This window comes from Eublepharis macularius, chromosome 2 (assembly GCF_028583425.1).
Source record: "Eublepharis macularius isolate TG4126 chromosome 2, MPM_Emac_v1.0, whole genome shotgun sequence".
NCBI lineage: Eukaryota > Metazoa > Chordata > Lepidosauria > Squamata > Eublepharidae > Eublepharis > Eublepharis macularius.
In genome coordinates, this window is record NC_072791.1 from 5370745 (window position 1) to 5514923 (window position 144179).

General features: G+C 46.5%; 2 protein-coding genes across 2 annotated transcripts; one reads left to right on the plus strand and one right to left on the minus strand.

The window, feature by feature from the left end:
* Nucleotides 1-1704: 1704 nt before the first annotated feature.
* On the plus strand, nucleotides 1705-66103 carry SOS2 (SOS Ras/Rho guanine nucleotide exchange factor 2). Its single transcript, XM_054971777.1, has 23 exons — nucleotides 1705-1881; nucleotides 10895-11020; nucleotides 12914-13045; nucleotides 14159-14323; nucleotides 14624-14827; nucleotides 20058-20201; nucleotides 24986-25096; nucleotides 26591-26689; nucleotides 30517-30644; nucleotides 31126-31781; nucleotides 32166-32247; nucleotides 35309-35431; nucleotides 37981-38084; nucleotides 39149-39365; nucleotides 41799-41918; nucleotides 49189-49351; nucleotides 50260-50377; nucleotides 51673-51845; nucleotides 52675-52791; nucleotides 58580-58841; nucleotides 60944-60988; nucleotides 61440-61549; nucleotides 64171-66103. The coding sequence occupies exons 1-23, from the start codon at nucleotides 1792-1794 to the stop codon at nucleotides 64669-64671; spliced, it is 3990 nt and encodes a 1329-aa protein (XP_054827752.1). The 5' UTR covers nucleotides 1705-1791; the 3' UTR covers nucleotides 64672-66103.
* Nucleotides 66104-118440: 52337 nt separating this feature from the next.
* Nucleotides 118441-122055, minus strand: ARF6 (ADP ribosylation factor 6). The gene has a single exon (XM_054971559.1). It carries the CDS (start codon nucleotides 122006-122008, stop codon nucleotides 121481-121483), a length of 528 nt encoding a protein of 175 aa, XP_054827534.1. The 5' UTR covers nucleotides 122009-122055; the 3' UTR covers nucleotides 118441-121480.
* Between the last annotated feature and the right edge of the window lie 22124 nt (nucleotides 122056-144179).

Consider the following 144179-nt stretch of genomic DNA (forward strand, 5'->3'; position numbering starts at 1 on the left):
CCAACCAAAATACAGGATGTCTTCAGTGGCTCCGTATGTTAATAATAACTGTGCTTACATACTGATTTTCTAGATAGAGTAGTGCCTATTCAGAGCAGTGAAAAAAGTCAGTTATTATCCCCACAATAGAACTGGGGAGCTGGCGCTGAGAGCTTACCCAAGGCCGCCTGCCGAGCTCATGGCAGTACTGGCATCAAACCAGCAGAGTGCTGATTCACAGCCCTACCACTATGCTACAGCAGCTCTCATAGCATATTATTATCCCCACTATACAGCTGGGGAGCAGGGCCTGAGAGGAGCGGCTTACCCCAGGCCACCTGCAAAGCTAACAGCAACTGTGGGAATCGAACCAGCAGAGTGCCGATTTGCAACCCAACCACTTAACCACTATGCTACAGCAATTAGAGGTGTCTGTCAATCACCTCAAGATTCTGGGGTAGACTGCAGAGGCTACACAGTGAAATGCCCATTATTGGCAGCCGAGAGTTGTTGCATTCAATGCAACAGTTGTGATTTGGTTAACTGGCTCAAAAGTGGGGAGCAAATCTGAAAAACAATATGCTCTGCGCTAGAGTCTAACACCTCTGTATGGAAGATCACAACCAGGAAACAATCCAGTATGAACTTCTTTGAGTCGGCTCCCTGGAATTCTGTGCGACATATTTCTGAATAAACATGTAAACACTACACTGCATTCGTATGCACACACAAAACCTTTGGTCCCGGAAGTCCACCAGGGCAATTTTAATTGCTTTCTTATGGCTCTACCAAATTTTTCATCCATGTTTGGTCAAAAGTTTGCCCACTCATAAAATAAAGTATTTTCTAGCTGTAAGAAACGGTAAGTCTACTGGCTGTGAAAGGTTTGGTTTGTGTAGCAATATACATTCCTCCCCTCCGCACCCCCAACAAAGAACAGAGTGGGTGTAATAGAGAAGCTGACATTTGTGAAGGTTATGAGATTACTGATCAAGTAGTGCTACAGATGCGCAGGAAAGGCACCACAGGCAAGATTTCAGGATCGCTTTGCACATTCCAAAAGCTGTATATGGAAACTCCATGGGCCACCTACTCCTTGTTTCTATATCTAGCAGTTTTATAGGTGCTACTGGACTCTTGTTCTTTTCTACTCCTGGAAAAAATGGAAGCGCAAGATCCCGGTCCAAGAGCACCTTAAAGACTCATTAGATTTCCAATGAGAGTGGTCTCTATGGCTTTATACCCCACTGAAGTCCCTCTCCAGGTTGCACCACCCAAATCTCCAGGAACTTCTCAACCGGGGTTGGGAACCCTATGCGTGGGGGAAAGGCGAGCAGCTTAGCAGCCCCGCATCTGCAGCTTCCAAGCCACCTCGGCCAGCTCCATTTCCAGGCTTGCTTTTTGCAAAGCAGCGGATTTCCCCTCCAGACAAGCCAGCGAGGCTAAGCGCAGCGACCAGGACCCGCTTGCCCCGCAGAGACCTCGCGGCCCCGCCCACTTTTGACGGACAGCTCCTGCGAAAGCGCGTTACGCAGCCGCGGCCGCCAGGGGGAGAGGCGAGCCGAGGCCGCGAGGGCGGGGGAGGCCGGAGGGCTCGGCCTCTGCGCCTGCGCACTGCGACGGCGGCAGCCGCGGCCCAGGCTTGGCGGAGCGGAGGCTGCTTGCGGCGGGGCCGGCGGCCCGCGAGACCCGGATGTGACCGCTGCCGGCCGGGCCGGCGAGCGGAGCCGGGGAGGGGGAGAGCGGCGGCGGCGGCGGCCCTCCTCCCGGGGGCCTGAGGGAGAAAGCCGAGGGGGGCCCGGAGGGGGGGCTATGCAGCCGCCTCAGCCGCCCCCCTACGAGTTCCTCAGCGACGAGAACGGGCAGAAATGGCGGGGGCTCCTCGTGCCGGCCCTGCGCAAGGTCAGTCCCCGAGTGACGCGCACGCGCGCCCCCCTCAGGGCCCCCCGACGGCGCTCCCCACCCCCCACCCCGCCTCACGGTTTACCTCACGTCAAGGCGGCCCCGCCCACGACGCGAACGCCCCGCCCCCTCCGCCTCTCCTCCAATGGGCGCCCTGCTGGCCAAGCGCCCCCCCCCGGGCTCACCTGGCCGCAGGGCGACCCTCCCCTCGTGGGGACCCTCCTCCATCTCCCCTATTCCTTCCCCCTTCGTCCCTTCCTTCATACCTCGCCTTTCTCCCCAGAGCGTTTTCCTCTCCTCCACTTTATCTTCACAACAGCCCTGTGAGGTAGGCTAGGCGGAGAGGGTGTGACTGGCCGAGTGAGGATTCGAACCTGGGTCTGCCAGATCTCTAACCACTACACTATACTGGATCTCTGCTTAAAGAGCGCCCCCCCAGCCCCTCCACTCATCATCATCATCATCATCATTTATTCTGCTCGCCCCACTTGTGCGGGCTCGGAGCAGATAACAACCATGGATAAAATCACATTTAAAACCATAAATAAGAATATACAGATTAATTACGGACATCTCTTGACGGCAGACCCTCATTATCCAGGCCCAAATCAAACACCCATGGGGATGGAGGTTGGAGAGTTTCTTGCCCCCCTCCCCAAGTCTCTTCAGCTGTGTGCTCCCAAGTCTCCCCCTCTCTCACGTCCAACCAAGATGTGAGTCCAGCTGCACCTTAGAGTGGTGGTGACGAGTGTCCTCAAGTTATAGGTGACTTATGGCAACCCCTCGTGGGGTTTCCAAGGCAAGAGACTCACAGAGGTGGTTTGCCATTGCCTGCCTCCGCAGCCCTGGTCTTCTTTGCAGGTCTCCCATCCAATTACTAACCAAGGGCAACCCTGCTTAGCTTCTGAGTTCTGACAAGATCGGGCTCACCTGGGCTTTCCAGGTCTGGGCACACCTTAGAGACCCACAAGATTTCCAGGGTATGAGTGTTCGAGAATCAAGCTCCCTTTGTCCCCTTCCTACTTGTATCTGACAAAGGGAGCTTTAATGCTCAAACGCAAATACCCTGGAAATCTTGCTGGTCTCTAAGACCTGTTGGACCCAGGTCTTGCTCTTTTGTTATCTTCTTGGAGATGCAATGTCACATTTATATACATCCCCTGCACACCGTTGCACATTTGCTGTATGCTTTCGTGTGTACAAGTTGCCTAGTACTAGCATTTCACAGGCATACCACAATCAAACACCCCACTTTACAGCTGCAGTATCCATTTCTGTATTATGTTCTCCATTTCTTTATTATGCCAAATCCACAACTGTTGTTATTCTCTCTGATACACACTTATGCATCTACACCATCCCCCTGCCCCCCCCAGCCGGTGTCTGTACATAAGTGTGCTGGTGTGTGTGTATCTCCGCCATTCCTCCTTGTCCCACCTCTCTTCACCCTTTTCCCTGTTACCGTCTTCCCTTTAGTTTTATGCCATACGCAGATCCCTTAACATACTCTTGTAAAACACGCTCATAATTGACATGTGGCTACACACCCTCATACTAGTTACACCATTCCCTTTTACTACTGCTGTTTTTTCATTGAACACTTTCACTGCCTTCCTTGTGGGACACACCTCCTACTGATACCTTTCTTCCGGTGTACACCAAATTGTCTTGCTTATACAAGGCACCTCAGGGTTTGCGTACATGCTGAAATCTGTTTATATGTGTCTTTGGCTTTGAATGTACTTTGTAGTTCCTCATTCTTTTGAAGTCTAGAACAGAAGGGGGTTGCAGTCTCAGTGCCTGGAGGGCTGCCAGACCTTTCTTGGAGAGTGTTTGTTAGGGGGAGTGTGTTGGGGATGAGGTGGGGTGCAGGGTCACACAAGCTGCGAACTTGGCCTCAGTTGCTTAGAGCTGACCACACAGTTGGAGGTGAGATTGACCTAGGAGGCTGGTAAAAGTATGATGTGTCTCTTTGGGCATGCACCCATTTGTGCAGTCATTGCCCATAAACTAGGATGCCTGATACCAGTCAGCTGCCAGTCACGAGATCTGTCCTTTCTCTGGGAAACTGGAACAGATTGGTTTTACCTGTGTTAGCAGTGGATTTTGTATAATTGCTGTTTTTGTAACAGAGGAATCACTTTTCAGGCACAAGCTCAAATTCTGGATTGTGGCACCTGATTTTTTTCCTGCATACAGAGGTGTTGTCTGCATACTAAAAACGCTGTGAAAGAGGCTGTTACATAATTCTGAATGACAATTGCCTGTAGATGTTATTTTCTTTCATATTTTAATCTCTCACATCTTGTCTTTTCTGAAAAGAGGGGAGGGAAACGGGTGCTTTTCGCAAGCACGTTAAAGGTTGAGTGAGGGCCAGGTAGCGCAGGTTGGAAACTCTTCAGATGTTGCTTCTTTGCTCCTTTTCCATGAGTGTGCTGAAAAGTAACAGAGAAAAATGAGGGGGCTTCTTCGTTTTTATCGTGTTCATTTTAAACCGTCTTCAGTCTCTAGAAGTAAATCATGTGTACAAGAAGCGGATTTCCCTTTCCCAAATACTGTGGAATTAATTTTCATGGAGGAGATGAATTGGGGAGGGGCTGCGGCTCAGTGGCAGAGCATAGCGTGCAGAAGGTCTCAGGTCGAATCCCTGCATCTCCAGTTACGGATCAGGTAGTAAGTGATGCCGAAGACTCTGGAGAGCGATTAGCAGTCTGAGTGGAGAGTTCTGACTTTGGTTCAGTATAAGGTAGCTTCATGTGTGATATCATGGAGCCAAAATGTGCTAATAATGAATAAAAGGTTAAAAGTTTTTACTGTGTTCTCCTCCCCTACATCAAGTATAATAGCACTGCACAATTTTTTGCAGTAATTTTTCTTCTGCACTAGTTTGCATTTAATTTAGGTTGCTGCTTTCATTCGTAGGGTGGGTTTCTCAGGCAGGGTTTGTGTGTCATGTACCACAAAGTTGCTTTGGACTTACGGCAACCCTTAAATATCCTCCACGATAGCCTATCATCGACACAGCCTTGCTCAGGTCTTGCAAACTGTAGGCCGTGGCTTCCCTTATTGAGTCAATCCATCTCATTTCGGGTCTTTCTCTTTTCCTACTGCCTTCAACTTTTCCTAGCATTATTGTCTTTTCCAGTGAATCTTGTCTTCTCATAACGTGACCAAAGTACAAGAATCTCAGTTATTAGCTTTAATGGAGAATTCAGGTTTGATTTGATGTAGAATCCACTTATTTGTCTTTTTGCCAGTCCATAGACACTGGTAGAATTGTAGAATTGTATATATGACAGAGACAACGAAATGCAGGAGCTGCTAGTTCAGGCTTAACTGAGTTACTGAAAATAAATCAGTAGGTACGTAGTTCATGTCCTTATTTTTAAAATTTTTAATCTGTGTAATTTGCAAAACTACTGATGCTCTCTGTAGCTGATGACATGTCTTATTGTGTCTGGTTACTTGGAAGTAAAGCTACCTGCAGTCAGGACTGAAGTATTTTGGGATTTCGTTCACATTTGTAAATTCATTTTTATTTCACTTACATCCTGCTCTTCCTTTTGGAACTTCAGGACTGCTCAAGCATTTTACATGGTTTTCAAACATGAGAATTCTTTTAAGATAAATATCTGAGCTTCTGAAGAGCCAAGGAAATACTGTGTCTATTATTTATTTATTTACTTAACATATTTCTATGCTGCCTTTTCAGAGGACTGCTTGAGGCGGCTTACAATTAAAAACCACTGGATAAAAACGAGTTGTTTAGAAAGCACGAGATGTTAAAAAGGCCATTCCCCTTTTAAGATAATTGTTTTGGTGATTATTTATTTATTTATTATTTCTATTTATAAACCGCCCATCCTCAGGGGCTCTGGGCAGTGAACAACAGTTAAAATCAATAAAACAAGAAAACAATAATTCTAAAATCAACATACAATAAGCAACAATAAAATAAATTAACCAAGTACATTAAAATGCAATGGTGGGGAGAACCCCCCACCCCAAAGGTGGGAGGCCCCTTCAGCCATCGAACACCTGGTGGAACAGCTCTGTCTTACAGGCCCGGTGGAACGATAATATGTCCCGCTGGGCTCAGGTCTCCATTGACAGAGAGTTCCACCAGGCTGGGGCCAGGACTGAAAAGACCCTGGCCCTGGTTGAAGCGAGGCTGGTTGAAGCGATTAAACATTACAGCTTTTTCCTACGTAGGTGTTGTATGGCCAGTTCATTTCTTTGTTCCCTTTTGGTTAACACTTTTGATCCATCCGAAGGTAAGATCTGATTGAGAGAATAAAATGGGTATCGGTTGTAATTTTTGCACATTATTACTTGCTTAGGTTCTGTTTAGGTTAGTGACATTTGCCCAAATATAACTAAAGGCCGAACTGCGCATTATTTCTTCCAGGTTTACAATATCTTAAAAAGCAGCTGCTTTATTAGTTTTCATGGATGGAAGCATGAAATTTCAGTGTAGCACAGTAATACTGCATATATATGCAAGCTTACCTGGTAGCAAGCCCGTTGCAAGTTTACTTCTGGGTAAGCGTGCATGGGATCACACTGTAAGACAATAGGCCAAGCGAAGTCAGCCCACTCATCCAAACATAAGGTGTAGGTGTAGAGACAGAAAACAGATCCTAACATGATTTGAGTGGGCACACTTTTTCTCAAGGGATAAAATTTTCAGTTCAGCTCTTCAGTTAAGTGGCTTCCTGTAGCTTATTTCCAAGGCAGTGTGGCAGTTGTGCCTAGCAAGGTTGGGTTTTTTTTTTATTGTCCGCTTTTGCTGAGACATGGAAGGGTTAGGAAATTCCTACAGGACTGGCATATTCACATATTTTTTAACTACTCAAACAGTTGCAAATACATTAAAATTTGCTCACATCCAGGGAAACTGATCCCCTACAGGGAATGTCACCTGCCTGAGACCCAAAACCTGGTAATTTAACAGGATTGGTAGAAGACTGAAAGTAGGGATGGAAGCTAATAGGTGAAGTAGTTCACGGAAGGAAAAATTAGTCACTAAGGGAGTCTTGGAAAGTTAGGACGTGTTTTCCTCATAATAGATGGCACAGCGGCAGCATATCTCTGGGGAAAACAAAGAGTTAAATTGCAGGCAGTTAAATTGGGGTGCTAGAAGTGGCTAGTCATGATTGACTGCACACACCAGCCACCCCCTGCCAAGAGTGGTCAGCGAAGGCTAAGCTTTGTGTCCATCATCTGAATTCAGACATGATTCTTCCTAATGATACGTCTGAAAGAAGGATCAGGCAGGCAGCTGTAAGAGTTTCTGACTAAAGAAATGGAAATAGTTAGAAGCAGGGCTTTTTTTCAGCTGGAATGCAGTGGAACGGAGTTACTGAACCTCTTGAAGATAGTCACATGGCTGGTGGCCCCGCCCCCTGATCTCCAGACAGAGGGGAGTTGAGATTGCCCTCCGCGCCGCTCCAGCCATGTGACCATTTTCTCCAAGAGCAATCCACTGAGTTCCACCACCTCTTTTCCCAGAAAAAAAGCCCTGGTTAGAAGGAATACCAGTGCATGTTAAGAATTGATTTGGATTGAACCAGCAGTTAAAAGGATTGACTTGTGAAGAAGCGATGCGAAACGGGTTGTTTTAAGGGCTGGTGCACCCGTTACCAATTTCCCTGGAGCACTTCTCCCTGTGAACTCTTCTTGATGGGCTTCTGCTTAAAGAAAGAATAAGAAATGGCAATATAATATGATTTTTTCCTATGAACTTTGATACTTATCTTTTGACAAGCATTGGTTTGGATTGGACTTGGATCAATTGTGGTATTGACCAATTTAGAGAAATTGATGGTTTGGAGTACGTTTGAATTTATAAGGAATAGATATATGAGATTCTTTGATGTATATGATGTGTATATGATGTGTTTAATGACCTTGTTTACCCTCTTTGCACTTGCACTTTAAAAACTTTTTAAAAATTAAAAATTTCATTAAAACTTATTTAGGTCTCTCAGGACCTTGTGTCCCCTTGGGTTTTCTATTTTAAGAGTTTCTGAGCCTGTCAGAAATTTGGTAAATAATTATTTAATTTGTTCAGATATAAAAGAAATCTGTACTTTGGCTATCTTAGGTTTTTAGCAAGACCAGCCGTCTTGATTATACTGTTGCCTAATTTCCATAGGTTTGGTAGTCTAAGGCTGCAATCCTAAGTACTCGTTCCTGGGAGCAAGCCCCATTTAATTAAATTGGGCTTACTTCTGAGTAGACCTGCTTAGGACTAAAATTCAACTTACTTCTGAGTAGACCTGCTTTAGAATTGCTCTCTAAAAGAAGAAAGCCGCTGTCTTAGTTTCCACACTGGTCTAGAATAACAGAAGAAACAAAATATTTCCTGCTGAGTATATTTTGCAGGCATCTAGCACAGTGTTCAATAAATCCGAGGTTGCTATGGCATCTAGAAATTTCATTGTAGCACCTAGGATTTTCAGCACTGATTTTATTGCAGTGACTCTTGATGATCTTCAGTAAAAGTATGAAGCTTATTTATTGTTTCACCTCGGACTGTTTTGCTGTATGATATAAAAATACCTGTGCTTGAAGTTCTTGTAATTTTTTGTTAATTTGTTAATTTGATTCAGAGGTGGTGGATGAATGCTTTCTATACTGGCTCCGTTATTCTGTGAAATGGATCTCTTTAAAGCAGTAATGAAATTATGAGCAATTGGGGAGAAGTTAGATTAGGGGTAGAGCTCACTGTTTTGCTGGGATGATAATAAGGGTTACCTCATATTTATTTATATACTAGGGCAGTTTTGACATAGATTTAATACAATTATGAGACAATGTGAATAGTTTAGGATTGGATTTTGGGGTATCAGTAACTAGAAAATATGGTCATTAAAATCTAAAACCCTGAAGGCTGAAAAATGAGTCTGGCTCCTAAATGTTTGGGCTGGTTCCTAAAACCAAAGAAAATTTGTCAGGGCATGTACAAGCAGCATTTGCTTGTTATTTCCACACATGCAAGCAACCCCTTGATGGATTTACAGAGGCAGTTGGTATTAGGCTTTCAGTTTATGAAGTAAAACTGTGTCCATTACTTTACATGAGTGTTGTTTTTCTGGTGTTTAATTTGGGGTAGGCAGGAGAAGCAAGCCCTGACCTGGATAGCACAGGTGAGCCTGATCTTGTCAGACCTCAGAAGCTAAGTAGGGTTGGCCTTGGTTAGTAATTGGATGGGAGACCTCCAACAAAGACCAGGTTGCAGAGGCCGGCAATGTCAAACCACCTCTGATAGTCTTGCCATGAAAACCCCACCAGGAATACAAATTCCAACCAAATTGTTAAAACGATGGCAAACAATGCTTAACCAATTTCTATGGCAACGAAAGCACCCAAGAATAGCCTTTAAAACATTAAGAAAGAAAAAAATACAAGGAGGATTTAATTACCCAGACTTGGAATTGTATTATGCTACAACTCGTTTAATTAATTTAATGCAAATAATTCAAGATAAAGGTCAAGCTTATTGGATAAAAACCATAAGTATCCCACAACTCATTATTACGTTACAAGATATAATTTGGGAAAAATCTAATCATAGACCCAAAGAAATTAATCATAATCCATTTTTAATAGCTATTTTAAAAATATGGGATAGATATAAAAACAAATTAATCCCCAAGGTATCTCGCTTTGCTACCATTGCTTCGCAACAAGATCCAAAATATAATTATAAGATAATCAATTTAAAAACCAAAGATCAATACAGTAACCCTCGTTTAATTGATATTGCTACGAAAACTGGCTTGTTAGAAAAGCATAAATTAGAAGAAAAAATTGGACAAAATTCCTTGGTTCTCCTACTTCCAATTGGTCTATTTTTCAAAAAGATATCAAGCTGAAAGAAATAATGAATAAACCAAAAACTGAGTTTGAACATTTTATTGCCACTCAAGAATTCATAAGAAAAGGTTTAACTTCCAAAATTTACAATTTACTAATACACTTATCAAGCACACCCAATACTAATCTATATTCCAGATGGCAAAAAGATTGGGAAATCACTATTTCAAATACTGATTGGGAATGAATTTGGGTCTCTAATTCATTTAATACACATGTGATCAATCTTTATTTACAATCATACAAAATTATTAATTACTGGTACCTCACACTCTATAAGTTGTCAAAAATCTATTCAAAAAGTTCCCCCCTATTTTGGAAACAATGTGGGGAACTAGGTAATTATGTACATTGTTGGTGGAACTGCAAGTATGTAAAAGAATTTTGGAAAAAGATTTTATATCAAGTAGAACTTATAACTTCATATAAGATTCCTCTAAAACCAGAAATTCTTTTTTTGGATAATTGGAACGATCTAAATATCCCTTCTGTTAGAAGGGATTTAATAACTATACTATTTCATGCAGCTAAATCCTCACTTGCTTCATTTTGGAATTCACAATCAGTTCCTACAACTAACACCTGGTTCAACAAGATATGGGATTTTCTAATAATGGAAAAAATAACAGAAAAGCTATACCTACAGAAAAACCCCACTGGTACTTCGAATTTTTACGTTAAGTGGGAGCCTTTCCTCGAATTTCTTTCTAAAAATGATCTACTTTTGACAAAGCTACCTTACCAAGAAGTTATTGATATGGAAATGTGGGGTTTGTGGTGACCTTTTGTGCAGATTGTTATATTACTATTAATATCTCCACTGTTAAGCTTGTTCTGTTTGTTACATATTTAAAATAAGTATTAATGGTTTCTTGTATAGACACTGACAAACTTGTATCCATCTTTGGTTTTAGTTTGAGTATGTTGTTTTTAGTTTGACGATAGCTGTTAATGTTATTAAAATTATTTTAAAAATTTTTAAAAAACCCACCAGGGGTTGCCATAAGCCAGCTATGGCTTGAGGGCACCACACACTGAGACAGGAGAAGCCAAGCTCTTGAACTCATGGCCAGCCCTTCCTCAGCCTCCTTCGATCCGATTTCTGACTGTATAAAACAAACTCTCTGTGCAGGTTCAACAGCAAGTCCACCCCAACCTTTCCGCCAAGGAAGATTCCCTCTATTACATCGAGGAGTTAATCCTACAGCTGCTAAACAAACTGTGCATTGCGCAGCCACGAACTTTTCAAGATGTGGAGGTATGAGTGGCAAAGAGTGCCAGGGAGCAAGACAGGTGTTTCCTTACAAAACAAGGCTGGTGGGAGAAAGAGGAACTGAAACAACTTCTGTAATCCAAGCTGAATCATGGCAGGAGCATATGTTGCTAGAGAGGGGCTTGTTTCCCTGAATGGACAAAATAGATACCCAAATAGTAAAGAGTCCGAAGACTAACCAACTTTATTGTAGCATAAACTTTCGAGAACCACAGCTTTCTTTGTCAGATGCATCGTCAGAAGAGAGCTGTGGTTCTTGAAAGCTTATGCTACAATAAAGTTGGTTAGTCTTAAAGGTGCTACTGGACTCGCTACTTACTATTTTGCAACTAACGCGGCTAACTCCTGTGGATCTAGATACCCAAATGTGTGCTTTCACAGTGCAGTTTCAGCTGCGTGGGATGTACGAAGCCCAAGTTTTAAAAATGCATAGTATTTGTTTGTTTATATTTATTTTACAGCCTTTATGTTCCATGTTTATAGTATGAGCATAGCTAGTAAGCGTGTATTGTCTAGGATAAGCCTGTGAAGTGTAGTAGGGGAATCCTGTGCTTGGAGAACTGTTTTGCTTTGAGGGGAAAACCGCCTGTAAATCTTTCCGTTCAGTGCACTGCATAACTAGCTGTGCTTACTGGGACAAAAGAGAGAGAAGACGCTTTGCTGAGAGAGAAGAAGCTTTGCTGCTGCTTGAAAGGAACCTGGGGAAAGATGATAATACAGAACATACATTTTCTTGATTTTAAATATTGTGCCCAGTCCGCTGTTTGCCCCATGCCCGCTCCATGCCCAGAAGATGACAAAACACTGTCAGGATCCCTAGCCAAACTGGCCTGGGGAAAATTGCTACCTGACCCCAAGGTGGCAGTCGGCATTACCCTGGGAATTTAAGAAGGGGCCACGAGAACTAAGCACTTATTAAACCCCTTCTGCCCTCCCCCTCATGATCTGCCCAGTTCACAGAATCGGCATTGCTGTCCGATGGCCATCTAGCCTCTGCTTAGAAACCTCCAAAAAAGGAGAGCCCACCACCTCCCGAGGAAGCCTGTTCCACTGAGGGACCGCTCTGTCAGGAAGTTCTTCCTAATGTTTAGCCGAAAACTCTTTTGATTTAATTTCAAGCCTTGGTTCTGGTCCAGCCTTCTGGGGCAGCAGAAAACAACTCTGTAACATCCTCTATATGACAGCCCTTCAAGTACTTGAAGATAGTCAGGGCTTTTTTTCTGGGAAAAGAGGTGGTGGAACTCAGTGGGTTGCCCTCAGAGAAAATGGTCACATGGCTGGTGGCCCCGCCCCCTGATCTCCAGACAGAGGGGAGTTTAGATTGCCCTCCACGCCGCTGAGTGGCGCGGAGGGCAGTCTAAACTCCCCTCTGTCTGGAGATCAGGGGGCGGGGCCACCAGCCATGTGACCATTTTCAAGAGGTTCCGGAACTCCGTTCCCCCGCGTGAAAAAAAGCCCTGAAGATAGTTATCCTATCACCTCTTGAGTCGTCTCCTCTCCAGGCTAAACGTTCCAAGCTCTTTCAACCTTTCCTCATAGGACTTGGTCTCCAGACCTGTCACCATCTTCATTGCCCTCCTCTGGACATGTTCCAGCTTGTCTATATCCTTCTGAGGTGAGGTCTAACCAGAGCAGAGTATGGTGCTTCCCACTGGAGAAGGGAAAGCTCAGGAAGAGAGTTTTGAGAAGCAGTTTGAGAGAAGGGCGGGACAGAATGCGGTGCCTGGCATGGTAGGAACAGGTTGCTTGGGCCTTTGAGTTTGAGGGGAGCTGGAAAAAGTTCATCTAGTACTATCTCGGCCACTGAAAGAAACCACGTCTGTCTTTTCCCTGAGAGCCTGCTAAATATTTTCACATCTCTTTCTTACGCTTGAGCAGGAACGAGTTCAAAAGACCTTTCCTCATCCAATTGACAAGTGGGCAATTGCAGATGCGCAGTCTGCTATCGAGAAGCGGAAACGAAGAAACCCTCTCCTGTTGCCTGTGGACAAAATACATCCTTTATTAAAGGTGTGTTGTGCTGAGGGCTGTCAGCTGGTTTTTAGCAGTCTTGATTGACTAATGTGTTTTTTTTTAATTGCTTGACTATGCCTGTTTCCACAATTAAAGTTTTCTCAAGCTGTCAGACTCAGCTATAAACATGTTTCACATATCTGGGTCCAGTCCTGGAATGTGAAGCAACAGTAACAAAGTGGATGTCCTTAGGCGTGTCAAGAGGAAGCAGTGAAAAACGCGATCAGCTCCCTCTACGGCATTCGTACGCCTACTTGCTCAATGGCTTTACAAGAAGCTGCATACGGCTTCCTATTCAAATGGAGAAAGTTAAGCATGAAAAGAGGAAGTCAGAAAGGAATCCCTGTCTCTGTCCTAAGTAGGATCCTGCACAAATTGGAAGTCATTTGCAGTTATTTGTAGGAGCTATGAATAAAGTTAATCTCTAGCAGATAGGCTGTAGTTCATTCTAAAGCCTTGAGTCCCACGACACCATTGTTAAAATGGCATTTGCCAGTGTGGTCGCTGCATCCCAGACAATTGGAGAAAATGGCCTATTGGTACTTCAACAGTGCAATCCTAAGAAGAGTTACTCCAGTATAAGCCCATTAACTTAGACTGAAGTAACTCTGCTTAGGATGGCACTGAAAATGTGCTGGAGCCCAGAGGTTGATCGGTGCCTGAACTGGATTTATTTTATTTGTATTGATTTGATTTAAACATTCATAAGCTTGTGTTCTCTCCTGAAGAAAGGCATTTAAAGCTGTGTGCTTTAAAATAGTCTTAAACAATGCCTATAAGTCATAAAAACACCCATCAATAAAACATCAGTCAGCCAAAGGCAGAGTAACAAGAAAGAAATCCACAATTTGCACAGGTTTGTGAAGTTGCTGCAGTCTGCTGGGTAGGCAGGTGTAGGATAATGGGAGATGGCCGTTCTGGGAGGGAGAAGTGTTTTAATTTGGGATTGCATTTTTCTATTCCCAGGTAACTATAGGAGCAGGCTGGTATATGTTTTATGGTGGCAGGAGCTGCTATTGCAGCATGCTAGAATTCATTCCTGTCTGCTGCTTTTTCCACGTAAGTGAATAAACCTGACCTTAAACTTGTTCTTTTTGTGTTAACTTTCAGGAGGTTCTCGGTTATAAAATAGATTATCATGTGTCCCTTTACATTGTGGCTGTTTTGGAATATATCTCAGCTGACATCTTAAAATTGGCTGGCAACTATGTTTTCAATATACGGCACTTTGAGATCTCCCAACAGGACATTAAAGTATCCATGTGTGCCGACAAGGTAAGACATCTCAGAGACCGTTTGCACTTTATATGCATTGAAAACCCACATGCACTTTATATGCATTGAATCCATTTGTTAATGCTGAATAACTAGTTCATACTGTCTCAAATTTTTAAAAATACCCTAGTTTCATTTCTGTGTAAGGCTTCCTTCTGCTCCACTAGGATGCACCCAAAGATTTTTGTAAACGTTTCTACAAAATACTGTCTTCCTGCCTAAAATGATGGTGTTTGTTCTCAGATAGGTAGTAACTTCGTAATTCCCATGTACACAATGTGACTTCTGTTTTGTTCTTAGGTGTTAATGGATATGTTCGATCAGGATGACATCGGTTTGGTTTCTCTCTGCGAAGACGAGCCCTCTTCTTCTGGCGAGCTCAACTACTATGAGATTGTCCGGACCGAAATTGCAGATGAAAGACAGTATCTACGGGAGCTGAATCTGATCATAAAAGTATTTCGAGCAGCTTTCCTATCTAACAGGAAGTTGTTCTCGTCTTGTGTAAGTCAACCTGTTGCCACACTAACTCTGTTTTGTGTTTCGACACTTTGCGCACTTTAAGCCTTGTTTAGTATAACTGACAACATCTGACCGTGAATGAAAACATTTCTCCCAAGAGCTGAATGTTCTTAGGAACGGCCTTGGAGATGAGGTTGTTTTTAAAAAAGAGAAAATCAAGTGAATGAGAGATTGAGGGTGGGTGGTGAGGAAGGTGGCATTTCCAAAGGTTCAAGGAGAGGGAAAGTATCCCACTTCAGATGGATATGGGGTAGGGGCCAGATCCAGGACGTTCTGGCGTAGCATCAGCGCCCCTCTATTACAAGCCTGAATCTTTTCAGGAACCAGACAGGGCCAGATGTCCTGTTAACTGTTAAGAAGTTTTCTTGCTGGTGTGGCGGATCCCCCTGCAATGCCTGCCTTTGGCTAGCTCTTGGTGGTGGTTCCCTGGATGAATCCCTGCTGAGGGCCTTATTAACCCATGGCTGGGCCCTGAGGCTTTCAGGTATTTCAAGCCCCCTCCAGCACTTCAGTCTTTCACCCCACTACAGCTGACAGCCTGACCCTGGATGCAGTACGTAGCCCTAGATCCATTTTGAGGGTCTCTATTCACAATTTTAAAAATATTTTTATTGCGCGCGAGTAGGGAAAGCACTAGATATAGATATAGATATAGATATATAGATATAGATATAGATATAGATATAGATATAGAGGAGTTAGCCGTGTTAGTCTGTAGTAGCAAAATAGAAAAGAGTCCAGTAGCACCTTTAAGACTAACCAACTTTACTGTAGCATAAGCTTTTCGAGAACCACAGCACTCTTCATCAGATACATCTGTAGCATAAGCTTTCAAGAATCACAGTTCTCTTCGTCAGATGCATGGAGGGCAAGAAGAAACTGGTCAGATATATAGGTGGAGAGGGGAGGGCGGAGTAGATGCAAACAGTAGCTTCTGATATGGAGATCAGTTTGCTTCTGTTAAGGAAGTCAGTTACTTCTGATAGTGAGATAACCATTCATAGTCTCTATTCAATCCCAGCTTGACTGAGTCAAATTTACTACAGTGAACTACAGTTCAACAGAAACCTTTCAAAAACAAAATCCAACGGGAAGCTGCTGAATTGGAATTCATATGTAAATTTGACTCAGTCAAGCTGGGATTGAATAGAGACTATGAATGGTTATCTCATTATCAGAAGGAACTGACTTCCTTAACAGAAGCAAACTGACCTCCACAGCAGAAGCTACTGTTTGCATCTACTCCGCCCTCCCCTCTCCACCTATATATCTGACCAGTTTCTTCTTGCCCTCCATGCATCTGACAAAGAGAACTGTGATTCTCGAAAGCTTATGCTACAATAAAGTTGGTTAGTCTTATAAATATGTATCTACACGTATTGCTATGGCGCAGAGTGCAAAGTGCCTTTAACCACTGGAGCCCCAGGGAGCAGATAACAGTGCCTCAGCAAAAAAAATTGACGGGCCCCTAGTCCCTGCGGGGCCCCTAGGCTTCATCCTAGTTAGCCTTATGAATAATACAGCCCTGTCCCTATCTGACTTTTCTCAGGATCTAGTTTCATAACCTAGTACACGGTCAAATCCTGACAGGAAATGGAAGTGCACAAATATTGGCACTTTTCCCTCTCCCCAAAGTTTCATTATGGGTGTTTTGTATGAAAGGCAGTGAGAACTTCTAAGCTGCCTCAAGGAGATTGCAGTTTCTTTCTGCTGATGTCCATGTGCTATTCTGGGTTGGAATAGACATAGAGGGAAGAAGTTTCAGTTGCCGTTTCAGTTATTGGAACTGTTGAGAACTAAAACAAAGTCCAAGCCCGGTTATCTTCAGAAGCAAAGTAAGGACCTTTTTTTGGAAAGGATAATTTTAATGTTTCTTTTAATGACAGGGTTTCAAAGGTTTGGAGGCAGAACATTTTCTAGTGCTTTATTTTTACATGTTTTTTATTTTTCTAAGGAGGCATTGTTTCATAAAATTAATAAAATAGATACATGCTATTAGCAATACAGTTCTAGACAAGCTTGAAGTTTCATTCTTGTTCTACGGCAGACCAACATGGCTACCCACCCTGAAACTTGTTTCAAAATTGTAATGAATGCTTTTCAGGTGATTAGCCCTAGGAATTATGTGAGAGAAAACATGTATGTTATATTGATTTGCAAGATGGAGGGAGAGAGGGTAATAAAACTGCAAATACATATATGTTAATCCCAGTTTAAAAATCAAGTTATGAATTCACCTGATTGGCTGTACATGTCAAATGAAAACTAAAGTTTTTGTTCTTATTTATATGTTTCTTCTTGCATGCTGGGAGGGATATTGTACTCATCAGTCTGACATGGAATTAGCAAGCCATGCACGTGATGCCATGAAGAGTGACAACGAAATGGTGTCCCAGTGACCACTATAGAAGATAATTAAATTTTGTTTAAATAGACCGGGCTCATTTTGAGGGGGAACGCGCAGGAACGCAGTTCTGGCAGTTCCCCAAAGAAGTCACATGTCAGGTGACCCCGCCCACCTGACTCTCGGCCATCTGGGCCCGTTTTGGCCTGGATTGGGGCCGAAATGGCCCAGATTGGGCCTCTGACGGGTGGTGAATCACTCTCCCACTCAGCAGCGGCCTGATCCTGACCTTTTTGGGCCCCTTTTCGACCATTTTCAGCCCCTTTTTGCCATTTTGGGCCCAGTTTCTGCCCTGAATGGCCAGGATTGGGTCCAAAACAGCCAGGATAGGTGATGTCAGGGTGTGTGGCATATGCAAATCAGTTATGCCAATGACACACTTCTGGTGATGTCTAGGGGCGTGCCATATGCTAATGAGCTATGCTAATGAGTTCCGCCCGCTCTTTTTCTACGAAATGACCCCTGTAAATAGATGAGTGGAAACCACATCCGTGGAATATCATGCACAATACTTTTCAGTGCTCTAAAATCAATGTATTTTTCATTGCTTTCCTTTCCCCCTTAAATTTAAACAATGTAAGGAAAGTACATGCCATATTGTCTTTAAATTTTTACAACTATTCCCGCCCCGCCTCCCCCAAATTAATTTCACATGAAGTTTTGGATTAGTTTGAAAATTTTTAAACCATATTTGATTGATTTTCTTTCTAATTAAAGAATTTACTTCCAAGTATTTGTTGCTATTTGGATGTGAAAATTAGCATTTTTTAACTTTTTTACTCTATACAACTCAAAATATACCAATATAACATGTTAAATCACACTGTATTCAGGACATGGAAATTTTTCCCTTTCCTTTAAAAAAAAACACTGTGAGGTTTAAAACAAACGGATGATGGTGCTTTTATTAAATCACCAAGCTGTGTCGGTGGGGGTTGTAGGAGAAGAATGAGATCCAGTCTTTCCAGGTTTCTCTTGCACTCCAGGCAAACGGGTCGTGCTTTGTACCTTTGCTCATTATCACGAGGACAAAGAGAAGTCCTTTCCCTTTGAAATATGAGAGAAAGGGACCAGGGCAGTATCCATTTCTGTAAATGCACAACCACAAGTGGTGTGGTTTTACATCAGCAAATGCGAGTCTGTGTAGTCTGGTTTTCACAAATAGTAGGTTAAGTGGTAACCCTGTTTTTTGGCTGTTCAACTTCAGAATGCAGGAAAGGGTTTACAGGTTCAGATGTTCCTTCATTTTTAAAAAATGTACCCTACATATAGAAAGTTAGATGTTTAGATGAGCGGCTGAAGCCTGGTCCACTTCCTGATTGCGTCAGTCTCCCGTATGAAGACATTTCTTTCATTCCGTCCTGCAAGCCCTTCACCTCTCAGCTGTCTGTAATGGTAGAACCCAGGCCAAGCTGACTGTCTAAAGTGCTGCTTGTGAGAACTAGACCTAAAAATGCATACATTGACTGTAAGTTGGTAGGAGCCTTCACATATTGAAATCAGTGAATTTAAAATGGTGTAACTCTGGTTAGGATTATGCTCTGAGCCTCACGGTCTCTTGGGTTGTGAAGGGGCCAGTCCGTTGCTCTCGTGTTAAAACTGGCGGTAAACCAAAATGTAATTCCATATTTCTCCCAAGGAGCAAAGGCAGCTACCAACACTGATTTATAACAGTAAAGCCAGTGATGAAAAATTAATATTTAAAACAACAATCAAAACTTGAATATTAGCAACATTACAATTACAGTCATAATGACTAGTAAAGAGTCCAGTGGCACCTTTAAGACTAATCAACTTATTTGTGGCATAAGCTTTCGAGAACCACAGCTCTCTTCGTCAGAGGCATGGAGGGTATGAAGAAACTGGCCAGAGATACATGTGGAGAGGTTAGGGGGGAGAGGGTGCAAGGAGTGAGTGTCATGTAAATGTAAATCAGTTGCAAAAAGTCATGAAAGAGGTGAAAGAGACTATGAATGGTTATCTCATTACCCAAAATAACTGCCTTCAGGCATTCCATTCAGATTCTGCTATGAAGGGAAGGGGTCACACCCAGCCGGGATTGTGCACTCCACCTCTTTCATGACTTTTTTGTAACTGATTTACATTTACATGACCCTCACTCCCTGCACCCTCTCTCCCGTCCCCTCACCATCTATATATCTCTGGCCAGTTTCTTCATACCCTCTATGCATCTGACGAAGAGAGCTGTGGTTCTCGAAAGCTTATGCCACAAATAAGTTGGTTAGTCTTAAAGGTGCTACTGGACTCTTTACTATTTTGCAACTACAGACTGACATGACTAACTCCTCTGAGTCTGACTGTAATTGGGGTTGGACTAGATGACCCTAGAGATCCCTTCCAACCCTGTGATTCTATGAAATGAAAAAATCCATCGGAGAGCTTGTCATCATTAGAGTGGAGGCACAATCCATTGTGAAGCTCTTTTGTGCACGAATGCTGCCCTAATGGGCACAGGAGAACATCCCTGTGAGTTGTGTCCAGCGGCTGTCAAGAGCCTCTGTAGAGGAAGAACTCTAAAATGTTGATGTTGCTGTGAAGTAAGTTCTCCTTTCCTCTTTAAAAGTTGGCTGTGTTTGATGAAGCATACAGTCCTGAGCTCATGACGGTCTGGCAGCCTCCTATAAAGAAAACATTCCCTGAGACGTGTCGGCAATTACCATTTAAATCATGACAGTATCAGGAAGCTGAAAGGGCCTCACAGGCTGGTGTATCTCTCCTCCTTCCCCCTTGTTACCTGGCAGTTGAATGTTTGAATGAAGCTCATTCGGGATGGTTCTTTTTTCATAGGATGTTGACATGATATTTAGCAACATCACAGATATTCATGAATTGACGGTGAAGCTCTTGGGGTTGATAGAAGACACTGTGGAAATGACAGACGAAAGCAGTCCTCACCCCCTAGCCGGCAGCTGTTTTGAGGATCTGGCAGAGGTGAGTTGGCGAAGCCGTAGGGCTGCAGTCTTAAAATTAGGAATAAATGGATGCGTGTGCTGTGTTTGCCTGTAGGAAAGCGCAGGCTCATCCCTAGCACACTAGACGTGAATTGGTGTTTCATATACATAATTCTAAATACCTTTCTGGCTGGGAAAAGTTTTAACGGTTAACTTTCGGCTTCTTCAGCTTGAAGTTAAAAGTAGAAGCAATGTATCTTCTGACAGATCTGTTGGTTACTCTGCACAGTGGATTTGTATCTATAAGAGGAGTTAGCTGTGTTAGTCTGTAGTTGCAAAATAGTAAAGAGTCCAGTAGCACCTTTAAAACTAGCCAGCTTTATTGTAGCATAAGCTTTCGAGAACCACAGCTCTCTTGCATCTGACGAAGAGAGCTGTAGGTCTTGAAAGCTTATGTTACAATAAAGTTGGCTAGTTTTAAAGGTGCTACTGGACTCTTTACTATCCATAAGAGGCGTCACTGTTGCTTGCAGCTCTCGAGCCAAATCCAAACACTGTGGAAATGCACTACATTTCAAGTGGAGAATTCTGTAATTCTCTCTTTCATTGTAGGTACCTATTTGCAAAAACACGTCTGCACAAAAACAGGCCAAATTCTTTAATCTTTTGTATTTATTGAGCTAACTCAATACCCATTAGTGTGCATGACATGCTAGAGAACACAAGAAGATGAATCCCTGCCCCAGGGAGCTTACAATCTTAAATTTAAGATAAGATAATAAAGGGAGGCAACAGAGGTGGAGACAGGGATAAGCAGAAGAAGAATCTGCATTAATTTCCGTTATGAGTGCTTGGGCTTAGTTTTGGTAATAATAATAATAATAACAACAACATTCAATTTATATACCGCCCTTCAGGACAACTTAACGCCCACTCAGAGCAGTTTACAAAGTATGTTATTATTATCCCCACGACAATCACCCTGTGAGGTGGGTGGGGCTGAGAGAGCTCTGAGAGAGCTGTGACTGGCCCAAGGTCACCCAGCTGGCTTCAAGCAGAGGAGTGGGGAATCAAACCTGGTTCTCCCGATTAGAGTCCTGCCGCTCTTAAGCACTACACCAAACTGGCTCTCTGGTAGGGGAGGGAAGCTGAGGGTTTGTTCTGAAACCTCATGAAGAAGGTGTTTTTTGAGGAGGGATTGGAGGGAAATGAGAGCGCTTGTAACATGGGGGTGTTTTGAGAGACAGTTCCAGGCAAAACAGACAGCAAGGGAGAAAGGGCGGAGTCTTTTGAGGGAGCAGGTGGCTAAAAGGTGGTGGAGTTGCAGGAATGAATGATTAGGAAGAAATTTATGGAGACATGAAAATAGAGGACAGAGAGGGCTCAAGATCGTGAAGGGCTGTGAAGGTAAGGGTTCATAAATGGATTGGATGAAGGAATAGAGGGGATGCTCATTAAATTTGCAGATGATACTATATTGGGAGGTTTAGCAAATACAGTAGAAGACAGAATCAAGATTCAGGATGGTCTTGACAGGCTGGAAAACTAGGCTAAGAATAACAAAATGAATTTCAGCACAGATAAATATAAAATTCTGCATTTAGGTAGGAATAATCAAAGGCATAGTTATAGGATGGGGGAGACTTGTCTTGGCAGTAGTACATGTGAAAAGGATCTAGGGGTCTTAGTAGATCATACTCTGAACATGAGTCAGCAGTGTGATGCGGTAGCTAAAAAGGCAAATGCAATTTTAGGCTGTATCAACAGAAGTACAGTGTCCAGATCACACAAAGTGACAGTATCACTTTGCTCTGCTCTGGTTGGACCTCACTTGGAGTACTGTGTTCAGTTTGGGACACAAGTTTAAGAGGGATGTTGACAAGCCAGAATGTGTCCAAAGGAGGACAACAGAGATTTTGAGGGATCTGGAGATCAAGTTCTTTGAGGAGAGGCTGAAAGAGCTGAGTACGTTTAGCCTGAAGAGGATGTGATTGAGAGATGATATGGTAGCCCTCTTAAAGTATTTGAAGAGCTGTCACATAAAGGATGAAGTGTGGCTGATTTATGTCGCCCCAGAGAGTTGGACCAGAACCAGTGGGTCAAAATTCAAGCAAAAGAGTTTTTAGCTAAACATTAGGAAGAACTTGCTGGCAGAGCAGTTCCTCAGTAGAACAGGCTTCCTCGGGAGGTGGCTCTTGTTCTTTGGAGGTATTTAAGAAGAGGCAAGATGGCTACCTGTGAGCAATGATGATTCTGTGACTCAATATGAATCTACGCAGATCGGGAGAGGGAGGGCATGAAGGGGTTAGCTGGTGATAAGCTCTCGTGGCCCCTTCTTATATGCCCATGTTGGGTCAGGAAGGAATTTTCCGCCAGGCCAGACTGGCTGAGATCGCAGTGGATTTCTGTCTTCCTCTGGGCATTGAGCAGGGATCACTGGGTTAGTGGGAGAGAGCTGTGAATTTCCAGCATTGTGCAGGGGGTTAGACTAGATGGCCCTTGGGATCCCTTCCAACTCTATATTCCTAAGAGTTTGTGCTAGATCTATGAGCAGACAGGAAGCCAATATAGGGATTTTGGGAGTATTTTGGTTAGAATAAGATGAGTGATTTTGGCAGCAGACCCTGTGAGGGGTCTGAGGTGCAACAGGAGATGATCAGAGAGTTGAGAGAGATGCAGTTGAAAGAGATGACCAGAACATGAAACTGAGTTTTGCCAGTTTGGCAGCGAGAAAGGAGCACATTTTTGCACAGTTGTAAAAGGAGAAGCAACAGAACATTACTATCGAGTGCAGCTTTGTAGCACAGGAGAGGGAAGGGTCAAAGATAAAGACCAGGGCTTTGTGTCTGCCCTGCAAGATAATAGGGTGATAGCACCATCAGATATAGAGTGCATGAAAGGAGAAGGCGGCTTGGGAAGAAACATGAGAAGCTCCGTCTTGGACGCATTGAGTTTGAGACAGCAAGGAGAGATGAAAGCGAAAATGTGAAATGGGCAGTTGGAGTTGTAGAATTACATGGAGGGGAAAATAAAGGGGAATGTCCTCAAAATGTAGGTGGTTATCACAACCTTGAGATTTGTTAGGCTGGGAATAGTCTGTAGAGAGTGTGGTGTGGGGATTGTCAGATCAGGGAGACGGGGTTTGAATATCGGATCGTCCATAAAATTCATTGGGTGACGCTTAAACGGTAAAATGGAGGGTGTGTGAACCGTGTATGCCGCTCTGAGTTCATTGGAAGATGGGTGGGATAAAAATGTGACAGGTAAGGATAGATTCCTAGAGGATCCCAATGGAGAGAGGGAACATTCCGTTGCGGGACATTGGATTAGTCATCAGACAGATAGGGAAAAGAGAAGCTTAGGACAAAGGCATATTATCTGGATGACTGAGTTTCTGAAACACTGGTTGGTTGCAGAAATCATTGGTTATAATTCTTTTTCTTGTCCCCAGTTTATGATATATCTGAAATCTTCCATCCTGCTTCTGAAATACTCTGTCATTTTCTTAAAACGTGATACGGAGTAGCTCTCTTGAAAGATGAGTTGAATAATCTGTGAAAGAGAAAGCATTGCCTTAATTAAATCTTCTAAAAATGTGGAACATCTCTTAAAATAACAAATCTTGAAAATATAAATGATGGTGCCATTTGGAAGTAATGGCAAATCATGGTTTGGTGACTGAGAGCAACCCTGTCGCTGATGCTAGACCTGTGGCAACCAAAGAAAGGTGCCAAAATTTTGGAACTTGAATGAAAACGTGCGTGTCTTCCTCTGTTTATCTTCCACCAACAGATGAAGGCTTTTTTATTTTGTTTGGCGTACTCCCCATAGCGGTTACTGGCCCTCCTCCCTAGATGTGCTACGTATTTATGAGTTAAATGTTTTTATTGAATTGTTTAACTGTCATATATATACTCTGTTTTAAATGCTGTTTTAAATGTTTTAATGTGGAAATGTTTTACTGTTTTGATATTTACCTCCTTGGTGGGCTATTTGGGTAGAAAGAAGGCAAAGAAACATTTTAAATCAATCAATAAATATTGTAGGCTTGTGCAGCCCTGTAGGTTTACACGTTCCCTCCATTCTCATGGATGGATTCTACTTCCTGTTTTTTTTCTGACTGTAGTTCGTCCTGTTAGTGCACTGTTAGTGCTTGGCCTCCAAACTAGTATAAAGCAGATTTGCAAACTGGTTTAGAGATCAGAACTAACCATAGTTTGTCGTTTTGGATATCATAAACAGAGGTTAGTGAAAACTAGGAAAATGGATGAGAGAATGAGATGTGTGCAAGGCGTGTTGAGGGAATGTGTGAGCTCACAGGGGCTTCCTTGATCTCCACATATGGCTTGGCGTTAGAGCCATATTAAGCCTATGTAAGTATCATGTGAATAATTCAAAAATCACACAGGAACCATCATGATTTTGCAGTTCATTTGTTTCATGTATAATATTATTATGTGCATTTTTTGGCCAAAATTTTTACAATAACGAAATGGGTTTAGATTAGATGTCCATTACCTTCTGTATCTTGCGTGTTAACCTTATTTATTTGTTTGTTTGTTTATTCCGCCCTCCCCGCAAGTGGGCTCAGGGTGGATCCCATCATTCAAAACCACAATAAATATCACATTTCTATTTTTTTTTGCAGTCACGTCATGTTAATATTATGCAACGTTGTCCCAGGCTTGTTTTGATGACATCCTGCAGACAAATAGCAGAATTACAACCACAGAAGTTCCCAGACCACTCTGTGTGTGATTTGCAGTTTTTTTGTGCTTCTGCCCTTATTATACTGTGAATGCTTACTGTGTTTTTTTTTTTTAGGAACAAGCCTTCGACCCTTATGAGACCTTGTCCCAAGACATCCTTTCACCGCAGTATCATGAACACTTTAATAATTTGATGGCTAAACCCGCAGTTGCTTTACACTTTCAGGTAGGCGTGAATTTGCGGACATCTCCTTGCTTGTTGATGTGTGGGTTTTGCTGACTCCCTGTACCGAGACTTTCCTTTATAGCCAAATGGGTTGTACTTCTTTCCCTATACATGTGGTACTCTTGAGAAGTGGATTATTTAACACTGTGAGAGATGATGGGGGGGATCCAACCATCGTCCAACGAGTTAACTTCTAGTACAGCAGCACATAAAATTAAACTGTTTCCAGATCTGATTCTGACAATTGGCTTTTAGGTGGGAAAAAGAGGCATTATCATAGACTTGGATTTTGATATGCCATGGGGAGAGAGTGCCATAGCTGGGGAGCAGGTGCCAAGAACACTTCTGCTCAGAATAACTGGGCTGGCTCTGGATTCTCCTAGAAAGGACCAGAATTCACACTTCTCTCTCCAGAAGATGCTGGCTGTCGCACAGGTTCCGTATTTCTGGTGTGCTTCGGTTCACTGCTCACATAGGGCTGGCTGCATGCTTGCAGATGCATAGCATCTCAAGGGAGCGCCGTGCCAGGGATGGAGGCATGGGTTACCTTTCGGAGAAGCAAGCCTGCTGATCCAATAGCAGCTCTGTGGCAGTGTGTCAGAGAGCGGACCTGACCTGCTTGGCTATTAAGAGTGATCCTAAAATAAGGCTTGGTGTTCTGTTATCTTCACATTGTGCAGCAGGTCGAGTTTGAAACAAACTAAGCTATTTTATTATTATTTATTATTATTTATTCAATTTATATACCGCCCATCCCCAGGGGCTCTGGGCGGTGAACAATTAAAATCAATAAAAACAAAAACTAAAATCAATGTACAAATAATAAAACAAATTAACAAGGTGCAGTGGTGGAGAGAACCTTCCCCACCCCAAAGGTGGGAGGCTGACATGGCACCGCCCCCTTCAATCACAGCTCTGTCTTACAGGCTCGGCGGAACGATAATATGTCCCGCTGGGCCCGGGTTTCCATTGACAGAGCGTTCCACCAGGCTGGGGCCAGGACTGAAAAGGCCCTGGCCCTGGTTGAAGCGAGGCGGGCTTTTGTGTGTGCATTTAAAAAATAATCTCAAAAAGACTAGCACATACAGAGATACGGTGGATCCAAGCAGTTATAATTTTGATGTGTTTATAACAGTTGATGTGTGTTAATTAAAGTTTTAGATGTTACTGTTCGTGTTTGTGTGTGTGTGTGTGTGTGTGTGTGTGTGAGAGAGAGAGAGAGAGAATACATGAGCATATCACTCTGGCTTTGCGTAAATTGATTTCTTGAAAAGTCAGGTAAATTTTAATAAATAGCCTTAACAAACTAAGCCTTGCTTCACTACCTTCATAGAAAGTCCTCCTGAAGTAGCAGTGCTTTCGTGTTGGTGCTCAGGAAGGCCCTTAATTATAAAATCAACACAGCTTTGAAAAGCTCCCGTGTTCTTCCCTCCTTCGTCCTCCATTTGACAGGCATTGAAATAATGCTTGCTTTTTTTCTTTTTCTTCCTTTAGTCAATTGCTGATGGTTTTAAAGAAGCAGTCCAGTACGTCCTTCCGCGGCTCATGTTGGTTCCTGTTTATCATTGTTTCCACTACTTTGAGTTATTACAGGTATGCCGTTGTTCTTCAGAAGAAAGCTAACATACAGCAAGAGTGCAGACTTGGAGCTTTTAACATGGATTTGTTTTGCCTTAACCGCCCCGTGATTCTGAATGTTGGTGGGCCTGAAGTACCCTCAGCAGAGCTCTGCTAACAGAAAGGAAGTTTCCTGCTTCCATTTTCTCCCTGCAGCCCACTGACCTTCTTGAAATACTGCTCCTGAGAGACAGAAGACCCTCGGGGACAGCATTTGGGATGAAACGGGGCCTCCAGTGGAGGGAGAGTAAATGGAAACGGTCCTCTCTTGCTGGCAGAAGTGTCTTGCACCATAAGAACCTTAGGCTTGAATCTAATGCTGTTTATTCTCGCTTTGTAAATTTAAAGACCATCAGCGGGACGCCAAAGTGCTAACCATAACAAAATGTATCAAAGTATCGTGATGTTCTAACGAAATAAAGTACTACTACAACAATTACAAAATAATTAACGTGTTCTTATTTCATCTGTGCACAATTTACCATCAACATAACATGCCAGTACACGCCATCTTCCCACCTTCAGACCTATACATAAAGTGCATTCAATACAATTGATGAACAGTCAATGAACAGCATTCAATGTTGCTTTTTGTAAACATTTCTTGATATAAGGTGCATAAAGTCCATCAATACCAGTTGTAGGTCAAGGTGCGCAGGATGGAAAGGAAACCATCTAACGGGCTGACCGGCTCGCTATAGGTCCCGTTCCAGTTCTTTATCAAAGATGGTCAGAAAGCCGATGTCAATTTCACTATTCCTGAAACCATTCTATTCAATCACTAGTAAGACAGACGTAATTCTCCTAAGGAAGACATGCGGCTTTATGCACTTTATATAAAGAATTGTTTACAAAAAGCAATACTGAATGTTGTTAAATGACTGTTCATCAATTGTATTGAATGCACTAGCACTTTATGTATAGGTCTGAAGGTGGGAAGATTGGTGTGTACTGGTATGCTGATGGTAAATTGTGCACAGATGAAATAAGCACAAGTTAATTATTTTGTAATTGTTGTAGTAGTACTTTATTTCGTTAGAACATCACGATACTTTGATACGTTATTGCTTCTCGTGATTCTCTCTCTACTGTAACCATAACAAAATAGCAAGAGTCCAGTAGCACCTATAAGACTTAATAAAATTTGTGGTAGGGTGTGAGCTTTCGTGAGCCACAGCTCACTTCTTTAGATACCTGCTACAGAGAGACTCACACGGCTACCCGTCTTGATCCACAACAAAACAGATCATGCAGAACTGAAGCCATCCCACCCTTCCTCTAAACTATAGTGGCCTTTGACAATTTAAATTGGAATTTTATGTTTTTGTTAATGGATAAGATGGGACTGGGGCAAGAATTTACAGAAGCTATATAAGCTATCTATAAGGACCAACAAGCGACAATATGCATAAATAATACAACAGAAAAATTTGAAGTTAGAAAAGGAACGAGACAAGGATGTCCACTTTCACCTTTGTTGTTTGTTATGGTTTTGGAAATATTGTTAAGACAGATAAAGGATGACCACAGTATTAAAGGTATAAGGCTCAAAGGTTTTTCTTACAAATTCAGAGCTTTTGCAGATGATGTGATGTTTTTTACTGAAGACCCGGTCCAGACATTACCATTATTATTAAATAAACTATAGTGGCTCTCACTGTGACAATGAGAGATCTCTGTCTTTTGGTGCTACACCTCTGAAGATGCCAGCCACAGCTGCTGGCGAAACGTCAGGAACTACAATGCCAAGACCACGGCAATACAGCCCGGAAAACCCACAACAACTATAGTGGCTGTTTGCTTGTGTGTATTTTGTGTCCTCGGGTTTTGAAAAACTGGGGTTCAGGGCAAAAAAATGTCCTCACACACAGCCAAAATACCACTGGCATTCTTTGTAGGAATGTACAGCAAGGACAGTTGGCCGGTATAACGGAACGAACAGCCTCTAGGCCTGGTCTTGGAAAGGACAGTCTGTCTGCGCATTCAGTTTCTTCATCGCACTGACCTTCACAATTTTGGTCCTTCTCATTAAATACCGTGGTTGGGAATGGCCAGCAGCCATAAGCCAAGAGGGAAACGTGGGGTATAAATATTTTAATTAATAAATATGTTAAAATATTGTGTCATCCAGGAGGAAGCCGATAATTGAATAGGATGCTCAACGTTCAGTTATTCAATGTAATTTATTTACTTCGTGTATGCCCCCACCTTTCCCCCAGCCAAAGTGGCCTACATCATTCTACTCTCATCCATTTTTTCCTCACAACAACCCTGCGAGGCGGGCTGGGCTGACTGTGTGTGAGTCAGACTGATCCAAGGTCACCAGCAAGCTCCTGTGGCCGATTGGGGATATAACGTTTGATGGCAGGGCAAATTCAGGTTTTCTCAGAGTCAGAAAGGACAGACAGGATGAGCGTGTCCAGCCTCCTGCCGCAAGAAATGTTTTCTATCTTGAAAGCAGCCTGGGGGGAGGAATGGTGCGGCTCTCCAGGCTTTTCTTTAGAAACCTTAGCAGGTGTAGGCACTGCCCCCCCTCCCCTATTTGGTAACGTGCCTTGTTGCTGAGCATCTCCTTCAGTTGAGAGGCCTTTTCCTGGCCTTTGCTTCTTTGTCCCGTCTTTGAAGGAAGAGGCTGAAACAGCCCTCCTGTTTGAGATCCTTACAAGTGCTTAAAGAACCTTTGGTGACTGCGTTCTCCCCCACAGGCCAGACATGGCTGGTTCCTTCATTCTTTCCTTGTCTGATTGTCCTTTAGTTTGGTGCCCCCCCCACCCCCCGATGAAGCTTTACATGCAGTGGAGCGGTGGTGCCATGTGTCTCTCCCACTGTTGGCGGCATAATGATTATTCCCAATTTCCACGTCTTTCTTGCTTAGAAAAGGGATTGGAGGTTTCAGGAAATTGAGCATCACAGAGGCATAATCACTGGATTGTGACGGTAAAAGAGGGGAGGAGAGAACCATGTAATAAATGCGAGCTTGTTGGAAGAGGGGCAGGATTAAAAACCGTAATAGATACGGAGCCAAATATGCTCTGCGGTAAAAAGGAGAAATTGAAGATGGTGGTGCTATTTCAGCAGTTTCCTGATTTGTGCCAAGTGGCCTGACGTGAAACCCAGTACATTGGATGCCTACAACAGGACAAGAGTGCGTGGATCATTATGACGCTCTATCTTCATCTGTTGTTAACAGCAAACTTGCCATTTTTAAATTCTGCATGAGAAAAAAAACAGGCTCTGTAATCAAAACATATTAATCAGAATAGACAGATTTGTCAGTATTTATTTGATAGAATGTAATCTGCTTCCATCACCTAAGTATTCAAAGAACTGTAATTTTTGGATGAATAGTGTGATAAAAGAAAAGACCAGGGAAGAGAAGCTGGGGGAAAGGGGCTGAAGTTTTGCTGGAGAGACATTCTGCAGATATCTCAAGTACAAGTGCTCTAACTTCATCTTACGGCTGGCTGTGTTGTGCCTTCTTTGATACCTAGACTAGAACAGGAGTGGACAGGCATGTTTAAAAGTGAATTTATTCAACATGTACTCATCTTCAGAAATAGCAAAGAGTCCAGTAGCACCTTTAAGACTCACCAACTTTATTGTAGCATAAGCTTTCGAGAGCCACAGCTCTCTTTGTCAGATGCAATGCTACAATAAAGTTGGTGAGTCTTAAAGGTGCTACTGGACTCTGCTATTTTGCTGCTGCAGACTAACACGGCTAACTGCTCTGGAAATATTCTAAAAGAAATCCCCTTGGTAGTATTTAAGCCAAATGAAATAAATGTCTTCTTTTATCCTTCCAGCAATTGCAGGAATGCAGTGAAGAGGAAGAAGACTGTGAATGCTTGAAACAGGCCATCACAGCTCTGCTCAATCTCCGGTGTAGCATGGAGCGTATTTACAGCAAACACTTGCCCAGACGCCGGCCTGGGTAAGAAAAGTAGCCTTCCTGTGAAAGCACCTGTAGTTTATGGGCCTCTAGAACGGTCGTTCATACAGTGCATTTAGGAGAGGTGTGGCCACAATTGAGACAGCTGAACAGAAGTTCTGTTCATTCCGAAAGGCTGCTTCATGCTGCTTTTTAAAATGTGCACCTAAAAAAATGTTTTCCAACACATGCGTTGCACAGGTATGTCCAGGAAGGAATCTGAATTGGCTGGAGCCGCCTGTTGCAACATGCTCAAACCAAACACGGTTTACCGCTGGTTTCTAATGTATGAAATGACCTCTTTAATTTTGGTGGGAAACGGCAGTTTGTTACCTTTGCCATTTTTAAAAATTAAGCACCGGGCTTGAAAGAGAGAGATTCAAATCAAAGCAAAACATGATTGTTTTGGATTGGTTGGTATTTTTCCCCAGCTTATAATCGCCACCATTGAAATAATTCTGACCTGACAAAATGTGTGTTTTAGGGAACCAGTATCTTGGTTTTACAACCGCCAAGTAAGAAGTAAGCACCTTGCCATTAAAAAAATGAATGAGATCCAGAAAAACATTGATGGCTGGGAAGGCAAAGATATCGGTCAGTGCTGCAATGAATTCATAATGGAAGGGGCCCTGGTTAAAGTAGGAGCCAAACACGAGCGGCACATATTTCTCTTCGACGGCTTGCTGATCAGCTGCAAAGCTAACCACGGGCAGTCCCGGCTCCCGGGCTACAGCAACGCGGAGTACCGGCTCAAGGAAAAGATTGTCATGCGGAAAGTCCATCTAGTTGATAAGGACGATACGTGCGAATATAGGCACGCCTTTGAGCTGGTTTCCAAAGATGAGAATTGCAACATGTTTGCAGCCAAGTCTGCTGAAGAGAAGAACAGCTGGATGGCGGCGCTGATCTCCCTCCAGTACCGCAGCACCCTGGACCGAATGCTGGACGCCGTGCTGTTGCAGGAAGAGAACGAGCAGCCCCTGCGGCTACCCAGCCCGAGCGTCTATCGCTTTGCAGTAGAAGACTCGGAGGAGAATATTGTCTTCGAGGACAACCTTCAGACCAGGAACGGGATCCCCATCATCAAAGGCGGGACGGTGGTGAAGCTCATCGAGAGGCTGACGTACCACATGTATGCAGGTATCTCAGGCTTACGCTGAATTTGCACGGCCGCGTTGGACATGAGCAGGGCTTTTCTTCTGGGGAAAGCGGTGGTGGAACTCAGTGGGTTGCCCTCGGAGAAAATGGTCACATGGCTGGTGGCCCCGCCCCCTGATCTCCAGGCAGAGGGGAGTTGAGATTGCCCTCGCAGAGGGCAATCTCAACTCCCCTCTGTCTGGAGATCAGGGGGCGGGGCCACCAGCCATGTGGCCATTTTCAAGAGGTTCCGGAACTCCGTTCCCCTGCGTTCCCCCTGAAAAAAAGCCCTGGACATGGGGAAAGGAATAACGATTACTCGTAAACACGTTCAGGGTTTTTAATGGGGTACTCTGTTAAATCTCACCCTTCTACCTGCTTTTCCAGATCCTAATTTTGTTCGCACTTTTCTTACAACGTACCGCTCCTTTTGTAAGCCGCAAGAACTCCTAGACCTGTTGATAGAACGGTAAGTAGGGCTCCTTTCCTTTTCATTACGGAGTTCCATTTGCAGTAAGGGAGGCCAGCCAATTTCGAAGTTCTCTGCCGTAAATTTAAATATCGGCACATTCATTTTGATGCAGTCTATTCTAATGGCTTTTTCTAACTCGCTTGCGTTCGTTCTCTGGAGTCCATTAGGCACTTAATTAAGCTTTTAGGCCTTTTGTGGTCAGGCAGTGGGAAGACGAAAGGGTTTGGACTAAGCTGAAAGCAGAATGTGTAGTGAGGAAATAAGGCTACTGAAAATAGTTCTCTGTGGGTTATGCTTCCCTCTCGCTCCATAGCAAGGAATTGAGAGGCAGTATTGTTTAATGGTTAGAGTTGGACCTGGGAGAGAGTGGTTCAAATCTCTGCTCAGCAATGGAGCTTACTGGGTGACCATCATTTAGCTGCTGTTTCTCTGCCTAACCTACCTCACAGTATTGTTGTGAGGATAAAACTAAGCAGCTCTGCGTTTCTGGAGGAAGGGTTGGGTGGGTGGATGGATGGATCAGTCTTGACAGCCAAGATCAGAGGCTTTCCCCCTTCCGATAGGAGGATCCCCCTCCCTTTTCCATTTCTCTTTGAACATAAGGAGAGCCCTGCTGGATCAGAGCAGAGGTTTATTTAGTTCAGCATTCGGCTTCACACAGTAGAGAACTAGTTGCCCTAGAGGGCCAACAAACCGGGCCCTGGGGCTGACGCCTTCCTTTGATGCTGCCTCCCAGCACTGGTATTCAGAGGCTCACTACATCTGAATGGGGAGGGTCATAGAATCCTAGAGTTGGAAGGGGCCTCACAGACCATCTAGTCCAACCCCCTGCCCAATGCAGGAACAGCCTAAAGCATCCCTGGCCAGGATTCGTCCAGCTGCTCCTTGAAGACTGCCAATGAAGGGGAACCCATCACATCCCTAGGCAGCCTATGTGACTGCTGGATTACTCTTAATATGAAGAATTTTTTCCCTAAAATCTAGACAGAACCTTCTCTCCTGTAGCTTCAACCCTTTGTTTTGAGTCCTATCCTCTGCCGCCAACAGGAACAGCTCCCTTCCCTCCTCTAAGAGACAGCCTTTTCAATACTTCAAGAGAGCAATCATGTCTCCCCTCCACCTCCTCTTCTCCAAACTGAACATTCCCAGATCCTTCAGTCTTTCCTCGTAGGGAAAGACTGTCCCCCCGCCCCGATCATCCTGGTTGCTCCCCTCTGCACCCGTTCCAATTTCTCCACATCCTTTTTGAAGCGAGGCTTCCAGAACTGCACACAATACTCCAGGTGGGGCCCAACCCACGCAGTGTAGTGATGGATAGGTTCCCTTTAGTCATCATGGCTGGTAGCCATTGATGGAGCTGTCCATGAATTTAACCCCCCCTTGTACAGCCATCTGTGCTCACAGCCATCATCCTGTCCTGTGGCAGTGAATTCCACAACCGAATTATTCATTGAACGAACAAATATTTCCTTTTGTCCATCCTGAATCTATTGCCATCTACTTCCCTGAGCTCTGGTATTATGGGTCAGGGAGTTCTCTCTATCTACTTTTTTTTTTTCACTCCATGCATAATTTTATAAGCCTCTTTCATGTCCCCCCTCATTCATCTTTTTCTACCCAGATTCTCCAGCCTTTTCTCATAGGAAAAGTGTTCCAACCCCCAATTCATCTTGGTTGCCGCCTTCTGCACTCTGTCAAACTCTGCCATACCTTGGTTGAGATACAGCGATCAGAACTCTGCACAGTATTCCAAACAAGGCCGCGCCATCGATCTATGCAAGGGCATCACAAAGTTGCTTGTTTTACTTTCTAATAAACCCCAACATAGAGTTGGCTTTTGTCGTTGCCTCTGCACACCGAGTCAGCTTTGTCGCTTAGCTGTTTACAGCAGCAGCAAGGTTTATTTTCTCCGTTAGTCTCTGCCAGTCCAAGCCTCATCAACATGTATTTAAACCTTGGAGTTACTGTTCTGGTACGGATCGCCTCACACTTGTCTATGCTGAGCTTTATTTGCTAGGTTGTGGCCCCCTCTTATTTTGAAAGACGGTCGTTTACCTTTTCACCGTCCACTTTGGTTTTCACCGTCCTGGTTAATTTGGTATCCACAGATCTGGCCACTGCACTGCTTACCCCCCAGTTTCAGATCATTTAGGAATGAATTAAATCACAGTAGCCCCAATACTGATCCTTGTGGGATTCCACTGGTCGCTTTCCTCCATTGAGAGAACTGTCAGTTTATTCCTACACTTCTCTTAGCCAGTTTTTCATCCATAAGGGAATCTACCCCCTTATCTCATGACTGCTAAGTTTAGTCAGGAGGAGTCTGGTGAGGCAGCTTGTCAAAGGCCTTTGGGAAGTCCAGGTATATGATGTCTGGAGGATCAGCCTTGTCCGTAGCCTTGTTAACCCTCTAGGAGCTCCAAGAGGTGGGTGAGGCAGGACTTCCCCTTGTAGAAACCATGCTGATTTTCCTTCAGCTGTTCCTCAATGTGCTTAATAATTCTAATAACATTTTTACTTATTTACCTGGAACAGATACTTAGCTTGCCATTTCCTGGATCAGCTCAGACCTCAGGAACTGTGGGTGGGTGGGTATAGAAATGGGGGGCTGCAGTGGGGGGAGTGGCAAAATCCCCTCCTCCTTTACCGACAGAATTGTAATTCCATTAGCGTAAGTGTTGTTAAGCTCCCGGAGCAGCACCCTTGGATCCAACCCGGTTTATCTAGTTTCGCTCTCAATGATACAGATGTTAATTTCTAGAAATTTTGAAGCCATGGAAAACTTAGGAAAAAATAAAATATATGCAATATCTTCTTATCGAACGTAAACTTATTTCACATATTACAATTAGAATAGAATTAATAGATGTCATCCTCTAAATAGTTTAAGAAATGCAGTGCCCTGAAAGCAGCAGTATAAAATATGGCTCCAGGCACTACATGATTCTGGCATGTTAACATTTTTATTTCACCTATGCTTCGAAATGTGCCTCAAGATAGTTCTCCCAACTTTATTTTCGGTATCTGTTATTCACATTCCAACTTCTTTTGTTGTTAGGTTTGAAATCCCAGAGCCTGAGCCAACAGAAGCAGATAAGCTGGCCATTGAGAAAGGAGAACAGCCGATCAGTGGAGATCTTAAAAGATTTCGCAAGGAATACGTCCAGCCAGTGCAACTCAGGTCTGTCTCACAGGCTTCTGGCTACACCATCGGGGTAGAAATCACTGTATTGCGCAAAGTTCATCTTACTTAGGAAGAAGCTCGCTTGAGCTTGGCAAGCATCAGCCTCTTTCTTACGTGTAAGACACCAACAGTGAAATCCTAAGCTGAGTTGAAATGGGCTTAGACTGGAGTAACTGTGCTTAGGATTTCCCTGCAAAAGTTTATCTCACTTTTTTAAAAAAAGAGCTGGTTTAGTACGGTGCCTAAGACAATGAGGTGTGAAGTCATCCGTTGATATTTTTATTTTTTATTTTGCCAAATTTATGCCCTGCCTTTTGGCCTTCCTAAGGGCCACCAAGGCAGCTATCTGTATCTGTATCTAGGTATAGGTATAGCTATACACACATACACACACATTAACTCACGTTGGCTATTCAGTATTCTCTCAGCTCTCCGCCCTGTATGTATTATGAGGATTGGCCTACCTTAGAAGGCTGTTGTGAGGATTACTGAGATAATATAGATGAGCTACTTTGACGACGATTATGCTGTGCTAATACTAAATGTTATTAAGGCTCCAAAAGTAGTAGTGCAGGAGCCAGTGGATGGCTCTGGGGGGAATGGCATGGGCGCACTCTTTGGTTCGTATTTGTTTTCTGTATTTATATATCAAGGGTTCTTAAAGCTGGTTCTGAAAAAAAAATTGCACAGTTTAAAACACTGTTGTCTAAAGGGTCTTAATGAAAGGGACGTGGCCCAGGCCAAGTGGACAGCAGCACGGCTTCTGCTTCCCCTTCCCTCGATGGCCTCAGCAGTGGCATTTGGAAGATGGGAGGAAGGAGTTCTCTGCAGGAGCTGTGTGCAAGGACGATGAGCAGGTGCCTGGGCTGCTGCTTTCTCTCTGATGGATCCGTCCTAGTCAGGCTTACTAGGGACAGGATTTCCTGGAATTTCCAGCAGAGTTGCAGGAGGGAGAGAGGTAGGGGGTGTATGCGTGAGACAGAGAGACCTAAGGGAGACGGGAGCCCTCTGCGGGTTACTTTCCACTTCCCTTCCTGCTAGAAATGCCAAAGATCCCCTTCTCTTTCCCCAGCTGCAGCAAAAGTCATGCGCAGTAGTGATGTGCATTTAAAAAAAAAAATCAGTATTTTCAGATTTGGGTATTGAGACGGTCATAGACATTGATATTCCTGATACTCGGATCTTCCAAGACCGGTTTTGTATTCGGATCCAGTTGTTGTTTTTTCGGGATTCCAAAATTATTCAGCTCCGTTATTGCCTATGTGGGAATCTTTTCAGGGGTCTGGAGAGGCTGTTTTTTGTGTGCAAATGACACCAAAATTGCAGTAATTTTGCAAATGACACCAAAATTGCCTATCTTTTAAAGACCTGCCAAGTTTCCACTTGATTGAGTCAAGGGGTCTAATTCTGTGGGCCCTTGAACAAGGGGCCTCCAGCTGATCTCCTTGGTTTCGTATAGGGGGGAAATCCAATACCTTCTCCAGGGCACAGAAGCAACTGCAGACCAAAAGCCCCCCCCCCAATGCAAAAAGAACCAATAAAACCCAACAGAGAACCAATGTAAATCCAAAGAATCACAGCAGAACCAACCTAGCAGCAGGACAGAAGTAAGGCACAGACAGAGCCGAGCAGCCAAAAACGAACTTTGCAAAACATGTTGCTCTGAAGCTACAGCCAGGAAGCCAGCTTGCAGGCTATAATTGCTTTGATTGGGCAAACAGCTGGGCTCCCCTAATGTGCAATGCCATTTGCCTGAGATCTTCCCCAGGTCCTTTTGCTCAGAAAACCTTCAAAAGGAGAAAAACAAGCTGCTGCCCCAGCTATTCCTGAATAGCTCTGTGATTATTTGGGACAATGACTACCAGTGTATCCAAGAACCTTGGATATGATTGGGATTCCCAGATATACCCAAAAAATAGTGATAAGGTATTATTCAGGTATATTTTCAGACTGGATGTACTGAATGACACACCCCTGATTGGCAGTCCTTTTTTCTTCCCTCTCGTGATGTATCAAATTAATTGTGCCTTGAAGGATTCATATGTTCTTTGGTGGTTTAACCATTTGAAAACAAAACAGGGAACTGGATGTTTCAGTACTGGAGGGCAGCTCCAGTTGTTTTCTCAGCTACAATCTATAACTCATCCTGAGCTCAAAAACAATAACGTTTCTATCAAGTAATGCATCTCTGGAAAAAGAAATATTTGGATTGCACCCAATGAATGAGTAAAAATGGAGTATTTTTGGTCTGTGGAGAGCTTCGTTTGTTAAAACAGAGGAGGCACTTCTCTGTTGTTTCGAGGAAGTCACACCATTCAGCCAGGAAACATGGTTAGCCTTAGCCCCCCCTCTCAGCCTAACTTACATCACAAGGTAAAGTGGGGCAGGAGAACTATGTATGCCCCCCAGAGCTACTTGGAGGATGGACAGAATAATTAACATTGAAGTTTCTGGGATCATACGCTGTATCCCTTTTTGCAGTATCCCTCTGTTTTAGTCTGTGGGTTAATAAAACTAAACTTCATCCTCTTCTCTCTCACTTGCAGGGTATTAAATGTGTTCCGGCACTGGGTAGAGCACCATTTTTATGATTTTGAGAGAGATCCAGAACTGCTTGATAGATTGGAGACATTCATTTCAGGTGTAAGAGGTACGCGATTTGAGTTAGTTTAAATTCAGATGCTCTGTCCAAGCTGGTTTGTAAATCACCGCCTGATTTCTCACATCTAGCTTTTCTGTTATTGTTAATTCTGAGAGTTTGCGCAGGCTGCATTGACTCCTGCTGTGGCCAAAGACAATGGTATTTACATGTGCTGCAATCCAGTGGCATGATGTCAGTTTCCTTTCCTACTTTCTGCTTTACAACATCATTGAATTGCAGGAATGCGATCTGTTTGCTTACATGTTTTGCCTCTTGGAAAGATGTACCGTAAGCAAATAGTTATGGTGCTTTGGTTAAAGGACAGGGGTTGCGAACTATACTTTTGTACCTACTGGGTAGCTTTTGCATCATTTGATATTCCATGTCTAATTCTTTAGGTTTTGTGTCAGCTCTGTATTCAGGTTTGTGTTTGTATTCAGATTTCTGCAGTCCGTTGAACGTCTAAGCTATCGATTGCATTGACTCACACTGTGTCATCTGCCTTGAGTCTCAGTGAGAAAGACTGAGACTATAAATAATGTAGATAAATAAATAAATACGTATAGTACTACGTTAAGAGCAACTTCACACACAGCTATTTCATCTCTGGATGTTAGGTCTTTGTAGAAGAACCACATGTACAGTGTAATATGTAATTTTGTCTTTCCAGTCAAACATGTGTGCGTTTGTTATGCATAAAGATGCAGATAAAGACTTCTGACACTGAATGTATAACTATGACTGGTTGGTGATCATGTGTCTGATAGTGTAACTGTTTGTAAATGCTTGGTTTGCATTTGTGTATTTAAAATCCCACCCCCGCCCCCCCGGCAGCATATCCTGCAAGCTTACGTTATGTTAACTTTGGGGATCAGTGTAACATAGCACATCCAGTATGTGCCACATTCCTGCTTTTGTAATCTTTTGCTATATTTACTGCATATATCCTCTTGATGCTTGTTCTAGTTCATGCTTTTTACATTCGTTAGTAAATGAATATCTACCTTAGCACCTGTGCTTAAAATAAATATAAAGCGTCTGCCTGGTCTGCCTAATCTGTCTCTGTCTTCCAGGCAAATCCATGAAAAAGTGGGTGGAATCCATTGCAAAGATTATCAGGAGGAAAAAACAAGCTCATGCAAACGGTGTTAGCCACAACATAACGTTTGAGAGCCCCCCACCCCCAATTGAGTGGCATATCAGTCGCCAGTTTGAGACATTTGATCTCATGACACTGCACCCTATAGAGATTGCTCGGCAGCTGACTCTCCTGGAGTCTGATCTCTACAGGTAAAGTGCTGCTTGGTTGGGCTGCTGGGACTTTGTACCACACCGTTTGGACTGCAGAGCACACCTTGCCTACCGCATTCATGGATGCAAACTCTTTTTGGTTGATGTGGAGCAATGGGCCATTGGCCTGACCCAACATGGCTTCTCTTACGTTCTTATGTTCTTAATGCCATTATAGGGAGCTGCTGTAGCATAGTGGTTAAGTGGTTGGGTTGTGAATCAGCACTCTGCTCATTTGAATCGCACTTGGGTCAGCCACTCCTCTCAGCCCCAGTTCCCCAACTGTGTTGTGGGGATGATAATAACACTGACTTTGTTCACTGCTCTATCCAGAATGGTGATATATAAACACACCAGGGCTAGATCGGGGCAGGGGGGGGTATGACGCAAAGCTTTCTAGCAGCTTACTGGCTAGCAGGTTAGATGCAGCAGAGACCACACCAAGTAAGGTGAACTATATACAGGTTTACTTACAGATATATATATACAGTCCAATAGCCTTTACAACTCAGAGCGGCAAAGTGCTTCGCCAGACTCTGATACCTATGCAGGCACGCAATACACTGTACACAGAGTACATTTATATAACTTACATCCAATCAGCATTTACCTTTGCACTCAGCACATCTGGCTGATGCAACCTTGCAACCTTGGACGATCATATGACTTAGCTGTCATTCAGATTAGAATGATCTGACAATGTCTGAATCTTGCCAGAGTTATCTTCACACTTTGACAGGGTAGTCTGCCCCCGGCGCTGCCAAAGAGGGGGCACCGGGTGCAGCTGCCAGCCGCTGTGAGTGTGCTGGCGGCAGCACGGGTGGCTGAGCGGCCGCCCGCACCATTCGCCTGTCCCACAGGACAGGGAACGTGCGGCAAGCAGACCGCCCCCTCAGCCGGGCAGGTGAATGGCACGGAGAGCAGGGAGGCCACCTGCAGGACAGAGAGCATGCAGCAAGCTGGCTGCCCCCTCAGCTGGGCAGGCGAGTGGCGCAGGCGGCCTCCCAACCGCCGGCACTGCCGCTGCTCAGCTGGCGGCACGCCCACCCTGGTGCAGCGCTGGGAGCGTTCACGCGCTGTGCGTGCACACAAGGGCAGCCACACTTGGATTGTCCTGGGCGCTGGGAACCCTAGATCCTGCCCTGAAACACGCTGTTGTTGTTGTTATTGGGAGGAGCTGTAGCTCCGAGGTAAAACATCTGTCTCACGCGAAAGGCCCTAGATATAAGGATCTCCAGTACCCAGGCTGAGAAAGACTGGCTTGCCTGAGATTAGCCACCTGATGTGTAGAAGATTGGACCTGACTTGGTATAAACGAAACACTTTCCTGTATAAATCAGGAAGTCACTGAATTACTTCTCGGCTCTATTTAATAACACTGTCCTACATTAAGGATTAATGAGAAGATAAATGTGCAATTCCTTGAACACTCTGAAGTGCTATCTGAATGTTAAATCTTATTGTCACGAGGGGCTCAAAACAACAGTGGGCTATTTCTGAAAGGAAAAGATATGTGTAAGAGTATCTAACGTCCTAGTTTCTTTTTCTATACTCATAGTTTTTGGTTGATCCCTCCTACGTTATTTATTTTCTTGTATAAATTACACAAAAAGGTAGTGTAATTTTATAAATCACCATTTTAAAAAATAAGGGGTAGCGTAATGGAATGTACTTCAGTACTCAAATTTAGAAGATCCAAGTTGGCAATAAGGGGTCACAGTCAGTGACCACGTCATCATGGTTTCACGCAGGGCTTTTTTTTCTGGGAAAAGAGGTGGTGGAACTCAGTGGGTTGCCCTCGGAGAAAATGGTCACATGGCTGGTGGCCCCACCCCCTGATCTCCAGACAGAGGGGAGTTTAGATTGCCCTCCACACCGCTGGAGCGGTGCGGAGGGCAATCTCAACTCCCCTCTGTCTGGAGATCAGGGGGCGGGGCCACCAACCATGTGACCATTTTCAAGAGGTTCCGGAACTCCGTTCCACCGTGTTCCAGATGAAAAAAAGCCCTGGTTTCACGTTAGAAGAAGGAAGCTCTGACTCTCGTAAGTTCATACCCTGGAAATCTCATTGGTTTCTAAGGTGCCACTGGACCCTGCTATTCTACTGCAGACCTGGCTACTCATCTAAAATTCACATCTAAATGTTATTTGTTTATGTTTTTAGAAAATGTCAAGGTCATTTCTCTAGAGTACCTGCTTTTGGCAGCTTACAAAATAAAGCGTTATAGAAACACAACTCAATGAAAGTGGTTAATTAAAAACCCAGCCAGGGCATAAGAACAGAATGCAGCTTCAGAAAAGTCTCATGAAACAGTTCTTGGGGCTAAAAGGAGATGACAGAAATGATGTTAAAAGATCAGTCCCCTAGTTAGAAGCCTTGGTAATAAGATTTTTTCCCCCTCAGCATCTTATATTTATGTTTTTATGTTTCAGGGCTGTTCAGCCATCAGAACTGGTTGGGAGTGTGTGGACAAAAGAAGATAAAGAAATTAACTCTCCTAATCTACTGAAAATGATCCGGCACACAACAAACCTTACTCATTGGTTTGAAAAGTAAGAGGAGGGGTGGTTCTGGTATCTAGATGGAACCGGACTGAAGGCCTTGCTAGTCCTTCTTGCTGCTGACATTTCACTTTCAAAAAGAATGCTGATTTCTTATTAGTTGTTAAGCCCCAAGCCCTTCTCAGTAGGGTCACAGCCATCGTCACCCAAATACAGTTGTGGAATGCCACATCATTTCCAGATTCATTGATTATTCCCCCCCCCCCCCACACACACACAAAAGAAAGCGAAAGAAAAACTTTAATAGTCTTTCTGCCCATTTCAGTAGTTCATCTTCGTTCTTCTGTGCCTCCACACATGGGGGACTGCGCAGGCGCAGGCCAGCCGCCGGAGAATTTTCTAGAGCTTTCATGGCTCCGAAGGGGCCGTTTGTCGCGCGCCTCAGCGACCGTTTTCCCGCCCAAACGGTCACGTGATCCTCCAGCGACCAACGGCCCCTTCCCTCAGTTCTCTTCTTGCCGCCGCTTGGAGAGAACGTGAGCTTCGTTGCTCTGTGCTTTTGTGCTTCGTGCTTTATTCTGACTGATTGCTTGGCTTTTGACTTCGGACTTCGTGACCTCGACTATTCTTCGGATCTCGTTTTGGACTTTGTTGTGGACTTGGTAATTTGACTCGGACTGTTTTTGACCTTCCTTTCGCGTGCCCCTGAAGATGGCCTCTAAGGCTCTCTTCAAGCATTGCCTGCAATGCCACACAAAAATGGCCAAGACCGATGGCCATGAACTGTGCCTGTTCTGTTTGGGGGAGACCCATAATGTGACGGCCTGTAAAATTTGCCAGGGCTTCACCAGCAAGGCCCGGCATGAGCGCAAGGCCCGGCTTAATTCCTCACTGTGGCAGAAGGTCATGTCCGGAGGCGCTCCGTTGCCCTCTTCCAAGGCCGGCCCGAGCCCCTCTGCCGAACGGCATTCGAGAGCTGGCTCAGTGGCCTCCGCGAGGTCGGGGTCGAAACCGCGTCCCCCGAGTGCCTCGGCGTCGAGAGCGGCTTCTCCAGCGCAGGGACCAGTGCGGCCGCCCCGTAGCGCGTCATCTACCAGGTCGGATCCGAGACCAGCTTCGGAACCGAGGATCCTGGTACCGAGTCCCCGGTCGGAACCGACGACGGGATCGGTTCCGATGAAGCCTAAGAGGTCGAAGCCGAGGTCCCCTTCGAAGGCGAGGAGCGCGTCGGTTCCGAGGTCTTCTTCGGAACCATCGAAGAAGAAGAAGAAGACCAAGCATCACCGGTCGCCGCGTCCCGCTCCTCAGGAGGAGGTCATCGTGCTTCCTCACACGCCTTCCCCTCATCTGGGCTCCCCGGAGCCAGAGGACACCTCCGTGCCGGTGCCGGATCCGATGGCCTTCGAGACGGTGCCCGCGGAATTCTCGTCGGGGCCGGAGCCGAGCCCGCGCCGTCGGAGCCGACCATCGCTTCCCCTTCGGTCGCCGAGGCTGGAACCGAGCCCGTCTCCTCATCGGAGCCGTCCGTCGCCTGTCTGTCCGTCTCCACCTCCGGTCGGTCGTGAACGGCATGGTTCCGGGGACAGTGTCCAATCAGTCCGGTCCACTGCGTCCCGGCATCGACAGGCTTCCTACCTCCCCTCGCCATACCGTTGCCAGTGGGAAGGGGCACCTGCAGGCTTCTCCGCATCGGAACCGAGGCCTTCGACGTCGAGGTCGACGTGGGCTCCCCCTCCGCTCCAGGTTCCGGAATCCCAGCTCGGTTCCGATGAGGAGGATGTGGAGAGCTTTGGCGGCTGCCAGTCGGAGTCCTGGTCCGAACCATCGCCACCTGAGGAGCTAGTGCCATCTGCGGACTCCCCATTCGAGGACCTTCGCATCTACGCCGACCAGATGGCAAGAATGGCCAAGGCTCTCGAGATGGACATCTCTTCAGCAGCCCCAAAGACCAAGGACAAGCTCCTCAAACGTATTTACGGGGATAATCCGGCGTACGTTGGCTTCCCCATGCTTGAGGGTATTGAGGAGATTGTGGAGAAGGTGTGGCAGGTGCCCTGTGATCAACCGCCAACATCCAAGCGCATCGAGCAGCTTTACAAGATCAAGCAGGGCACCTGGCCGGCGTTGGTGAAACACCCTCCACCTTCCTCCTTGGTCACAGAGGAGTTCAACCCCCGACGGTCGGGCCACTCCTCGGTGCCTGCGGATAAAGAGGGCAAGAAGCTGGATGCCATGGGCAGGCGCCAGTACATCGTCGCTTCGCTGGGTCTGAGGATTGCCAACTACCAGACCATCATGGCAGGGTACCAGCTGTACCTCTGGGAGAAGTTGGCATCCTATACCCGGGACCTCCCTCCTGAGCAGAAGGCTGTGGTGTCCCTGCTGCAGACAGAGGCTGTCCGGCTGTCTAAGCAGCAGATGAATGCCGGGAGCCACGCTGCTGACACTGCTGCTCGGGGGATGGCTTCGGCGGTGGTCCTCAGGCGCCACTCCTGGTTGCGGTCTACGGCCCTGTCCCAGGAGGTGCGTTCCAGGGTGGAGAGCATGCCCTTTGAAGGGGACTCGCTGTTCTCCAAGTCCACCGACGAGACCCTGAAAAAGAAAAAAGAGGACAGGCAGACGGCGCGGTCCTTGGGTCTGGCTCCAGCGGACAAGCCCTCCTCCAGGCCACGGTACGCTCCCCGGTCCGGCCCTTACCACTACCAGGGCAGGTACCAACATCAGCGGCCGGGCTACCAACCGTATCCTGCCTACCAGCAGCGGCCATACCCTCCCGCACAACAGCAGAGGAGGCGTCGGCCCTTCAAGCCTCGCCCGTCACAACAACAACAACCGGCCCAGCAGAGAGATCAGCAGGGCGCCGGGAGGCAATACTGATGGGTCACGCCAGCCGTATCCCCGAACTTTTCGGACAGACTTAGTCCACTCCTCTCTGAGTGGGAGTCAATAACATCTGACTCATGGGTCTTAACTATTGTTGAACTGGGATACGGGCTGGAGTTTGTTGAGCTGCCCAGATGCAGTTCACCCCTGACAGCTGTCAATAACACTATGGCCGAGCTGGATGCGGAGATCGTGTCGCTCTTGGCCAAGGGGGCTGTGGAAGAATTGCCCTATGAGAACTCTGTAAAGGGGTTCTTCTCTAGGTTCTTCCTAGTCCCGAAGAAGGATGGGGGCTTACGTCCCATTTTAGATCTGAGGGGCCTTGATGCCTTCCTCAAGGTGACCAAATTCAAAATGGTTACGTTGGCGGCTGTGATCGCCTTGCTGAAACAGGGAGATTGGTTTGCGGTTCTTGACTTAAAAGACGCATACTTTCACGTGGGCATACGGAAGGAGCACAGGAAATACCTGAGCTTTGTTTACCGGCAAAGGGTTTTCCGGTATAAGGTGCTCCCCTTTGGCCTGTCCACTGCCCCACGAGTGTTCACTAAATGTGTGGCCCCTGTGGTTTCCTTCCTACGGGAAGAAGGCTGTACCATCTTTCCGTACCTCGATGACTGGCTCATCGTGGCTGAATCGGAGTCTAGGCTGGTGCAGGACATTGGCTTGGTACTTAGCACTTGCCAACGCCTGGGGCTCCTGGTGAACTTGGAGAAATCCAAACTGGTGCCCAACTGCAAGGTGTCCTACATTGGTGCACTGTTAGACTCTGTGGAGGGTAAGGCCCTGCTCCCCTTGGAGAGGGCTCGGTCCCTAAGGGGTCTAGTGTCCATGTTTAAAAGGAACCGATTCCAGTCTGTGCGCACTATCCAGTGCTTACTAGGGCATATGGCAGCGGCCACCTCTGTGGTGCCTTTCGCTAGGCTGCGTATGCGCCCTCTCCAGAACTGGTTTGTGCGGAGGTACGATGCTCTGCTGCACCCTCCGTCCCTCAAATTCTCTATCCCGAGGGTCATCCTCTCCTCCTTGGACTGGTGGCTGTCTGATGACAACTTGTTTAGAGGGACCCCTTTTGGGTATCAACACCATGACATCACGGTTACCACTGATGCCTCTCTGTTGGGATGGGGGGCTTTCTGTGGTGATGTGTCTGTGCAAGATGTCTGGTCTGACAGGGAAAAGACCCTCCATATCAATGTGCTTGAACTAAGGGCCATTCGTTTCGCACTTGTGTCTCTTACAGCACTGCTGAGAAATCGTCAGGTGTTGGTGCAGACGGACAACACGACTGCCATGTACTACGTGAATCAGCAGGGGGGCACAGTGTCCATGGCCCTGTGCCGGGAAGCCACACTCACTTGGCAGTGGGCTATCAAGAACGGCGTGTCGCTCCGTGCTATACACGTGGCTGGGTCAGACAATGCCCGGGCAGATGCCCTCAGCAGGGTCCCTTTACTGGACCACGAGTGGGAACTGAACGTAGAGTGCGTTGGGCCGATCTTCCAGATGTGGGGTCATCCAGTGATAGACGTGTTCGCCACTGCGGCGACCACCAAGGCCCACACGTTCTGTTCCAGGGCAGGGAGCGACCCCCTCTCTATTGGGGATGCCTTCCAGTTTACGTGGACGCAGGGCTTGCACTACATGTTTCCTCCGTTCCCCTTGATTCCCAGGGTCCTGTGCAAAATAGAGGAGGACGGGACGGACTGCATCCTAGTGGCCCCCTTCTGGCCGCGGCAGGTTTGGTTCCCGAAGCTCCTGCGGATGTCCCAACGGACATATGTGAGTCTGCCCCCTCGGCAAGACCTTCTCCTAAACGGGAGCCTGGTCCACCACGATCCCAGGAAGCTGCACCTAACAGCTTGGCGGATCGTTCCTCCCCTGTAGGCTTTACTGACGAGGTACAGAGGGTCCTCCTGAATGCCCGTCGGCCATCCACTAGGCGCGCTTATGCGGCCAAGTGGCGCAGGTTTGAGCTCTGGGCACTTGCCAGAGGAGTGGTGCCTGACAGCAGTCCCTTGGGGGTTGTATTCGAGTATTTGTGCCACTTGCGTGGCCTGGGCTTGAAGGTGTCCTCCCTCAAGGTACACTTGGCAGCGATATCAGCTGCTCACGCCCGAGTTGAGGGTGCTACGGTGTTTTCTCAACCACAATCCCGCCAGTTCCTTAAGGGCATGTACAATCTTTACCCACCTGTGTCGGCGCCAGTGCCTCAGTGGTCGCTGTCCTTGGTGCTCTCACGTCTCATGTTGCCTCCATTTGAACCTATGGCTACATGCCCCTTGGATATGCTATCCTACAAGGTAGCATTCTTGGTGGCCGTCACATCGGCCAGAAGGGTCAGTGAGCTGTCTGCACTGCGGTCTGACCCTCCCTTTCTTGTGTTTCATCCCAACAAGGTGGTCCTGCGTCCCTGCCTCGGGTTCCTGCCCAAGGTGGTGTCCGCCTTCCACCTCTCGCAGGATATCTCACTGCCTGCATTCTTTCCTCAACCTTCCTCTAAGGGGGAAAAGGCCCTCCATTCCCTAGACTTGAAGAGGGCCCTAGCCTATTACCTGGATAGGACAAAGGAATTCCGCACCTGTCCTCACCTGTTTGTATGTTTTGGGGCCAAGGACAAGGGTAACAGGGCTTCCTCACAGACCCTGTCTAGGTGGATTGTGACGGCCATTAGCAAGGCCTATTCCCTGGCAGGGGTGGCTTGCCCGCTTCATGTCAGAGCCCACTCCACGCGGTCCCAAGCATCCTCTTCGGCACTCCTCAGGGGGGTGCCCCTGGTTAACATTTGTAAAGCAGCCACTTGGTCCTCTGCAGACACCTTTGTCAGGCATTACGCCGTTGATGTCAATGCGGAGCAGGATGTATCTGTGGCCAGGGCTGTCTTACACTCCCTTTTTTCCTAAGGGAGTTTAGGAATGACTTTCTTGGCGTACCTGCTGGGTACCCTTGAGTGAAAGTGTGTATATATGTACCTGGGGGTGTGTATATATGTATATATTGAGTATTTATGTGTCCTTACACAGTATTTTTACATAGATGTATATATGCATATCTATTTATTGTTGTTCTTGTTTGTTCAATAAAATTGTGTTGGACTTCACCCCCGCCTTCCTTATTGTGTGAAGCTTGGTACACTCCCATGTGTGGAGGCACAGAAGAACGAAGATGAAAACAGGGTTAACATACCTGTAACTTATGTTCATCGAGTTCTTCTGTGCTGACACACAACCCTCCCTCCTACCCCGCTGTGAACTCCAATGCACAATAATGTGTTGGCTGTAACGGAAATTGGTGTTTTTAAGGTGTTATGGCTGAAGTGTGTTGGTCAAGCGGCGGCAAGGGAGAACTGAGGGAAGGGGCCGTTGGTCGCTGGAGGATCACGTGACCGTTTGGGCGGGAAAACGGTCGCTGAGGCGCGCGACAAACGGCCCCTTCGGAGCCATGGAAGCTCTAGAAAATTCTCCGGCGGCTGGCCTGCGCCTGCGCAGTCCCCCATGTGTGTCAGCACAGAAGAACTCGATGAACATAAGTTACAGGTATGTTAACCCTGTTTTATTTTTCTTGTCCCTGTCAGCAGAAATATTTGTATGCTAAATGTTTTATGCGCAAAAGTAGGAAGACCCATGATCTGTAGGGCTAGCCATCCATATTTGTAAAAAAATCCTAAGACATAAAAGGCAAACCATGTTGCCGATGACGCACTTCTTATCTGCGTAGGTGCAGTTTACGAGGATAAGAAGTGAGTCGGGGCAAAACGGTTTGCCTCTTCGCTGCCTCCATGGCCTGCAGGAAAGCCTGATGCCGCTCAGGGGAAGGCCAGTGAAGGGAAGGCCAGGCAAGGCAGCCTGTCCCTCTGCAGGCCGGCACCGTGGTTGGAAGCCTAGGCAAGGCGGGCCCGTCCCTCTGGGTCCAAATGGGTCCAATTCGGTCTCAGTCAGGCTGAGCAGCATGACGAGCCCTGGAGTACTCCTGTGTTCTGCAGTGGGCCAATTTCAGCCCATCAGGCCCGTTTGGGATCGAAACCTGCCTGCTGTGGAGCGCAGGAGCACTCCTGGGCCCGACATACTGCCCCGGCAGCATTCCTGCGCTCCATTTTCTCTTGCTAGTATAATATAAATGGTGCAGGTGCTTCCTTCAGGATTGCAGTTGTAGTCTTCATTTGTGTTCTAGTTAATTTCTTTGCTGCTAAAAGCTGGGAGACCCAGACTATATCAGTCAGAATAGAGCAGCATGGAATCAGGGAGACCCGAGTTCAAGTCCACACTCAACCACGAGGTGGCTTTGGGCAAGTTGCTCGCTGTCACTTTTTCAAGGGTGGTTGTAAGGATCAAAGTTCCCGTACACAACTCTGGGAGAAGGGACGGATACAAATTAGAAAAATAAAGTCAACATTATCATTTTCCAAAAGTCAGTGGCTTCTGTCTCTCTTCTGATTAAGGTGTATCGTGGACACTGAGAATTTTGAAGAGCGAGTGGCTGTGTTGAGCCGAATTATAGAGATCTTGCAAGTTTTCCAAGACCTGAATAATTTTAACGGAGTGTTGGAGATAGTCAGTGCAATCAATTCTTCCTCTGTGTATAGGTTGGAGCACACCCTTGAGGTACGTCTTGGCAGCGGTGTTAAGTGTATGCATATGTAACCAGCTGTTTTAAAGCTAAAGCTGTCCCCATCTAATGGCAATTGAGAAATAGAGAGCGAGAGAGCACATACAGTTCTGTTTTTGGAGGGGAGTGCTTTGCAAAAATGAAGGGGATGGTTTCATGTGGCTAGCTGGGTTGGCCTGCAGTAGAATGGCAAGATTTGAGTGAAGTGACACCTTGAAAAGGAGGCACCACCATCAGAGATCTCCGTTCCAACTTGTATCTGAAGAAGGGAGCTTTGACTCTCGAAAGATTATACCTTGAAACCCTTTTTGGCCTTTCAGGTGTCTCTGGACTCTAATCTTCCTGGTCCAAGGGAAAACATGGCCCTTTCTGATTATTTGGAGATCTGCCAACCTGATTCTTGGTTTATAATCATTTTATTGTCAGTGTCTTGTATTACAAACTTCTAAACTGTGTTATGCTTTGCCAAGGGTTGTGATCCCTCATTTTCTTTTCATGAAAAGTAGCTTTGGCAGGCCTTAGGGGTTAAAAAGAACATTTGGTTAACAATCAAATAGGCAGAGTGGAAATTGGAAGAAAGGAAATAATTTATAGTAGTCCCATGTAAAGTGTATTTTGAAGTCAAGGATAATCAATGTGTGGTAGTAGGGATCTAACAATAATCACTGTGGAAATTTCACAGCATTCTGGCTAAAGAGAAACATATATGTATTTGAATTTATGATTCTTTTGAGATTCCTGCAAAGCATATCCTGTTATATTGTTTTATCAAATGTCCCAATTATCGATCTTATTAACTTGCACTGTGTAATCCACTGAGTCTCAGTGCGAAAGGTGGGATATAAATAACATAAATAAATATCCTGCAAGATAGACATGCATAATTTCCTCTTTGTTAAATCAGGCATTACAGGAGAGAAAAAAGAAAATTTTGGATGAAGCTGTGGAGTTGAGTAAAGATCACTTTAAAAAATACCTTGCTAAGCTGAAGGCAATCAACCCGCCCTGTGTGCCTTTCTTTGGTAAGTTTCACCCCAGAGGAAGGAACCGTTTGTGTCATTCCTTTTAAACCGTAAAAGTTCCTGTGAAGCTTTCTGCGCTACTGTTTGTGGTGAATGTGCTGAATAATTTTCTTTCTTTCTTGGATTTGTAATATATGCAAAAAATGAATTGGCAGCTGTAATATGGCCATTATATGTATACTTGGGCCGCCTGTTGGATAATCAGGGGGCGGCGGATGGCTTCTACCTCTTTCAGCTGGTGAGCCAGCTGCATCCTGCCCGGAGTAAAAAAGATCTTGCCACAGCGGTGCATGTCCTGATTACATCTAGAGTAGATTACTGCAATGCACTGTGCGTGGGGCTGCCCTTGAAAGTGCCTGGAAGCTGCCGTTGGGTACAGAATGCTGTTTGGAGTGGGTCAGAGGACTATACCACTCCAGTCTTGTTCCTTCTGTGTTGGCTCCCAGATTGCTTCAAGGCCCAGTTCCAAGTGCTGTTGTTGGACCTTTGAGGCCTATACAGCTGGGGACCAGTGTTCCTTAAGGACCACATACCGAACTATTACCATCATCTTTGGGGACCCTGCTTCAGGGGCCCTCATTATCTGAGGCTAGACTGGTGGCTGCCTGAGAAGAGCCTTTCTTGTTTGTGGTGCCAAAACTTTAGAACTCCCTCCCTGAGGAGATTTGTCTGTCCCCTTCTATTATTATTTTCTGCCAATGGGGGAAGACATTTTTGTTATGTTTGGTGTTCCCTTACCCTGTTTCCTGTTTGTTAACTACCTGTGTGTGTGAGTGCGCGCGCGCGCGCGCGCGCGCGCACGCGTGTGTACATACATATACACATACAGTGTGTGTACATACACACACACACACATACAACTTTAGTTTTTAAAATTGACTTTTAATGTCTTTTTAATTTTTTACTGCCTTATGGGCCCCATTTGGAGAGATAAAATCTGGAGATTTCAGATGTTTGCCAAAATATTTTTAGCATACAGTTCCATACTTCCTTTAATTTTCTCTCCACAATTATAGAAAATTGCCAAATATTGCAGTTTTATGCAAATGTCCTCCCTAATTAAAAAAAAGAGTCATGTCACCACAAAAGCCGAAACCAAATCAGTGATTTGATACAGGCTCTCCATTTTATGTTTCTCTTAAAAGTTCATCTTTTTTCTTGTTGATAATCTGAATACAACGGACAAACAAACTTGAGCAAGACTGGAGAGGGACAGAACTTTCCTTTATGTGGGCAAAAAAACAAAATGACATGAAAATGGCAAGTCTAAACTCATTTTCCTCCCCTCCAACTAGGAATATACTTAACTAATATTCTACATACAGAAGAAGGGAATCCCGACTTCCTTAAAAGACAAGGGAAAGGATTAATCAACTTCAGTAAGAGGAGAAAAGTGGCTGAGATCACAGGAGAAATCCAGCAGTATCAAAACCAGCCTTACTGTTTACGGGTTGAACCAGATATACGGGTAATTAGCGAGACTTAGTGATCCATATGCACTCCAAGTTCTGTGCTGTATGCAGAAGAAGGTGAACACTGATATTTTGCTGCTCTGCTGAGACTATGATGGCAGTCAGAAATGTGAAGCTGAGGCTTATTCCAAGCAGTATTTGCTGAAGGCCTTAATGAGTGAACTGAACATGGAGTTGTTCCACTTGCGTTCTGGGGAAGCCCAGTCAAGAACAGCAGCCAGTTTTGGTGGACATCATTTTGCTTCTTGAAATAATTCGTGAATTGGATGAATGGGTCTCCCGAGCTGGCTCCCAGACCCTTGGCAAGAGCCCACATCACCTCCGAGCTTTAATGCCTGACCTCTGCAGTCACAATGGCCCCCAGGCGTCTTTTGCTGTTCTGATACCACTGAGAAAATGTCAGGTGTTCTCAGCAAGTCTCACGATATACACCAGAGCCTCAGATAATTCTGTAGAGTATACAATAATTGCAAGTAGCCATCTTGGTCCAAAAGTGCGGATAGATTAAAGTTTTTGAAAGTCATAATGTAGACTTAATGGCTCAGGCTATGCTAGGTGACAGAAAGATTGTGAGTTGCACCAGTTTACGGGCATGAATTGCTGTTGTTTTCTGTCTAACCATGCAAAGCAGCTGGCCTGTCACGGTTAAGGGAAAGAGAGGGGTTCTTACACACAGTCTTTTGCTTGCCGGAGGCAACCGGGCAGGTTTTGAGGTTTAAATTTTAATAAGGCAAGCTTGTAGAGCTGTTTCTGATGACTGAAATGTCCATGTTGATAAAAGAAATATTACGCAGATGTGACTGAAAATTATTCTTGTTTTTTCAGAGGTTCTTTGAAAATCTCAACCCTATGGGAAGTGTCCCAGAAAAAGAGTTTATGGACTATTTGTTCAACAAATCACACGAGATTGAGCCTCGCAACTGCAAGCAGCCCCCTAGATATGTAAGATTCTTGGCATGTATAAATTAGTTCTTTTTTCAAAGTAAATGCTTTCAGTCTGTACAGAAATTTGGGGTGAGTTTCTTGTAAGCAAAAGCTGGCTGCCTGGAGTAAGTGCGTTTTCATTTTCTTTCTCGGCATCGAGAGTACATTGTAGATGCTTCCTGCATTCTGTAAAGGCAAGAGGAGAAGCTGAGGTAGCCCTACAGCTGTCCCTGGAAAGATCATTGCAGGGTCCAAGAAAGAGAGATGGGTCTCAGTAAAGGAATTAGAGGGAAAATGAAGAGAAGGGGTTAGGGTGTGTGTGTGTTTTAATATCCAAGGCTGGCTGACTTCAAGATTAGATCACTCCACAGTCTAGAGATTGTTCACCAGTGCAATTAAAATTCTCTCCATTCCTTGTCCAGTCCTGAAGCCAGACTGGAATGGGTTACCGGTAGATGAGTCATCCAGAAAGCCCTACAGTTGTTCTGCAACCACTTTTTATATAACCTTATTCAAGCTTCTCTATGACCTTAGGCTCTAATTTAATTTTGTCAGTCACTACGATATTGTACATTGCCTCAGCTGTAGGAATAAACTTTGCTATTCACTTTGACCTTTTCCTGAAAAAAACAATACGACACCTGATTGGGGCCTGACTGGACAACTCTGACAACGTTGCTTTGCCTCAGCTGGTTCTGGCCAGGTATACAGTCCTACACAGGGCTTTTTGCTGGGAAAAGAGGTGGTGGAACTCAGTGGGTTGCCCTCGGAGGAAATGGTCACATGGCTGGTGGCCCCGCCCCCTGATCTCTAGACAGAGGGGAGTTGAGATTGCCCTCCACAGAGGGCAATCTCAACTCCCCTCTGTCTGGAGATCAGGGGGCGGGGCCACCAGCCATGTGACCATTTTCAAGAGGTTCCGGAACTCCGTTCCCCCGCGTTCCCCCTGAAAAAAAGCCCTGGTCCTACATCAGCCCTGAATGGAAGGGAAGGAACGGGGTAGCAGTTGTCTTCCTAGATTCTCTCTCCTTTTGTTGATTCCCAGTACAGCCTTTCCAAGTACAGTCCTGAAGAAGGGAGCTTTGATTCTCGAAAGCTTACACCCTGAAAATCTTAAAAGCTTACACCCAGAATCTCTGATTCTGCTGCTTTCCAGTACAGACATTCATTGCACCTTCCTTGTGTTGGGCACCAGCTGACCGTCGGATATCCTGGTGGAAGTGGTCTCTAACACAGTGTTGGAGGCCACCAGACAGTTGATCCTGGGTGGGGCAGGGATCAATATCCATGCAGAGGCTGTTTTGTTGGGATTGACTAAAGACTTGGTGGCCACCGTGTCTGTAATGGGCCTGACACATGAAAAAGTTCACACGGAGATTTAATTTGCTGCACAGAGTTGGGTTCTGGTGATCTAACTGAGTACTCGGATGTCTACCCTGTGCTGTGGTTGGGTTGTTCTCTGTTGAAAGCTTGGTAGAGGATGACACCTCTGCAAGGGTGGCGGACCACTTAAGGTTAGTCCACTCCCAGAGGATGGAAGCCCCCCTGGCTTCCAGGGAGCACGGGGGATCTGGAGAGCCTAAATGATGCCTCTCTGAAAGCCTTGGTGGGAACCTGGCTGTAGACGGGGTCCGCCAGGCGGCAGATAGAGTCGCTTGCTGTTGTCCTCTCCTGCCCTCTAACAGGATTCCAGTTCTCTAGTTTACAGGAATGCGGGCAGACACCTAGTGTGTCGTCGCTAGTGGAAAAGTCTGACAGAGCGTGCTATAGAATCCATTGTAAAGCCTGTGAAGCGGCAGTGATGGAGGTAAAGAAGTCTTACTTTACCACCACCCTTGCGTTGGCTGAATCCAGCACAGTTTTTTAGATGAATTAGGCCATTGACAATTCCTGGGAATGAGTCTCTAAATGTTAGTGATTTGGCACTGAGCGGTGATATTACTGCACAGTTCTTGGCGGACAAAATTCCTTGGCGCCTCTCCAACCAATTCCGCCAATTTAATTGTTGTATATACAGTAGACGTATCTGTAGCACTGTGTAATCACAGTTGTTTGGATCCGTTCAGTGTGGTTTTCCTGATCGATGCTGACGAGGTCCTGGGCAACGCAAAGGCCACTACTTGTCATTGAGATCCATGTCTTTCTTGGCTCATCAAATCTTACAGGGGAGCATTTAGTCCTTTAATTTGGAGAATTATCAAAGCCTCTTTGTTGACAGGGATTTTCTCTGAAACTGCTGAAAGAGGCAGTTTCTGGACTGTTATTAAAGACTGCATATTGGAAAGCAGGTCCTAGCTAATCACAGATCTGTTTCAAACCTTCCCCGTTGGGGAAGATTATTGAACAGGGGTAGGGCGACTCCAGAAATAGTTGGCCGCCACATCTGCCCTTGTCCCTTTTCCGTCTGGCTTCAGCCCTGGATTTGGGATGGAAACGGCTTTGGTGGGGCAGATGGACCATCTCTGTCTTCTGCTGTTGTCATTAGACCTTTCAGCAACCCTTAATACAGTGGGCCAAGCTGTCCTGCTTAGGTACCTTGAAAGTGAGGTGGGCGGAGCAGCCTTGCAGCGATTCTGGCCATGCAGCACCCTGCTGCATCAGCTTGGTGGTTCATCTATTCTAGTGGCTTGTGTCACAGAGTGGCCAACCAGCCGCCCTGGAGCTGGGGGGCCAAGAAATAGGACATAGGGGCCAAGGCCTCCCCCAGATGTTTCCTCCTAGTGCTGTTATTCAGAAGTTTTTGAACACATGTACCTGCCTTACACTGAACTGGGACCATTGGACTGTCAGGGTCAGTACTGACAGTCCTCTACGCAAAAGAATAAATGGACACAAATCTGACATTAGAAATGGAAACGTCCAGAAACCAGTGGGAGAACACTTCAATGTACCAGGACATTCCATCAAAGACTTAAAGGTCACTGTAGTTCAACAGAAACCTTTCAAAAACAGAATCCAATGGGAAGCTGCTGAATTGGAATTCATATGTAAATTTGACTCAGGCTGGGATTGAATAGAGACTGTGAATGGTTATCTCATTATCAGAAGTAACTGACTTCTTTAACAGAAGCAAACTGATCTCCATATCAGAAGCTACTGTTTGCATCTACTCCTCCCTCCCCTCTCCACCTATATATCTGACCAGTTTCTTCTTACCCTCCCTGCATCTGACGAAGAGAACTGTGATTCTCGAAAGCTTATGCTACAATAAAGTTGGTTAGTCTTAAAGGTGCTACTGGACTCTCTTTGATTTTGCTACTACAGACTAACACGGCTAACTCCTCTGGATCTAGGGTCAGTACCGTCTACTCCGACTGGCAGTGGCTCTCCAGCTTGTCATGCAGAAGTCTCTCATATCTGGTTCTTTCAACTGGAGATGCCGGGGATTGAACCTGGGACCTTCTGCACGCCAAGTCCTTCCTTTTGTTCATCCTGATTCTGTTCCCCATCAACTTCATTAGGTGTCCATGAGTTCTAGGCTCCTTTGCATTAGATCACTTACAATGGGTGGCCGTGGGAGCTGCAGAATTAGGCTCATGGGACCTGGTGTGGGTTATTTTCCATGTTATTTAATATCTAGGAAAGGGTTATTAATGCTGGTGGCACCCAGCTTAGTATCACTTAAAGTAAGCTGCTGGCTACTCCCTTCTTAGCCTTGGGACGGTGTTTGAATTTGATGGTCAAAGGGGGAATAAACTGAAGTTGAAGCCAGGCAAGAGGGAAGCGAGGCTAACTGGAAAGGCTGCTGCATGCAAGGGATTTGTTCCCCCTGTCATTAATGAAAGTCATTTTTTGCTGAAAGACTCCATTTCGGAGTGTCGTTGGATCCCGGTCTGATGGAGAGGCAGGTGGTTGTGGTAACAAGACATGACATTTTTTTCAACTGCATGTAGTTAAGAAACTGGCTCGCTTGTGGTTCCGTAACCTCAGTGCTGGATTACTGTAACACATTCTGCATGGGGCTGCCCTTGAAGATAATGCAAAAACTTCCGCTAGTGCAAAATGCAGTGGCCTATGTCTTATGAGGGAGTCTGCTGATGGAACCGTATCACTCCTATTTCAAGGTCACTTTACTAGTTTCCTGTTGGCTTCCAGACCAATTCAAGATGCTGCTGCTTACTTATAAAGCCCTTCATGACCTGAGACCCCCGTACTTGAGGGAACGCCTGTCTTTGCATGTTCTCATACGGCGACTTAGCTCCTCTCAGCAAGGTCTGCTTTCTGTGCCCCCTTTCTCTGGGGAGTGTTTTTCAACTGTGTGGTCTTGGGCCTTCTGAGCTGCTGTACTATATATGTGGGACAACCTCCCCAAAGAAGGTTAAGAAGGCTCATTGCCTCCTCTCTTTACAGCAAAGCTGTAAAACGGAGGTCTTTCAGAGAGTTGGGGGGGACAGTTTCAGAGTTTGGGCCAAACAAGTGTTCTCCGGTTATTTTGTAGGGGGGGGGGGGTTGCTGTTTGTTTTAAAGTTTTTGCCGTTTATTTAAATCTGTTTTTAATGTATAATAGTTATTATCTTCCTGGGTTCTCTTTAATTGTTGATTTTATGTCGAACTGTTGTTTTATATTGTATTGTGTTTTTATAATTGTTGTACCTCGCCCTGAGCCCGCTTGCGGGAAGGGCGAGTTAGAAATGTAATTAACAACAACAAAAACAATAATAATAATTTTTTGAGAGAAGCGTGAACTTATAAATATTATAAATGAATAAATATATAAATGGCAGGTTCAATACCGGTCTGTAGCCGGCCAGGATCTTTGGAGAAGGCGTCTTTAATGGCAGACGTATCGCTGTCTCCTGTAATGCCCTTGGGAAAACACCTGTGCCTAATGAGGAATTAATGCTTTTCATGAGTGGCTCCCTCTCCCTCTCCTGGCAAGCCGTTATTCGCCAGGGAGGACAAGGAACCAGGCTGCAGGTGATGTGGCCGTCACGCCTTGTTAACATCCACCAGGGGAACGGGCACCATCCCCCCAAAAAAGAAAAAGATCAGATGGCTTCAGACGCCTTTGCTACCTGTATTATTCCCAAATTAGCATCCAAGTCAGATTGGATTGAAGAGATTTTGTCAGCAATAATCGAGCAAGAGTGTCATAGGCAATCCACTTTAAGGGTCGCAAAATGCCAAATTATGTTAACTGAACCAAATGTGCTTAGCTGTCATCACCGCCACCGCATAGGTTTTCGGCTCTGTAATTGTCAGCTTCAGCAGAAATCTTTCACCAGTGATTTTCTAGCGATCCTCCCATCCAGCGCCACCATAAACCGTGGGGCTGGGTTCCTCCCAGAGGAGAGGGCACCAAGGGGCAGTCCTGTCTATGTTGCCTCTGACCACGTATTGTGTGGTGTTACAAGGGTATCAACAGAACTGCTGTTTGGAATCCAACAGGCTCCATTATTGTCTCTGTTCATCTGAAGTTCAGAACATTTGCGTTTCAAAAGCAAAATGGGAATTCTTCACCTTGCTTCAGTTGCCAAAGAATATTTCAAATGCAGCTTGTAAATATGGTTTGGTGGTAAATGAATATTTTGTTTTTTAAGCAAAAAAAACCCCTCGGTGACATTTTGCATTGTGAAAAATTTACTTCCCGTGAACACACATGAAGCTGTCTTCTACTGGATCAGACCCTTGGTCTGTCAAGGTCAATATTGTCTACTTTGGCAGTGTCACCTTCTACTTGATTGTTTTATCAGGAGATGCCGGGGATTGAACCTGGGACCGTCTGCATGCAAAGCAAATACATTTCCTGGGGGGCCCAACACAAAGCAAAATAGCCCAATGAAATGGTGCTTCATTCTCTCTGCAGCCTAGGAAGACAACATATTCTCTGAAGTCTCCTGGAATAAGGCCCAATACAGGAAGGCACAGCTCCACCTCTGGCACGCAGCGGGGCCACCCAATGCCTCTGGAAAAGGAGCCATATAAGATCAGTTTCAGTAGGATTACGGAAACCGAACAGGAGTCTGCAGCATCGGCACCAACCTCGCCGAGCATCCCCTCCCCTCCGCCAGCTTCTGCGTCATCAGAACTCAGTGTGTTCCTAGACATCGATCTGAACAGTTCTTACGGTGTGTATCCTGAATAGTTATCCTTTGCAGTTATCCAGCTATGCTGATAGTAGAGCTGTTTGTATCTTTTGCACCTGTGAGTTCGCTGCTCAGTTACAGAATCTGAAATCCGGTGGGGAGGGGAATAATAATAACAACTACACGTAGAACCATTCTTCTAGACTGATTATTGCCCTGCTCAGAGTGGTGAACAAAGTCAGTGTTGTTGTTGTCCCCACAATACAGCTGGGAAGCTGGGGCTGAGAGGAGAGGCTCACCCAAGGCCACCTGCTGAGCTCATGGCAGTGGTGGGATTCGAGCCAACAGGGTGCTGCTTTGCAGCCCAACCACTTAACCACTATGCTGCAGCAGCTCCGTTGCACGTTGGGTGGGATCAGGTTACCTTGTTCTTCCTTTTGGAAAGTCTGATAGATGGCTTGACATATTTTGAACGTTTACTGTTTTGTTACTTCCTTTTAGAATTAGTAGTCCTGATTATTTTGAATTGGCTGGTTTTAATTCGTGGGGGGGGGGGACAGAAATGCAAAGTAAATAAAAATAAATTAGCTCAATCTGACCTTGATGCTTCTGCCAATAACTCCAGGGTAGCTTGCCTACCATATCTTTCCTTCCTTACTTGAGTTACATTTATATTTTGTCCTTATGTGGAGCTTAGAGTTGGAATATTTACAGCCCTGCCTCAGATTAGCTTTAAAAGACTCCTCCTGACTTCAGTTTCCATCAGGCCCTTTACCTTTTCTCACTGTGTTTTTTCTTATACTCCGAATCCTGCTTGCTCGTTTGCTTTCGTCATTAGCTCTGTTCTTTGTAAGCCTGAAAAACCTTCATCACATACGTTTTCCCCCTCTGAGTTTTCCTTTTTGTTCGTGTTCTTTAGTGCCTCATATCAGTCCTGTCTCTTGGAAGCATCTTAAAACGTCTTTCTTCTCTTGTTTTCTCTCCTTAATCTTTATGCTCTAGCATTGTTACAGCTTCTAAAGAGTCTTTTCTTTTCCCCTTCCTCCTCTTTCCTTGTGTTTTATAGATGGCGGGCCGTGCCTGTCTTTTATTATATGGTGCTTAGTGTACTTAGGAGCTTTATGAGTTATAAAGAATAATGGGTTAAGAACTATTGGGATGTACCCTACCACTTCATTAATTCAGCCGCCCTGAGCCCATTCGTGGGGAGGGCAGGATAGAAGCCAAATAAAATAAATTAATTAATGCTGGAGCCTTCTTCTGGCCCAAAGAAAATGCCAACAGAGGAAAATGCCTCCACTAGAGGAATGGTAGAATGCAGTTCACTGTCTTACCCCTGGCCAAGCAAAGTCCAAGTCTGAGCCTGTCTTTAAAATTTAGATAATTTGGGGCACATCCTATTGATCCCTTAAAGAACAAATTAGTTTAAGGGCAGTAGTTAGTCTTTGTTAAATCTTACGAGAAATTTGGTAATTAATTAGAGACTTTTTAAGGCAAGAACAAGGTTCGAGTCCAGTAGTACCTTAAAGGCTGGCAGGATTTCCGGAGTCAGAGCTCCCTAGTTAGTCTGTAAGGTGCTGCTGGACCCAAATATTGCTCCCTTTGTCATGTTTCTGATGAAGGGGCTTTTACCCTGGAAATCTCATTGATCTTTAAGAGGCTATTGGACTTGAATCTTGCTCTGATCCTGCACGCTGACACGGCTACTCACCTGAAACTTTTAAAGACAAGTTAGGTCAGGTAGTTAACGGTGACGGTCTGCAGTACAACAGCAGGATTTGAGTCCAGGGGCACCTAAGAGACCAACAGGATTTCCAGACAAGTATCCAAAGAATGGAGCTGTGACTCTCAAAAGCGTACATCCTGAAAATCTTGCTGGTCTCTGAGGTGCCCCTGGACTCGGATCCTGCTGTTTTAAAGGCAAATGTCTCTCAGGACAGATTGGCTGGGTGAAGTGCGCTACGTGGAGTTGAGGTGGTGGAGAGATGGGTCTCTAACAAAGATTGGTCAACAGCTTGACAACCAGGGTTCACTGACTCTTTTTATTTTTTAAAAAAAAACTGTTTTGAGTGTTAATAAATACTTTGGTAGAGAGACTAATATTGTGCTCTGTGCAAACAGTCTTTCTTTCCTTCACTTTGCAGGTAGTAACAACAGCATCTTTGCACCGGTTCTCTTGCCACAGTCAAGTGAGTAGCCCCGCCGCTCCTGCCAAAATCTAGACTCTTTGCATGCTAATGAGGGGACGCGATGCCATCAAAGGAAACTGCTGGCATGCCTTTCGGGGGGGGGGGGGGGCAGCGATAAACAAGGATAAACTGAAAAGCATGGATCTGTTTTCTTTGAGATTAGCTTCAGTCCTCAACCCCCAGTAAATACTAATTTCTGTGCCGTGGAATTGACCCCAGGTGAACAAGAATGGGTGTATGCCTGGAAGGCTACCCAGATGTGCACAGATCTGCTGAACTGTACTTCGTATTAGAAATACTGAAGTCAGAGAGAGGCCCTCTTAAAAGGGCTGTTTAAGGTTTAATGCATTGAAGTCATGTAGCCAGGTGATGAAGAACGGCAGTCATTAAACAAGTCCCCCCGTCTTGTTATGCTGTCAACAAAGTACTTTCTCTTTTTTCCTTCCATCAGAGTCATTTTTCAGTTCATGTGGGAGTTTGCACAAATTAAGTGAGGAGCCCCTGGTTCCTCCTCCACTTCCTCCCCGTAAGAAGTTTGATCAGGATTCTTCTGCTTCAAAGGTATGTCCTCTGCATGAGAGAACCATCTCAGGAGACCTGTTTGTATGAATGGAGTGAAAGGAGAAGGGGACACAAGGTTGTGTACTGGGTGACTCAGATATAGGCATGCTCTTAAGAAGCCTTGAGCATCTAGTAAAGAGTCCAGTAGCACCTTTAAGACTAACCAACTTTATTGTACTGGACTCTTTACTACTTTGCTACTACAGACTAACTCGGCTAACTCCTCTGGATCTTAAGCTTATAGCTTTCCTATATCAAATCATTTAACTCTTGGCAAGAGGTACACCAGAAATAACATTTTAAGTTCATTACTGGGTATTGTACACAAGTAATACTATTACAGAATCTCTGCTTCCATTTTAAGCATTTATTCATAAAACATGATTATTCATCATTCTGAATATTGGCTTAATGAATTGAAAATCAGACCATCTATTATAACTACATAGATCATTAAAAGAGAGCGATTACATGACTCCAAAAGGGTATCTTACCCTGACCAGGATAGCCCAGGTGAGCCTGATCTCGTCAGATCTCAGAAGCTAAGCAGGGTTGGCCTTGGTTAGTTGTTGGATGGGAGACCTCCAGCGAAGACCAAGGTTGCAGAGGCAGGCAATGGCAAAACCACTTCTGTTAGTCTCTTGCCATGAAAACCACACCAGGGGTTGCCATAAGTCAGCTATGACTTGAGGGCACTCTCCACAACCACCGAAAGGGTATCTTCCCCAAAGAGAAGGAGGTCACGGGCGAGGAGCCCCTTCTAAGCAGCAGCTCCAGATCAGTTCAGCTTCTCATATTTGTAGGGTTTTAGAACCGTCTCCTAACAATAGCTGTCTGTCCCACTTCAAAGGGCACACGTTCTTGGCTAACTCACTACCGTATCACTTCAGACACCACACTAGGTTATCCACAATTGAAACATTTTCTTACAGTATATAAAAACGGTTAGTTCATTCTTGGCAACATTTTTCTTAACGAAGTCTCGGGAAAATTAATGAGTACAAGTTTCTCACACCTAGCAGTATCTTTTGGCCCTCCACCAGTACCTATCCTTGAATCATATCTTCAGCTTCTGTGAAGTTAAACATGCTTGTCGTTCTCAGACACACTCTGCACCTGTGCCTCAACAGATTGTATATATATCGATGGGGGTTAGACGGGTCGTCTAATCTACACAAGGCCACACAACTGTTACTCCTCTATTTTGTGCCCTTCTCCAAGGTTGTTCTGTTCTAGGCCGCTAAACTCCCCTTGTGGCACGCTTAGCCATGGGGCCAGGCTGGCCCTGTTTCTGTGTGCAAAGACGTCTTCTGTGATTTTCTTGGTCATATCTAGCAACTGTTCTCCCCAGCTATACCTGTAACAGCTGCATGAGGCTTCGCTTTCCCCAGGGTCTCCACCAGCCTCTCTCGTCCTCCACCAGCCTTCTCTCAGCAAACTGGGTTTGCTTGTCCTACTGGGAGATTTGAGCTGTTTTCTGTCACTTTCATTTTGATATAAGAGGGTAGCGAGCGTGTGGCTGATGGGCTGTCATTCAAGCTCCCAGTCGACACAAGTGAAGTGAACCATTTGGCTTTCTGTTTGAAGAAGCAAACGTATAGAGCAGGCTGCACGACTCAGACGGCGAAGCGGCTCCAGAGTGAAGCTGCCATACACTGAGTCGGACAGCCCCTTGGTCCTTCAAGGTCCGTCTCGAATCTCAAACCAGAAGCGGCTCCCCAGGGTCTTTGGCGTGACCAACCACCTGATCCTTTTAGCTGGAGGTGCTGGGGATTGAACCTGGGACCTTCAGCATGCCGAGCAGATTCGTTTCCACCGAGCCACAGCCCCTCACCACAGTTGCTCTTGATTGCAGCTAAGTGGGCTATACCCGGCTCTGTCCCTGCAGACCTTGATTGCAGCCACTTACAGCTGCTTTGAATAGAAGAAAAAAGGGGGGAGGGCGGAAAAAGTCCTGCAGCTGAGCATCACCTGTCACTCAGCCACAGTCTCTCGTTGGACGTGCTCACTGCAAACAGGGCAATTTGAAACGCAACTCTCTGCATCTTTGCTCACAAGTAAGTTCCACTTTCCTCAATAGACCTTACTCTCAGCCACGGATATGAGAATTGGGAGAGGGCGTGTGCGATTGAGTTGTTATAACCGTTGACTTAGATAGTTTGTGACTAAAACGTAGGCCTTCCCTCTGCGCTGCCACCCCAATCCAAATTCAGCCTCTGGGCCTGGGAACAAGCTTTTAAAATACCTTGCAGGTCGCTGATCATCTGGGGCAGAGGCGTCTTAAAGGGAAGCGCCACCGTGCCTGTGGGCAGCCTCTGTTCCCCAGGAGCTGACCCAAGGCACCCTGATCACCTAGGACAGCACTGAAAGGTCCTCTCCCCCCACCATAGCAGTGACTGTTTGGGGTCAGGGTCTCCCAGTACAGCAGGCTAAACACGAACGTGCTGCCTGTTTGCTGAGCCCTCCCAGGTGGGAGGCTGGGAGTGGCTTTGGACGGCACGGCTTGCTTCTTGCAGCCACACGTTGTGGAGTAAGTAGGTGTGGAAAGATGGATCGTAGGCTTCTTGCATGACAGAGAACCTTGTGAGACATTCTGGAAGATTTTTCTGTCTGTATTTCAGGGTGGTTCCAAATCTGATGACGATCCTCCTGCCATCCCACCCAGGCAGCCCCCTCCTCCCAAGATACAGCCACGAGTCCCAGCTTACACCGGTCTGTTAGAACAGCCACTGCAGAGTCCTCCACCACCACCTCCCAGAGACCCTCTTCCCGAGACCCCCCCTCCCGTACCTCTTCGTCCTCCAGAGCACTTTGTGAACCTTGCATTCAACCTCCAGCCACCGCCCGTGGGGCGCTTCCACAGAGATCCGGACCGGCTCCGTGAAGCCAGCACGTGCCCGAACTCCCCAAGCACTCCTCCAAGCACCCCGTCGCCTCGAATACCCCGTCGCTGGTGCATGCCCAGCCCGAGTCCCAACCACCTGGCCGCTCCCCCAGTCCCACCACGCCAGAATTCCAGTCCTCAGCTACCAAAACTGCCACCAAAGACTTACAAGAGGGAACTCTCCCACCCTCCTTTGCACAGACACTCTTCGCTGGAGAATGCGGAAACGCCTCAATGACCTTGGCCACAGTAGTCATTGACACTGGAATGTTAGCTGTAAAGTTCCAATTTTCTTCTTAATTTATTCCAAGAAGGCAGTGGATTTCAGTACTTTGGCGAGTGCCGCAGAGACCCGGAGTGGTGCTGATCGAGACTGATGCTTGGAAATTGGAACAGCCAGAACCAGTCCACCTCCTCACCTTCGTAATCAGTCCAGCCGCTTCATCCTCAGGGGATCAGCAGCACTGCCTTCTCTTCATCCCTTCAGTGCCCACAGTTTTGCCAGTACAAAGAGCATCGATTTTGCACTGTAAACGACACACTACGTGAATTTTAAACTGACATCCGTTTATTGCACTGAGCCAGAATGGTTCGCTGGTGGGATTCCCCCACACACACAATTGGAGCACGAGCGGCCTTTTCTACATGTGTGTTTTTTTTTCCCCAAGGGCAAAATTCACTGGAAACCTAGGCAGGCTTCACTGAAAGGAGTGGGCGCTCTGCTGTACTTACATGCAGCTCCAGTCTTTCAAGAGAGCTTCTTCAAAAGGGGTTCCAGTGGATTGTGCCTAGAATGGGTGGAATTTCCACCCAAGCATGAAGACATAGTATATCATGTTACTGGTTTTCCAAGACCTCTTTGCCCTACTTGCCTTTAAAAAACCGTTGCATAAATGTACGAGGCTTGTGAAAGACGTGACTGCTCTTCTCAGATGTTCGTCAATACCGTGTCTTAATTTGCATTGATTTTGCTGCTGAAGAGAATGAGAAAGGAAAGACAATAGTTATCCTTCAGAGTATATCATGAGGCTTCTGGTTATGTAGGCAAAATGGAAGTGAGGACCGTGCCTAACCCAGTTATCAAAGAGTATTTAGCATGCATTACCTTCAGTTGTGCCTTTCTTTCATTTGGGCAGGCAGAGGTGTCTTAAGCTAAAAAGTTGCCTGCTGTTTTTGCGAACAAAGCTAGCGCTTCATATTATGTACAGTTGTTTATAGTGTATATTTACAGATTAATAACCTGTATACATTTCTGTGACTGGAGGCCTATTCTGCAGTCTTAGTTCTGAGCGCCCTTCACAGTTGTGAGCATTTTCCTATCCATAGGAGAAAATTTTTGCCTTCTAGACAGACTTTAATGGACTTTTTTAACGATTTCACTTCAATTTCATTATGGGGTCCCTTTTGGAAAACTGGTGATGTTTTAAGCCAGCAAGCACCAAACAGCTTTATTTCGTGTTTTTGAAATGGAAAAGGCAAGGGAGACGTTCTCTTGCCAGCAGTACAACAACTCAGCGCTCTTCAGTTGAAGCCGGCACAGAAAACGTGTCTGGTCCAAGTACTGTAGTATCCAGGAGCCTTTTTCTTGACTGGTCTGTGGCCATTTACTGTGCTTTGTATCAGAGTTCTTAACCAGATTAATAAATCAACCCGGTCTTAATTTTTAAGAATGCGTGATGTAGTTACACTTTTCTTGCAAAATGTATTAGAGAGGGCACACAGCATATTGGCTGGTTCAGGCCAGACAGGCCACGACATTTTGGCTTCCAAGGCAGAAAATATAACAGTCTTGAAGAGACATATATATATAATATTTAACTTATAATATTTAACCTGCCGGAATCAGGCATGGAGAAGGTGGCAAGGACCCCCCCCCCTTCACCCAGTTGGGATCAGGAGTAGAGCAGGTGGCAATGCCCACACACCCCTTCACTGGGCCAGGATCAGGTGTGGAGTAGGCGGCAATCTGCCCCCCTTTACCCGGTTGCAATCAAGCGCAGAGAAGGAGGCAATGCCCACCCCCCTTCACCTGGCTGGGATCAGGCGTGGAGCAGAAGGCAATGCCAGCCTCCTGCCTTCACCCAGCTGAGGTCAGGTGTGGAGAAGGTAGCAATGCCCGCCACCTGCCTTCACCCACCTGGGATCTGGAGCAGAGCAGGTGGCAGTGCCTGTGCCCCACCATCACCCAGCTAGCATCAGGAGTGGAACAGGTGGCAATGCCTGCCCCCCACCTTCACCGGGCTGGGATCAGGCGTGGAGCAGGTGGCACTGCCTGCCTGACGCCTTCATCCAGCAGGGATCAGGAATGGAGGAAGTGGCAATGCCCACCCCCCATTCACCCAGCTGGCATCATTCACAGAGGAGGAGGCAATGCCCGCCTGCCCACCCTCCCCTTTCTAGAGCTCGTATTTTTTCCCCACAATGGGCTTTTTTGCTAGCGCTACAATAAAGTTGATTAGTCTTAAAGGTACTACTGGACTCTGCTGTTTTCTCCAGGAGCACTGTTCTCTGCAGCACAGAGATCAGTTTGTAACTCCAGGAAGACACCAGACACCACCTGTAAATCAGCAACCCTACTCCCCACCCATTCCCACCCCCACAAGTAGCTGTTTTAAGAAAAACAAGTTGGGGGCTCCTATACAGAACCCCTTGTGCAGGTGTAGCGTGGGCCTGTGTATCCTTCAGGTACTGAGAAAGGCCTGCTAAGCTGGCGTCCCAAGGTACCAGGAGCTGGAAACGGAGCACCTGAGGTCCCTAGAGTCGCACTTTACATGCAGGTGGTGACAGCCGCAAGGCCTGGTTTAAATTTAGAATTGACGGCACAGCCTCGTGCTGCAGCGGAGGGAAGTGGGCTGCTATTTTGCAGTTTCCTCATAAACTTTCCATGTGAATTTTTGTGCAAGCTCCTTAACCCCTCCTGTGTTAAAAGGAGTGAACTTTCCTGTACCAAACATCGGTGGCTTCGTTCGTTGAGAAAGGGGGCTCCGGACCCAGAACAGAACCCTCTTTCCAGTGGACCCGCTTGCAGCATCTGGTGGGCTGCATCCACCATTATGGGGGGAAAGTAGCGTGGCGTAGCCCGATCTCGTCAGATCTCAGAAGCAAAGCAGGACTGGTACTTCGATGGGGACCACCAAGGAAGACTCTGTAGAGGAGGGTCATGGCAAACCACCTCTGCTCCTCACTTCCCTTGAAAGCCCCTTGCAGGGTCGCCATAAGTCAGCCACAACTCACAACTTGTGCATCCAGCAGTGTGACGCTGGACAACTCCTGCTCCTCACCTTGAAAGCCCCTTGCAGGGTCGCCATAAGTCAGCCACAACTCACAACTTGTGCATCCAGCAGTGTGACGCTGGACAACTCCTGCTCCTCGCTTGCCTTGAAAGCTCCTTGCTTGGGTTGCCGTAACTTGGTTGCAAGTTGATCCAACGTACGTATCCAGCAGTATGGCTCTGGACTTCCTCACCACGCAGAACATGCTCTTGGGCACGATGTTTTATGAAGGTATGTATGTCCTACATGCAGAATCCAAGAAAGAGGTGTTGACATGGGCAAGAATGAAGAATGAGAGCAAGTCCAATTCCTAACACCCAACAAGTGTTGCTCTTTCCCTTGTGTGTGAAACTCTAGATACTTTTTTTACAATAGTTTGATTAAAATTTGGTGTGGGCCAAACAGGGGCTTCAATGGCATGGAAGATATAGCGAGAGACAGGATTTCATTAGGCAGGAGAGACACTCTGTAGCAGAGTGCCAGCTCAGTGTGCCGATACCCAGCATTCCCACTTAGCGGCTCTCAGGGAACAGGCGATGAGAAATACCTTCCTCTGCCTGAGATCCTGGGTGCTGCTGGAAGATGGATGGACTAATGGGCTGACTCAGTCTGAGGTGGCAACATACGTTCACAAGATACCAGGCCTGGCCTGAGCATCTGGGGGGCTCTAGGCTAGGACAGCCAAGCCACCCCATCCCTTGAGGCAGGAGATGGTACACACACACACACCTATGCCACAAGGAGATGGCACCTGGGTTCCACCCCCCCCCAACACACACACACACACACACCAGGCTGCAGCAAGAAGTCCCCTTGAACCCTAGCAGAGGGGAGACAGGTACCTACACTCCTCATGCCCCACTGGTGGGGCACAATGATGCCTGCCCTCTTTCCTTTCTACCATCACAGTCAGGCCCAGTGGAGGGAACGAGGAAGTGGGCTGGGCCAGGCCAGGCCAGGCCCTGCGCTGGGTCTGATGAGCCCAATCTAGGGAAGGAGGAAACAGGCTCCCTGCCTTCTGCCCATCGGTCTGTCCGCTTGCCCCTCCCTCCCTCTATGCCTTTCTCACAGCGAAGCAAGGTGGCTTGCACAGGGCAAGTCAGTAAGAACAACTGATAGGGCAGCCAATGAACAAATACAACAGGGTATGTGTTGCAGAAATTTGCGACCAGCGTAAATCAGAAAAACTGAGATGAAACGTTGAAACAAAGCGGAAGTAATTGACATCTTTAAGAATGCGGAAGCTACTCAATAGGAGCATATCTGCATCAACAGACAGACCCTGTCCCTATCAAAGCCATTTCTCCGAGCCAATTCTTACAGCATAGCCCTATTACCTGGAATAAAAAAACCTTAGGAAAGCTCCAATTCCCCGTGCTTTCTGCAAACTCTGCAATTCCACAATTTAATTACTCATTGAGTAAAAACGTACTTATTTTTGTCCATCCGAAATCTAATGCTCATCAGTTTCATTGGGTGTCCTTAAGACCTTATATACACTGGACCTCTTTTATCCATTTTCCATTTTAAGGTGGCTCAATGTGCCCATTCGCATCTAACGTAAGAAAATAAAATCAGGCAAGAGAGTTTGGCTTCGTTTGTGGGATACTTTGGTCCTCAAACCTTTTGTTGATGTAGGACCTGTTTCTAAACTTTCTGATTTTTGAGACCCCCTTGCCAAGTAACTTTTTTTAAAAAACAAAAGTCTATTGATTACGTACACAATACAAGTAAAAATAAGCGTAGTGCAGTTAGAAAAAGCCATAGATAGGAATCATAGCTAAATGTGGACAAGTTTGAAATAAATAGCTAATTGCAAGGAATAAACATGAATAACAAAAGCAAAGCTTGTGCAATAACTTATATAGTTATTAGAGATTGAAAGAGCTTTGAATTAGGTTGTAGGTTATACTTATCTAAATAGTAAAAAAAAAAGAAACCATTTCTCTAAAAAGTTTGTTTCGTTTGGGAGATGTTCAGATTGATATATTTTATCATGTATTTTCTCTAAGATAAAATGGTCCCAAATTTTTGCATTTACGCAATTCCCCTTTCTCCAGAATTTCCCCACATATCCAAAAAAATTAATTCTGGAGAAGGGGGAATTGCATAACCTGTTCCCTCTTTAATTATGGCTAAGATATCCTTCCAAAATGTGTCAAGTAAGTGGCGTTTCCACTAACAGTGGGCAAAGGAGCCTGCCTCTCCACAACCTTTCCAGCACAGTGGCGACAGTTCCGATGAGATATGTGATCACTTCAGAGGCGTCATATACCGCCTGTTCACTAATTTAAACATTTGTAATTTGGTGGCTAATATGTTTGAGTTGAAAGCGCTAGATGTCCAAATCTTTTTCCAATGTTCTTCAGAGGGATCTTTGTTACAGTCTTGTGACCATTTGTTTTGATAGTTCGGAGTTCTCTTTAGGGATAGGGCCATTATATTGTAAATTGCAGAGATTAATCCTTTACGTTTAAAGGTTTGCCAAGTAACTTCACCTTACTTTCCCCCTCCCTGATATAAAATCCTGGAAACTCACATGGGTTGACACTGAACACGTTTATATTTTATTTATTGTATTGTAAATACCTACCTAAATATATATATATCCTTATATTCGTGGCTGTTTTACTCATAATGTAAAGGCCAACAAAATTTGCCATGAAGCCTGCTTGTTGTGTTCCATCTCATCCCTCCTGGCCCTACGACCCATCTGCAAGATACCAATGACCAGGGCTTTTTTCCAGCGGGAACGCGGTGGAACGGAGTTCCAGCACCTCTTGAAAATGGTCACATGGCTGGTGGCCCCACCCCCTGATCTCCAGATAGAGGGGAGTTTAGATGGCCTTCCATGTCATGCGGTGCGGAGGGCCATCTAAACTCCCCTCTGTCTGGAGATCAGGGGGCAGGGCCACCGGCCATGTGACCGTTTTCGCTCAGGGTGATTTAAGCTTTAAAAAACTCTCCCCTTGTTCCAGCTGACCCAAAGTGACATCATCGTGCAGTCCTAAATCCCACCACCTCTTTTCCCAGAAAAAAAGCCCTGCCAATGACCCATTTTTGAGTCTCGACCCACAGTCTGAGACCCACAAGTGGAGTATGTTGGGGAGCCAATTTCTCCCATCCAGAAGGGGGCAGTATAGGACAGCAGTTCTGTTCTTTAGCCTATTCCTGGTTGGCTGCAGGTATAATTACAGAGAGCTGGGGCACGCATACATAGTATCCTCCAAGCTTCTATTGGGTTTGGTTTAACTGGTGTGACTTCCTCCTAAGAATCCTGGGAGTTGTAGTTTGAAGAAGACACTGAGACTTTTCTTCTTGAGAACCTTACAAACAGTCCCTTAATCAACAACAGATACGAGCATCAATATCCACCAAACAGAAACAATAACTCCACGCCCAGACCTTGCAATGAACAAGTGCCAGCATGGCCAGTGGCTTGAGTGATGGACTGAGATCTGGGCAAGCCAGGTTCAATTCCCCAGTCTGCTATGGAAGCTTGCTGGGTGACCTCAGGCCAGTCAAATAGCCTACCTTGATTCATAGGGTGGTTGTGATTAAAAAAAATGGAGATGAGAATTATTTAAGCCACCATGGGTTGCCGCGGGGGAAAAAGGTGAGATAGGCACATATAACACTGTTCTTACGTGAGCTGCGTTGGTTGCCAGTGGAGTACCGGATCAGATTCAAGGTTCTGGTATTCACCTATAAGGCCCTGTGCAGACTGGGACCAGCATATCTATGAGACCATCTCTCCGCATATATTCCCCGGAGGACACTCCGATCAGGGGACAAACAGCTGTTGGTGGTCCCTGGCCCCAAGGAGGCCCGCCTAGCCTCGACTAGAGCCAGGGCCTTTTCGGTCCTGGCTCCCACCTGGTGGAACGCTCTGTCTGCTGAGATCAGGGCCCGGCAGGACCTACTATCCTTCCACCAGTCCTGCAAAACAGAGTTGTTCCACCAGGCACATGGCTGAGGCTGGGCCTTCGCCGGCCTGAAAAAGGGTGCATAAAATCTTAACCCTTCCTGTGAAGGCTGTCCACCATCCTGTTTTAAATGTGTATGGATTTTTATTGTATTTTGTATTTTAATATGTTGTTATCCGCCCTGAGCCCGCTCACAGGGAGGGCAGAATAGAAATTTGAAATAAATAAAATAAATATAAAATGAATTAAAAGAAAAAGAAGAAGCCCAGATGCTAACTCTGTGACTGATAACAGGAGCTAAAGATGTCAGGCACACCCTCTGAGACTCCATTACCTGCCTGCTCCTGTATGCAACCCTCAGTCAGCAATACCTTTCTGGAGTCTACAAAGGACAAACACCTCCGTCTCTATGCAAGGGAGGAAAGGGGCACCATTTTTTCATCAAAAAATGGCACCGTTCAGAAAATTGGGGCAAAACCTTCCAATCTCCCAGGACACCCTGCTGTTAACCTGAATGTCACCATTCTTCAGTCAAGACAATGCTGAGGGGGGTGCTTGCACGAAATAGAATTGTACTCGTCCTGCCTGTACTGTTGAGCTGCCCCTGCACTGGTCATGGTTTTGATGTCTGACTCACTCAAAGGGTGATGTCAGGAACAGTGGAAATTTGTTCCCAAGATTTCAGAGCAGACATCAAACAGACAAGAGAGCTTTTGTCTACGCAAACTCCTCTCCCCTGGGACCCCCCAAGCAATTGCACCCCATTTGGCTGCATGTGTGTGCCCTTCAGCTGTAACTCCTGCAGCCACCGAGAAGACCAAAGAGGCAAAGGAGTTGCTGCAAAGATTGTTGGCAGGCTTCAGAAAGAGTTTTTGGAATGTTTTCCATTCCCTTTCTCTCCCCCTTCATCCCCTCTGCCAGTTCCTCCCCCACCCGCCGCCGAGTTTTCATACAGTAAGGGCCAAAATATTGACAGTTCTGTGCATGGAGAGCCCAACTTTTTTTCCTAGCAGGTGCATGAGACCCCAATTCAGATTATGACCATGGGGGGGGGGGAGTCTTTCCCCTTGTGCCTTTTTCCTGACCTGAAATGACCCCCTCCCCAACCTGCTATTTGCTTTGTTAGGGCAAATGTGTCTTCTGTGGGTATAGACGGTAAGCTCTTTGGGGGTAGGAACCTGTCTGTTTTCTTACACTGACCCAATAGCACATCCTCAACAGCTGCTACATCCAAATACTAGCCGTGCCCCAGGAAAAGGATTATAGGAAAATGGCATAAGGACCAAAGGGGATGGGCAGTGGATTTTTTTCTCTCTGGTTTGCTTAATGTTTCTGCAGTAATAAATATTATTTATTATTTTATCATATTTATATTCCGCCCTCCCCGCAAGCAGGCTCAGGGCGAATAAAAACAAATTTAAAAGAGGGGGGTTGGAGGGGATAGCTGATGTGATGCCAACCTGTATGAGAAGTACATGAGTCTACGGCTTGGCACATCCCTCACGAGGCATTGCAGTTGCCAACATGGAAAGGAAGTGCAGATGGACACGTCAGCGTCTTACTGGGTTTCCACCTTTGTTCTGGGCCATGGTGGGGTGTCCCTCCAAAGCTTCTCCAAGCTCAGTAATGGCTGGCAAGCTTCTCTGAAAACCAGTTGGTTCTGCACCGTTGAACATTCCCAGGCAAAAAGGCAGTGACTTGGTACCGGACTGGCACTCTCCCTGTTCCCAGCAATCACATACGGCCAGAAACTTCCACCCCGCTTTGCAGTTCCTGGCAGGCGAGATGATGCGAAAAGGGTTCTCCAAAGGAAGATTGTTTGCAGAGGGCTGTTGCACATGACCCTTGGCTGGCTCACAGGAGCCATTCCTGCAAAGAAAACAACGGAGCGAGTTTTTGCTGGACAGAAATGTCAGCTGTCCCCACATGGCCAACCCAAACTGCCAAGAGTGGCTCTTGGCAGTTTGGCTGCTTTCATGGCAGGCTCAGAAGGAGAGAATGTTTGGAAAAGAAGAACTCACTGCCGTCCCTTTCCTCAGGTTTCAGAGGGGGACAAACCAAAGAGTTAGAAAGACAGAGAGGTCAGGGCACTCGGTTTACTGCTCTTGACTGTCCTTTGATATGTAAAATCAAAAAGAGTCCAGTAGCACCTTTAAGACTAACCAACTTTATTGTAGCACAAGTTTTCGAGAATCACAGCTCTCTTCGTCAGATGCATGGAGGGCAAGAAGAAACTGGTCAGATATAGAGGAGGGGAGGGGAGGGAGGAGTAGATGCAAACAGCTCTCAAACAGCTCCTTCTGATATGGAGATCAGTTTGCTTCTGTAAAGGAAATCCTTTATGTTTCCTTTACAGAAGCAAACTGATCTCCATATCAGAAGGAGCTGTTTGAGAGCTGTTTGCATCTACCCCGCTCCCCCTCCTCTATATCTGACCAGTTTCTTCTTGCCCTCCATGCATCTGATGAAGAGAGCTGTGATTCTCGAAAGCTTGTGCTACAATAAAGTTGGTTAGTCTTAAAGGTGCTACTGGACTCTTTTTGATTTTGCTACTACAGACTAACATGGCTAACTCCTCTGGATCTTTGATATGTAGATTGCTATTTTCAGGACTTCTTCCTCCTCACTCTTCCTGGCTTTGTTCCAGGCACCATCTCTCTCTCCTTCTTCCATTTTGGAAGCATGGATGCAGGACTTCTCCTAGCCATCTCCATCCTTAGACTAGATAGTTAGGATCTGCCTCTCCTCCTTTCCTATCAGAGTATGGAGTTCCTACAATAAAGAACTCTTATTTCCTTTCTAAATGTAAGCAAGTGTATGTTGTTATTTTCATTCCTGTACACACACCAGCCAGCAGAACCAGCTCACAACCACCTGTAATCACACTTCCTCTGCTAAACGATAGACTCTGCTAATGGCCCAAACATGGAATCCTTTAATTAGGTTCCTTGGGCCAATATACGATTTATTTATCATTTCCCACTATGAATTCCTCCATCTTCATGCCTGGTTTTGTGTTGGATCTGTCTTTTCTCCTTACTATGGCTAACAGTGTATGTATGGGGTAGGGAAACTCTATCTAAGGGAAAGGAAAATGGTTGACAGAACAGACTCTCCTAGCCTCCCCTGCCCTGGATCAATGCAAAACCCACATTTGGCCCAGCTACACCTTCAGACCCAAATGACACCTGATGGTGGAAAATCCAGTTGTGGGTAAAACAGAGGACGGGATTTGTAGAGCAGAAGAGGTGAGTGTGCAAGGGGAGCAGTCACCCCATACTTCAGATCTCTAGCGATTATGCCTCTGGAGTATGCGCAGTTCTAATTATTCCGAGGAATAGAAAAGTGCCCCAAGAAAGATGCTTAAAATGCCCTCCTTCAATTTTTTTTGATATTAAAATTGTCTTTATTTAAACTATAAACTACACACCACAACACATTAAACAACAAACACAGAGAACAAGAAAAACACACAGTTCTAAACATAACACACTAACAATACGTGTATTTATAAAATTAAGATGAAAGAAAAAAGAAAACAAAAAAACCCCGAAATTACACTACAAGTTGAGTTCCGATTTTCTCTACCAGAAGTATATATCATTTCTAGAGTCCCACTTATTCTGTTAGTCACAAAACCCCTCTTTTTTCCATTGTTCCTATTTCTTAATCCATAAATCCAGATGTCATCAAATCCTTGTTATCCATTTCATGCAAAAAGTCTATTAACAGTTTCCAGTCAGTCAAGAAGTTAACCAATGTCCTTTCTCTAATTAATACAGTAAGTTTTGCCATTAACACAAACTCCAAAACTTTTGTTAACCATTTAATTTTTTAGGCAGTTAACTCTTTAACTGATGCAAGATCAGGCCTTGGAAGTTTGCTCTGAAATCTCTCCCTCCCCTCAAACTTTGAAAAAGCACCCCGGATGTGAATGAAGAAGTCAAGCTCTCTGCATCTTTTAGAAGGAAAAATAACAGGTAGGGGGACACAAAATGGAGTTTGAATGTTTACAGATAGAGTAGTGGTCCTGAACCATTTTGGACTAGGTTTGCCAGCTCTTGATTTGGGAAATCCCTGGCGATTTCCCTGGAGTAAGGGTCACTGGGTGTGTGCATGTGTGGGGAGGTATTTGTGAATTTCCTGCATTGTGCAGGGGTTGGACTAGATAACCCTAGAGATCCCTTCCAATGTTATGATTGGGGGGGGGGGTGTTTGCAGAGGGCGGGGTTTGAGGAGGAGCCTTGGCTGGGTATCATGCCATAGAGTCCCTCCTCCACAGGAGCCATCTTCTCCAGGGTTAGCTACTGTGGATTTAAACGCAGGCCTCTGATGGAAGAGGGAATGGGGCTGGGTGGACAAGTGAAGCAGGCTGTGATTGGGCGGGGCTGTGCTCGAGGGGGTGGAGCCAACTGCTATTGTCATTCAGAGTGGATCTGAACCGAAGGGCCTAATTCTGTCTAAATCAGGCAAAATGTGTATCTCCCAGAGTATATTCTCTCTAGGTCAGGCAAGCTGTGTAGAAAGGCCACAGTGAACCTTGTGTTTGCGTAGATTAGAGGAGTGTTTATTCTGTGGGTGAAGACCTGTGTGGAAAATAAGTCTTTGGGACTGGGAATAGATCTTTTAAAAAGAAATATTTTTGAAACTGTCAAGCTTGTGAACCTGTTCTGAAACGAGGCTTACCAGTGGCGGGCAATCTCCTAGGGGTTTGCCCGGTTGCCTGCCGATCACTGGCGACGGGCGAGAAGTGGCAAACCCCCTAGTGATCGCCTGCCACTGCCAGGCAACCCAGGAAAGTGTGCATCGGATGCACACCCAGTGGGACCTGACTTCACTTCCTGAAGTGACATCATTGCGCCTGCCGTAGGCATGTTCCTGTGCTTCTTAGGGGCCAATTTTGGCCCCAAATGGGCCAGAATTAGCTCCATTTGAACTGCAGGAACACGCCCATGGCTAGTGTGATGATGTCACTTCCCACATGTGACATCATCACACCTCTCCAAAGGGTAAGTCCGGGTCCCTCACTTCCTGCCAGGAGGGTATAAGGACCTGGGACCCCTATCTGAAACCAAGATACTCATGCAGATTCTGCAACCCTCAGGCTGTTGTGCTTAGCGTTTACTTCCTCTATAGGCCGTCACCCTCTAACGAATCAGGCCCGTTGGCTGTGACCATAATGCTCGATGTTCGTGGGTGTGATTTTCCTGTGGCCAACCACTCCAAGCCAGCCAGGGTCCGAACAGAAACAAGGACCACTTTTATTCAAAGGTGCCCTTAGCACCCTGCACTCCGGCAGCAGTGGAGGCTGCCACACAAGGGGGGAGGTGCCCACAGGCAGCTCCCTCTGCCGCCACTAACGGCTCCAACGGTTTTCTAACCGACTCCAGCCCAGTATTCCATTGGCTCTCATTGGCTGTTCCCAGGGACAGGTGGAGCTGGAACGAGTCCTGCCCATCACACAGGCAAGCCTTCAGAGCAGACTCAAAGCAGCACCAGCTCTTTCTGTCTAGCAGAATTTTTATCCCAAGGGTTCTTCCTGGAAGCTCAGGGCCGGAGTAGGCGACTCTCCTCCACTTTATCCTCATAACCATCTGCAGCCCACGCCCTACTGGATTCGTTCAATGAACGTCCTAGCTGCAGTTCCCAGGGAACTTGCACTATGTAACCCAGCATAAGATTTGAGATTCAATGCTTGCAGACAGAGCAGCAATCCTGAAACCTTTTGGAGGGTGGGTGGAGCCATGCTGAGGTCTGAATGCCCTTGAAGTCAGCAGGCAGTGGGCACAGGAGCCTCTCCTTGCAGGGCATGCCAGATGCCAAGCGTCCTCTGCATTGTGCTATTCTCTGGCATGTGCCTCGCAAGACCCACAGCCTGGCTTTTCCAATGAACTCCTGGCCGATTCCTTCCCAGTGAAGGCCAGCAGGCAGAGCTGCACCACTTTGGTTAGGACTGCACAAGGAGGGGGAACAGGGTGCCATTACTGGGGGGGGGAGGAATGCAGGGGCAGCCCAAGAAAGGGGCCTCTGCCGGAAACCCTGGCAGGGGGTGCGCGCTGGTCTTTGGCAGAATGGCCTCGTCTTTGCAGGGAGCCGACCGAAGGAGGCTCGGAAGGAGTCCCTGCTAGGGTTGCCAGCTCCAAGTTGGGAAATTCCTGGAGATCTGGGGGGTGAAACCTGGAGGAACCTGGAGAAAGTGGGGTTTGGGGAGGGAAAGGACCTTGGCATGGCATAATTTCATAGAGTCCACCCCCAAAGCAGCCATTTTCTCCAGGTGAACTGATCTCTGTGGCCTGGAGACCAGTTGTAATTCCGGGAGATCTCCAGCCACTACCTGGAGGCTGGCAACCCTAGTCCCTGCCAAGGCACCAAGCGGGCCGGGGCTGCTTCCCAGGCTCCCAGAGAGGGCCGCGGAGAGTCCCCGTGCTGCCGGACGGGGCGCCCCCTCGGCTCCCGGGGAGCAGCTGCCCAGCAGGGCCCGGAGCCGGACAAGCGCCCACCTCCCTCTCGGGCCTCAAACGCTCCGCAAAGGGAAGCAAATGCGCCCGGAACCCGGAGGCTTCGCGGAAGGAGCCGCCGAGGCGGGGCAACGAGGCCGGGGAGCGGCAGACGGAGGCGAGGCGGGGACCGAGGCGGGGAAAGGCGCCGCTGCCGCCGGAGCGAAGACCGCGAAGGGCCGCGGGGCGGGCGGCGGCCGTTGCCGCGTCCCCATGACAACCGCCGGCGGGGGGCGCGGCCTTCCCCGGTGACGTCACGCAAACGGGGCGGGGCTGCGCCTGGGCTTTGGTGTCGCGTGGAAGGGGCGGGGCTCCTCGGGGCCCGCCCACTCCCCCAGGCAGAAGGCTCATGAGCCCGGGATTGTGGAAGAGACCCTTTCCTCTGACGGAGGGGCTCTCCTTCAAGCGAGGCCCCCCTGCTGGAGGAGATGGTCCAGTCCAGCCTTGCAGTGTGCTGCCTGCTTCTACGGGAGCCCAGTCTGCGCACCGGTTGCCTTTCCTAAGGAAAATCAAAAAGAGTCCAGTAGCACCTTTAAGACTAACCAATTTTATGGTAGCAGAAGCTTTCGAGAATCACAGCTCTCTTCGTCAGATGCATGGAGATGCATGCCCTCCATGCATCTGACGAAAAGAACTGTGATTCTCGAAAGCTTATGCTACAATAAAATTGGTTAGTCTTAAAGGTGCTACTGGACTCTTTTTGATTTTGCTACTACAGACTAACACGGCTAACTCCTGTGGATCTTTCCTAAGGAGACTGCGTGACGCCCTTGGGAAATGGCCATAGAGCTAGAGGAGTTGGCCGTGTTACTCTGTAGTTGCAAAACAGTAAAGAGTCCAGGAGCACCTTTCAGACGAACCAACTTTATTGGAGCATAAGCTTTCGAGAACCACAATTCTCTTTACTGTTTGGAAAATGGGGTTCCCAAGCACAGCTCCTCGTCAGCAGTAAGTCCAGCTGCCTTTCCGGACACGCCCCTTCTCTCCAGGGGCTGCTCGGGCTTCTTCCACTGCTCATAAGAAGCGATCCTGCGTGGTTTGTTCTGGCCCCCAGCAGTGGAAGAGCACCCCTTCTGCAGGGTGCAAATGCAAAGCGGGAACTTGTTCAAGTGAGATAAGAAAGCAGCCATGAAGTCCAAACAAAACGTAAAATCAAAAAGAGTCCAGTAGCACCTTTAAGACTAACCAATTTTAACCTCTTCTATATTTGACCAGTCTCAGTATCATGCATCTGACGAAGAGAACTTGATTCTCGAAAGCTTATGCTACAATAAAATTGGTTAGTCTTAAAGGTGCTACTGGACTCTTTTTTATTTTGCTACCACAGACTAACACGGCTAACTCCTCTGCATCTACAAACAAAACGTTGTAGCTCCACGCTGAAAATGAATTGCAAGATCCAGACCGTTAAGGGCTTCGAAGTCCAAAGCCAACATTTCTTCCCCTGGTTGTTGTGGGTTTTCTGGGCTGTATTGCCGTGGTCTTGGCATTGTAGTTCCTGACGTTTCGCCAGCAGCTGTGGCTGGCATCTTCAGAGGTGTAACACCAAAAGATAGAGATCTCTCTCTGTCTTTTGGTGCTACACCTCTAAAGATGCCAGTCACAGCTGCTGGCGTCAGGAACTACAATGCCAAGACCACGGCAATACAGCCCGGAAAACCCACAACAACCATCGTTCTCCGGCCGTGAAAGCCTTCGACAATACATTTCGTCCCCTGTTCTTGAACTTGGGCTTCGAACAATAAGGCTAAAAGAAAACTTACATAGAACCTATGTCTTTGCCTCTTCTCTGTAGCCTCTAGAAATCGTGCAACAAAATAAGTGCATTTGGAGTCAGAAGCCTTTAAACGGAATGGAGCCTTTTGCTCTGATGTCACTAAAAGAAACTATTCCATTTACCAAAACAAAGCACAATCCATTTTAGCCTCAATTGCAGCATATAAGAGAAGCCCAAGAATATGCTAGAAGCAAGACTGTCCATCAATAGTGTATGCAACCCACTCCCCTGGTAGCCTTATTTAGCATCGCTTGCCGTTTTTGACTGCTTTAGAGCCCCTTCTGTGACCATCACTATCTCCCCCCTGCCCCCATGCTTGTAGCCCCCCCTCCAAGTGCCTCTGTGCTACACCCTTCTCCCTCTCTTTAAAACTAACAAGAAACCCCCCACAAGGTTAAACCCATCCAGTCTAGCATCCTAATAAAACAGGAGTCCTGTCAACATAATTTATTATTGCACTTGCCTTTGTGAACTGGAGTTCACCTCTTTAGGTGCACTGGAGTATTCATCCATTAGGCAGAAAACTATTTATAATGAAAACTGCTGACAACAGAAAAATGGGGTAGTGGGCGTGGAGAGGTTGCAATGAGAGGACCCCATATCCAGTCAGAACAGTATCGATCTCTCAGAATGGATAAATTGTTGATTAATAGTAAGATAGATCTAGTTCAGGGTGAAACAATTGTATAGATGTACATATGAACGGATTGACTGGAGTGCTCCAAGATAAATATTAGCTCCTATAATGGGTGAGAGAAGACAAATTGGTCTTAAAACCAGGCAGTGAGAAGGAGAGAGTTGCACTTCTTGATGAGTGCTAATCCAGGAATTTCCCATTGGAGTCTCCCTTTGAAGCTGCTCCGGAGGACAGCAATGATTTCCAAATTAACGAGAATACCCTTGAATCTTGTTTTCAGCAGTGGCCAACCAGATCCTTCTAGGAAGCCATGCCAGCAGGGCACAAAGGCCACAAACTTGCCCCGTCTTTCCCCTTCCAACAAGTGATATTGAGGGGCCTTTGAATCACTCTTTGCTGTTGATAGCCCTCTCTTCTTCCCTGAACTTGTCTGATCTCTGTTGCAAACTAAGAGACAGATAATGTATTACCTTATCCTTGCAACCTCCCTGGATCAGACAGAAGCAGGAGTTTTGTATTCAGCATTCAGTTCTTGGGCACATGGGGGCCTGATATAGAGCAGAACCACAAGTGACAAAAGGCACAGATTGGACACTTGTCAGCTTCCCTCAAGTTTTGATGGGAAATGTAGGCAGCTTGGCGGAATGTTGGACAAGTGACAGTTGAAAAGTCCACTGGACAGCAGTCGGAGAGCCAAGCTGCAAGACCAGGATGCCTACATTTCCCATCAAAACTTGAGGGAAGCTGACAAGTGTCCAATCTGTGCCTTTTGTCACTTGTGGTTCTGCTCTCAGATCAGCGCTGTGATGAATGGCAAGAGGAGGCTTAATCTGCTCCCAGTGGCCATTTTAGATTGGGAAATTGGTGATGGTTGGCGGGGAACCATGTAAGTTGCCAGAAGAGGACAAACATGTAAGTTTCCCCCAGCGACATGTCAGTTTCAGCATGCATACAAACTGCATGTCAGAGCTAAGCTACAAGAGACAAATTACAGGAGGAAGAGCACATGAAGGGAGTTGCAATGTTAGCTGGGAAGTAGAGTTTTAAAAGAGATCAAAAGGCTTTGTCAATTTCCCCTCTCTATAGAGCCAGGGAAATGGCTGCTCAGAGGGTTTGTTAATTTCCTCTTCGCCTCCTAGAAGGGGAGGTGAAACTGACAGAGCCTTAGAGAAGCAAAGAGGAAATTAACAAACCCTCTGAGCAGCCATTTCCCTGGCTCTGCAGAGAGGGGAAATTGACAAAGCCTTCCGATCTCTTTTGAAACTCAACTTCCCCGCTAACATTGCGACTCCCTTCACCTGCTCCTCCTCCTGTAATTTGTCTCTTGTAGCTTAGCTCTCGGTTTCCCCAAGAGGACAAACAGAGTCATTGTAGGTTGGAGAAACAGCTGAGAGGGGTGGAGGCTTAAACTCTCTCTCCTTTTGCACCCTGTCCTGATCGGAGTTGGCCCTCTGTATTCCTCTACAGAGAAGGGACTTCAGTCTCTGTCCTGTGCCATTTGCTCACTAGAAAAGGGTGCTTTTTTGGGGTCCAAACGGAAGCCCCTTCTCCAACCACACAACAGTAGCAATCTGAATCGAAAACTGCCCCCCCTCCATGCTTGGGAAATGCATTTCTTCTCCAGGACATGTGACTGAGGGCCAAGCTACAAGTGACGCCTTACACAGGTTGGACACTTGTCAGCTTCCCTCAAGTTTTGATGGGAAATGTAGGCGTCCTGGTTTTACAGCTTGGCTCTCTATTACAGCTGCAAGACCAGGATGCCTATATTTCCCATCAAAACTTGAGGGAAGCTGACAAGTGTCCAACCTGTGTAAGGTGTCACTTGTAGCTTGGCTCTGAGTCAAAGCAAGAGTGAGGGAATCCAGTCCCTATCCATTTGACCCACAGTCATGGCTGAGAGAGGATTCGAACCTGGGCATCCCAGATCCTGGTGGGATGCTCTAATCACTTCTTGCACACAGGCCCTCACATCAGTTGGTGCAACTCCCCAGCTTTTAAAGCCCACTTCTGGTCTGAAAGACTGTTGAAATGCTTAGTCTTCGCTTCTGATTTAGAACTGATTCCGCTGCAATTTTTTCCCTCTTTCCAAAATAAAGGAAACAGAAAGGGGGAAGGGAGACGTGACACACAGCTGCTGTGCCATATAAATGCTGAGTGTGTTTCAGTCTGGAAGACAGGAAGAGAGATGTGGGTCCGTGTGTTTTGTTGTGTAGATGTGGGCAAGCACAAGAAAAAGGGAAGGCAGCGGCAGTGTGACTTGCTGCAGCCCCGCATCCCAAATGTGCCGTGCGTGCCGCCACTTGATTGATCCACTACGTGAGATCTCTGCATTAGTAAAAGTGTGGGCGTGCACTGGCAAAAAGAAATTCCTTCCCTGCAGAACCAGAGGAGTTAGCCGTGTTAGTCTGTAGTAGCAAAATCAAAAAGAGTCCAGTAGCACCTTTAAGACTAACCAATTTTATTATAGCATAAGCTTTCGAGAATCAAGTTCTCTTCGTCAGATGCCTGATCAGGCATCTGACGAAGAGAACTTGATTCTCGAAAGCTTATGCTATAATAAAATTGGTTAGTCTTAAAGGTGCTACTGGACTCTTTTTGATCTTCCCTGCAGAAGTTCAGGATCTTTTCATTGTGGTGTGGAGTGGATTCCATTCTGCAGCCCCTTATTTCAGCTGTCCTTTGAATTGCATTTTCCTTTAGCGGTGATGACTGCAAGATCTAATCACCCAATAAGAAATTCTGAAAGGGGCTTGATGCCCACAGAGTGTGGAGACGGCCCTTGATTTATTACTTCACTTCTCTGGGCTTTGGGGATTTGTTTTTCACCCACCGCCAGCGTGTGCTGTGTGTATTAGTCGTAGACATGCTCTGGCAAGCACAACAGGGTACCCGGGAGAGAGGAACTCTTCAGAAACCTATTTGTAGCAAAGCAAGAGAGGGAGGCCCCATTCTTCTGTACAGCTTGGAGCACGGCAGGCTGCCAACTCTGGGTTAGAACATTCCTGGAGATTTGGGGGTGAAGCCTGGGGACCGCAGGATTTGGGGAGGGGAAGGAACCTTAGCTGGTTATGATTCCATACAGTGCACCTTCTAAGGGAGCCATTTTCTCCAGGGAAATTGGCCTCTGTCTGGAGATCAGTTGTAATTCTAGGAGATCTCCAGGCCCCACGTGGAGGTTATCGATCCTATCCTGTACACTTGCACCCCACTGATGGTAAGCAGCCATAAGACAAGGAAAACCAGGCCCTTTCCCCACACAAGGGTTCAGTGATGGGATTTGCTGCCACACAGGAAGCTGTGCTGGCCACTATGTCCCATGAGAAGGCCTCTTCGAAGCACAACCTACATTTGCGGCAAGACATCAGAGGAGAACCGTGAAAGGGGGTGAAGGAGCTCGGCCCTGAGCCCTGCCGCCATAGGCCTGCAGTTGATTGACAGGATGCTGAGCTCGCTGGATCCCTGGCCCCTTTGGCCAAGGCAGTCGGCCAGCCCTCATTGAGGCACCTTTGCAGGTTGCTGCGTTTGGACCTCTTTGGCCCTGGTCTAGTAGCACAGCCCTTCCCAGCAACACAGACTGAGTGCAGAGCCTGGGCTGAGCCAGCATTTGCTGTGGGAGCAGTTTCCTTTCAGCCCCTCGTTGGACCTGTCACTTGGGTATTAGCTCTGTGTTGATAAATGGGGGTAGACAAAGGCAGACGGCAGACTGGGGTGGTGCTTGTGAAATGCGAGTCTCTCTCTCTCTCTCTCTCTCTCTCTCTCTCTCTCTCTCTCTGGCTTGATGTAAATGTGACATTGGCCAGGCAAATGTACTTTGCACTCTCAGGGCATCTGGTTGAAACGAGACTGTCATCAGCGCAAAGCAATGGGACTCCTTGGAGGTTCCATCAGTTTAGCCATGGCCCTCTATAGACATTAACTCCCCCCATCAAGCCACCATTCTCTCCCTATCTCTGTCATAAGCTTGCGTCTGCTTTTGGTCTTTCTTTGACCCTTCTCCAGACTCTAGAAGGTGGAGAAAGATCTCTCGCTATAAAAGCCGTAAAGTGCTTTTCCTCTGTCACTGAAGCCCACTGATAAAATATCAACTAATCTTTGATATTGTTAGGGAAAACTTTTAGTACCTCTGTTTCCCAATTACAACATCCCCCTTCTCTCCTTGTCTGAATAATAAATCAAGGCTTCAAACTTGGTGATCTTAGAAGCAAAAAAAGGTTTATTATAAGAAGTTCTCAGATAAGCCTGATGCACGAGCTATCACAGCAGGGTGCATGCCAACAACCAGGCGGCACCTACTTTTATACCATCACACAGGCACAATGCAAGCAAACAGCCATTGCTTACAGTACAGAAGATTATTACAAGAATATATAAACTATCAAGTGAATGTCTCATGATGTTTGGAACATGATAGATTGACAGATAGAGATTATGTTTCCTTTCAGGTCATGTAACATAAGCCAGTTTGGTGTAGTGGTTAAGAGCACGGGACTCCAATCTGGAGAGCTGGGTTTGATTCCCCACTCCTCCGCTTGAAGCCAGCTGGGTGACCTTGGGTCAGTCACAGCTCTCTCGGAACACTCTCAGCCCCACCCACCTCACAGGGTGATTGTCCTGAGGATAATAACAACACACTTTGTAAGCTGCTCTGAGTGTGGCATTCTCCTGAAGGGTGGTATATAAATCAAATGTTTTATTATTATGGGATAATATTTGGAGAAGTGTCTTAATGCAATAGGATAATAGCTCTTTAAAGAGCAGTAGGACTCTAATCTGGAGAGCCGGGTTTGATTCCCCACTCCTCTGCTTGAAGCCAGCTGGGGGACCTTGGGTCAGTCACAGCTTCTTGGAGCTCTCTCAGCCCCACCCACCTCACAGGGTGTTTTGTTGTGAGGATAATAATAACATACTTTGTAAACTGCTCTGTGTGGGTGTTAAGTCATCCTGAAGGGTGGTATATAAATCGAATGTTGTTGTTAACTATCAGAAAGACTTTGTGGTTATCTTTATATTGCCGAGGAAGGACATTCTCACGGCTGAGAACAGAGCAGGAAGGAAACATATGTAGCCTTCATCAGTTCTCAGAGGGGAAACTGCCTATACACAGCAAGGCCTTTGTGTTATTACAACCAAAATACAGGATGGAATGTGGGGTGATAAGCACACAGGGAGAAGAGTTTTATTCACAAGTTCTTTGAGTAAATTTAGAGCACAAAGAGGTACATATAGAAAACAGTAGAGCACCCCTAACATTTGCTGACCACTCTAACAGTAAAATGGCTGTCCTCTGAGTATATAATGAAAGGCACTTGCAGTGCAATCCTAAGCAGAGTTACTCCAGTCTAAGCTCATTGATTTCAGCGGGCTTAGACTGGGGTAACTCTTCTTAAGATTGCACTGTAAATGGGGCCGTCCTCAGATAGGGCACAGGCCAGCAGCTGACTGGCCCTTTAACTTACAGTGAAAGATCTTGGTGGGCTGCTGCCCTGCCTACCTCCAAGTAGGAGCCTTGAGGTCACCCAGAATTACAACAGACCTCCAGATGACAAAGATCAGTTTCTCTGGAAAAAGAGGGCTATTTTGGATAGTAGTATAATCTGGGATTATACTACTCTGAATCTCCAGGAATTTCATGACGTGCGGTTGGTAACCCCACCTGGAAGGCAACTGGGAGACAGGAGCAAGTTATGCCAAACACCCCTGTGCCACTACCAGCATGGCAAGGGACCCTGGGCTCAGCGTGCTCCAGCACTGGTTGAATGCCCCAGTTCACTCCTGCTACATACTCAGGGTGTACCAGAAAACAGGTCGTTATGTTAAAACCCTAAAAAAACAGACCTGGTGGGAATTAAATATGACCCAGGAGTGATGGAATGGCAAGATCAATGGAGTATCAGTGAAAGGGGAAAAGGCGAGAGGAGGAAACAGCCGTCTCAAGTCCCTGAGGCTTCAGAGAATCCGGGAGGGGTTGTGTGAGCTCAGTGGAATCTCCAGCAACACCCTCAGTGATTCATTTTGTGTGGTGTTATACTTAAAAGAGTATCAAGTTAGGGATTAGAAGACTGGATCTTAAACCCCCTCCCTCATCCGTGAAGCTTAGGCTGGTCTCTCTCTCAGAATGTCCTACCTCACAGGGTCGTTATGAGGATAACAGAGCGGGAGGGGGAAACCAGGCACATCACCTTGAAGTCCTCGGAAGACAAGTGGGATAAAAATGTTATCGATACCCGAAAGGCAGTGTTTTGCGGCAGTGAGTGCAGGGCTCATTTCCAGGGGGAACGCACAGGAACGCAGTTCCGGCAATTCCCCAAAGAGGTCACATGTCAGGTGGCCCCGCCCACCTGACTCTCGGCCACTTTGGGCCCGTTTCAGCCTGGATTGGGGCTGAAACGGCCCGGATCGGGCCTCTGACAGGTGGTGGATCACTCTCCCGCTCATCAGTGGCCTGATCCTGACCATTTTGGGCCCCTTTTCGGCCATTTTCAGACCCTCTTTGCCGTTTTAGGCCCAGTTTCGGCCCTGAATGGCCAGGATTGGGTCCAAAACAGCCAGGATAGGTGATGCCAGGGGGTGCGTCATATGCAAACCAGTTATACTAATGACACACTTCCGGTGGTGGCAAGGGGCGTGGTATACGCTAATGAGTTATGTTAATGAGTTATGCTAATGAGTTCCTCCAGCTCTTTTTCTATGAAATGACCCCTGTTCATAGTACTTGGAGACCCTGATTCGAATTGTCATGTGGCCATCTTAGCAGCATCTCTCTCTCTCTCTCTCTCTCTCTCTCTCTCTCTCTCTGTCTAATCTACTCCACAGGTTTGTTGTGGTAATAAAACAGAGGGAGGGAAGGGGGAAACCACATAGACTACCTTATAATAAATCCATAAAAAGTAGCAAATAAATAAATATAGTGCAAGAGTGGTAGCTGAGTGGCTGGAATGCTCACCTTTTGCTCCGGTCCATCCTTTCAGGGTGCCTGTTTTACTCCAGTTTTGATTAATTGTTGCCTGCCCAATCGTCCAGAACTGGGAAGCTGTATGTCTAAACTGAATGCCCAAGTCAACCTGTTTGTTGTAAAGCCAACTATTGCCAGCTCTTGTGTTTCAAGCAGGGATTATACCAACAAACTTTTCTCCACAACGGGCAAGCAAATTGCTTTCATAGACTCCTCCTTGCTGGATTATAATGGGACGGCTCCCAAATTAAAACCTTGTTGCAGCAAGCCAAGAAGTTGTGATCTGATCAGTGAAGGGGAAACCGTTCATTCATTCTAGCTATTTGCTGTCAGCATTCAGAGCTACATAAACCTGGGAATCGAGTTCGCTCCAGGGAATCTGTAGCATCTTTTTGCAAGCAGCCCTGGGCCCTTGGGGAGAAAGGCAAGATTTCAATATGTTAAGTAAGAACATAAGAACATAAGAACATAAGCAAAGCCATGTTGGATCAGGCCAGTGGCCCATCCAGTCCAACATTCTGTCACACACAGTGGCTAGAAATCCAGTGCCATCTAAAGGACTGTCAGTGAGGCCAGGACACCAGAAGCCCTCCCACTGCCTTCCTTCCAGCACCAAGACAACAGAGCACCACCTCCCCACAAAGAGAATACCATCTATCTCCTGTGGCTAATAGCCACTGATGGACCTCTGCTCCATATATCTGTCCAGTCCCCTCTTGAAGCTGGCAATGCTTGTAGCTGCCACCACCTCCTGTGGCAACGAATTCCATGTGTTTATCACCCTTTGTGTAAAGTAGTATTTTCTTCTATCTGTTCTAACCCGACTGCTCAATAATTTCATAGAGTGCCCACAAGTTCTTGTATTGTGAGAAAGGGAGAAAAACACATCTTTCTCTACCTTCTCTAACCCGTGCATTATCTTGTAAACCTCTATCATGTCTCCCCTCAGTCGTCTGACTGAGGGGAGTAAAAAAGTAAAAATAGCCCTGACCTGGATAGCCCAAGTGAGCCTGATCTCAGAAGCTAAGCAGAGTTGGCCTTGGTTAGTGATTGGATGGGAGACCTCCAATGAAGACCAGGGTTGCAGAGGCAGGCAATGGCAAACGACCTCTGTTAGTCTCTCGCCATGAAAACCCCACCAGGGGTCACCATAAGACAGTCATGGCTTGAGGGCACTCTTCACTACCAAGTAAAAAATAAATAGTAGATTTTGCACACACACCTCCAGCTTCCTTGTTTCTTCCAGCCCCAACCCCCTGTTGCATTACATTTTTTTAGGGACATCCCCAGAAGGTGTCCAGAGATGTGTGTGTAGTGGTTTGAGTTTGGTGTAGAATGCCGGGAGTCTAATCTGGAGAGCTGAGTTTGATTCCCCACTCCTCCGCTTGAAGCCAGCTGGGTGACCTTGGGTCCGTCACAGCTCTCTCAGAGCTCTCTCAGCCCCACCCACCTCACAGGTGATTGTCATGAAGATAATAACAACACACTTTGTAAACTGCTCTGAGTGTGGCCTTAAGTCGTCCTAAAGGTGGTATATAAATCGAATGTTGCTGTTGTTGTTGTTATTATTATAACAGTCCTATGAGGTTAGCTGCTTTCTGGACTATTTTTAGAAGGACCCTGCTCTGCCCCAAGGAGCTTACAAGCAAACGTTTTAAAAGAACAGGTTCCCGGAGCTAAATGTTGCATTTCGCTGATGCATTTGAGACTTGTCGTTTCATTTGAGACTCGTCTGTTTTCCTTTCGCCCCTTCCATCTAAGCGCTCTGCCTCTCAGGCACGGGCTAGGAGGGTTACAGCCATTAAGCAAGCAATTGCGCCAATCCAAGCGTGGCGCTTAACACAGCGATTGCCAAGCACTTCACAAATTGCCTGTTCGCTGAAGTTGCTAAGCACCCTAAATCCACATGAATGCCAACCGCCAGCATCAATTTTGCTTTTTTTCAGAGCAACACTGTAGCAACAACTTTCACTTCTGAGCCTGCTTGATTCAAGCAAGAAATATACAGGGAAAACAGTTTTCTGTCAAATTAAAAAATGATGCTGTTAGGTCCAGCCTCCGGGACCGCTTGGTCCATAAGGTTTGAACTATCGCACATTTTCCCATGAAAAACGAAAGCAGTTTGATGCGCATCTCACATGGTAATATGCTAATTCAGCATAGCTGAGGGGCAGGCGGTAGTGTTATTTATTTATTTATTTATTTATTTATTAGATTCTTATATTGTCTCTCCCCAAAATGAGGCCTGAAGTGGTTTACAGCATTAAAAATGAATACAAACAAGAATAAATATTTTATATTCAAACTGAAAACGTCACTACAATTTCGGGGTTCCACAAATATAACTGGTAATAAAAAAATAACCCGTTGGCAGTGATTCCAGAATATATATGGCGGTTAAAACCCTGCAGAAACAATTCCACCTTGCATGCCCCGTGGAGCCTAGATGGGGCATTCGTATTGTGGGACAGAGCATTCTACCAGGATGGGGCCACCACAGAGAGTATCTCTACATGAGAACCTGGGCGCGTGCTCTTCAAGCGCTGGGAGATGTTAACTGGGAAGCATAGTTTTAAAAGATGGAGCCGGCAGAGATCGCTCCAGAGGTGATGGATTCCCTTCCAGCCCTCCACCACCTCTGGCATGCCAGACTGCCCTCACTGCTTAAAACTTGGAATTAACTGAGCCTCAGCAGGACAAAGGCTCCAGAAGGGGACAGTCTGGCACGCCAGAGGTGTGATCTGTGCCAGCTCTGTCATTTAAAATTATGCTTCCCGGCTAACGAGTCTCCCGACACGTGAAGAACACGTGTCAGAAGTCTTGTGTAGAGAGACTCAGAGAAAGTCCTCAACTTGGTGGAAGAGAGATGAGCCTCTCAGGGGCCAAGCACGGCCAATAGGCTACGAGATTAAGAAAACAGATTTCATGGGGGAACCTTCAGGTGTGGTGGTCCCTGGCTGCGTAGGGCTTTAAAAGTCATCTCACGGGACTGGGACCAGAGCAGTGGGGGAAAGGGGGGCTTTCCTCCTTCCCCGCCTACCATTTCCTCAATTCAAATGACTCCCAGTGGCGTTTCCTATTACACGAGTTTGTGACCTGACGGCACATTGTGTGGAGTTCCTTTTAATTTTCTTCCAGCAATTAACAACCAAAATTTCCAGTTTCTTTCCCCATGAGGAAAAATGCAGGGATTTGCAGGGGAGGAGAGAGAAAATTTTTCAGAGAAAAACTGGCGAGCAAAACAGTGCTATGTGCCCTCCTCCCATTTGGGTTGCCAACTGTGGGTTGGGCAATTTCTGAAGATTTGGGGGTGGAGCTGGGGCTCCTGTGTTGGGGGCTCCTATACAGAACCCCATGTTCAGGTGTAGCGTGGGTCCATGTGCCCTTTGAACACAGAGAAACAGCCTGCTAGCTGGGCCTCCCAAAAGCCCAGGTGCTGGAAATGGAGCACCCGAGGTCCCTCGAGTCACAGTTTACATTCAGGTGGTGGCAGCTGCAAGGCCTGTTTAAATTTAGAATTGACGGCACAGCCTCGTGGTAGAGTTAAGAGAACTGGGCTGCTATTTTGCTGTTTCCTCATAAACTTTACGTGTCAATTTTTGTACAAGCTCCTTAACCCCTCCTGTGTAAAAAAGAGTGAACTTTCCTGTACCAAACGTCTTTGTGTAGGGATATTTTCTTAATATTTAAATTAGCAGAGTTTAGCAGAAACTGCGCAGTCGATATAATGAGAACAGACACTCACTCCAGTTTAGCTCTATAAAATAGTTTACTACATAAAGGATACATAAAGGGTTACATTGGCAGAAAGCAGAGGAGTTAGCCGTGTTAGTCTGTGGTAGCAAAATCAAAAAGAGTCCAGTAGCACCTTTAAGACTAATCAATTTTATTGTAGCATAAGCTTTCGAGAATCAAGTTCTCTTCGTCAGATGCATGGTACAGAGACTGGTCAAATATAGAAGAGGAGGGAGGAGAAGGGAGGAGAGAGAAGAGGCAATTAGGGGGGGGAAAGGGAGGGTGCAACCAAAACATTCCTTTGCTAGTATATGTAAACATCTCCTTTTAGTGTGTGGATCAGTTGGCTTCAAAGGAGTTTGCCCTGTTAGTTTGTAGCAGCCAAACAGCTAGACCATCCAATTCCAATGCAGTATAAGCCTTCGATAACCACAGCTCTCCCTGCCAGATACAGAAAGGGTTACATTGGCAGAAAGGGTTACATTGGTGGATACATAAAGGGTTACTACATAAAGGGTTACATTGATAGAAAATAAGAAATGGCAAGCTAGGTTACATCTTGGCTAGTAGAAGGTAAACTCAAGACTTAGATGAATAGACTAAAAAAAGATAAATAAAACTTCAGATTATCTCTCTTCACTTAATTACCCCCCCCAAACCGATTGCCCAATAGAGAATCCTAGTTCTACTTCACTAAGAATAGTGGCTCCCCTTCCTCTAGCAGGAATCCTTTCTTGAGGTCTAAGTGGTTACATGCAAAAAAGTTTTACTAACTAAGCAACACAAACAGTTTAACTCTTTCATGATTGAACATAAACACATGTAAATCCCAACCCTTTGGCTTCCAAACCGAGCGGGTCCCCCGCAAAGCGGGAGTGCGAACCCGGCTCTACCAACAGCCGCTGCAGCCCCAAAGTCCTGGGCTCAGGCAATCCGCCGGCCTCAGCCTCCCGACAGCAGGGATTACGGGCATGCGCCACCACGCCTGGGCTTGGGCTTTGGCTCATTGAGAGAGTTGGGGGAGGGGGCTCTGGACCCAGAACAGAACCCTCTTCCCAAGGGAGCAGCTTCCAACATCAAGTGGGTCGTATCCACCACTATATGGGGGACGCAGCGTGGCATAGCCAGATCTCAGAAGGAAAGCAGGATTGGTACTTGGGAACCACCAAGGGAGACCACCAAGGAAGTCTCTGCAGAGGAAGGCAACGGAAACCACACGGTTAGCAGACAGATCCCTCTTGCGCTAAGAGGGCAGTTTATGGATGTAATATCATAAACTCCATCCTCATATGCCGTAAGCACAAAGCACTGCCTGGCCCACGGTGGATGCCAGCTGGACAGGAGCATGGAAAACTATCAGAACGTGTGTCGCAGGTGGATTGCTGACTGACGGCCCTTCCATGCCCTGGAGAGATGCACAGCTTAGAACAATGAGGTGTCCCAAGAGGACCGCTGGACTTGTCTTGTCCACACCTGACTTCACTTCCTTCAACCACTTACCTTGATTAAGCACTCAAAACCTGGGAGCTTTCCCATCCAGTAAGTGCTGGACCTTTTTGCTCCTAGAAATCCACCTTAGATAAATTTATGAAGCCACTCCCAGCCACTCTGGACAAAACATTAAATCGTCTTTGGAGGGAAGACATCCGTTTGGCCCTAGGGTAGGTTTTGCATTATAATTGGACTCCCCAGACACAAGTTTTTTGTGCATGTTGGGATCCATATACCCACCCTCAAGTTTGCTTCAGCTGTCTCTCTTCTACTCTTCTCTGTGAAACGCTGGTCATTTTGCTGATGTCTTCATGGACTTTTATCTTCAAGACTGTAATTATCGCTCTTCCTAAACGCCTTTCTTCCACTTTCTGCCCTGATTTTCTTTGCTAGCCTTGTATATGTGCTGTGTATTCGCGTTATTGCCCTTTTTATTTCTCTTTTAATAAAAAACCTTTCCTGTGGAATGTCTGCCTGGTTTATTTGAGAGTTCTCTAAGGGAATAATCCCCGTAAACCTTGGTGGAGATTCCTAGTTACCCCCTCTCGCTTGTCTCCTTTAATGCTCATTCCCTCAAATAATTAAGGAGACCTCCTATTTGGGTAACAATTCCTGCTCCTACTTGTTCTGAAAGCCCTGTGCTGGGGTTGCCGTAACTTGGTTGCAAGTTGATCCAACGTACATATCCAGCAGTATGGCTCTGGACTTCCTCACCACGCAGAACATGTTCTCAGGCACGATGTTTTATGAAGGCATGTACGTCCTACATGCAAAATCCAAGAAAGAGGTGTTGACATGGGCAAGAATGAAGAATGAGAGCAAGTCCAACTCCTAACACCCAACAAGTGTTGCTCTTTCCTGTGTGTGTGAAACTCTAGATATTTTTTTTACAATAGTTTGATTAAAATTTGGTGTGGGCCAAACAGGGGCTTCAATGGCATGGAAGATATAGTGAGAGACAGGATTTCATTAGGCAGGAGAGACACTCTGTAGCAGAGCGCAAGCTCAGTGTGCTGATACCCAGCATTCCCACTTAGCGGATCTCCAGGAGCAGGCGATGAGAAATACCTTCCTCTGCCTGAGATCCTGGGTGCTGCTGGAAGATGGATGAACTAACAGGCTGACTCAGTCTAAGGTGGCAACATACGTTCACAAGATACCAGGCCTGGCCTGAGCATCTGGGGGCCACCTTGCTCCCCCACACGGGGCTGCAGCAAGAAGCCCCCTCGCCCCCTAGCGGCAGAGAGACTGGTGGCTGCACTCTGTGTCCACCAGTGGAGGGGTACAATATGCTTGCCCTCTTGCCTTTCTGCCATCACAGTCAGGCACAGTGCAGAGAAGGAGGAAGAAGGCTGGGCCAGGCCCTGCCTATGGAGGAAGGGAAGGAGGAAGCAGGCTCCCTGCCAACTGCGGAGTGCCTCCACCAGTTGGCTGAAAAATTCCTGGAAATATAAGGGTGTATTCGGGGTGGGGGGACCTTGGGCATAATGCCACAGAGTCCAGCTTCCAAAGCAGAAGACCTGATCTCTGTAGTCTGGAGATCAGCCGTTCCAGGCCTCGCCTGGAGGTTGGCAACCCTGCTGGCATGGGGCGGCTGGCTTGATTGGCACCCCTCCGCCTTTGCTGCCCTGGGCAATTGCCTAGCAAATGATCCATTCCTTTACACTGTGCAATCTGCCTCGAGTTTCACAGAGAAAGGTAGACTATAAACCACATAAATGAAATAAAATAAAAGACCCAGGGCCCCCGTCTGGTGCCATTTCCGATCCAATACTATTTGCGAGGAGTGAGAGTTGCTTTTTCTGCCTGTGGCATAAGGGCCTGGATTGGGTGGTTTGTTGGACTGGAAAGAGAAGCCCCTGTACGGGCTGACATGCTTTGCAGAAGGGTGTATTATCTATCTGAAGGGGCATTTTTGCCAGTGGCCCAACTAATGCCCATGTAAAAGAAGGGATGGTTTGCTTCGGCAACCACCCTCAGTTTTTCCCCTACAACTCTGGCCTTTCTGAAGTAGGATTTAATGAAGGGGACTGGAAGTCTGAAGAATATTAATATATCCAGTGACACCCCCTGGCCAAATACCAAACAGTAAGCCTGGAAAAATTTACTTGCACTGGGTGGTGCCGCCAGTTTGCCGCCCTCATCTGCTCTTTCAAACAGTCCGCATCTTTCTCCGCTCTGCTCACTGTTTCTTTGCTCAACATTTCCATCTTGTTCATGGTTCCCTTTGCCTCTCCCCCGGCCAGTCCAAGGATGCGGAGAAGGACTCGATGTTTCTGTCGCAATAGACAATACTGACCTTGATAGTCCAAAGGTCTAACTCAAAGGAAGGCAGCTTCACATATTCCACAATACATCTGCACTACAGCCCAGAAAGCCATTTTAGGGGCTGCTTTGAGCTGATTGGAGTAAGCCGTTAATCAAGTTATTAAAAAAGGCCTTTTTTTCTCAGCTAAGAGGGTGATATTGGAGGAAAGGGATCCCAGATGTTTTGCTAATGAGTTAGGGACCATAGATTTCACCATTATGTTGCCTGACATCTGTTGCTTTAAATATGTACTCCTATATCCTACCTGTGCTTTATGTTGTTTAATGTAAGTCCTAGAATTGATTATGTTCTGTTTCAGCAATTCCTCAACCCCATACTGGATCCCTGCTAATACTATATCTTTGTATACTTGTATTAATCTACCCTATGACATTGTTTATGGAAATGTCCTTGAAACTGTATTAATTTACCCTATGACGCTGTTGATGGAAATGTTCCTTGACACTGTGTGGAAATGCCTGCCCTTGTCCTTGCTACTGATTGTACTAATCTCACACTATGTAATCCACCTTGAGTCTCAATGAGAAAGGCGGAAGATAGATAGATAGATAGATAGATAGATAGATAGATAGATAGATAGATAGATAGATAGATAGATAGATAGATAGATAGATAGATAGATAGATAGATAGATAGATAGATAGATAGATAGATAGATAGATAGTACAAAATGACACAGACTTCTACAAGGTATGTTACGAGGTGAGCCAAATGTCAGGTGCTCAGGGTCACCTGTCATATTCAATATCGCTCCCCGCCACCCCCTGCAGCTGAAGCTGATGCTGTTGGGAGTGTTTCTGTTATTTGGGGTGAGAAACTAAGGTGTTTGTTCCTGGTGTAATCTCTCCCAAGCCTGGGAGCCTCCTTGACCTTGAGCGGTCCATGAATCACACAGCCTGTTTTCCTGACTGCAGAGTTAGAGGACTGTTAGGCGAAAGAGGGGGGACTAGGAGTAGCCTTGGGGGGCCTATATCTGCATGATACTTCTCCGTAGCCGCCAGTCCTAGCAAAGATGGCATAAGTGTGTATGATACTGGCATCTTATCAATAAAGAACTTTTACTCATGAAGTGCTCTTGCGAGTTGCCTGGCGTCCTTACACCAAAGGTGTTTGGGGGGTTCTCTGTGAACGCACATGAAACTGCCTTCCACAGATCCTCGATCTACTTTGGCAGCAGCTCTCCAGAGCCTCCGTTAGAGGTCTTTTCCCATCATTTACATCCCTGTCCTTTGAGCCGAAGATGCCAGCAATTGCACCTGGGACCTTCTCCACAGAAGGGAGATGTGCTACCACCAAGCCCATCCTTCAGCAAAGCCCTCTTTCACTGATCGGTTTGGTTTGGTATTGGCTGAGCTTTCCAGGGTCTCAGGTAGACGTCTTTCATATCGCCTGCTACCTGTTCCTTTTAAGTGGGGGTGCCGTGAACTGGATGTGGGATCTTCTGTATGCAAAGCTGCCACTGATCCATAACCCCTTCCCCAGGGGACTTGGCAGCCAAAACATGTACAAGTTGCTTCATTAGGCACCCATTTCTTGTATACATGGGCAAGGACTCTCTCTTGCAACGGCAGAGAGGTAAACCCATCCCAGGCTTTTAGATGATGCTTTGACTCACGATTAAGCTGCCTCTGGTCCCTCCTTCCCTTTAAACATTACATTTATTGGAGTGGATCAGAAGTCCAGTACCATCACCCCCGCTGTGCAATTGCAGTTACACAAACAGCAGCTTCATAGTAGAGTCCAGTAGCACCTTTAAAACTAACCAACTTTATTGCAGCATAAGCTTTCGAGAACCACAGCTCTCTTCGTCCCATGCATCTGACGAAGAGAGCTGTGATTCTCGAAAGCTTATGCTACAGTAAAGTTGGTTAGTCTTAAAGGTGCTACTGGATTCTTTACTATTTTGCAACTACAGACTAACACAGCAAACTCCTCTGGATCTATAAACAGCAGCTTATACTGTAGTTACCAAACCCTGTAGCGTATTTCTTTACGTTAGAAAAATACAAATTCTGGCATTGTCAACCTAGTGCCGCTTTTTACAAAACCGATGAATTATTAATGTAGGGCTGAATTGTATCTCCGCCTTGGGTCCCTGCCCCCCTGCCCCCCTGCCCCCACCTCCGCCATTCAAACCCAGCTGGACGCAACCTGCCTTAGTTTCCAGTGCCATCTAGGGCAGGTGTGGTGCCCCTCTGGGCTGCCTGTACTGCACACGGCTGTCTGAGGTATGCATGTGGTTGCAATTTAGGGCTTTTCTAGATAGTAGACGTGCGTGTCCACGTGCAAGAATGGTTGCAGTTCAAGAAGGAAAAAAGTGTGCCCATGTCCTTGCAATCTAGAGTGCGAGTGAAACTTCACCTAGGATGCCTCCCCTTTCTCCCAACCCCTAGTGGAAACAATATGATCAGGCCTGGATCAGACCAAGACATTTCAGTGTCTCAGACAAAAAAAATCCAACCAGCACCCCCTAGGGTACAACGTTCAGGCTAGGGGTGCCAACTCCGGCTTGGGACATTCCTAGAAAAGTAGACTGCCGCTGCTCCCCCCCCGCCCATAAAAGAAAGGGGGGGCATTTATTCTCTTAAAGACAAGGCAAGAAGTGTAACCTTCAGATATATAGCTGCTCCCACTCTTTTTAGAAAATTGAGACTGAGTACCTAAGTGGCGCCCAGCAATGAGTGGGTTGCCAGCCTCCAGGTAGGGACTGGAGATCTCCCAATATTACAGACTACTGAGAGCAGTTCCCAGGGGGGAAAGGCAGCTTTTGTGTGTGGGTGGTGGTGGAACTCTATGGCATCACATCCTTGGTGAGCTCCTCCCCAAACGTGACCCTCCAATCACCAGGAATTTTCCCAAACTGGAGCTGACATCCCTACCCAGCACACCCTCATTTCTAGAGATGTCTGAAAATTGGACCCCTTTACATATAATAGAAAGAACCTTGGCTACAAACACCAGCCCAGAGAGGGACAGAGTGCTGGGACAAAAGAGATCAATTGACCAAGACGACGCCTTCGACAGCCTTTTCAAGAGCCACCAGAAAAACACACCTCTGCTTGTAGAAAACAAAAGTAAACTCAATAGATGGTGCTCGAGCTTTTCATGCTATGCTGCCCCAAATCCTGCTGTCTAATGTAGGCAGGGACCTCTCTTCAGTAAAAGACAAGAAAAACTGGGGAGCAGTCTGCCCGCTCTGTTCTCAGGCAGCACACCAACGCCTTCCTTGCATTCTGCTTCCTTCCTTCCAGATGTAGCGCTACTGTCCTCCCTAGCTCCGTTCTAATTAAGCTGTGGTCTGCATAAGGTAAGAACTCTGCTGCATCCAAAGAGAACTTGGGGCCATCCATTTTTCCACCAAGCGGCCATGGGGTTAGTTCTGGAAACTCATAAACAGGGCGTGGGAGCCATCATATATTTAGTCTAGAGAAGAGGGGAGTGGGGTTGTCAGTATAGATGGCCACGAACCGAAAAAAACCTGAACCATGTGGTTCATGGTTCGTCAAATTTCACGAACCACAAACCACAAACTTTCAGAAACTTGCCCCTGGTTCGCAAACTGGTTCATTTGGTTCATGAAAACATCACGTCCAGGTCAGAAAATCATCACTTCCGGGCCAGCAGAAGTTCACTTCCGGGGCCAGCAGAAGGTCTGCAGGAAGTCCATCCCCTGTTGCCTAGGAAACTGATTGATTGGCACCAGGCTGTCTGCAGTGACGAACTAAAAAACGAACCAAATGAACCAGCCTAAAAGTTCGTGGTGGTTTGTCATAGGATCTGATTAACCGTGGTTCACGAACTGCAAACCAGCCTGGTTCGTGCTTAATTTTGGTTCGTATTTCAGTTCGTGTCCATCTCTAGTTGTCAGCTCAGGGCAGGAAATACCTGGAGATTTGGGAGTGGAGCTTGGGAAGCGGAGAGGGCCCTGGATGGATGTGATGCCACAAAATCCACCACTCAAAGTTGCCATTTCCTCCAGGGGAACTGATCTCTGTTGTCTGGAGATCAGTTGAAATTCCAGGAGAACTCCAGCCCCACATGGAGGTTGGCAACCACAGAACAAAGCTGGGGGCTTATGTGGTCACATGCCAGTTATGTCCCAGACCAAAGTCCATCAATGTCAGACAAAGGGCTGCTTCCCATTTGTTTGCAAAAGAGATTGGAACCATCAGCTCAGCATTATTTGCCAGCAGATGCTGAAGCATAGAAAATGTCCTGGATGTCCCAAGTTTAATCTGGGTTCACACAGGGGGCAATGGTGAATGACCCGCTCCAGAGGTTTATTGCTAGATGTGCAGGTGGACAAATGAGGAAAAGCACTCCCTGCAGGTAGAACTTTTGAAAACTTTCTTTGGGGCTGGACCAAGTGCAGCAGCCGAAGTCATGGTTGGTGGAAGAGGGGAGAATGACGTTATAAGCCAGAGCTCCGCACTGGGATAACTGATATTGAAACGATACCGTAGCCCTAACCCTTTCTGGCCTGCAGTCACTTTTGGAATTCTGATTCGGGGGGGGGGGCACAGCCACACAATGGCTGCTACAGGAGGTGGAGCCAACCACACGATGTCAGCGAGTGAGACTGTGCATAGCTCTGACAGCAGGCCTTCAACATTTCAGGCAGACCCTCTGCCTTTCAAAATTAACACGCTATTTACAAATATTTCGTAACATGCTCAACACACACACAAATAAGTATACTTAAGCAGCTGGTTAAGAAACTCTCTTTTGGCAGTTCTTTCAGGGCCACAGGCTGGATCTAGGGTTGCCAACTCCACATTGGGACGTTCCCAGAGATCTGGGGGTGGAACCTGAGGAGGGCAGGGTTTGGGGAGGGACTTCCGTGGAGATAGGCTGCCATACACTCCATCCTCCAAAGCAGCCCTTTTCTCCAGGGAAATTGATCTCCATAGTCTAGAGATCAGTTGCAATTCCAAGAGATCTCCAGGCCCCATCTGGAAATTGGTAACCCTAGCACGGACCCACCTTTGAGAGAGGAACTCGCTTGCCCTCCTAGCACAGAGTTCTGCTTGAGGTCAATTACCTCCATAGGTCATCTTGAGATGTGCAAATATACCCCAGCTGCTGTATACAGAACCCTAAACTGATGCCCTATCAAACAATCCTGCTTTCTGATTTCACAGCAGTGGGCTAAATTGTAAGGCCAAAGCTAACGGGGAGACCCTTAACTCTGGGGGCTTTTCACTTAGTGGAAATGTAACTTACCATGCCACCTGCAACTAAGAGATATCAGCTTCCGCCAGCTCATTGGCAGTCAGTACAACCCACCAAGCATCTGTTTCTGCAAAAGCCTTGCCCAGGGCTTTTTTTCTGGGAAAAGAGGTGGTGGAACTCAAGACTGCACAATGACATCACTTTGGGTCAGCTGGAACAAGGGGGGAGTTTTTTAAAGTTTAAATCGCCCTTGGCAAAAATGGTCACATGGCCAGTGGCCCCGCCCCCTGATCTCCAGACAGAGGGGAGTTTAGATTGCCCCAAAGAGATCACATCAGGTGGCCCCACCCACCTGACTCTCAGCCATTTGGGGCCCGTTTCAGCCTGGATTGGGGCCGAAACGGCCTGGACCGGGCCTCTGATGGGTGGTGGATCACTCTCCCGCTCAGCAGCGGCCTGAGCCTGACCATTTTGGGCCCCTTTTTGGCCATTTTCAGCCCCATTTTGCCATTTTGGGCCCAGTTTTGGCCCTGAGTGGCCAGGATTGGGTCCAAAACAGCCAGGATAGGTGATGTCATGGGGTGTGGCATATGCAAATCAGTTATGCTAATGACACACTTCTGGTGGTGTCAAGGGGTGTGGCATATGCTAATGAGTTATGCTAATGAGTTCCTCCCGCTCTTTTTCTACAAAATGACCCCTGGCAGTGGTGTTAGGGGGTCCATGCAGGTGGCTGTCCACAGTCCACCTGTTTCCAAAAAATGACACATTGGTCGACTATGCTGTAATTAATACAGAAACTATAGGAATGCCAGTCTGTGCCAAGTGATTTTGGTACACGGTTCCTTCCCACAATGGCTTCCAAGGCTGCTTCATGCAAAAGCACACATCGCTAGTCGGATGCTGAAAGTGACTCCTTCGGAAAGAGACTAAAAATAATCACATTAAGAAAAACTCCTTGAGTTAGATAGCAATTACACAACTACCCTACGTGCTGCACACAATGAGTTGGCTCAAAGGGTAGGAATTTACCAAACAGAACAAAAACGGGGCCACGAGGGGAGCTCCGCTTGCTGGTTTTGCCCCAGTAACTGCCACCACCAAGGAAGCAAGCCACCTTCTGGTTCTATGAATGGCTTGTTTCTTCTGCTGCAGCAATATGCGTGTTATGTGCCATCAAGTTGTTTCTGACTTATGGCGACCCTTAGGATATGCGAGTAGCTCTAGCACACAACACACACCCTCTCCTTTGCATGGAGCCTAGGCGACAGTTTTCTTTTTTTAAAAAAAATGAATACCTCTTTGCATGGCAAAAATCTAGTTCCTGCAAAAAAACACTGAAATATGCAGTCACTTTATCTGCTGCCCATCAGTTATGGGATTCAATTCAAGGTATTAACTGTCATTAGGGTTGCCACCTCCAAGTTGGGAAATTCCTGGAGATCTGGGGAGTGAAACCTGGAGAAAGTGGGGTTTGGGGAGTGAAAGGACCTTGGCATGGCATAATTCCATAGAGTCCACCCCCAAAGTAGCCAATTTCTCCTGGTGAACTGATCTCTGTGGCCTGGAGACCAGTTGTAATTGCAGGAGATCTCCAGCCACTACCTGGAGGCTGGCAACCCTAACTGTCATGCACCTATAGGTTAGATTACTGCAGTTGGGGGAGGGGTAATGCAGGGCTGCCCTTCGGAAGTGTTTGGAAACTTCACTTGATGCAGAATGCTGCAGCTAGGGTGTTGGCTGGAGTGGGTCGTACGGACGGTATCACTCCAGTCTTGGCTCATCTACACTGGCTACCAGTTTGTTTCCAGGCACAATGAAAAGCACTGGTGCTTATCTTTAGAAGCCTATATGCAGGGCTGTATTATTCATAAGGCTGACTAGGCCAAAGCCTAGGCCAGGGCCGTATTATTAGGGATGCCAGACCCCCGGCTTCCCTTCCCTTACCTGGCCAGCAGGGGGGGGGGCGCACCTTCTGTGCACGCTCCCCTGCAGCACTGCATGCTCCTGTGCACAGCAGCTGCCTGGATCGGGCTCGTTTTGGCCTGGATCGGGGACACTGTAGAGTACGGGAGTGCTCCTGTGCTCTGCAGCAGCCCAAAACAGGCCTGATCCTCACCAAAGCGGGCTTGTTTCGGGCTAGTTTTGGTGCGGATCGGGCCCCTTTGGGGCTGCTGCGGAGCACAGGCATGCTCCCACACTCTGCAGCAGCCCCAATCCGAGCCCCTGCGGAGTGTGCTCCCTGCGGGCGCACTCCCAGGGGGCTGCGTGATGACGTCACTTCCCAGAAGTGACGTAATTGCGCTTGCAGGAGCGCTTTGCACGTGCGCGCACCCCCACCCCAAGAGGTGAGTGCAGGGAGCCAGTCCCCCGCTAGCAGGTTAAGAGGGACTGGCAACCCTACATATTATTCATAACGCGGACTAGGCCGAAGCCTCGGTCAGGGCCATATTATTCATAAGGCTGACTAGGCCGAAGCCTCGGTCAGGACCGTATTATTCATAAGGCTGACTAGGCCGAAGCCTCGGTCAGGGCCATATTATTCATAAGGCTGACTAGGCCGAAGCCTCGGTCAGGGCCATATTATTCATAAGGCTGACTAGGCCGAAGCCTCGGTCAGGACCGTATTATTCATAAGGCTGACTAGGCCGAAGCCTCGGTCAGGACCGTATTATTCATAAGGCTGACTAGGCCGAAGCCTCGGTCAGGGCCATATTATTCATAAGGCTGACTAGGCCGAAGCCTCGGTCAGGACCGTATTATTCATAAGGCTGACTAGGCCGAAGCCTGGGGGCCCTGCAGGGACTAGGGGCCCATCAATTTTTTTTGCTGAGACACTCCCACACATAATTACAATTAATTGATTCTCTTATAAAACCTCTATTCATAAGACAATTAACTGCTTCCTTATTGAAGTGAAACAAATTGTCCCTTATATTAAAACAATTATCCATAAATTATATATATATATATATATATATATATATATATATATATATATATATATATATATATATTTAACAACTAATAAAATTTTTATTCACTTCAAAATATTACAGTATTGAACAATTATACCCCCAAAATATGCTTTCCTGAAGCGTTCTACTCGTGCAGTAAAAATATTTTTAAAATTGTGAATAGAATTCTTCAGGAGACCCTCAAAATGGACGTAGGGCTATGTCCTGCGGTCTAGAACCTACCGTATCAGGGTCAGGCTGTCAGCTGTAGTGGGGTGAAAGATTGAAGTGCTGGAGGGGGCCCGACATAACTGAAAGCCTTTGGGCCCTGGCCATGGGTTAATATGGCCCTGCCTATATGGTTTGGGACCAACATACCTGTTAGGGCAGATGAACCTACTTCTTGATGAACCTACCTGACCACTCCAGCCATCTTCTGAGGTCCTGCTTTGGGTACCCCCACTTTCTAAGAATAGGTGGCGGGTGACCCTAGAGAGTGCCTTCTTGGTCATGGCACCAACTCTCTCCCCAGGGAGGTTCATCGGTTGGGTTGCCAGATGGGTTCACCAAAAATACAGAATACACTTGATAAAAAATTTTCAAACTGGCAGGGACCACAAACTTGGCAAGACAGTCCGCTCAGCAGGAAGCAGTGAAAGGAATACCCCACAAAGTTACCGCTGCACCAAACTTGGGTTTGATTGGGGAAAACCCCAGCTCATATTTGACATGTGACACAAAGCTTACCTTTAAAATGGGCGGTGTATGTATGGGGCAGGGGGGCGGGAATCAGCTCCCTTATTTGCACGGAGGCAGAAGGTGTATCTTCATGCCTTCTTTTGCACCCAGTACACTTTAACTAGCAGAGAAGTGCTGGGGGTCTTACAAACAGTTCCACACATCTGTTTGGGATCTGCCTGTATCGTCTAATCACTCCTGGACAATGTGTGTGTAGATGGAAACTGAAACTAGTTTGGTCATAGAGGTATGTGGAAATGAAGGAAAGGTCTATTTTGTGCAATATGTAATCAAAATATGAAATTCTCTGCCAACAAGATCTCTCTCTCTCTCTCTCTCTCTCTCTCTCTCTCTCTCTCTCGCGCACACACGCTCTCGCTCTCTCTCGTTGCAAGGGAGCTCTAGGGTCATCTAGCCCAACCCTCTGTATAATGCAGGACATTCAAAACTACCTCCCTCCCACACCCCCAGTAACCCCTGCTCCGTGCCCAGAAGATGGCAAAATAGGGCTGTGTCATAAGAAGCAGCTCAGTGGTATGCATTCGTTGGGGCAGGGACTACGCGCTACTCTGGTGGGTACTGTCTGCTGAGACAGACATGCACCAACTAGAGAGTTTTCCACATTGGTAAACATGCCATATAAATTACTTATGCTTTGTTTCCACATTATTTCATCTCTGTGCTTGGCTTCATGCTCCCTGCCCTGCCCCAAACTTTTCTGCTTCCATCCTCTATTGCATCCCTTTTACTGAATGTCTCAACTGTTGTTCATTATTTTACTTTGCTCAATGAACATCCTAACTGTTGGTTATATTGTATTTTCACTTGCAATTGGGTAACCTGCCCAGGGTCTCAGTGAGATAAGCCGACTATAAACAATTTTTTTAAAAATAAGCAGGGCTCGTTTTGAGGGGGAACGTGCAGGACCACAGTTCTGGTAGTTCTCCCAAGAGGTCACGTGTCAGGTGGCCCACCTGATTTTTGCCCATTTGGGGCTGGATTGGGGCCAAAATGGCCCGGAGCGGGGCTGAAACAGCCCAGATCGGATTGGTGCCTGGCGAGGGACCCATTCCCTGCCCATCACTGACCCGATCTGGGTGGTTTGGGGCCCGATCAAGGCCCAAACAGGCCCAAAATGGCCATTTTGGGCCCATTTTGGCCTGGATCGGGCGGTTTTGTCCCAAATTGGGGCAAAAGCAGCCCTGATTGGGCCGCTGCAAGGTGGAGGAACACTCCCCTATCTGGTAGCAGCTGAATCCCAGCCATTTCAGGCCTGATCCTGGCCATTTTGGTCCCCTTTCAGCCATTTTGGGCCCAATTTGTGCCCAAAATGGCCAGGATCAGGCCCAAAAGAGCCAGGATTCGGCCCAAAATGGCCAGGAACAAGCCTTTGATGGGTGGTGGATCACTCTCCCACTCAGCAGCGGCCCAATCCTGACCATTTTGTGCCCCTTTTCGGCCATTTTCAGCCCCCTTTTGCCATTTTGGTCCCGATTTTGGCCCTGAATGGCCAGGATTAGGTCCAAAACAGCCAGGATAGGTGATGTCAGGGGGCGTGGCATATGCTAATGAGTTATGCTAATGTGTTCCTGCAGCTCTTTTTCTACAAAATGACCCCTGAAAATAAGAATAAAGTAGAGTGCCAGTGAATTCCAGATGTTCAAGGGGTTGGGCCGGCATGTTTGTACTCGGCTGTGAAGCTTCCACAAAGCACTGTGCAGCCAGACTGTGGCATTGGATGGGCCGAACGTTACTAAGCAGAGCTCTTCTGGTGCTCCAACGCTAATAAAAGGAACAATTTCACAGGTCAACTTGGAGAAATAGCAGACAGAACAACCCCCCCTGCATTGTGCAGGGAGGGGGTTGGACTAGATGACCCTGGACGTCCCTTCCAACCCTATGATTCTACGATTCTATGTGGCAGAATGATGTAGCGAGTTGTGTGCAAACCCATATGGGGCAAGCAAGCTGATAGAAGGCTGTTCCGTTCCATCTCCCGGCAGAGGATGGAGATGACGGCCAGTTCACGGGAGTTGAACATGATGCAACAGGGAACAGGGCCCTGGCTTGTCAAAAAAGAGCCTTTGTCTTTGGCAGGAAGTTCAGCCTCATTACTCCATCATCCAGCTCATTAAACACAGAGGAAAAACGACTGCTGTGAAGGATTTACCAGGAACACAGAGCCATCTACTCCTGCAATGCCCCCATTGGTTCAACTGCCTCAACTTCCCTCTTGGTATGCTTTTAAGTAAAGAACAGAAAGCACAATGCGGTGCCTGGGGGGAGACTTCAATGCGATCACTGCCCTAGCCATAGGGGAAAATACTTCTACGAATACTGCAATGTCAGCTAATCACACTTTTGCAATCTATTGTTTTCACTTGGAGGAACAATTATGAGTTGCACCCTGTGCTTTAAAAAAGTTATTTGCAGCCTGGCAATCCAAAGTTCTACACCAGGAAAAACTGCATTCCCAACTGCATATTCCACATACTTGCAGGATTCGAGCTTGCCAAATGTATTCCACCTTTGCCAGCCATGGGGAGGGGACAGGAGCCAAATAGGACAATGGCCTCCCCCACCCCACCAAACCACAGCTTACAAGCTCCAGGTGACTGACAGCCATAATGAGAAACAAAGAGCTTGTTAGCAATCTGCTCACACCACTCAACAGAAGCAACAGCTAAACAAGAACAAGCCAACTTGGAAGCTCAGATGAAAGCCTGCTAAAAAGGAGCGGCAGGAAGGGCCCAAAATTCCATTGGAAAAGACAGCCTTTTCACCTCCCAGTGGGAGGATGTGCCACAAGGAAAGATCCGTGATGGGAAAGCCTGTTGACTACGGGCCAAGCTACAAGTGACGAATTTCACTCGAATGGCGAGTGATCGAGTGGAGTGATGGAGTGGAATGCAAGTGGAGTGCAAGTGAACAGGGAGGAATACATGGGAGTCTGTTCACTTGCCATTCAAGTGTAATTCGGCACTTGTAGCTTGGCCCAATATCAGGGCCGGATATAGGGTTGCCTGCACCCGGGTCAACCGAAGCCCCATGCACATGCTTCGTGCTCCCAGCAGTGCGTGATGACATCACTTTCATGATGTCATGACGTGGGGCCCCCCAGGAAAAGCATGCTGCCCCTGTTGCTGCTGGAGGGAAGGGAGGGTGCGGCAAGCCAGCTGCCCCGGAACATGGTGCGCCACGTAGCTGGCGGTGGCCGCGCAGGTGGCTGAGTGGAGGGCTGGAGGACCACCCGTGCTGTTCCCCTTCCCCGGTGATGGGGTGGCCGGCTTGCTGCGCACTCCCTTCCCTCCAGCGGTAGGTAGCCCGGGCAGCACACTTCCAGGGGGCACCCTGTGCTGCCGCCATCTCCCTGGTCAGCGAGGCAGGTGAATGGTGCAGCAGCCTTCCAACCCTCCATTCAGGCGCCCGTGCAGCTGCCGCCAGCTCCACAGCACGCAGTGTTTCGGGGCGGCTGCCTTGCCGCCCCCTCTTTAGCGGCACCAGGGGCAGGCCCTGGCCCCCCCTCGATCTGGCCCTGCCCAATATTGAGGAGAGATGTGCCTGCCAAAAGAAAAGCACATTCCTAATGACATTTAATTGCTTATCCAGCAAGTAAACGCAGCTAGAATAACCCCTAGGCTCTTACCAGACTTACCCAGAGTCAACTGAACCCCGTCAAAGGCCGGAAGCACAATGTCCTTCAAGAACTCTGCTTTGCCAACCAATATCGCGTCTGTCTTGCCCGGGTTCAGTTTCAATTTGTTTGTTTTCAGTTAATTGATGACTGCTGCCAAGCACTGACTTAGTATCTCTACTATGATACTAATCACCAGGGGATTTGGATGACGAGATACAGAGCTGGGTGTCATCTGCATATTGATGGCATCCCATTCCACGGCTACGAATGAGTTCTCCTAAAGTCTTTACACAGAAGTTGAATAACATGGGGGATGAGATTGCGCTTTGAGGAGCAACCATGAAGCATGGCCAGTGCCTATATTGAGGTGTAAGTCATCAGCTGGAGCCACCAGTGCTGCGTCTATCCCATCGCCTTGCCTAAATCCAGACTGAAAAGGATCTTAAGGCATAAGAGCGGTCCAAGGAGGCCGGGAGCTGGCCAGCGCCTGCTGTCTTAGCCACTTGCCCAGAAAGGGCAGATTAGAGACTGGATGATAATGGGCTACATCATTTTATCTATGGATGTTATTTATTTATTTATAGTCCATCTTTCTCACTGAGACTCAAGGCGGATTACACAGTATGAAATTCGTACAATCTGTATCAAGTACATTTCAATACAGTATCAAGGACATTTCATAAACAATACCATAGGGTAAATAGATACAAATTTAAAAGACATAGCATTAGCAAGAATCCAATACAGAGTAGAAAAATACTGAAACAACATAATCAGTTCTATCACTGACATTAGACACCATGGAGCACAGGTGGTACAAAGGAGTACATGTTTAAAGCAACAGATAATATGTAAGGCAATATAGTGATGAAGTCTACGGTCGCTAACTCATTAGCGAAGCATCTGAGCAGATGACTGCCTGCCTCTTTGAGAGGCTGAGGGAAGGCGCCTGGAGTTAGTGACTGGTTTATGATAGACATCAAGGGCTCATTTATGTGATGCTTACAAAGTTTAGTAGCCAGGATGGACAAGAATCTACAGTACAAGTAGTGGTCTTCACAGATGTTAGAATTTGGTCAATATCCATCTCTGTAACTGGGTCAAAATGATTCATAGAATCATAGAGTTGGAAGGGATCTCTAGGGTCATCTATCCAACCCCCTGCACAATGCAGGACGTTCACAAACACCTCCCCACCCCCCAGAAATGGACCAGTGTGTTTAGCATTACTTCTTGGATACTTGACCATACCAGAGATTTTCAGAAGAAAGACAGTTTGTGTTTTATAGGTTACAGCAAACCTCTTGACTGTGTGGATCATGAAAAGCTATGGATGGTTTTAAAAGAAATGGGTGTGCCACAACATCTGATTGGTTTAATGCACAACCTGTACTCTGGACAAGAGGCTATTGTTAGGACAGAATATGGGGAAACAGAATGATTTCCAACTGGCAAAGGTGTCAGACAAGGATATATATTATTTCCCTAGCTGTTCAATCTATAAGCAGAACATATCATAAGAAAAACAGGATTAGATTTAGATGAAGGTGGAGTGAAAATTGGTGGAAGGAACTTTACTAGTTTAGATTGCAGATGACAACACATTTGAATAGTAAAGAAACTATTCTCTAAAACATCCAGAACCTGAGCCACATAATGCTTTAAAAAGCATAATATTTCACTTGCATTTCACTCTCAGGGGAAGGGCAGGAAGGGTTGCTTCTGTGCTTGGTTCTCTTACATGCTCAGGGTAATGCCGATTGCCACCTTGGGGTCAGGTAGCAATTTTCTGCAGGCCAGTTTGGCTAGGGATCCTGGAGGTGTTTTGCCATCTTCTGGGCATGGAGCAGGGGTCACTGGGGCATTTTTGTGGGGGGGAGGGTAGTTGTGAATTTCCTGCATTGTGCAGGGGGGTTGGACTAGAAGGCCCTAGAGGTACCTTCCAACCCTATGATTCTATGATTCATTTGGAAACACTGAACTAGCTGCTGCATTCAGCATCTATTGAAATTTCCAAGTGGTCTTCAAGGGCAGCCCTATGTAATGCACACTGCAGTAGTCTAATCCAGGACTGCACAACAGTGACAAGAAAGGGCACAGTGGGTACATCAGGTGAAGCTGGAAAATGTGTTTTTGCCTACTTTGAAGAGGAATCTCAGATTCAGAAGCATTCCTGAACGTGAATCTGGTGGGGGAGTGTGACCCCAACCAGACCAGACAAATCCTTCACTTCCTCAGTATTAGAGCTGCTCACCATGAGTGACGGTCTTGTCTGGACTGAGCTTCCATTATTCTCCCTTATTCCACTCATTACTGAGCTCAGTCAGTCACTTGGAAATGAAACTGCCACATCTGGATCGGATGGAAAGGAGATCCGCTGATAATCCTCTCCAGAATTCAGGCAACCGCTCTCAGCAGACATGGGAAAGCACGAGAGGTAAGATGCAGTCCCAGAAGAAATCATCCATAGGAAAGAACGAAGGGCTTACGGTGAGACAGGAGACCCACTGCAAGACTTTCATAGTCCCAATTGTCCTCCATCTGTCCTCCATCTCTGGCATGCATCTGATGAAGAGAGCTGTGGTTCTTGAAAGCTTATGCTACAATAAAGTTTGTTAGTCTTAAAGGTGCTACTGGACTCTTAACTATTTTGCAACTACAAACTGACACGGCTAACTCCTCAGGATCAATCCTCATCTCTGGAAAAGTCATCAGCCAGAGAAACGAAAGCGATGCTGATTTGAACAGTAAAGTGGCTTGAAATGGGTCTCCGCGACTGTATCGTCCCGCACATTAAACAATGCTCTCGTCCAGGGAAGAGCACACGTTCCCGTCATATTTTTGTCAGCGAGCTCAGCTCTGCACGTTTCACCGTTGGTTTTGCCAGTTCCTTTGTACTACCCATGCAAATGGCATGGGGTGGCTTTTTCAACCTAATCCGACTCCTGCAGGGTAAAGGGCATCATGACAGATGCTTAGCTAATACAATAATTAGATTAACGCATTTTGCTAGCACCGTCAAGTGGCAATGGAAATGCTGGGCGTGCTTGTTTTCCATTAGCTACACAGCGACCACACCGCCTGCTTTCACACAGCGCAACAGCTTAACGCAGGGGTGAGCGACTTAACCCTGAGCACTTCAATGGAACACTATTAAGAAGGCCGCAGCTAATTTTCTGGTTTTAGATTAACCCTCTTGACAAAGACAGCGGCATTATTCTGCAGTCCAGTTCAGAAAGGGTGTCGGGAGAGATCTGCTTTGAAGTTTGTGCTTCATACACTGCAGTAATTACTGCAAACCAATAAACACACAGGAATTGGTATTAAAAACATGTCAGACGTTAGAGAGAAATTCCTGCTAGCTGTAGTGAAGAGCTGGGGGCAGGACTCAAGCCGTTAGTTGGAACATAATGAATATTAAATGGAACTAAGGAGACCACCACATCATGGTGCCTGGCTCTGCCATGGCCCATGTAACAGTCTCTGTGTGTGGGGGGTCAAAACACCCCCTTTCAGCTATTCTCTGGGCTGAGAGGTGGCACTGTGACCCATCTCCCGTGGAAGTTGTCCCCATGGCATCCCAAGGGCTTGCAACAGGAATATTTTCCCCATCCCATTCTAGGGACTTGAAATTGCAAGGGGGGGGGCGTGGAATAAGAACTCTCTCCAAAAAGCAGCTGAGATTTGGCCTCAAACTTCTCACCTTGTCTCAGAGCCACAGATGCAAAAAGTTTCCATGAGGGGTAAGGAAAGCCTTTCAGAATATTGACCCAGCTGAGAGGAGACATTTGGATTCCAGGGGCAGGAAGAACTTGTCATCGCAACCTGGAGCCGTCTGGAGGGAGGGCGGAAGGGGAGGCCAAAATGGGAAGCATCCAGGGCTTTTTTTCTGGGAAAAGAGGTGGTGGAACTCAGTGGGTTGCCCTCAGAGAAAATGGTCACATGGCTGGTGGCCACGCCCCCTGATCTCCAGACAGAGGGGAGTTTAGATTGCCCTCCGCGCCGCTGAGCGGCGTGGAGGGCAATCTCAACTCCCCTCTGTCTGGAGATCAGGGGGCGGGGCCACCAGCCATGTGACCATTTTCAAGAGGTTCCGGAACTCCGTCCCCCTGCGTTCCCCCTGAAAAAAAGCCCTGGAAGTACCAATGATTCCCCTTCTTCCCTCACTCTCATGGAAGGAGTCATGGACCACGTACGTTGTGCATGCCAGTCACAGGGGGCTGACAGAGTCTTGGATTCAAGTCCCCCTGCAGGGCCATAAAAGGGTGACTCAATGAAATGTAAGTTTCACTTCGTAGTCATCACAAAGTTAGTGTTTTTTAAAGGATTTGGCTTACAGCTCGTTCTCAATCTGTAGACCTGCATGAATATGGCTGAATGCAGATGGTGGTAGGAGTCGCAGGCGCCTTCACAAAGAGAACTCCCCACATCAAGAAAACAAGGGTATCAGGAAGAGGACATGGCTAGATCCCCATCTGCCTGCTATGCGGTCTCTCTACACAAGGCATCTTAAATGAGGACTCTCAAGTGTAGGGAGACACGACGGTAGCCAAGAAGCGTAGTTTTAAAACGGCAGCGCCGAAGGCTCTATCAATTTCACCTCTCTTACACAGAGCCACCAGAGATCAGAAGAAGCCTCCCCAAAAGCTCTGAAATTAACAAACCCCCTGAGGAGGGATCTCTACAGGCTCTGTGTAGAGAGTTGAAATTGACAGAGCCTTTGTCTCTCTTTTAAAACTACGCTTCCTGGCTAACACTGCCTCTCCCAACACTTGAGCGTCCTCGTTGAAGACGTCTCGTGTAGAGAGACTCAAGCTGAGGATGGGGAATTTTTGGTGTGGCAGCCAACACCACGGCTGCATGCCAAAGCAGGAGAGGCCCAGAGGGCAGAATTCAGTGCAGTTCTACCAGATGTCCTACTTCCATTCTTCCAGGGAGAGCTCTCATTTCAAGAGTCAGAAAGGAGTTAATCCAGAATGACTGGTTACTGTCTTGCTTTAGGAAGACGTTCCGGCACCACACCGACATCTGCATCCTCGGCTCAATTCTGCTCCTTCCAAATTCAGCAAAGTATAAGTACGCTGCCAACAGTGAAATATTCTGCTTCAGTCAGTTTATCTGCAAAATGTGCCTCAAAGTACAATCTGATTTCTCCCTTGGGGACGAACAGGATGACTCAATACAAAGTTGCCAAGCGTGATCTATATTCCCCCCCTTAAATATTAACCATTCAGAAGCTTAAAAGCCACAGAGTCAAAGAGTGAGATAAAAGCAGAACTTGGGATTCTTTTGAGCCTGGGCTGAATTAAATTCACAATAAATTCGCAACTTTTGTCTCCGTAGGAGCTTACAGCAGTGCGCCAAAGATCTTTTTAGTCTTGTAACTAGCCCAAGTCCACCTTGAGAGTGTCAGGCAGAGAGCAGCTCACATTGTGGGTAGAAATCAACCAGCTTTTTCATGAAAACCTCAGTGAATTCCCCTCCTTATTAGAGCTTCCAGCCCACATGGCTTTTACCCCGGCAGGGCTCATGATCCCCATTCCAGCCGCTTTGGTTGTTCAAAAGGGGAACACGCCTCCTTCTCTCACCAGCAGAAAAAGCTGGTTGGATCTAACCCTGTATGTTTTGAACTCTGGCCCCAAAAGAGGGCCCAAGTCCGAATGGCAAGATGCATATGACTGGCCCATGTGTGTTTATGTGGCCAGATTGCTCCGCAAATACATATGTCATGACTGGGATACTCCTGTGCTTAATGCAAGGAAATCCAGCCCTGTAAAACGTGCCCAAATAGTTCTACCTTGCCACTTGCCCGCTCTAGTTCCTTCGTGTTTGAATCTGGGCTTTCCCTCATTCCGACTTTGCTTAATAGCTAGCACACCTACCTCCAGGGTCCGAATCAACATTCGTAAGGATTTTCAGTTTGCAACAATCTCCCTTAAACACGGTGCCTTGTTTTTCGCACAGAACACCCACAAGCTGTGTTTTCAGTAACATGCATGCAAACAATTTCCACAAAATATAACTTGTTGCAAAGTTGTAGTCTGTACAAGGTCAGCGGCAGACCCTGTGCTTTGAGGGTAGATTTCGGGAGCACATGAACCTGGGTTCCACTGAGCCAGCCTACTGTTGGGAGTCAGCACCGTGGCTCATGAGTTCTCTGCCATGATTTACTACCTGAGCCTTTTAATTGGATATGGCAGGGATTGACTGTGCAACCTTCTGCGCTCAAAACAAATACTCTAACACCGAGCCACGGCCCTCAGTTGCCAACATCTCCATTTTAAAAACTGGATCAGGGCAGTATGGCTAGAAAGACCCTGCCCGAGAACTTGGGAGAGCTGCTGCCAAGTTAGAATACATGAAACTGGGCAAGGTCAACCAATGGTCTGACTCAGTTTAAAGCAAACTGAAACAGAAACCTGGTGGCAACGAACAGGCTAATGACATATTATTCCAGAAAGAGCTTTCATGAGATAGCTCACTTCCTCAGATAGAATGTGAAGAAAGCAACATTTTAAGACAGCCTCGCAAGTACTCCACTTATCACCTATCATTGATGCATCTGCCGAAGAGAGCTGTGGCTCTCGAAAGCTTATGCTACAGTAAAGTTGGTTAGTCTTAAAGGTGCTACTGGGCTCTTTACTGTTTTGCTACTACAGAGTAACACGGCTAACTCCTCTGGACCCACCTATCATTGGTTAGTGTGTTATAATGGTTCTCCCTTAAATGCATGTTAGCTAGCACCCAGAGATATCGGTTCTGAACCCACGTGACTATTATGCTCACACTCTGAAGCCACAGAACGTCACCTCCCCTATGATTCCAACATACATTTTAAGAGTATACGCAAAGCAATCTTCTTTAGGGCGGTCTAGGCACTGATTTTGGGGAAACTTTTTTTGGTAGCACCAAGCACATCTATAAGGAAAACAGAACCTCTCCAGAAGATTTTTCTAAATCACCACAGATATTTTATGAAGATAAGAAACAGGTGTATAATGCAACAAAGATTTCCATCAGCGTTACAGGAGAAAGGTCCCTTGTATACTGTTTCTACAAAAAAACACTCAAAAGCAGTATACCGGTAGGAAGAAACCGTATCCATTTTAGGAAGTACTGGGGGGGGGGGAACCCTCTATGATCTGGAATCCTTTGGTCATCAGTACAGATTGCATGCCCTGACCTGGATAGCCCAGGTGAGCCAGATCTTGTCAGATCTCAGAAGCTAAGCAGGGTTGGCTTTGGTTAGTAATTGGATGGGAGACCTCCAATGAAGACCAGGGTTGCAGAGGCTGGCAATGGCAAACCACCTCTCTTAGTCTCTTGCCATGAAAACCCCAACAAGGGGCGCCATAAGTCAGCTATAACTTGAGGGCACTCCCCACCACCACCGATTGCATATTTTGGGATGTATCCTACCATTCTGCTCATGGTGGCCCTGGCCCAAGCAGTCCGGAAAAGGAAAAGTGGGGTATACACTATTTTAAGAAATAAACACACTGTGAATGGATGTGCAGGATATAACGTGCAGATTTTATTCGCATGCCATTGTCAGTCATTTGATTTTTCTACAAGTCAATTCCACCCCCTTCAGTTAATTCATTTTTATTCACACCACTTTTATGGATGTGAAAACAGCCTCTAACACAGGAAAAAAATATTGAAAATGCAAAATATTTTGCCACCTTTGCCTAAAAGTTGACGCTTCAAATGATTAGTGCTCTTATCTTTTTAAAAGATCCATCCCCTCGACCATATAATCTGGTTTGAGCAAATCATCTTGTTGCAAACACTAAAAAGTTTGTTCCAGAACGAGCAATGACAAGAGTCTAAGAAAGTAGGTTCTTAATGCCCCAATAAATGTGTTAATTTTTGAGGTGCCGCAAAATCCTAGTGTCTGCGGCAATAAACCCAAGTTTGGAAGTAGTATAAAGAATGCAGGGCTGCCACTGCAAATGAGGCATGTCATCCCCCCCCACCAATTTGTCCTATGCCTCGACATCGTTACATCATTGTAATACCTTTTTCTGCCCTGCATTTTTGGTTGCTGCTGGGAGGAGTGGGGAACTCACGTTTAAAGATGTTGGGACTTTACAACAGACAAGAAGGAACTGAACGCAGGGCTGTCATTTTCAACAGCAGTTCTATGTTCTTTGTAAGGTGTGGCTCTGCCTTAACAGAACTTCTCCTAGAATTTATGCTAGAATGCAACAGTCAGGAGTAGGTGTGCAAACATACACAAAGGCAGGCAATCTACCAATACGGTGCTTCAATACTATGCTGTAAATAAAATATATTGAACCTAGATAACCATCTTCCCTTTTAAACTGACTTTTATTTATTGCACTCAAGCATTCAGATTCCTGATTTGTGGCATAGCTAGCCGCCACAATCCTGAAAAATACCTAGCTCCCTCAGCTGACACATGCTCAACACAGAAAAACAGGATAACCGGGGTGACGGGTTATATAATAACATCCTACAAATTCGGTAATAAAGACTGTTAAAGTGACAAAGGGAAAAGCAGTGGATTTGAGTGATGGGACAGAGAAGACTGAAGCTGAACACCAGGAAAAACACGCCAACAAGTAGCTCAGCACAGCAGTATCACGTAGCACCAGATTCAGGAATAATTCCCACCCTAACCCAACTTGCGAGCAAACAGGCTGAAGACACAAGGTGCCATTATTCCCTTTCAAGAGGCTGTCTATCCCAGAGTTTCCTAGCCAGACTGCACCACACCGACCTAGTTTCAGCCCTACCGGTCAAAACATAAAATTTGATAGAACTAGTGTACCCATTTGGAACTGTTTGGTTCCTCCACTTAGGCCTTTTGCAAAGCCAAACAAAACCAAGTGGGAGATTCATTCATTTCCACCGATACGTAGTCCTGGCTTCAACAGATCATACATAGTGGAAGAGCAGAAGAAAGCTGGACAGCAGCCTGTGGCCTACACAGCATTGCGATGCGGGACCATATGACGGTCTACCCCTGGGGAGGACATGGGCCCGAAGGGATGCCAGACCTCCAAGAACAATCACTAGACTAAGAAAGAACTTAATTGCTATGTTACTTCTTGAGATCATTCCAGTCAGAAGTGACCCACCTCCTGTAAGGGGCAGTTCTCAGACACATATTCCTTCCTTCTTGATTGCAGCATCAAATGGTAACTGATATGTGCACACACTCAATTTCCAGTCTTCAAATTAAAAAAAAATTCTTATCACCCAATGCCCCCTAAAATGCAATACATTTCCAACAGTTTACACATGAGACGGGAAGTCTTCAAGTCTTAATTATTCCTTGCGACATTGAATGAGCTTGCATGTACAAACTAGCCCCCCAAGGCCATCCAGTGTAGTGGTTAGAGTGCCAGACTAGATTCTGGAAGACTCAAGTTCAAGCCCTCACTCTGCCATGGGAACTCGTTGGGTAATCTTGTGCCCGTCGCACACTCTCAGCCTAACCTACCTCAGAGGGTTGTTGTAAGGATAAACTGGAGGAGAAAAATGTAAGCCATGTTGGGTTCCCATTAGAGAGAAAGGGGGGGAAGATATAAATAACAGGATGTAAGCAGTAAAATTACTTGTTTTATGCAGTTCCTATCTCAGAAGCAACGTTAATTCAGAACTGTATTCCATCTCTCTCAAACAGCTCAAACTATAAAGTTTTTCTGCAAAACCTTCCTAGAAATCACTATGCCTGCGTGAAAAAATGTCTTGTTTTTAGAACCATTACAGCATTCTGATTTCCAAGAAATGTTTGATTTATGAATGCAGCTACTGCTTAAAATTGAGCCTTCCCAAATTGAAGTCCCAGTTGGTTCTAGAATTCATCAGCGACGATGAACTTCAGTTTTAGCATTTAAGTACATGCACGTACTGGGGGCATAGGATTTATATAGGAGAATACTATTAATAAAATGGAACAATTCAATTTTCCACTTTGAAAGGATGACACAGTAGAAAAATCTTTAGTTCATGAAACTGGGTACGCTCTTCATGCTTTAACTTTGATTCCTGAGAAAACTGAATGTTCCCTTAGAGTCCAGAAGCAACGTACAAGGTGAGCATATTTTAAAAAGCAGGTTTTTTTTCATCTGGCAAGCCTATCTAGAACATTTCTTCACATTTATGCATAAGGCAAGCTGCATGTTAAGATCCCCGATTGTTAGTGGATCACCTTAAGACTGGTTTGAGTGTTAGGTTGAAACACAGCAGCAGTTGTCAGGCCTAAATGCCTCCTCAAACGACAACCCTCCATTTTCAGTCTCATATCTATTTGCACGAATCTCCTGCACCTTCAGCTTTGTGGGACCATATGCTATGACACCTACATTGCACGCTCTCAGCGCCAGTTACTGAAGACTTGAATTGCCGGCATAATCACTCACAAGAAAACACAATCAAATACTGAGTTATATTTTATTTCCATATGGTAGCAAAATCCACTCCATGGGTTTGTTTCTTTTGTACTTAGTTTCTGCACTTTCCACCTTAAAATCCTGGCGCTTTTCACTTTGTATCCATATTTTAACCTTCTCTCATTTCTGAAGCATGCCTTCAGTTTTCAAGCTATTCTTCCTTCCATGTTGTTGTTTAAGTACCTGACCCCTGTGCATTTTATGCCGCTATGTACACTCCGTGATCCTTAAAACAGAATTCCATATAACTGTGTAAATCGAATCAGCTACAGAGAAGGATGTGGGACTGGAAGCTCAACAGCAGATTACATTTCAGCTATCAAGACGTCCCAACACCCTCCATCCATCAGGAAATATCCTTGAGACAAACTTTTCAGTACCTGCTAGAGGAAGTAAACTTCCAGAAGCAAGCGTTCAATTAACCATTGTTCTCTCACATTCAATCATAACAGGAGAGGCGAACTGTGTAATTGCTTTATTTTCTGCTTATTAGTTCTTTTACCAACACTACAACCATATTGCGAACACAAAAAAATCCTGTTTACTTTATTCAGGGAGATCACAGTCTACAGACTCATTCACTTATTGGACAAAGTTAACGCCATTCAAAAATGTATTCAGTTGCACTTCATAGAGTCACATGAACATAGAACTTCTATTGTACTGAATTGGAAACCTTACAGATTGCATTTAATTTTGCCAGATGTGGGTAAAGGTCTAAAGCCATTGTTTTGATGGCTAGGTTGAGCCAGAAAGACAAAACCTTAGTTCTCTTTAAAAAGGCATTTAAAATGAAATCCACTGTCATTTTTGTTCAGTAGAAAAAGTTATTTGATGCATTCGCCATGTTTTACTCAACTTCACGGTTTTCACCCAAACTGGAGACTTAAAAAAAAAAGTTTATTCTTTTTACCCACAAAACTGATATACCAGAAGAATATTTTTTTAAAAAAGAAGTACACCGTTACGAATTCAACTTAACGCAGAAGTTGTACGATGATTTGATTCTGCCCCTGGTTTATTGAAAAGGATACAATAAATTCAACACCAAAGGTAAAACCAGCCGTATTTTTCACTGCAATTAAGATTTACAATAAAGTTTGAGAACCATTAACAGATCTTCAAGTTTTCCAGTTTTAGGCAACTACTTTGTGCTTGGCTTTAGTTATTCCAGAAGAAAATGGTTAACTGATTACAGACTTTTGTTTTGTATCACCACTCTTTTATCAATGTTGCCTGGAAGAAAAATTAGTTTTTGAACACAGCTAGAATGTAGCAATTCATTTCTCTTTCAGACTTTTAAAAAGTTTAGTAAAACTGTTTCTGAACAACTGCTGTATTTCCTATAATTAATTTTGTTGCTCTGATTCTAATTTTAAGTAAACAATCCCATCAGATTTGGGAAATTTTTTTAAAAAGGAAAAGGAGCTACAGTATAAGCTTATTCAGAACCAGAGCCGAAGTTATTTTTCTGTTAAGTGATGCTAAGAATTCAGTTTTAAGAAGTGAATTCCTCATTACTTTTATCCCCGTTAAACATCTTTGGTACAAGCTCTAGAGTCCACAATTTTAATAGCAAAGTCAACACTGAAGAAGTGTAGAGTAATGCCCCAATTTTAAACTTATACCCTTTAGAAAATTCAATTTTGTTCTGGTTTTGTAGCAATACATTCCTAAAATTCCTCAGATGAGTTATCCTCCTTGAGGAAATCTGAAATTAATCCTTAAGGCTGAATAAGAACCAGCTGTTTTACATTTTTGCACCCAGTATTAATACTTGATTGAAACCATTTTTATGCTAACCTGAATTCACAATCATTTCCCCGCCCTGCCGCATACAACTAACTCAGACATATGTGAAAGCTGTGATATGGAAAAGAAGATGCTTGCCCTTGAAGAATGAAACCTGGAAGTTTACATTCATATAGTCGTTTGCTCATGCTCCATTCCACATTCATTAAGTAGTCTTCCAAGGCTTTATAAATTAACAGTACAATCCCACGCAGTTGCTCCAACCTAAGCCAATGATTTCAGTGGGTTTGGGATGGAGTAACCTTTGCACAGGACTGCCTGTTAGGTGCCCAATGCAGATCAAATAAAGCACGACCAGTTTCTCAGCTACTTCATTCAAGTTAACGGCATCTACAAAAAAAATCATCACACCTTGCTTTCATTTTGATATTTCATAATAAGTTCTAATGACTGACTAACTTATTCAAATCATGATATAGGAGCCGGTGCAGTTCCCAACACTAACAGTGAAATCCCAAGAAGACTTACTCCAGTCGAAGCCCACCGATTTCAATGCGCTTAGACTGGAGTAACTCTACTTAGGATTTCACTGCAAGTTAGTAAAGGTGTGTCTTAGAAGCCAAGAGAAAAATGTGTAAGTATTTTACCTAAGTTTTTAGAAGCTTTCAAACCAGCTAGGATACTGCCATTGTTATCCCAATTGTTAAGACAAGAATAGTTTTAACATTCAAGTTGACTATAGGCTTATGTAATTAAGAAAAAAAAAACCCTTCACATGTCCCACAGTGATGTTTACAAATTATTGCTGTGTCTTATGAAAATAAAACATTTTTGCACCAAGAGTAATGTAACTAATTAATATGGCAACTGAAAATTAATCTTACAAAATAAAATACAGGAACTACAGGTTTGACATGTATCTTATCATCCTGCATATGGTTGCTATTTAGAATGGAACCTTATTTGCACCCTTATTTCATGCATGACACTCAGTTCATAACTCTCTATAGCTAAAATTTGTAATGGTTCTTGCTATAGTCATTGTCAGGCCTAATAAAGACCAGGTCTGAGAAGAAACCATACCTTTATCCAAGATGGTATCTTTTCTAATTTATCAACTACCAGATAAATAAGATCACTTTAGTTCTCTTCTTAATTACAAGTAAACTCTTGCCATAAAGAGGACAGAATACAGTTTGGTCATAAGCAATGGTTTGCAGTTTACTAGATAACAGAGACCGATCAACATATTCTGCAAGGACGCAAAAAGAAGCAAATCTACAGCTGATGATAATGAAGGGGTGGGCGGGGGGGGGGGAGAGAAGTAGAATCAGAAAGCATACGTTTAAAAAGTGATACCTCAGCCCCGGGACTCAAACAAATTAAGTCAAACTATCAGAATACGGGCTCTAAAGAGAGGAAAAAGTTACTTTGCAAGGCTATAATGTGTCCTGTCTCCCCATTACGCTGGAAGTTTGCCACAGAAACTAGTTCTTGTGTTCATTCACAGTTGAAGACTAGAGCATCTTAACGCCAAGCAAGGATTGCATTAAGTTGGAGATCCAGTCAGGAGCGCAGAAGAAGAGGGTGGTAACTGGAGAAAAGGGGGGCCAATCATCATAATCCTACAGATGCTTAATTTTTGAACATTTCAGTATGAAGAATTATTTTCTGTGAAACCATACAGTATTTATTTTCCCCTCTAAACACTCTTGAAGACTAATAATAGTGTTTTGTTTAAGTAATCATTAGGATTTATAGTTAGATGTTAACCATGTCAGCCCTTCATAGAGTCCATCCCCTGAGGTGGCACAGGACGGCTGAACATACCAATTCCTATCCCTGATGCGAGTCAGGCCCAATTTTTCTTGGATCTCATGCGGCTTCATGGCATCAGGAAGGTCCTGCTTGTTGGCGAAGATAAGGATGATAGCATCCCGCATCTCTCGGTCGTTGATGATGCGGTGCAGTTCCTGCCGGGCCTCGTCGATGCGGTCCCTATCGGCGCAGTCCACCACGAAGATCAGGCCTTGAGTGCCCGTGTAGTAATGCCGCCACAGCGGCCGGATCTTGTCCTGGCCCCCCACATCCCACACGTTGAACTTGACGTTTTTGTACGTCACCGTCTCCACGTTGAAGCCGACGGTGGGGATGGTGGTGACCGCCTGGCCCAGCTTCAGTTTGTAAAGGATGGTGGTCTTGCCCGCCGCGTCCAGGCCCAGCATCAAGATCCGCATCTCCTTGTTGCCGAAGATTTTGGACAGCACCTTGCCCATGGTGGCGGCAGGGGAGGGGCAGGCATCCACAGGAGGGTGAGGGGAAGGGGAAGGGCGCGCCAGCAACAGCGGAGCCCCTCGGAGCCCAGAGGCCTGGGAGGCCGACCACTGCTGAGGAGAACCACCAGCCTCCCCTCAAAGGGGCTGAAGGGCCAGCGGGTCAAAGGTCGGGGCTGGGCAGCGGCCCAAGCAGTCCCAGGGCCCAGCAGGGGCGGGGCTCGCGGGAGGGGCGTGGCCTCCGAGGGCGGGCGGGGCGTGGCCTCCAACGGTGGGCTCGCGGGAGGGGCGTGGCCTCCAAAGGGCGGGCTCGCGGGAGGTCGTGGCGCCAGTCAAGCCCCGGCGCCCCCTCCTTCCGCTGCCTCCGAAGACTCTCCCGGGCGACGGCTGGCGGCTGAGGGGAGAGAGGAGAGCGACGGCCGGTCAGTCGGAGGCTCCGTGAGGGAGAGAGGGCCGGCCGGCCCGCCTGCTTCGCGGCCCCCGCCCGCTCCGGTTACCTGGCTCCGCGCCGGCTGCGCTGCTGGCCCCTCCGGGGGCTCTCGAGGGCGGCCTCCCCGCCGGCCCGCCTCGCCTCTTCCCTCGCAAACTCCCCGGCTGGCTCGCGGCGGCGGCCGGCTGCACGGCGCATGCGCACACCCAACTCGCCTGACGGGCTCCTGCGAAAGAGGCACCGCCCCACCGGCCGAAGCAGAAAAGGGAGGGGAGCGCGCAGGCGCGTTTCTTCCCCTCTCCTAGGCCTGCGTAGAGCCAACGGTGTGTGAGGGAAAGAGAAGGCGCCGTTGCGCATGCTCGCTGAGTTACACCGGCACGTTCTCGGCCACTAGCTCCGCCCACCCGCCACGCCCTCACAAGGCTCACAATCCCCCTCGTATGAGCAGACATTAGCAAGGAACGGCTGCGCTATCAGTGAAAGCCGATTGCGCATGTGCAAAACAAGACCTCCGATTGTTTCTTGCTCGGCGCGCACCGAGTCTAACGAAGCGCATGCGCACTGCTAACTACAAGCCAAATTCCGTCCTCTGCGCAGCTATAGTGACAACCGAACCCGGAAGAACAGAGGCGCCTCCGGGTAGAATTTACCTCAAGTGCCCGGAATAGGGGCGCATGCGTAGTAGCGTCCTCACCTAAAGTGGCCTCGCAGTAGGACGCATGCTCACTGGAGCACCTATGTCTGAGACCGGATCGAACTGCGCACGCGTATAAACTAGAGGCGAGGCCATCTATGAGGAGATCCTGCGTGGCTGACGTCATCAACTGCGTGTCTATCCGTAGCTTTTTCTTAAAGGGCCGGGAAGACAATAATGCTGTAAATTTCATATTTAATATTTGGGTTTACCTGTTCAAGCAGCAACGTGAGTTCAGGGCAAGCAGATATATGCAAATGGTTCGTTATTTCCAGGATGTTTCCCTGAAAAAAAAATCCCTCTTCTGATTTGCAGCTGATCTCATGCAAAGCTTATCTTGGTCATAGCTCCAGCTTGGTTTGAGAACTTTGACTGGTGACTTGTTGAGAACCTCGTGTTTTCAGCCGTTGCATGTCAGTTCTTGCAGAGCAGAGGGTAACGGAGAGAGAAGCACTGTTCCACACACTTTGTTTCATAAAAGATATACAATGGCGGGGAGAGGGTCCTTAACTCATAGCTGAATTATGGCGACCCCTGGCGGGGTTTTCATGGCAAGAAACTAACAGAGGTGGCTTGCCATTGCCTGCCTGGTCTTCGTTGGAGGCTTCCCATCCAATTACTAATCAGGTCCGACCCTGAGATCTGAGATCTGGCAGGATCAGGCTCTCCAGGTCAGGGTACATGGGGTGGGGGGAGGCTACGAATAAGAACAGCAGTGAATTCAGGCCACAGCTCTGTTAAGTGAACCTTGCTGGAGGCATTAACGTGGGAATAAAATCTGTGCAAAGGATCAGCATAAGAATTGACCTGCCCTGTGTCTGATGAGAAGTAGAAGATATAAGGAAGTGGGGCCGTAGTTGGGTTGCCATCCTCTAGGTGGTGGCTGGAGATCTCCGGGAAGTGCAACTAATCTCCAGGCAACAGAGATCTGTTCCCCTGGAGAAAATGGCTGCTTTGGAAGGTGCTCGCAAGTCTAAAAAGTGCCCGATGTACCGGCATGTAGGGTGCACAGAGCACTTTGGGAACGTGAAGACAGGCAAAAAGAAGGGCAAAATGAAGGGCAAAAAGGAGGCAAAAAGTACCTGCTAAAAGAAGAGCCAGAACAAAAGCCAGAAAAAGGAAGGTGGCAAAAATCAGCAAAAAGCGCTGTCCTTATACTCTAGGTAACCACTACATGATGTGGTGGTGGCAAAGAGTGCCCTCAAGTCATAGCTGTCTCATGGTGACCCCTGGTGGGGTTTTCATAGCAAGACACTAACAGAGGTGGTTTGCTACTGCCTGCCTCTGCAACCCTGGTCTTTGTTGGAGGTCTTCCATCCAATTACTAACCATGGCTGATCTGACCCTGTTCAGTGATCCAATGAGATCAGGCTAGCTTGGGCTATCCAGGTCACGGCACTACATGATGTAAGTGAGGTTAATTAATATGGACATTAGCAGGGCTTTTTTTCTGGGAAAAGAGGTGGTGGAACTCAGTGGTGGAACTCAAGACCGCACAATGACATCACTTTGGGTCACTGGAACAAGGGGGGAGTTTTTAAAAGTTTAAATTGCCCTCGGCGAAAATGGTCACATGGCCGGCGGCCCCGCCCCCTGATCTCTAGACAGGGGAGTTTAGATTGCCCTCCGCGTCAAGCAGTGCTGAGGAGAATCTAAACTCCCCTCTGTCTGGAGATCAGGGGGCGGGGCCACCAGCCATGTGACCATTTTTAAGAGGTGCCGGAACTCTGTTCCACCACGTTCCCACTGAAAAAAAGCCCTGGACATTAGGTACATGTCTAAATTTTAACTGGGTAATTTGGATTAATCCGGGCTAGGTTTGGCAGTTGGCATACTTGAGTATACCGCAGGAAAATAAGGGGTGAATGATTGGTCATAGGGCTTGGAAGGAGATGGAAGTCCGGATATCTGGGAATCAGGAGCGGCAGGTTCCTGGAATGTTAACGTTTCATGGTAAATAACTATGTATCATTAAAGCCCTATGTTTGATAGGCGGTTCTGAGCAGGTTCTAAGGAAGGAAGTAGTACCTTGGTATTTATTTATTTATTTATGTTATTTATATTCCTCCTTCACTGAGACTCAAGGCAGACTACATAGTGTGAGATTAGTACAATCAGTGGCAAGGACAAGGGCAGGCATTTCCATACAGTGTCAAGAACATTTCCATCAACAATTTCCATAAACAATGTCATGGGGTAAAAGAATATAAGTTTACAAAGATATAGTATTAGCAAGGATCCAGTATGGGGTTGAGGAATAGCTGAAACCAAACATAATCAATTCTAGGACTTATATTGAACAACGTAAAGCACAGGTAGTATATAGGAGTACATATTTAAAGCAACAGATAATATGTAAGGCAACATAATGGTGAAATCTATGGTTTCTAACTCATTTGCGAAACAGCTGGGATCCCTTTCCTACAATACCACCCTCTTAGCTGAGAAAAAGGTCTTTTTGACTCATTCGGTTTTGCATCGTTTGTGGAAAGCCAGGAGCATGGGGGCTCTCCTGGCCTCCTCAGGTAGGCTGTTCCATAGGGTAGGGGCCACCACAGCGAAAGCCTGTGTACGGGCTGCTGTTGATTTTGCCTATGTACAGGCCGGCACCTGCAAGAGACCCTGTTCAGATGAGCGAAGCTGCTGTGCAGGGACATAGGGAAGGAGGCGGTCATGTAGGTATGCTGGACCAAGGCCATGAAGGGCTTTGTATGTAATAACCATTACCTTGAACTGAGCACGGTAACTGATAACTGATGTAGCTTTGATATACAAAATGGATCCAAGTACTATAATATAAGTTATGCATAAGTTGCAAGAAACTGATCTTTATCATACTTGGAGATTTACCAGTCTATTTCAGGTTTTGCATAGGAATCCATTGTTCCAATGAGCAAGATCTGGGTCCAATAGCTTCTTAATGACCAACTAGATCTCCAAGGTATGAGCTTTCAAGAGTCAAAGCACTCTTTGTCAGAGCCTCAAAAGCTCACACCTTGGAAATCTTTCATCTTTAAGGAGCTATTGGACCCAGACCTTGCTCTTCAACTGCAGACCTACCTGAAAATATTCCGTTGATATGACTTAAAAAGTAGTTCATCTAATTATTGGAACAGTCGGTATAGTTCCGGTGCCCGCAAAAAGGGTGGTGGTGGTGGAATCTCTTTGTTCCCAAGCCATCTTCATCATCCATCATTGCGTGTGTGTAATACCACCCTTCTAGACAGATTAGTGCCCACTCATAGTGGTGAACGTAGTGTAATTATTATCCCCACTATACTGCTGGGGAGCTGGGGCTGAGAGGAGCGGCTTACCCAAGGCCACCTGCTGAGATCTTGGCAGTAGTAGGATCAAACCAGCAGAGTTCATTCACAGCCCAACCACTTAAACACTGTGCTACAGCACCTGCCATATAATAATAATAACAGTGTCCTTATGTACCACTCTTCTAGACAGATTAGTAATAATAATGGCGGTGGTGGAGAGTGCCCACAAGTCATAGCTGACTTATGGCGACCCCTGGTGGAGTTTGCATGGCAAGCTAAGAGAGGTGGTTTGCCGTTGCCTGCCTCTGTAACCCTGGTCTTCGTTGGAGGTCTCCCATCCAATTATTAACCGAGGCTGGCCCTGCTTAGCTTCTGAGATCTGACAAGATTGGGCTCACCTGGGCTATCCAGGTCAGGGTAACAACAACAACAACAACAACAACAGAATATGGGGAAACAGAATGGCTTACAGTTGGCAAGGGTGTCAGACAAGGATGCGTATTATCTCCCTACCTGTTCATCCTCTATGCAGAGCATATCATAAGGAAAACTGGATTAGATCTAGAAGAAAGTGGAGTGAAAATTGGTGGGAGGAATATTAACAATTTGAGATATGCAGATGACACCACATTACTGGCAGAAAATGGCAAAGACTTGAAAACAAAGCAAGATTATATCTGAACATCAGTAAGTCAAAAGTAATTACTAATGACTACTGAGGAGTTACACAATTTCAGAGCTGACAATAAGGAAATTGAAATTGTCCAAGATTTCCTAATCATCAATCATCAACCAAAAGGGAGACTGCAATGAGGAAATCAGAAGGAGATTGAGACTCAGAAGAGCAGCTGTATGTCAGACTGTGGCTAAATAAGGCTCTCACTACAGGGTTCCCTTTAGAAACAAACACCAGTCCATTGTTTGAATAAGGAAACTTTACTGCAGAAAAGGTCCATTATAGTCCACTGTCCTGAATAGGAGACTCAGGATGGTACATGATCATTGTTACCAATGAAGGGCAAAGCATGCGGTACAGAGTAACAATACCCATCTGGATTTGCCTCCCCCCACAGTTCTCAAAACAACATCTTTCAGTCCTGGGAAGCTGCTCTCCTTCAAGGCCAATGCTTGGTAGAACGGTGTTAGACAAAACAGTCGCCTCCAGTGGGAATGCTGCCTGGGAACTGGTGCACCTGGGAAGAAAGCACTTAAACACTAGAAGCATTAGAAAATGGAGTCAGTACAGTTTAGATATACACTGGACCTGACATTCTGCCCCCCTTAAAACAGTTCCCCCCCTGGCTTATATGGGTAACGAGTATGAAAAGCTTTGGTCAGTCTAGGAGCATGAACATGTACAGCATTCACCCACTCATCGTACCCCGAATCAAAGTCCTTCCATCTAATGAGGTAAAAAAGCTGATTTCGTTTGAGTTTAGAGTCCAATATTTGTTGTACCTCATAGTGGATTTGGTCGTCAATTAGAGTGGGAATGGGTGGAGCTTTGATGTGCCATTTGTTATCGGTAGGAGCTCTTTTCAAAAGACTGATATGGAACGTGTCATGAACATGGCGTAAGTTCTTGGGCAAAGTTACAGCAACAGTCACTTTATTTATTATCTTGCGCACAGGGAAAGGTCCCAGAAATTTCAGAGCGAGTTTGCGGCTTGTCTGAGCTAGTTTCAGGTTTTTTGTGGAAATATACACATGATCTCCAGGTTGTAAATCCCATTCGGCCACACGATGGCGATCTGCGTATTTTTTGTAATCCAGTTTGGCTTTTTCAAGATGTTTTTTAATCAGAGTCCACTGTTGTGCCGCCTCCCCCCACCAAGAAGATACATCTGGCAAATTAGAGGAATGGAGAGGGGGAGCTTCCAACGGGAAGGGGTTGAAGTGAGCTCCATAGACAATTTTAAAAGGGGCCTCCCCAGTTGAAGCGTGTACACTGTTGTTATATGAGAACTCGGCCAGAGGGAGAAGGTCCGCCCAATTATCTTGCTGGAAATTGATGTAGCAACGAAGAAACTGTTCTAATATCTGGTTTGTTTTTTCGGATTGTCCGTCGGTTTGTGGGTGGTGGCTTGAACTGATGCCTTGCTCAATATTCAACATTTTCAAAAGCTCCCGCCAGAAGTTGGCAACGAACTGTCCGCCGCGATCCGAAATCACCTTGGACGGAAAAGAATGTAATTTTACGATGTGCTTTAAAAATAAATCTGCCAGTTTTCGAGCGGTGGGTATAGCAGTACAGGGAATAAAATGAGCTTGTTTGGAGAACAGATCTACCACGACTAAAATACAATTATGTCCTTTTGAAATAGGTAGATCTGTGATAAAGTCCATAGATATTATTTCCCAAGGTTTGTTGGGTGTTTCCAACGGTTGCAGGAGACCTGGAGGTTTTCCTTTTCTGGTTTTGGCGCTGAGGCAAACGGGGCAGGAACTAACATATTGGGAAATGTCTTTGCGCATGCCCGGCCACCAGAATTGCCTTTGGATTAGATGCAATGTTTTCAGATACCCATAATGACCAGCAGTGGGAGCATCATGACAGCGCTGCAAGACTTCCCGCCTGAGGCTGTCTGGGACATAAAACTTGCTCCCAGCTAGCCAATCCCCACAAGGGGATTGGACGAGTTTGTTTTGCGGAGCTTTATCCCCCTCCTTTTCCACTTCAACCTTAAGTTTCGATTTCCACTCCTGGTTGGCCGGGAGGGGCTGCTTGGCTCGACTGCGGGTGGTCACCACGCCCCCAAGTTGCGTAGGCGAGAAGACCGTGTCGACAGTCTCCTCCCGTTTGCTCCTGTGTTGGGGCATGCGCGATAGAGCGTCCGCCAAAAAGTTAGTTTTGCCTGGGAGATAATTTAAAGTGAAGTTGAATTTGGAAAAGAATTCCGCCCATCGCAATTGCTTGGCATTCAGTCTGCGTGGGCTCCGGAGGGCCTCCAGATTTTTATGATCTGTCCAGACCTCGAAGGGGTACCGCGCCCCCTCCAGCCAATGTCTCCAGTTAGTAAGGGCTGCTTTCACTGCAAAAGCCTCCTTCTCCCACACATTCCAATTCCTTTCCGCCTCCGAAAATTTTCTAGACAAGAACGCACAAGGCCGCAGCTTTCCATCCTCCCCCTTCTGCAGTAAAACTCCCCCTATTGCTGTATCGCTGGCGTCGACTTGCACTATGAAAGGGGACTGTTCGTTGGGGTGGGAGAGGATGGGTTCCGTTACAAATTGCTGTTTTAGGCATTCGAAAGCAGTTTGGCAATCGGAGGTCCATTGCAGTTTGGAGGAGGGTTTTTTGGCTTGGTCCCCTTTATCTTTGGTTTTCAGCAATTCTGTTAAGGGGAGCGTGATTTGGGCGAAATTTGCTATAAAGTCTCTATAGAAGTTGGCAAAACCCAGGAAGGATTGCAGTTCTTTACGGGTGGTGGGGGTTTGCCATTCTTGGATCGCTTGTATTTTGGTTGGATCCATTTTTAAACCCTCTTGGGAGATGCAATACCCAAGGTAAGTGATTTCGGTTTTATGGAATTCACATTTGGACAATTTGATGGGCAGTTTATTATTCATCAAAGTGGCCAGGACCTTTTGTACCATTTGAATATGTTCTTCCTCTGTGTCCGAATAAATTAAGACATCATCAAGGTACACCACCACCCCTTTGTACAGAAATTCATGTAGAACTTCGTTTATCATGGACATAAATACCGACGGGGCTCCCGTCAATCCAAAGGGCATAACTAGGTATTCATATTGTCCGAGGGGTGTATTAAACGCGGTTTTCCACTCATCCCCTGCCTTGATACGGACGTGGAAGTAAGCATCTTTTAAGTCTAATTTTGTAAAGATCTTACCTTGGGCCACGACGTTGAGAAGGTCCCGGATGAGTGGTATAGGATAGGCGTTGTTGGTGGACACCGCATTAAGACCTCGAAAGTCCGTGCACAGTCGTAGTCCCCCATCCTTCTTTTTCACGAAGAGAACCGGAGCGGCGTGGGGGCTGTTGGCTGGGCGGATAAACCCTCGTTGGAGGTTGGTGTCGATGAATTTCCGGAGCTCTTTTCGTTCATGGAGACTCATAGGATAGAGTCGTCCTTTGGGCAGTGAGGCTCCGGGTAAAATTTCCACCGCACAGTCTGTTCGTCGGTGCGGGGGAAGAGTATCAGCTTCCTCCTCGGAAAAAGCGTTTAGAAAAGGCCAATACGGTTCGGGTATTTGATTGATTTCTTCTTGAGTGAGGAGGGCCTTTTCAGTATGAGTTGGATCATCACCCCAGTTTTGGTTCCAACGGTGATTTTTACAGTTGGCATGACTGAAGGTGATACATCCTTGCGCCCAGTCTATGTAGGGATTGTGATCACATAGCCACTTGCTGCCTAGAATTAGCGGGTATTTGGCAGTAGAGCTGATGACAAAAGACCTCTTTTCCCAATGTTGTCCCATGCCTGTGATCACTGGGATGGTCTCAGTGGTAACGGGGTTCATATTGGTGCCATCCATTTGTTCAAAGATTACTGGGTTCTGTAATTCTCGAGTTGGTAATACTAGTCCATTGACTAGGGCTGGCGCGATGATGTCTCTCGAACAGCCAGAGTCGATAAGGGCTTGCACTCGAATGTGCATTTTCTTTTCTTGGTTAATTAGAGTCACTGGCATGAATAAAATGGACCCAGGCGGCCGGTTCCGTGCAGGGACTGGCTTGGGGCTGATCTGTCGTTTGGGCCCTTTTACGACAGATCCATCTCGTTTCCCGACTGAGGGCTTTCTGGATTGACTTCTGCATTTGGGGAAGCGGGGTCGTACTCCATAACTTCTTCCGCTTCCAGCCCTCTCTCTGAGGCGGGCCTTTGGGAAGCGCCGCGGCCTCTATTCGATCGTGGCGCGGGAATCGGGCGTTGCAGAGTAGGAAACGGAGCAAGGGTTCGGCGCCGTAGTTGAAGCGGAGGTCTTTGCACAGGCCGGTAGGGGCATTGTGCCGCAAAGTGACCGGCTTGTCCGCATTGCAAACACAGCCCTTGTTGCCATCTAGCATCTCTCGCTCCACGGGTGGCGTATCCAGCTCCCCGTCCTCCCTTCTGTAGAGTTAAGGGTCTTCTTTGTCCCGTTTGTTGTTGTTGTTCAACCAAACGGACTTCCAAAATGCGATTCTCCACTTCGCATGCAAGTTGGATCCAACCTAACAACGTGGGGGGATTGTCTTGCATGAGGGCTCTGTCCAACAGTCTTGGGTTTAGTCCTTGCTTGAACAGAATAATCTTGGTGGACTCCTCACACCTAGGGCACTTGGCTGCCAATTGCCGGAATTTTGTGACATAGTCTCTTGCTGACATGCTGCCTTGTTTGATGGCTTGCAATTCTGTTCTGGCCCGGGTTTCCTCTAAGGGGTCTTCATATTGCGCTCGGATAGCATCCACCAACCCCTGGAGAGTATCAAGTTCTGGGGCCCCAACATTGTATAGCCCTACATACCAGTCCGCTGCCTTGCCTTGCAATCGGGATCCAAGATGTTCAATTTGACTGGCCTCGCTGCCGAAGAGGTGTCCCCACCGGTTGAAAAATTGCACCACTTGCACCAGGAAAAATCCTAGTTTGGAGGGATCCCCATCGAAAGTGGCTTCCAGTTTCACCCAGCCCATCGGGAGATCTTGTCTCGGGGCCGGTGCTGGGTAGAAGTCCATCGGCAGTCTTAATTGCGCCTGAGGTGCGGGAGGAGGTAACTGGGGCCCCGGTTGGGGCAACGGTGGTGGTTGTATTGGTGGCGGTAACACCGGCGGCGCTGGCAGAGGTTGCCGTGGCTGGGCTGCAGGAGGTAATCCCGGTTGGGCCGGAGGCTGCAGTGGCGGACGAGCAGGTGGCTGCAGTCTTGGTCTGGCTGGTAACACGGGAGGTGTTGGCGGTAGCTGTCGAGGTGGAGGAGGCTGGGGTGGTTGAGTGAGGATCGGCCGCGGAGGGGGGGGGTTGGTGGTGTCGTAGTGGTGTAGGCCCTCCCGGTTGATTCGGGGGTGGTACGGCGGTCTGATCCTGTGGCCAACGGATCGGCTGCTGCAACGGTATGGGCTGCGGTCGAGGCGGGAGGGGCCGCAGCGGCGAAGGCCGAATGGGTGGAAGGCCGCGCGGGCTTGCCCCTCCAGGCGTCGTTATTCTGGGAGGCAAAGGCTGGTCTCGTGGCGCCGGTAGACCGTCCCTCGGAGTTTGCACGACGGGAACAATTTCCAGCTGTTGGCGAGGCGTCCCCTCCACAGGTGGAGCCGGGCGCTCTTCCGATTGGTCCGGGCGGACCGTTATTGGAGAAGTATGAGGGGGTCTCACCGGTGTCTCGCTTGGCTTTCCTTCCCCTTCCGTAGGCCGCTCAGCGGGAGTCTCAGCTGGAGTCTCGTCCGGCGGCAGATCCCCTCCCGATTTAGGAGGTTCAGTTGGGGTTTCTCCAGGTGGTTCAACCGGGGTATCCCCTCTAGGTGGAATTTCGTGCTGTCTGGGAAATTCCGTGGGCTGTTCTCCCGATTCTCCAGGGCAGGCTTCACCCTCACCCGTAGGTGACGACTGTTGCCGGACTCCCTCCACCGGATATGAGATGACACTTTGGAGGGTAGCTATTTGCACCGCCATCTCTTCGGGTGACAGTCTATCTCCTGCCCCCATTGCAGAGATTAAATGAATGGCATGAGCCAAACTTTCTTCCATATCCATCAGTCTAGCTTCTAACTGTTGCATTCGACTTGGCCCTGGTTGCTCCATCATGGAACCTCCGTTAGCTGCACTCACCGGGGAAAATGGGCCCCAAGGCGGAGGGTCTCCTTGAACGACTCGCGACCTTGCTGCTAAAATTCCCTTGGCCAGGCCCGTCACTGCCGAGATGCCGGAATCTACGGCATGGGTGCGACTTTGCATTTGCACCCAACTTTGTTCAGGAACTTCTGTTGGCTCTTTCCACGGAGCAAGTTCTGAATAATCCCAACTCAGGGCGCCGCGGTGGGATGTGTCCCCCTCCGTTTGTTCGGACGTCCTGTTCCAATATCGCCATGGTTGGCTACTATCTAGCTCAGGTACGGTTTCCAGGCTCCGGCGCCCGTCCATCGAAACTCGTGGATGGAGTCCACCGGCCCGGCGCTCTCTCGTTTCTCGGGGTCTGGCTCCCCACTCCGACGGGGTGGGTAACGAGACTAAGGGGAGAGCGGCCGCCGTCGGCCTTGTCCCTTCAGCACCGAGGTCGATGAGAGCCGGGGTAGAAGCGGAGGCTCCGTTCCCGGTCCCGGCTGGTCTCAGCTCCTGGGAGTCTTGAGCTTGCACGGGTTGACTGTCGGGAGACGCATACGGATCAAACAAAGGATCCCTGTCCGGGACAACCTTGGATTCCGCTGGGCCCGACTCAGGCATGATTGGTAACAAAATGTCAGACTGTGGCTAAATAAGGCTCTCACTACAGGGTTCCCTTTAGAAACAAACACCAGTCCATTGTTTGAATAAGGAAACTTTACTGCAGAAAAGGTCCATTATAGTCCACTGTCCTGAATAGGAGACTCAGGATGGTACATGATCATTGTTACCAATGAAGGGCAAAGCATGCGGTACAGAGTAACAATACCCATCTGGATGTGCCTCCCCCCACAGTTCTCAAAACAACATCTTTCAGTCCTGGGAAGCTGCTCTCCTTCAAGGCCAATGCTTGGTAGAACGGTGTTAGACAAAACAGTCGCCTCCAGTGGGAATGCTGCCTGGGAACTGGTGCACCTGGGAAGAAAGCACTTAAACACTAGAAGCATTAGAAAATGGAGTCAGTACAGTTTAGATATACACTGGACCTGACACTGTAAGGGAGCTAAAAAAAGATCCTTAAAAAGATCTCTCTGGGGATCAAGATAATCCAAACAATGTTTTACCCCATTAGGATGTATGGATGTGAAAGCTGGACAGGGAAGAAAAATGACAGGGAGAAAATTGATTCATTTGAAATGTGGTGCTGGAGGAGAGTTTTGCAGATACCATGGATGGCCAAAAAGACAAATCAAGCCTGAATCCTCCCTAGACGCTAAAATGACAAAACTGAAGCTATTGTACTTTGGTCACATCATGAGAAGACAAGACTCTCTGGAAAAGTCAATAATGCCAGGAAAAGTGGAAGGCAGTAGGAAAAGAGGAAGACCTGAAACGAGATGGCTTGCCTCAATAAAAGAGGCCACGTCCTCCAGTTTGCAAGATCTGAGCAAGTCTGTTAATGATTGGATGCTTTGGAGGTCTTTCATTCATATGGTTGCCATAGGTTGGAGGTAACTTGATGGCACATACCATACACACACACTACAGACCAACATGGCTACCTACCTGAAACTATTTTCATAGTATGATGCTATAACACTATAGTGCTATAACGCTATAGCAGTTACTGATTTTTTTTTTAAAACTTCAATTAGCTCTCTGGTGGTACGGTGGGTGGAAATGCAGGGGAAATGGCAACTGATAGAGGAAAATGCACAGAAAGCTCCTATGTAGGTACTCCACAATCAGTGCAAATTTCTCTACATTAGCAGTGGTAATGAATGCTTCTTGTGGATGCAACTAATAATAATGATGATGATGATAATAATAATAATATACTTATATACCACTGTTCTAGACAGATTAGTGCCTCACCTAGAGCAATGAAAAAGTTACTATTATTATTATAATCCCCACAATTCAGCTGGGGAGCTGGGGCTGAGAGAAGTGGCTTACCTAAGGCCACCTACTGCATTCATAGCAGTAATGGGATTCAAACCAGTAGAGTGCTGATTGGCAGCTGAACTACTTAATGACTGTACTAAAGCAGCTTTCTGCATTTCAACTGCATTGATACAGAAAAAAAAGAATAGATCCATGGGCCAAATGTAATTTCTCCTTTATGGCTTTTCTAGGAACAAGGAATAAAATTAGAGTGCCACCACATGGCCGTGAAGTGTAATGTCACCTCTGTTTAGGTTTATCTGGAGCGAAAGAGAAAAAAAGAATGGAACTAGAGTGCCACCATGTGGCCATTGGGTGTAACTCCATTAGCGCGGAAAGAGAAAAAAGAAAGAACCAGCGCCACCCTGTGGCCACTTGTACTTTCACAGAGAGAAAGGGAATAGAAGCAAAGTGGCCTCTCGTGGCCATGTCTGCTAATATCACCCAAATTAATGTGTTGTGATTCAACCCAATTTAAGCTTTTAAAAGGTGTTTATAAAGTTGGGCATTGCAGGTGGCTAAAGAAAACCTTTGCATCACACTCTCCCTGGCTTGTTTTCCTGGATGGCCACCAGCAGAACTTGAGGCTCACTCGGCGGACCTTGTGCAGAAGTGCTTGCAGAGCAAAGCTCATTATGGTGAGCAGTCAGCACAGCTGCCAGCAGGCTACAGAGGAAAGCCCAAGGGGCAAGGCTAAGAACAGGGATGCTCTGGGCTCTGGGCTCTTCCAGGTGTGGCATTCAGAAAAACTGAGAATGTGGCAGAAGTACCCACAGTGAGCAGAGAACCTCTCCAGCTCTGCAGCCCCCTTCTGTACCCAGAAGTCACCCTCACTCCCCCCCACTCCGTAATGTATGTGTGTGTGTTATGCTGCTTCCAACTTACGGCAGCCCTGTGAATGAAAGATCCCCAAATCGTCCTATCAATTAACAGACTCAATCAGATCCTGCAAACTGGAGGCCGTGGCTTCTTTTATTGAGTCCAGCCATCTCATTTGGGGCCTTCCTCTTTCCCTGCTGCATTCAGCTTTTCCTAGCATTGTTGACTTTTCCAATGAGTCTCATGATGGGACCAAAGTACGATAGCCTTAGTTTTGTCATGTTACGAGAGGCAAATGTATAGCTGCTTCTGACTGTGAGGGGCCGGGTGGAGGGCCCCTTGCTGTTCATCTGCTGCAGCAGCCCAACAGCAGGACATCCCCACATAGCCTTATATTGAAACTTGGCTCGGTCTGGTGAAGGATCTTGGATCTGCTTCCTGGAAATCAGGTATCCCCAGTGGCCAGTCACATCCCCTGGCCTGCCCAGTATGGACTGTGCCAGCAGTTCCCTTTTAGGGAAACATACTCATTCTCTGGATGCTCACTTTCTGGTGATTGCGATAACAATAACAACAACATTCGATTTATATACCGCCCTTCACACCCACTCAGAGCGGTTTTCAAAGCATGTTATTATTATCCCCTCAACAATAAACACCCTGTGAGGTGGGTGGGGCCGAGATAGCTCTGAGAGAGCTGTGACTGACCCAAGGTCGCCCAACTGGCTTCAAGTGGAGGAGTAGGGAATCAAACCTGGTTCTCCAGATTAGAGTCCTGCCGCTCTTAACCACTACACCGAACTGCGTTGTCAATATTTTCCTCTCATTCTGCGATATGGGGGCAAAAGTGAGTAGGGATCCTTGTTTGAGAGGTTTTGCTCGCTTTTGACACCTGGTGGTAATGCACAGGTTTGGATGCCCCAGAGTGAGGCTTTTAGAATGCACAGAGTAGAGAATTTGAACATCCCAAGGGTTCTTCTTCTTCATCATCATCATGGCTTTTTTTCAGGGGGAACGCAGGGGAACGGAGTTCCGGCACCTCTTGAAAATACTCGGCAATAGTGCTTGAAAATAATATGATTTCAAAGAATCCCGTGTGTTTCTTCCTGATTTCCCTCTTGAGAGTTCCACCACCTCTTTTCCCAGAAAAAAAACCCTGATCATCATCACCACCACCACCACCACCACCACCACCACAATAACAACATTCAATTTATATACCAAGATGGGTAGCCATGTTATTCTGTCTGTAGCAGTAAAAAAAGAGTCCGGTAGCACCTATAAGACTACCAAAATTAGTGGAAGGATATGAGCTTCCATGAGGCACAGCTACTTCTTCAGATACAGCTAGAATGTGAATCCATCTGTCTTCTATCTTGGAGAGTGGAGTGATTGCAGAAGCCGAATGACGAAAGCTGGTGAATGACAATAGCAGGCGTGATCAGGGCCGGCGCCACCATTGAGGTGGTGAGGCGGGCGCCCGCTGGGGTGCCAGAGGGGGTGCTGGGGGTGGAGGCGTGCGCCACAGAGATGGCGTGCCTGGCCCACAGCTGCTGCCGCCAGCCAGCCCCACACCGCCGCTGCCACCACACACCCCCGGCTGGGCGCGGCACCCGCGGGCCAGGCACGGCAGGCGTGCGGAGCAGTGTGCGGAGCGCGGGCAGCCTCTGCGTGCCATCCCAGCCACCCGCCAGCCAATGGGGTTGGCTTTGCTGCGTGATGATGTCATCACGTGGTGACATCACGCAGGCCAGGGGCACGCAAGTGCACTACGTGTGCATGCACGTGGGGGCAGCCACGGGCACCAGAAATCCTGGCGCTGTCCCGGGCGTGATTGGATAGGGTGGGGTATGCAGAGGGGTGGTAGGTGTGAAGAAATCGCCATTGGTAACGAGACAGGGAAGCTAGGTCTCGATTCAGTCCCGGAGGATGCATTGTCTTGAGCTTCCTCATCAGCTGCAATTTTTAATCGGCTGGTGCGGAGTTTTGGGCTTGGGTGTCACCTATACGCGGATGACACCCAGCTTTATCTGTTGTTGGACGGGCGGCCTGGATCGGCCCCTGATGCCCTGGAGCGTGCTTTTGAGGCTGTGGCTGGTTGGTTGAGACAAAGTCGGCTGAAATTGAATCCCACGAAGACGGAGGTCCTGTATGTGGGTCGTGGGGAGATGACTTTGGGACCTCGGCTTCCTACACTTGATGGGGCAGTACTTACACTGGTCCCGAGAGTTAGGAGCCTGGGGGTGATTCTGGATTCCTCCCTGAAGATGGAGGACCAGATCACTGCAGTTGCCAGGTCTTCCTTTTATCATCTTCGGCAGGCCAGGCAGCTTGCCCCTTATCTGTCTCCCCGTGACCTGACTACAGTAGTCCAAGCAATGGTCACCTCTAGGTTGGATTACTGTAACGCGCTCTACGCTGGGCTTCCCATGGGCCTGATCCGGCGTTTACAGCTGGTACAGAATGCAGCAGCGTGGGTCATTGCTGGAGCACCGGTGTGGGAGCATATTACACCGGTGCAACGCCAGCTGCATTGGCTGCCAGTGGAGTACCGAATCAGGTTCAAGGTTTTGGTGTTAACCTACAAAGCCCTACGCGGACTGGGACCGACGTATCTGTGGGACCGTCTCTCACCCTATGAGCCCCAGAGGACTCTCCGCTCTGGCGGAAAACATCTTTTAAGTGTCCCTGGCCGTAGGGAGGCCTGCCTGGCGTCGACCAGGGCCAGGGCCTTTTCGGTCCTGGCCCTGACCTGGTGGAATGCTCTGTCTTGCGAGACAAGGGCCCGGCAAGATTTGCTTGCATTTCGCCGGGCCTGTAAGACAGAGTTATTCCACCAGGCATATGGCTAACACCGGGCAGTGCCCGCCTCCCCCCCATGAAGGGGGGGTTAAACCATCACCCCTATGCAAACACAGAGGCATGTATGAACCACTATGCAGCATGAATTGTAATATTTAATGTTTTTAAATGTTTTTAAATGTATTATTTAATGTTTTTAAATGTTTTTAATGATGTTTGTATTTGTTATCTGCCCTGAGCCTGCGAAAGCGGGGAGGGCGGAATATAAATATAATAAATTAAGTTAAGTTAAATTAAATTAATCTCCCTTTGAAATTCCTTTGCAGGATAGCTGCTCCTTTTAGGTCAGCAACTGAATGTCCTAGGAATGCCGTCATTGTTACATCGATATCACCTAGCTGGTTCAGCAAATGATAGTCCAGGGGTCCAAATCCAGAGTGAAGATAAAAGCTGTTGCAGAAGCTTAATGTGAAATGGGATTGTTTTATATGCCATCAAACCCCGTTGTTCTGGGTGTTGGTTTCCTTGTTCCATTCCTTTTTTTAAAAAAACGTTTATTGATTAACCAAAACAAAACATGCAAAATGTACAATACTCCAGTACCCATAATATCTTTAAAAACTTAAAATTAAAACAAAGGGGAAATAACAAATTTTTCAATTCAATTAATTCAAAAACACATCATAATCCTTCCTATTTGGGATAATATTATTACACTTTAGATATCCGAGTACCATCTTCCACCACCCTTTCCACATATTTATGACATTTTCCTCAAAAAAGGAATTATTGGTTATTCTACTCATTACATATATCTCCCATATTTTATTTTACCGTTGCATCTTCGTAGGTGGTATATCCGATTTCCAGTGTTTAGCTATTAATAACCTTGCAGCTGCCAATAATATTGAAATTAACGTTATATATTCTTTTATCAACCGACAATCATTCCAAATATCAAATAATATCACTTTAACATTATAAGGAAAAGAGACCTCGACAATATAATAACCAGGCATTCCCACCAGCTACGATAAGGAGTTCCTTTCATTTTACATTTCCTCCAACAATATGGGCTAGCAGTTTTAAAAACTGATTTAAGCTTAGATGGAGTCAAATACCAATTTGAAAACATTTTATAATATTGATATTTATTACACAAAATTTTTGATGTAAAAACAGAACTATTAACAACATTATTGAAGCTCTACCACTTCAGCCTTTGATACCTACTTGACACTTGGTTTATCTTCACCGGTTGGACATTCAAACTGCCTGAGAAGAAAAGTCTTTCAGGACTGGTTGGATATATTTATTTATTTATTTACTTATTTCCTATTGTTTACAGCAATAGCGATTGTAATGAAATTTATCTCTGATGTATAGAGGATACAGGACTATATGACTGCTTATGTATTAGATTGGAATATATATATAGTTTGCACTTTGCACTTTACGCTTTGAACACTTTTGCACCATAAGAGTGAACATATATTACACTTATAATAATTGTGTATATAGTCTCATTACCCTTGGGCAGTTGTGCCTCTCTTTGGTGACGACCTGGAGGTTGGCAGACCTACTTGACAGTTGAACAGGTATAAAATCAGTATTGTATTGATAGGACCAAAGAAGGATTATAACCCAGGTTTTTTTGTAGTCTTCTCTCTCTCCTTCTAAAATTTTCACTCCAAATGGCCCTTGTTTACGCCATTGGAGCTTGCATTTTAAAGCGTAAAAAGACAAAGGCTGGGTCTCGCTCTTGCCCAGGCTAGACTGCTGCAGCTGCTCACGGGTGCAATCCCACTGCTGCTCTGCGCGGGAGCTTTGGCCTGCTCTGTGCCCAGCCTGGGCCGGTTCGCCCCTCCTTAGGCAACCTGGAGGCCCCCGACTCCCCAGGGACCCCCATATTGATGCGGAGCTCAGCCGGGACACCTGCTCAGCACAGCCCACAGCAGCCTAGAACTCCTGAACTCCAGGGATCCTCCAGCCTCAGCCTCCCAAGAAGCTGGGATTACAGGCGTGAGCCACCAGGCCCGGCTCCGTAGCGAGTCCCTGATATTCAGAGTGAAGCTCGTTTTAGCAGAATTGTTCTTGAACCAGAAGATGGCAGCAGAAACACAATGTAAAAATGCTCTTCCTGGTTGTGAGCAGAGAAAGAGGGCTTTAGGGATTAATTTCCAAAAGGAGGTTTTCCTGGTCAGCCCGAAATGTTATTTACTTGGTCAAATGTTATATACTCTTTGCGATCTTCAAATACTTTTAATAGTAGTTTACATCCTAATATTTTTTACAAAGGAACCAGGGCTTTAGTATAACAGAATGGTTCAGGAAGATGCTTTAATAAAGAGAAACGATTATGCTGCCATGTATTGTACATACTATCTGTTGCTGTATGTATGATCCTACTACGTAATTTATGCATTGTTTAACATGTCATGTTAATGCTTATCTGTTACCCAAAGGGAAGGTCTCCTTGCAAGTTGAGGGAATTAACAGCAAGGAGAAGGCAGCGAGGTTGGGGGGGGGGCGTTAACCGAGGGATCTCCACCAACATATACGAGGATTGTCCCAGCTAGAGAACTCCTTTCAATGACCAGGCAGATATTTCAACCAAAAGGGATTTTTAAAATTAAAAATAACAAAAATCAACAGCCCACAACACACAATACACATTCATGGATATAATGGATATGGATATAATTGGATGGATTGGGTGATATTTCTCATCCAGCTGTCTGGGATTGAGAAGGAGTGTTGAGTGGCCTGCGCGTCAAAGAGGAAGGATTCGAACGGAAGTTTGAGGGTGGATGCTGGATCCAAACCATGCACACCGCTTATGGCAGAGGGACAGTCTATTTTATTGCATCTTCTGCCCGCAAAACGAAAGCTTGAGTGGTTGTTTCCAGGGTGGGACAAAGGACAGATGTTGTCTCTGGGTTGAGACAAAGAGCTGGCGAACTGTTCCCAAAGTGGGACAGACCGTCTCCAGGTTGTTGTGATAATGAAGTAGGAAGATTTGATTAGGTCTTCCCAGGCGGAACTAAAGTTATCCAATTGTGATTGATGACCCACACGATGGAGGGGTGAGGCTATCAGCTTTCTGAATTGCCTAAGAATAGGAAAGTGTTTAAGGGAAGATTGAAAAGGTGTGCTGCGTTGATTAATTCAGGAACTCCAGGAAGGCCCTATTCAGGGCTTTTTTTCTGGGAAAAGAGGTGGTGGAACTCAGGACCACACAACGACGTCACTTTGGGTCAGCCGGAACAAGGGGGGAGTTTTTAAAAGTTTAAATCGCCCTCTGCGAAAATGGTCATTTTCGAGAGGTGCCGGAACTCCGTTCCACCGCGTTTCAGCTGAAAAAAAGCCCCGACACCTATTGTATCAGGATCCTCAGGGCGCCTCCAGGACATGGGAGGGGGTGAGCTGGCCTGACCTGTCATTCCCCATGTTTTCACGTTCCATCTCTCAGCCGGGACCTGGCTTCCGTGTGTCTGCCTTGCTCGAGCATTAGTTTTAGTGCTTGAAGCACATTCCGAGAAGGGACTTATGGCATAACGATAATAACAAGCCTTCTAATATTATGGGGGCAAGTCTGACCACGAATATGCTTTGTTTCAGATTTTTTGAGATTTCTGCAATCCTAAGAAAGCTCACAGGAAGACAATGGGTTCATTTGAAAAGCAGTGTTGGACAAGAGTTTTACAGATGCTGTGGATGGCCAAAAAGACAAATAAGTGGGTTCTAGATTAGAACCAAAATAATAAAGAAATAAAGAAAAACTGTGTGATTTATCATTGTCCTTATGCTGGAGTTCTTTTGTTTGTGAAAGGTATTTGATGTATGATAAAAATATGTCTGGCACCTTCTATCTCATCAGCTTTTTAGGCTGACACAGATGTGGGTCCACAGCCGTGAAACATGTGTGTGCGTAGAAAAGAGCAAGAGTCTAGTAACACCTATACAGGTGTTTGAAGAAGTGAGCTGTGGCTCACAAAAGCTCATACCCTACCACAAATTTTGTTAGTCTTATAGGTGCTACTGGACTCTTGCTCTTTTCTACTGCTACAGACAGACTTAACACGGCTACCCATCTTGCGTATGTGTGTATTTCTGTGTATCTCTCTGTATCTCTGTCTCTGTGAATTTTGTTTATTCTGAGCTTGCTCCTGTTCAGAAATAAAAAAACATTTTTTAACGGTAAGTAAATGGAAAGACGAAGAATGCCCAACTAAAGAAAACTGGAAAGTTAAAATGACAGAATATGTGGCAATGGCAAAATTAACAAATTATATAAATAGAAGACCTATCAGAGAATACGAAAAGAAATGGGGAAATTACTTTGCCTATTGTAGATGTGTGTGTGTGTGGTGCCCTCAAGTCACAGCTGACTTATGGCGACCCCTGGCGGGGTTTTCATGGCAAGAAACTATCAGAGGTGGTTTGCCATTGCCTGGCTTCTTGGTTGGAGGTCTCCCATCCAATTACTAACCAGGCATTCAAAATAGGGTCCAGCCAGGAGTTACCCTTAAGTACAACCTGGTGCCATTCGTACCAGTTTCTGGAAACCAGGTGCCCTGACCTTCATAGTTCAGGTGAGCCTGATTTCATCAGATCTCAGAAGCTAAGCAGGGTCGGCCTTGGTTAGTAACTGGATGGGAGACCTCCAACAAAGACCAGGGTTGCAGAGGCAGGCAATGGCAAACCACCTCTGTTAGTCTCTTGCCTTGAAAGTCCCCACCAGGGGTCGCCATAAGTCAGCTATGACTTGAGGGCACTCTCCACCACCACTGGAAACCAGGCAGATGGCCGCCAGGGGAGAAACTAAGAATGTTAATCGTCTGGAATGGCTTGAGGTTGGTGTCTTCTGAAGCAGAAGATAACTGCAAAATCTGCTTGCCGTTTGGGGGAGAAGAGTCCTCCTTTTTCTGGACTGGGCTTTCCCGTTGGTATTGCATTACATCGACTCCTTATTTTGCTTGATGATATCCTTCAATCCGTATGCCAACTGAAAGACTACTGCACTACCAAAATGTCTATATTTTTTCAGTGTTTAATATTTTATGACTCATTGTATATTTAACTATATGTCTCAGCTAACTGACAAACCGAAAAGCTCTCTAATTTTCATTAGCCCCTTGCACTTAACATCTTAAGACTGCAATCCTATGCATACTTACTTGGGATAAAGTCCCAGGTCCTGAAATCTCGTATTTACAAAGTATAGCTCAGATTGGACTGTAGGATAGATCTCTTCCTTGCTTGCTTCAAAGCAGCCAAATTTATTGGCACCGGAAATGGGCCACCAAAGGCTGTTCAGAAGAACAGGGACTCTGGATTTTGGTTTCCCACGGGCCATATAAGACAATTCTTGGAAATGACTTGCTTAACTATTGGTAAATGTCACATTAAATGACTGTCCCTATTCTGTATTTTCTGTGCTGAGCTGACGGTAGAATTACACTT

Coding starts and splice junctions, on each gene's coding strand:
- SOS2 (XM_054971777.1), top strand. CDS start 1,792: ATGCAGCCGCCTCAGCCGCCCCCCTACGAGTTCCTCAGCGACGAGAAC. Junction 41,919..49,188: donor CTTACTCATTGGTTTGAAAA/GTAAGAGGAGGG, acceptor CTTCTGATTAAG/GTGTATCGTGGACACTGAGA. Junction 52,792..58,579: donor GCAAGCAGCCCCCTAGATAT/GTAAGATTCTTG, acceptor TTCTCTCTGCAG/CCTAGGAAGACAACATATTC.
- ARF6 (XM_054971559.1), bottom strand. CDS start 122,008: ATGGGCAAGGTGCTGTCCAAAATCTTCGGCAACAAGGAGATGCGGATC.